The sequence below is a fragment of the Clinocottus analis genome, unplaced genomic scaffold (genome assembly GCF_023055335.1).
Source record: "Clinocottus analis isolate CAN_PGR_092001 unplaced genomic scaffold, fCliAna1.0.p SCAF_18, whole genome shotgun sequence".
Taxonomy (NCBI): domain Eukaryota; kingdom Metazoa; phylum Chordata; class Actinopteri; order Perciformes; family Cottidae; genus Clinocottus; species Clinocottus analis.
This window is the reverse complement of record NW_027175909.1, coordinates 14,388,040-14,528,665: the sequence shown is the minus strand read 5'-3', so window position 1 is coordinate 14,528,665 and position 140,626 is coordinate 14,388,040. Positions and strand designations below refer to the sequence as shown.

The 140,626-nt window shown below is 43.9% G+C and overlaps 9 protein-coding genes across 17 annotated transcripts; 4 read left to right on the top strand and 5 right to left on the bottom strand.

The window, feature by feature from the left end:
* Positions 1-31,488: 31,488 nt before the first annotated feature.
* Positions 31,489-39,904, bottom strand: cdk13 (cyclin dependent kinase 13). Its single transcript, XM_068581955.1, has 15 exons — positions 39,310-39,904; positions 37,851-38,984; positions 37,070-37,627; positions 36,807-36,965; positions 36,560-36,699; positions 36,163-36,333; positions 35,870-36,059; positions 35,719-35,775; positions 35,505-35,606; positions 35,326-35,403; positions 34,872-34,988; positions 34,662-34,793; positions 34,367-34,563; positions 33,418-33,930; positions 31,489-33,021 (listed from the first exon to the last, which is right to left on the bottom strand). The coding sequence occupies exons 2-15, from the start codon at positions 38,978-38,980 to the stop codon at positions 32,306-32,308; spliced, it is 4,260 nt and encodes a 1,419-aa protein (XP_068438056.1). The 5' UTR covers positions 38,981-38,984; positions 39,310-39,904; the 3' UTR covers positions 31,489-32,305.
* An 893-nt stretch (positions 39,905-40,797) lies between these two features.
* On the bottom strand, positions 40,798-46,478 carry ralaa (v-ral simian leukemia viral oncogene homolog Aa (ras related)). 4 transcript variants are annotated; one of them, XM_068581458.1, is made up of 5 exons: positions 46,315-46,478; positions 44,428-44,657; positions 44,121-44,329; positions 43,834-44,008; positions 40,798-43,741 (listed from the first exon to the last, which is right to left on the bottom strand). In XM_068581458.1, the coding sequence occupies exons 2-5, from the start codon at positions 44,539-44,541 to the stop codon at positions 43,619-43,621; spliced, it is 621 nt and encodes a 206-aa protein (XP_068437559.1). In that variant the 5' UTR covers positions 44,542-44,657; positions 46,315-46,478; the 3' UTR covers positions 40,798-43,618. The 4 variants fall into 4 exon arrangements, with proteins under 4 accessions (XP_068437559.1, XP_068437562.1, XP_068437561.1 ...); XM_068581461.1 differs by having other exon boundaries at positions 46,339-46,470; XM_068581460.1 differs by lacking the exon at positions 46,315-46,478 and adding an exon at positions 46,036-46,209.
* A 147-nt stretch (positions 46,479-46,625) lies between these two features.
* med1l (mediator complex subunit 1-like) lies at positions 46,626-51,424 on the top strand. Of its 2 annotated transcripts, XM_068581456.1 has the most exons (17): positions 46,626-46,757; positions 46,913-46,998; positions 48,066-48,141; positions 48,233-48,287; positions 48,427-48,553; positions 48,630-48,658; positions 48,797-48,868; positions 48,962-49,036; positions 49,238-49,314; positions 49,393-49,455; positions 49,609-49,714; positions 49,859-49,983; positions 50,218-50,339; positions 50,471-50,669; positions 50,752-50,847; positions 50,952-51,054; positions 51,184-51,424. In XM_068581456.1, the coding sequence occupies exons 2-17, from the start codon at positions 46,915-46,917 to the stop codon at positions 51,308-51,310; spliced, it is 1,536 nt and encodes a 511-aa protein (XP_068437557.1). In that variant the 5' UTR covers positions 46,626-46,757; positions 46,913-46,914; the 3' UTR covers positions 51,311-51,424. The 2 variants fall into 2 exon arrangements, with proteins under 2 accessions (XP_068437557.1, XP_068437558.1); XM_068581457.1 differs by lacking the exons at positions 48,427-48,553; positions 48,630-48,658; positions 48,797-48,868; positions 48,962-49,036.
* A 2,113-nt stretch (positions 51,425-53,537) lies between these two features.
* On the top strand, positions 53,538-77,017 carry LOC137788946 (F-box/LRR-repeat protein 7-like). Of its 2 annotated transcripts, none has more exons than XM_068582142.1 (4): positions 53,538-53,786; positions 58,492-58,581; positions 74,163-74,792; positions 75,653-77,017. In XM_068582142.1, exons 1-4 carry the CDS (start codon positions 53,750-53,752, stop codon positions 76,387-76,389), a joined length of 1,494 nt encoding a protein of 497 aa, XP_068438243.1. In that variant the 5' UTR covers positions 53,538-53,749; the 3' UTR covers positions 76,390-77,017. The 2 variants fall into 2 exon arrangements, with proteins under 2 accessions (XP_068438243.1, XP_068438242.1); XM_068582141.1 differs by having other exon boundaries at positions 74,157-74,792.
* A 2,011-nt stretch (positions 77,018-79,028) lies between these two features.
* LOC137789085 (TNFAIP3-interacting protein 1-like) lies at positions 79,029-82,935 on the bottom strand. The gene is made up of 9 exons (XM_068582338.1): positions 82,877-82,935; positions 81,684-81,787; positions 80,970-81,039; positions 80,638-80,712; positions 80,486-80,551; positions 80,193-80,399; positions 80,020-80,097; positions 79,289-79,414; positions 79,029-79,172 (listed from the first exon to the last, which is right to left on the bottom strand). Exons 1-9 carry the CDS (start codon positions 82,904-82,906, stop codon positions 79,029-79,031), a joined length of 900 nt encoding a protein of 299 aa, XP_068438439.1. The 5' UTR covers positions 82,907-82,935.
* Positions 82,936-87,271: 4,336 nt separating this feature from the next.
* LOC137788892 (ADP-ribosyl cyclase/cyclic ADP-ribose hydrolase 1-like) lies at positions 87,272-92,185 on the bottom strand. Its single transcript, XM_068582045.1, has 8 exons — positions 91,939-92,185; positions 90,905-91,031; positions 90,697-90,832; positions 89,608-89,690; positions 88,090-88,163; positions 87,895-87,981; positions 87,694-87,777; positions 87,272-87,584 (listed from the first exon to the last, which is right to left on the bottom strand). The coding sequence occupies exons 1-8, from the start codon at positions 92,118-92,120 to the stop codon at positions 87,527-87,529; spliced, it is 831 nt and encodes a 276-aa protein (XP_068438146.1). The 5' UTR covers positions 92,121-92,185; the 3' UTR covers positions 87,272-87,526.
* Positions 92,186-94,431: 2,246 nt separating this feature from the next.
* Positions 94,432-100,228, bottom strand: LOC137789084 (ADP-ribosyl cyclase/cyclic ADP-ribose hydrolase 1-like). The gene is made up of 9 exons (XM_068582337.1): positions 100,033-100,228; positions 97,215-97,332; positions 96,338-96,461; positions 96,080-96,215; positions 95,582-95,664; positions 95,380-95,453; positions 95,181-95,273; positions 94,632-94,718; positions 94,432-94,531 (listed from the first exon to the last, which is right to left on the bottom strand). Exons 1-9 carry the CDS (start codon positions 100,226-100,228, stop codon positions 94,432-94,434), a joined length of 1,011 nt encoding a protein of 336 aa, XP_068438438.1.
* A 1,927-nt stretch (positions 100,229-102,155) lies between these two features.
* Positions 102,156-109,420, top strand: LOC137788639 (inositol monophosphatase 1-like). 4 transcript variants are annotated; one of them, XM_068581593.1, is made up of 9 exons: positions 102,156-102,210; positions 102,490-102,634; positions 103,551-103,684; positions 104,313-104,417; positions 104,949-104,994; positions 105,228-105,336; positions 105,483-105,591; positions 106,383-106,534; positions 108,679-109,420. In XM_068581593.1, exons 2-9 carry the CDS (start codon positions 102,572-102,574, stop codon positions 108,795-108,797), a joined length of 837 nt encoding a protein of 278 aa, XP_068437694.1. In that variant the 5' UTR covers positions 102,156-102,210; positions 102,490-102,571; the 3' UTR covers positions 108,798-109,420. The 4 variants fall into 4 exon arrangements, with proteins under 4 accessions (XP_068437694.1, XP_068437693.1, XP_068437696.1 ...); XM_068581592.1 differs by having other exon boundaries at positions 102,166-102,210; positions 102,493-102,634; XM_068581595.1 differs by having other exon boundaries at positions 102,182-102,198.
* Positions 109,421-113,482: 4,062 nt separating this feature from the next.
* LOC137788669 (inositol monophosphatase 1-like) lies at positions 113,483-118,487 on the top strand. The gene is made up of 9 exons (XM_068581661.1): positions 113,483-114,112; positions 115,080-115,177; positions 115,308-115,444; positions 115,542-115,646; positions 116,547-116,592; positions 116,678-116,786; positions 117,154-117,262; positions 117,985-118,136; positions 118,272-118,487. The coding sequence occupies exons 2-9, from the start codon at positions 115,115-115,117 to the stop codon at positions 118,400-118,402; spliced, it is 852 nt and encodes a 283-aa protein (XP_068437762.1). The 5' UTR covers positions 113,483-114,112; positions 115,080-115,114; the 3' UTR covers positions 118,403-118,487.
* Positions 118,488-140,626: the final 22,139 nt, after the last annotated feature.

Below are 140,626 nucleotides of genomic sequence, written 5' to 3'. Positions count from 1 at the left end.
CGCGTTTGCATATGGCGTGTTGTACTCCTTGTTACTCAAAGGGAGGTCATTGTTTTACATAAATGGAAGTTTATTACTCCTTAAAGTGAGCGGCGGCGGCGGCGGCTTGCAAGCTAAGGTAGCCGCCGCCGCCGCGTGGCATCCACGGATTAAATGTTTGCTTACGGCAAAAGTAAACTCCGAGGAAAAGCAATACATTTCATAAATTATTGAAATGAGACAATCTAGTGTTTTAAATTGAAATGGAAATATCTTCTACGCAAGTGGGAGGAAGTGATAAGAGGCAATCTATTTGTTTGGACTTCACAAAACTTTTTAATTAAGTCTGAATCACTATAAAGGCGAAACATCTTCAATCTCACGCTCCTTCATCTTCTGCCTAATACACACACACACAAGTATCCTTTCATAAATAAGCCCAGGCGTGGGTCATTAATAACAGGAGAAAGTCATTACATCTCTTCCGCACGCTGAGTAATTGAGCTGCTGGTTGCCTTGTGCGCTCACTGTGAATGTGCTCGGTTTTGACCGGCCGTACCTAATCAGGCTCCGGCTCCTCCTGCCGAGCGCCGGCGCAACCCTCCATCGCTGTTTTTGGCGCAACATGAACAAAACGCACTTAATTGGATTAGCGCGCTGGATGTTCTCGCGTCGTCGTCGCAAAGACACCTTTTGATCTCCGAGGAGGCGGACGAACAAACTACAAGGACGCGTAACCTTTGCTGTTTTCCACAGACACGTCTTCTTCTTTCTTTCAATGTGTGGTTCTTCAAGGTCGTGTTGTTGTTTAGGATGAAAAGAGCCTTTGAGGATATTTAATTGCCATTCATAACAGAAACTGCTGTGTGGACAAAAGGTCTATTTTCCTTTTTCTTTTCCCTCCTCCCCTCTTTTCATCCTCATGACTCTAAACACGTTTAAAATTGCTTCGGCTCCAAGGTTGCCGGAGAGCTGCGTTTAATGCACTTCTGCCGTTTGTTAATGTGATCTCAATGCATCGGATCAATGGGCTGTACGGCCCCGCGTCAATAGAAGACGGGAGTAAAAGATTTCGCATTGAATTCGTGCCATGCGGATTCGAGAGCGGCTTCTAAACCTGTGGTCCAAAAATGCATCGCAGGACTCGACCGCCTCGGCAGCCGAGAGCAAAGAAAGCATCCGGGTTCTCTGCCGGCGAGGGGAAAGGAACCGAGAGGATGGATTTCATCACGGCCCGCTTCCTTCTCCATCATTATGCAGCGTTTGTGCACTAATTTAGAGTAAATACAAAGTTAGGAAGCAATCAACTCGGCATTCTTGTGTTCACAAAACCTTTTGGAAGCCACTATGTTTTAAGGCCCTCTCCTCGGAAATTGCATACGCAAAGTAAAAAGGAAGTATCTCTGCAACCACGGGGGCTATTTGAATCATATTGGTGTTATAATAAAAGGGTACGTATTGTGCAATGTGTAAATATATGTCTATATGTTACTGGTTAAAAGTAAAGGAAGATGACACACAGACACAAATGAAAAGGTTTCAGGTCCGCCTATAAAGAAAACACTTTCAGGATGATTATTTCTTTGAAATGATGCAGCTGTGAGGTCCAAACTTCTCCCACATCATAGCACAACATGTGAATATTCCCTCTACAAAGCTCGACTTTGATAAAGTGAAGCAGAAGGAAGTTAGAGAGGGTTTAGTACAGAGAAGATTCATGTGAGGACTTCAACATTTGCATTGGGGCCCATTTGCACTTTAAACTAGAGCTTGAGACCAGAAACTCACACTCACAATGTTTACTGAGGGAATAAATCAAGAGAAACAGTCAATTTCTTATTGACTTTTATACAATCAGACTTCTCTTTTCAACCTGAGGAGTCGCCCCCTGCTGGATGTTGGAAAGATTGCAAAAATAGGCGGGGACTTGTTAAATGTCTTAAGGCGGAGGCCAAATTAACATCTGATGGGACTTGAACTGTCCCCAAAACAATAACCTGAGATCATAAAACACTCATTTGTTTTTTAAAATCTTGATCTAGTGACAAATAGAGAGCAGCTCCAAGCGGCACGTCGTTGGTTGCATTTTTTTTTAAAAATACCAACACTGTGAGGACCAAAAATAGAGGCAGCGATTTCAGAGAAAAATTGTAAACCCTGGACCAATTAAAACCAGAACCATCTCCATGGAGATCCCACTAAGGTCAGGTGACACACACTGTGTGTGTGTTACGTACGCCAGCAAAACAAAAGAGTGGAGAAGAGACGCATGAGACAACGGTCCCACGCTGCATTCAAACCAGAAACATCACACGCAGCATACGTACAGTATGTGCTTTATCCATCTGAGACACACACACACACACACACACACACACACACACACACACACGTTCTTTCAACCAACATTAAAGAATATGCATCTGCAGACGCTTTCCCGTGTGTGAAACATGAAATCTACGCTCTCCCGCCTCACGGTTACATGTTCGCCGCTTTTATTTTTCTCATCTGAAGATGTCGATTCAAGCAAAAGTAAATTGTAACTTGGGAAGCGGAAGGAATGAGGCCACTGCTTTTTTTAATTCCTGTCACAACTGCGCGGGGAGCCGGCGTACACTTTGTGGGTTTGACACCGACGGGCGCGATTGCCGTCGCTCGCATGCGAGCGACAACGTCACCCGACAGCCGTGTAGGAAGGAGCGAGCTGAGAGCAGAGAGCACACGTGTTTGAAACGCCGCCTTTTGTTGTTCGGCCCGCTCTTAACAAACACAATTACTCGACTGGAAGCGGCGCGTCGTGATTAGAGTGTCAGGCATTCGTGTCGGGATATTTTCAAATAACAATCCGCCCACTGCAGCAGAAACCATGTGCGATCGTATCGTCCATGTTTAACTCGCCTCTCGTCGGGCAAAGTTAATTAAACTGTCAATGTTTTAGGAGGTAATCTTGATGCAATCTCCATATACAGAACCTTTTTTTTTAAAAAGACTTTAGTGTTAAAGCCAAAACTTTGATGATATAATTCATAAAAGTGAGTCATTCTTATGCAAATTGTGGGGAAATAGTGAAGGACGCACTAAGAGTGAGGAACTTTAGGTAAAAATTGTCACGCTTTGATGCCTGAAAGCCTTTAGATTCTGCATCTTTCTGATTATCTTAATATATAAGTTTAAAATGGAGACGTATTCTCACATAGAGTCATATTTGCATCAGTTATTGCGGCGCTGAGTATCTGCTAACGTTGCATCATTCTGGTTTATTATGGAGATATCTGTCATTGAATATTGTTTTAAATCGGTGAACATAAAGAGGGGAAGAGAGACATTGTGGGTAAAAGACTTCCGTCCTCTTTATAACTTTTAGTTTCAGGAAGTGGGGATTTTTCTATTACATTTTCGTTTCGATAAACCAGCGAATTAAGGCATTGTGTTTTGTTTTTTTGCCTCCCCTAAAATGGATTAAAGGCTCCTCTGTGGGTTTAGACCCTTTTCCCTTCCTGGATGTAGTGAAATCCTCCTGAATCCCACTGGATAAACAAAAAAAGGCAATTTGGTCAACATGAAAAGAACATAGTTGCTTTTGAAGAGACATGCGAGGTGTAACATACAATGTAAAGCTGTGAACATGACAAGAGGCTAAACTCACCGGCTGAAAATGTGTTTTTTTTTTTTTACAAATTACAAACTCATATCGCAGTCTCTTCTATAATTTTTTTTTTCCCTCAACAAATACAGAAACCTTTTAAAAGCCGTGCGTTCTCTGGGTTGTATAGACAATTTCACTACACAATAGCAGAGCGTGCAGCGGTAACATCCATTTCCGAGTGTTATCGCTTGGCCCTGATTTGCCTCTTCTATACCTTCCTGTCACCATGGCAGCAGCAGGAAGAAGCAGTTTGATAACTCTGTTTCTTTATCAGAGAAAAAAGAAAAGAGAAAAAGAGAAAGCCTGGCTGACATTTGGACTAAGATGGCTGATATCGCGTCGCGGCCGACATTCATTTCACCTCTTGCGACCCACATCTTCATCTCTTCCTGCGTGTATTTTCAAAGACGAATAATCACAGCGAGGACAGATATGTCGTGATAAAAAGCGTCGGAATAAATTGTATTGTGGAAACGCAACATGCTGCTGGTTTAAAATGAGATACGGGGTCAGTTCACTGTACGACTGGATCCCACCGCTGCAAAGAAGACAGGAAGTCATTGTAAGACGGCCATAGATGAGTGTAAAGTCCAAATATGAAGTTGTTGCACAGATTTGTGTTGCAGAATATGTTTTAATTATCTGGTTTCTTTAGTTACTTAATATTATGTCGACATACTCAAACACAAAAACAGGATATTTCGAAAACCGGTTCATAACTGGGATATGATCTGGGTCCATATAAGGTTGGCTTGTGTTCGTCTGACAGGAAAGAAAAGGTTGGGAAACTTTCCCCAACATAATAAACGCTCAATAGTTTATTTAAATCTATAAGATTAGCGTGCATTGCATCAAGCAATTTAATGAAAAACTTAATGCTTTTTGAAATTTTGAAAGCACTTTAGGTCTTTGATTCCACTCTCTGAATTACAACACTTAAAAAAAAGGCGTTTCCCATAAAATATTGCATTATATAGTAAACTGACTGAGTTTAACATGGCCACGTCTATAACAGCCCAAGACGAGTTAAAGTTTTGGACTCTGAGAGTAAAGATGCCGTAAATTTCCTAAAAATTAAAATCTTTCCGCATCCGACAAAGTTGTGTTCAAAGGTCATGTTTAATGTTTCTCACATGATAATATATAAACATTTCTTCTCATGGCAGAACACTTATTGAACAAGTCTAGTTAATCTGAGAGGTTAATTTAAAAATAAATAAAAAGGCACTTAATCTATGAATTTACCACACCTATTAAACAAAAGGTCAAAGACATGATGGCACCTGCCGCCCAGAGCTCAGTCGTCTCCTTTATCTGATTTGCCTCCCAGGTAAGTGCCGTAGTGGATGATAAGGTTATAATGGAAAACCGAGGGCTGAGCCATCGTTAACGTTATTAGCTCCACCTGTGCATCCACTGCAGCGTCAGCTCAAAAGCTCTGCGAGGAAAAAAAAAAAAGACGTTTTTAAGAAAACCACAAACGCTCGGATTCAAAACAATCGGCAAGATCTCATTCCTTAAAACGTTGGAGGAATTTAGCTCGCAATGAACGTGGATGGAGTTCGACGCCTGAGGAGGGCCGTGCTAATTTATGTTCAATTAAATTAGTCGTGTCGAACGTGATAATTACTCATGTTAAGCTAAATGATCATCCAACACTCGACGCTGATACAATGCACCATATCTACAAGCTAGAGGGCATTTGAGCTCCTTAGTCATCACAGCTGGGATGGACCGCCTCTAATTTAAAAGCTCGCAGCTTAAAAATATTCCACCAAAAACAGAGTGTGTGTTTGTGTGTGTGTGCTTGCGATATACACATACGTGTTGTTCATAATTTCTGTAGTCACGCTGTACAGAATACATCATTTTCTTCCGTTGTATTACTATTGACACGTCGGGTCAAAGTGAAAAAAATACACTAGTAATAGTAAGTAATAAACCTATTTATGTGGTACATAAAAGAAAAGAATATTGCAAAAACAGGCCAGTGGATGGACGACTATGCGGTGGGTTGTCGGGGGGCTCTGCCCTCCCAGCAGGAGTGGTAGTTCTGGTAATTGAAGCTCATTATAGATGATTATGTGCACCTGCTGTTTGGCCTATTTAAAACATCTCGCCGCGCTCCTTCACTGTTTGCTCTCCAGAAGGCACAACCTCGTTTGCAGACCCCCTCCAGCCTCATGGAGCGCGGCCCACCCGAACTGTGTCCCAGTTGCACACAAACAACTTTAATCCTAAAAGCTAGTTCTGTGCCTCCGCGTTGGAAAAGCGAGAAATATGAAGTTTAGTCCGTCCAAGATGAGAAGAACTTGATTTATTATTGAGTGTTTCTCACACTCGTGGCGGTGAGACGACGTGACGGAGGTAAGTACAATGTGCTTTTTTAAATTTAAATTGTCTGTCCAGTTGCATGTGTCGTCTGACTTCCTGTGACCGAGTTAGCGAGCTAGTTTTTGCGGCGTTTTCCCCACTAGCTAGTAGTTCGAATCCTTTACAGCAGGTTAAACTCGTCATAAAGTTTTCAAATACAAAGCCATCGTTCTGATTGGTTCAAAAAGGGGCCGTTCATTTAATCATTCACATTAAAACACCAACTGAATAACCAGGTTTCAAGGGTTTATTTCCAAGGAAACATTTTGTTTCGATGATCGTGAAGCTATGACTTGATTAAACAAAACTAGAAAGAGGCAAAGAGGGCCCTGACGGTTCCTTCAGTGTTTTTTTTTTTCTTTTCTACATTGCGTTCAATGACTGTTGAGATTCAATAAAACATTTTCCTGCTTGACTGTGTGTGTTTGCAGTTGGATTTTAGCCTCTAGCCCTGCTTTAGAAAAAGCCTTTAAGCACTTGATGGATTTTGAGATGTGATTTAAAGGATGATGCAAATGAAACCAGCCTGAGCTCCTCGAGTAGGGCATCCTGAAACCCGTTTCTGCATCCACGTGACGATGCCACGGTCATGGCGAGTAACGTAGTCATAAAATAGTGGAAAATACCACTTATTGTGGGCGGCAACAAACACACAAACTCTCTACCGCGGCTGTTCACCACCCTGTGTGTTCCTAAAGTGTTGTCATAAAATTACGTGTTCGACACCGGGTTTCGTGAAGCTAACTAACACGTTCGCTAACGTAACTACCGTTTTACAGCGTGAAGTCGCGCCCAGACGTACAAAAGAAATGGACAACTTGTGTCACTCGCACAAAACCGATGGATGCATTTTAAATTGCTATGACTGTTTTTTCTATTTCCTCCCCTGAATTAAACAAATTTGTTTTACTTGCCTAACTTTGAGGAGACCAGATCCCAAAAACAACATGCTTTTTTGAGTTGTTTCGAAATGCGCTGTCAATTTCCTTATTCCTCTACTTACATGAGCGATGACTTGCTATCGTTAACCAAATTTCCCAGAACTTGGGCCAGCCGAGCGCAGCGTGTGAGCCCCGGCGCCTGCAGAGTTTTGAACCACGGAGAGCCCACCGGCTCCAACCGCTTCAAACCGCTTGTTTTTCCCCCCAAATTTGGCTGCTGACTCGGCTGCTGCTGCCGCTCGTGCCAGCAGTCAACGCGGTGCTACGGGGTGAAGGTTAAACTTTACAGTATCTGCATGTCGAAGCTCTTCTGCTACCGCTTCCTCTTTTATCGTTTTGCCATGGCCCGTTACCGTCACCCCATGTAATCGGTTGCTCGGCATTAAATGAAACTTTTTGGAAAATAAATGATGCCGCCGTATGTGAACAATCCTCTGTTGGTTTACCTATTTCTGCACAGGGGGAATGTGAAACTCTTTGCAGCTCCTGTCTTTGTACAAAAAGCTCAACCGGTCATTATGAGATCCCATCTGTCAGCGTTACTTTTAATGTAGCTGAAGTTCAGCTGCCTAGTGAGACGGTTAATTCATCCACAAGCCATTTAAAAACATTTCCCTCTAGTATGCAAAAATCTTGCAGGAAACAACTGTCCACAGTCTAATCTACATTCACAATCACCCAGATGTTTCTGTGTGGTAGAACACAGTTCAATCAGTGGTAATCTTCATAGTTTACAACATCTGTGAAATTTATTTTTTGGGGTATTTTTTTTTTTTACCAGCATCTGGCTGAGGCTTCGTGAATGAAGTCAGACTGACAGCTGAACAAAGAAATCCAGACATACTGAATAATTACAGACCTTTCAGTTTTCTCTCAAGCAAAAGCTTTTAAAGGGAGCTCTGAAACCGAACTCGACTGTGCAAATTCTTTAAGATCTTTTCGCGCGATTGTTCTACTCTTGTCAAGTTTGATCTCTTGAAGCTGGAACTACTCTTGATGGCTTTTAGCCACTGACCATTAAATCGTCATAGTTATTCTTAAGCATAGGCTTAGTAATGTCCTGGAATGGTTTTCATCTCACTCGACAAATCAAATATATTGTTCCTTTCCCCTTTGTGACCATCATGTGTCCTTCGCCACTTCTGGCGTACCTCAAGGCTCAATTCTAAGCCATTAGACTCTTTTGAATTTTATCAGACACAAAGGACCAAATTGTCATGCAAAGATTCAGTCCAGTGTTTGTGATGCTTGGACAAACATATTTGGTGATTTAGAGCTGTTGCATTTCTTATGATTGTGGGGAATAAGCTGTTGTGGGCCAGTGCATTATGTGTCTGCAGTACCGCCTTTGGCCAACAGGTCACTGCCTCACATGAGGGTCTGGGTCATATTATATATATATTTTGGCACACATTTAATGTGCCAAGATAGACTTCTTGTCCATCGAGACGAATAAGGCATTACAGGTTTGAATGCAAAGAAAAATACAAAGAATGCACCGTTTTCTTTGTGACACTAGAAGACGATATCAAAAGCGATAAAAAACATTTTTGACACTTTGTCGTAGATTTGTATTGTTATGGGCTGTAAAGTTAGCGAGCTCGCCTTTTCACAGAGGACAAGCGTCGGTGAAAATCCCAGAATATTCTGCTTTATACGCAGCACCGGTGACAGTTCAGATAGCCCGAGGGATCCATATCTCCCCACTGAGCTGTGCCTCGCTGCACACAAAGCCTCACACACATTATTAGGCCATTAGTCCTGTAAGTCTTTGGCATGTGGTTTTCTAATCCTGTTTCATTTTGAATGAGATAAGTATTGAGCTAAAGACACCAATAAAGACAAAAAAATGGAATTGCGCAAAGTGACAGTGGCATTTATTATCCCCGCCTGATTTTAGCCATCTGTTAAAATGATTGTCGCACCACCATTCACCTCACTCCTTAATAATTCAGCACCAGCTGATATGAGCAGTATACCTTCTGCTGCAAAATTCATACATTGTGAGGCCGCTATCAAATATTGAGAGCCATGTCTTGTGTACAGTATCCTTCACGCTGGTGCAAGGTTAAAAAAAAAGGACAAAAAGTACACATTCTGGATGTTTCTGCTTCGACAAATATGTGGTGTTTTGCAGATTTGGTCGTATGTTAATTGCGCGGTGTGGATTGTTTTCTTTTTTCACAACTGAGTGCAGCAGCGACGCGGTTATATTATACAAGGACGCTTGCGAGAACCAGTGTGGTTTCGATTATCTTTAATGTCAGGTTCCAACCTGCGATTGCACATTAGCTTGAGAGACCGGTGCGCTACCAGCGCTGTAATTACAGACGGTAAAGTGTCTTCAGCCAAGAGACTGGCAGCTCACACAGGCAGGGGGGTTGGACTCGGTCTCAATTAGTCTTCTATTTCATCCCCTCTCCCTCCAGAGACGACGTGCAGATTGGCGTTTGTCCTGCACAGCTGTTGGGCTCGTCTTCTCCTCCACGCCGCTGGAAAAGAAATGCCACCGGATAAAACGGGACGAAGTGAAAAGCATTTGTTTTTGAAGTCTGACACTGTACCGCAGTTGAATTTGTGATCCACGAGCGAATCAATTTTGATGAAGGAACTCGGCGGCAACATCTGCTGCCTTCTTTTCTGCGAAAGCAGCACCTGATGGAGGTCTGACAGCTTTTGATAAATAACGTATGTCAATTCGTCTGTTTGTGTTCTGGGTTTGTTTTCTGCCGGTCCTATTAAAGCTCAGTCTGGGGGAGGCCACAACCTTCAGCTTTGTCGTCCTACATTATCAAACAGGTGGTTTTGATCATTCTTTCCACTCGCCATAAGACGAACAACCCAACCTGTCTTATAAATGAGGCGGGGGAGCTTTTCTGGGTAAAAAAAGGGCATCAGGAAATAAAGAGGTAGCCTCTGCTGACCTCTACAGAACACCTTGACTGAACCACCAGAAGGTTTTTTTGTTCCCTGTGTGTCCATTTCATCATGTTCCACTCCACCACGAGCGATACACGCTTTCAGAAGCTCACGGGGCAAAAGGCAGAACTGTCATCATGACATGGCACTGTGCTGTCAAAGAGGCGGGCAGCACTAGAGGCAAGGTCTGCCAGTGCTATTCGAGGATTTGGGCGACAGTCGGGAACAGCACAAAGCTGCAAACGTCTCGTCAGCCCTTCATGCAAAAATACCAGAGAACACAAAGGGTTGTGTGCAGCAGGCAACCTGCATTAGGGAAGGTTTTGACATCGAAATACATCCCTTTTGTCACCCACAATGGCGCGCTCGCCATTCTCAGGCCCTGCAGAGTCGAGGTGTTTTTTTTTTTCTTTGTTGCAATGTGAAAGAGGACATTGCTTTTACAAAAAAAAAGGACATGGGAGCCTTGGTCAGGAGCTTTGTACTTGACAGATTAATGTTGATTTATGTCCCTTTGATGCCGTTTCTGTAACCAAATGCAAACAAAACCGTTTTGTTTCCACGTGATTTTATTAAGTGAAATAAAACAATGTCAAAGCCCTATTTGTATTCACATTTTGTTAGTTTACTACACATATTGTCTTCAAATTTGAGCATCAAAGTCAACCTTGCACGTTGCTTCATTTGGCAGATATTTGGCAGAAATTATGTATTTTCAATCATAAAAATGAGAAGTGGTTTTGAGCACCGCTGTTTTATTTATTACCATACTTTTTATCTGCAAACGTTGGATTAAAATCAACTCAATTTTTCCCTTCAGTGCCATCAGTGGATCGCTCGTGAAGGTGGAGGATGTTTTCATGGTGAAAATATCTTTTTTTTTGTCTATTGCCAGGTTGGTTTTACAAAGGTGTTATTTGCCTTGGTATCTTGGTGGATATCATTAAACATACTAAGAGAAAAGAAAAATATATCAGTTAACTTAGTTTAAGAAGAGGTAGAGAGTATTTGAATCAAAGAGGATGTAATGTGCCAAAGTTTACAGCGATAATACTTGTTCTTTTAATTGTTAATGTAGCACATTGAGTTGGATGTGAAGACTTGGCGTCAATGTGATGTGCAATGTCCGCGGGGTGGGATGAGTCGTGTCAGCGGGGGGTCCCGGGCCTTGTTAACGGGGCCAACAGCAGCTGTTCTTGCAGCGTGAGTTCGGGTCTTGATGGACTGCGGCCTCCTGCTTGGCCGGTGGCCAATTGCAAACTGCATTGGACTTGTAACGTCTGCAAGATGCACACAAGCGGCAAAGAATCATGTGAAAGACCATGTCACCAAGCTCCTGGCACCGCTGGGTGTTTGCTAACTTTATTTTTCAATGTGGGATTAGGAAAAAAGCAGCTTGCCTTGTGTCAATTTGTGTTTTAAAAGTCTTAACATCCTAATATCTGCAATCGCGTTACCCACAACTTGATGTAGTTTATTACCTTCATCCAAAAAGACGTGGCATCCAGTTACAGTGGAGAAGCTGAAGGCGCTAATAAACCCAATCCCATTCGCTATGCTGCCCTAAAATAACTGTTTTCCAGTGGGCCATCCAAACTGTAAAGGGGTAGTCAGCCCATCCATTCAGTCATTTTTTTTAAATCATCGCTGCAGGTACATTGTGAATACACCACCCACACTGTTTACAGGCATTGTGAGCGCTGACACCATCTGGCATTAAAGTGAAGCGTTCTGAGAAACGTGGCCTCGGCGGCGGTTGTCTGACTGCCAAGGGCGACCCGGGGCAAGTGCTTTGTAGCCGAGGATATGTTTACAGGGGCCTAATAGATCGGCGCGGCGCCAAGAACCTGAGACCGTCCACCTGAGGCCCCGGACCGAGGGTCAAACAAGTCAGCGGAGGGAAAATGTTCAAGTGTAATCACAAAATTGTACAGTCTTGAAGGGCGATCCGAAAAAAATTGAGCCGTGAGTAAATGTATTCGCAGTGTCGGAGGAGGGAAGATGAGGTGGTGGAGCCATGTTTGTAATTTTCCTTTTTTATTTTGCGCCACAGTTCCACTCTCTAACACAGCTGCCAAGTTCCTGATGATGGTTCACTTTAATGTCAAAGCTGCTCGTCTGCAGGCACGGAAACATTTCCATGCGAGGTATCGTCTACTCCCTCAAGTCCCAATCCCCATAAAACACGTCGCTCCCCACTCCCCTCGCCCGGGCCGGCGCACAGGTGACAAGCTAAAATGAGAGATAGCTCCATTTGCTTCAAATGGCTAATTGGATTAGCGCTTAAGGCACTACAATAACGGCTGAATTTAGAGAGGCAGGCGGAGGGAGTGAAGGAGTGGGGAGCTGAGTGGTGGAGCCAATTTTCCAGTGAAATGAGCTTTGCTCCAGGTGAAGAGGGAACTCCTGCAGAGAAATAGAGAGGCTCCGTGGAGGCTTTTATGCTACCAGACGCAGTAATGTGTCACAGAAATTTACATTCACAGCATCACACGGAGGGGGTTGTACGTGACGGGCTTTCATACCACCGGCACAACGAAATTAATTAATTACTGAGATCTTTCCCATTTATATTATGATTACAGAGAGAACTTGATGTGTAGATTGCCTCATAGGTTTTTTTTCATGTTTACGTTGTGCTTTTTTATTTTACTTTTTCACAAGCTGCTGCTCATTGACGGCATCCAACCGAACTCTTTCTCGCTTTTTCCTGCAGCCCCGTCCGAAGATGCGTGCCTTGCAAACGCCTACGTGCAACGAATGGCCCAAATTGAAGGGCATGTGCGCATTTCTGTCTGCGACACTGCCGCTTTTGCTGCCACCACTAGAGGGCGCCAAAGCAAAAATATTTTCAAATCCATGACAAATATTTGATAGACGAGTATTTTTGATTTACTCACTCTTCTGCCAACGTATCTTGCGGTGAAACTATGATAACAGAGGTGCATTCTGCCACCGTCGTATTGTGTTGAAAGGTTTCCTGAGTTACGGCGGCAGTAAAACAGCAACTACGAAGAAATATCTTAATTAGCACCTTGACCTAAAGCCTCCCCGCGCTCTTTAAAAGCTCATTTCCTCCACTGCAGCATTCATTATATTTGGCGGTTCACCTGCAACAACCTTTTCTGCTAATTCTGTTGACAGTCTCCCTCAGTTCACCACTCGTGCCTGCCTATAAATCTGCACAAAGCACCCTGAACACTGGCAGCTCCAGATGGTCGCAGGAGGTACGAGGTTTGCAAAGTGTGAATATGCAGAATTTATGTAACCTGGTGGAAACTCACGCTGCACACCGGTGTTTACAAACGAGCCGCAGGAACAAAGAGAGGCAAAAGGTTTGAGGAGACAGTCTTGAGGTAAAAAGAGTTGGGGAGGTGTGTATTCCATGAAAAAACTCTTTATTTTAGTGAAATACTTTCATTTTGCACACGTTTTTTCACTTTTTTATGAATTTCAAATCGACATTGTTGAAAACATTCATGCTAGAAGCACTTTTTCTCCTTAAATTTGTTGATCAGTCAGTATTTGTGTATTGAGCTCTGCAATGTCAATCAAACCACACAGATGAGAGGAAAGAACCAAAGAAATTGTTTAAAAAAAACCTGAAACCCAGAACATTTGCATGGATCGTGCATACAATTCATCCCCAATTCAGATCAGGTTGAATTGCTCTTGTGGGTGTGAGAGGCTGTAAAAGTCAATTACAGTGTCAGAATCCTACAACAGGGCCTTTATCTACTTTATTATTCTGCTCCGCCTTTTTTATGTCTTTATATCGTGCTTTTGCATCGCGTCGCAATTGCCTATTATCTGGGCCAAAACGGGCCGTGCGGTTTTTATGCAGAGTGTAAATAAATGTATCCGACGCCGGCGAGACTCGGGGACAAATCAGTTTGCGCCACGGCATTAAAACATGACGTGAAATAGGAAATTGTTGAGATGGAGACGACGTCGACGTGTGGCCTCGCTGATTTATCTGATGAGGGAAGCAATTTAACACTTCTGCGCTGATTTGTAGGTGTTCTTCATGCCCTATCCGCCGAGATCAATATGGGTGTCAGAGCTATGGCCTTAAATTACTGTTAGACGCTCATTACGAAGCAAAGCTCAATAGGAGTGGGGGTGTCGGTATAGGGTTTGTTTATATATATGTGTGTGTGTGTGTGTGTGTGTGTGTGGTGCCTGCCAATAAACACCAAGGCCATGAGGTGGTTTGAGGTGCAGAGGTTTAATCAACCAGAGGCATCGTCTCTCCCTCTCACACATACCAAGACCAAAGTCTCCCTCGAAGTTACTTCCTGAAACCACAGGTCTCCTGCAAATAACGTTGCAGTGCGGATGAAACGTGAAATAGTACGTCCACAATGGGATGATCAAAGGCCAGAAAAAGCAATAAAAGAAGTCTGTCTATCCATCAGCGGGCTGCTGAACACCCAGAACGATTCTGGTCTCAGGTGGACTGGACGCCTGACAGACTCTCCTCTCTAAATCACTTGGCTGCTCTCTTATTTCCTGGATGACTGGACAGTTTCTCCCCTCAGCCATGTACAAAACAAGCAACTTCTGAAAGGGAAACTTCACCAGTCAGTCAATGGTGAGTCACATTTATGTATTATTGATTTTCCCTTTTTTTTGTTCCTGCTCACAACCACATCACTGCATCTTACGAGGCTCTAAGAATTAATAGGATTCTGCACGAACTTTAAAAACATTATGGCATTTCTACACCTGCTTACTTTTTCCTTTTTTAGATTTTTTTTTAATGCGTTTACCAATTTACAACCAAATTATGTATATTTTGTATATATACCACACGAGGGGCATGTATACAAGTCGTTAGTTAGCTAAGTAAGCTAACGTTGGCCCCATAAATTGGTTTGAAATGCTGTCTCTATCTTTATAATACTTTTACATGTTTCCAGCTGACTCATTTCAAAACCAAAATATAGTAAAACGGGTCTTGAATATGCACTTGAAGGCAACATGAGCTGCTATGTGATGTTATGCTAACGGTCTGACGCTAAAGCCGCTTGTCCCCGGCAAAAAGGCCTTGTAGTATAAAGAAGAACTTTAGTGTTAAGTGTTTTTTAGTCCTTTGGTTACTGCACTTACTTTTAAGGTCTCAGGAGAAAAGGCGTTCAGGATGGAGGACGAACAAATCAACACAAACTCAGGTGATGTTGCCTTCCTCAAATTCAATAAAGAGCACGACAGAGCAGCTAACGTCACCATCAAGGCCAAGCTTACTGACGTGGTTGGATCATGAAATGGTCCTTGGCCTCGAGAACAGTGAGAAGGTATAGCAGTGAGCTAGCAAACTATTGCACTTTACGGTTCATTTAATCCATTCCTTACTTTTTACCATTTGTGTTTTTACATATTTTCTATTTTTGGAAAACCCAGCGGCTGCTTTCCCTCGACAGTCTACCAGGCGACTTGAAATGCAAGACACGCCGCGTGTCTCGTGGCAGACGTGCCGTCGGATAACGTGTCCGACACCAGCCTCCCCGTTCCCCTTGACGAGCTTACCCCCTCGACAGTATCGGGCTATCGGGCCGCCGTGCTCTCCCAGACCTGTCACCGGCTGCCGGGCTGTCACGAGGACGCGAGTGAGACCGTCCTAATGAGAGATAAGAACGGAGACGAGGCCCGTCCGTGTGAGGAGATCAGCCGGGTGCAGGCGGCTCACGCTGGGAGGTACAGAGCAGCTGTAGAAATCTACTTTTTAATGTATTCAGGAGAGCCATCCTCAAGTTGCATTAAATTTAAAGCTCTTCATCGTTCCGAGTAAACAAGGTGTTGTTTGTGTTGGTAGTTGCTCACTGAACACACTCAACACACGCAGCCTCGCGAACTCGCCTTTCAGTGTGAATGCTCTCTTTAACGAGCAAAAAAAAAGGTTAATAAATTTGGTTTTAGACGTTTATTTACATGTGTCTACCATTTTATTCATAAATCCCGCTGCTTTTGTCAGTCTAAAACCTTTTGGTGAAACAATTTCTAGCACCAAAAAAGTTCGACCACATGAGTAAAGGTATGTTTTCACAAGAGATGTGAAGAATTTCCAAAATAGTGTCAACTTTTCAGCTTTAGGGCCATAATATCACTTTACACTTGTGCCTTATGACAATGGTGCCTCATTGTAGAGGCTATGTATCATAGAAATGATGTAAAAACAAGAAAATGACCTCCGACTCGAGCAAAAAGGAGAATGGAAATGTTTTCATGTGTAAACATTTGTTGTATGTACACTGTCCTCAAACCTTAATCTTAAAATAAATGCTAATGATTCATATCTGTTGTCTCTTCACTGAGCCCAGTTGCTCACGTCAGAACATTTTGGAAACGCCATGTTGCCAAAGAAAAGCGCAGGGTGCATTCTGCGCGGTTAGGATTGTGTTTGGCTGCGTCTCCGTAGCGTGTTGCCTGTGTAGATAATCCTTAAAGGCTACACAATGTGTTTGTCTGAGCTATGGGAGAACTGTGAACTCGAGCCGGACCCGTAAGCCGCCACAGAAGAAAATGAATGAATATTCACAACAAAGCAGACTTCAGGAGAGAAGCACGGACAGAAGGGAAGAGGACGCTGCTAGTGATGACACATTGCACAGGAAATGACCTCAGACACTACATTGTGCAGCCATTGTGGTTCATTTTAAGATCGTTACCGCTAACGGTTTACTTTTTGTTATGCGTATATTGTAGATTTTCTCACCTTTTTTTGATAAACTTTGTTTAAATGTGTTTTCTTTGCACTAAATTAATTTACACCCTTAGCTACTTTGTACAACAACAATTTCCTTCGGTGTAAAACTGTTGTATCTTATCTCAACTTAAGAAACTGTGGACTCTGGAAACTTTAGTGTTTAATAATATTCATTGTTATTGTAGATACAATAAACTGCACTCCATTTTGCTGAGAGTTAGACGAGATTGAGATGTCTGTAAGCAAGAATGAAGCTAGTAATTAGCCAGTTAGCTTAGCTTAGCATAACGACTATAAAACGGAGGAAAAAGCTAGCTTGGCTCTTTCCAAAACAAATAAAAGCCACAAAACAAACAAAATGGAGGATTACATGCAGGACTATTTCTTTTTGCTAGAAGTAACAACAACTGAGACCAGAAATTGTTATTTTTGCTTTCCAGTGTTGTTGTAATTTGTGCGCTACTGGTTGTCCGTTTTTTGAAACCAGGCTCGCTAAGCTAACCGGCTAACGGTCTCCTGGCTAGCGTCGTATACTCATCGAACTCTGAGCAAGAAAGTTAACTTATGATGAAAAGTTTGACTTCATAGATACATGTTTAATATTCATTATCCATGTGAACTAACAGCGTTTGATCCTGCCAAACCTTAGTAGGTGAACCCATTGATTTCCATTTAATAGTTGATGACTTTCTGAGTCCGGGGCTCATTAAAACAACAGCGTGATGCAGATTCGCAGCTTAGCGCCGTCAAACCGGCATCTATGACCTCCAAGGACCGTTGCATTTAACAGGGAACTGCCTCTCATTACTTATCCTTTATCTGCTGTCTCATTATACCAGTGTTCTGTTTTTTGAATTTTTCTATTACTGTCTTTGCAATGCAAATCTTCTGCTTAAATCAGCAGCTTTGTGTATACAAAGGCAAGGAGGGGAGTTGGGTGGGTGGGGGGGGGGGGGGGGGGCAAAAGAAACGACTCTTCCTATTAGTGTTGAGAAATCTGTGCACTTGGAAGTAGTCGGGGTGCAAAAAAAAAAAAATTTCCATCTTTTAAGTGCTGCGTTTTTTCAGTTAAGTGTGATTTGCATGAGAGAGAGAGACTTTGGAAAATCTTTGGCGCTCAGCGTCAAGTCTGCGGTAAACTTTGCGCGTATGTGCCAATACGCCTTGCTGGATGGCGGGCGGAGGGGGGGGGTGATAGCTCGTGTGTCATCGCTGCAGGCCTATCACTCGCTGGTTTCCCCCCGCAGTGTGAGCCAATATGTTCAGCAGACATAGATGTGGGCATTGCCTAATGGAATCCAGTCAGCACGGCCGATACCATCACCAAGTCACGCTGCCGAGCCTCGATAACACCGGGCGCTCTCGCTCTTTGGAGCAATGGCAAGTGTCCCGGAGAGCCCCGCAGGATGTTACATATTAATACTTCTCGACATTTGCCGGCCGATAAGCAGACCTGGGAATAAATATTTCTTTTCGTGAAACCACTTCGGCGCGGCGTCCTCCTGGAAGACAATCTCCGGCTATTTTCTCTTCGTGGTCGACCTGTATCTGAAAACAAACGCTGTGTCCTCGGTAACCTGAACTTCTTAAAGATGCATCACCACATGAAGGGGAAGGGGAAAGGGGACGGTGTGGTGAGAATAAGGAAATATTCTCATGCACTTTCTTGACAAATGTGAAGTTGCAGCCAGGAGACGGTTAGCTGAGCTTAGCATAAAGACGGCTAGGCTAGCTCTGTCCAAATGTACCAAAGTTGGCCTCCCAATACATTTAGAGCTCTAACAAGTTATATCTCTTTTTAAAATCATCTAAAATTATTCCTTTTAATGGAAAGAGACTCTTTTTTTAAACCGCTATGAGCCGGAAAGTCACCGGATATAGAGACCTGGGTGTGTGTGGCTGGGCATGTTTCACCCACATTGTGGGGACATAAATAATTTCCACAGTCACTTGGGGAGCGGGGTTGGGTTTAGGTTAGGATTAGGCAGCTAGAAATTATGGTTATGGATCGAGTAAGTCTCCAGGAAATGAATGCACAACAATCTAACGTCCCGAAAAGTCATCAGAACACAACTGTGTGTGTGAGAGTGTGTGTTTGTGTGCATGTACCTGCGCGTCTGCATGCCACAGAGCATTGAAATCGAAACGTGGAATACAAAAACCACGCAGATCTCTGTCTCCCTTCCCTCTCCGCCCAGTGAAAAATTCATGTTCTATTTCCGCATGAAATATGAATTGCGGTTTACAAGATGACATTCGAAATTCCACGTCCCAGCTCATGCATTCCCAAATACGTTGTCTGGGGTTTATTTCGGGACGACGACGTAGACGCGGGCAGCCGTACGGCGGGTTTTAAACGCAGGAATAATTAAACACGCCGATATAATATAACAAGGAGGCGTTTTCAACTGTGCGCTTCAGTTAGCGCGGCGCTGCCAGAGTTATGAAAACGCCTGATCACTTTGTCGTGGGCTGGCATAAGGGAACGAGGCATGTGTCACATCTTATTTAAGGTGTGTGTGTGTGTGTGTGTGTGAGTGTTTTGGTGCTTCAGCCTCTCATGGCATCCCCCGCCCCTCCCCTCCCCTTATCCCGCTGTTAACAGGCTGAAAAATGTTCCCGCCGGATACCATGACGTCGACTGTCATCCGCACTTTGCACTTCAGCAAATGGAGGTCATCTGAAGAGACAGCACCCTTACCTCTTACCGTCGCTGCCATGGCTACGCGAGCCGGGGGCGGGGGGGACTCTCGTCTAAGCCCTCAGCGTCCCAGCATGCAGTTCACCTCTCAGCGGGCTGCGGCCGTGCATCCGTTCCATCCGTACATATGCTCATGCAGAGGAAGTCAGGTGCCCGAGAGACTGCGGCGCAGCGTGCGCTCTCATCTTTTACACATCCAAGTTCTCTGGGATTCAAACGCGCGTACGTCCAAGTCCCCGCCGGCTTTCTCGGTGTAGAAATCCACCGGAAAGGAGAAAAAAAAAATGGAAACGAAACGCCAGAAGCTGCTGCAAAGAATGAGTTCAGCCGCTGCAGGCGAGTCGCCCACAGCGTGAAATGATCCCGACACGTTCATCATTCATCAGGATGAAGTAAAGGTTCCTTGTCTGTAATGTGTGTTTTTTACGATGTGGCTTCTTGTCCACAGAGTCGCCGGCAACGTTGTATCGTTTTTTTGTGTGTTTTCTCAGGTTGTGTATCAAACTTTCCGTTCGTGAAACGAGACGTTTGTCTTTCGTGTGTATCCACTCTTTCCCGTTTGAGCGAACCACACGAGTACACACGTTTTCCTGAATGTAAATGATGGATTTTTACTATCCGACTGAGCCTGAAGAGCCTGACGCTGCTCGCTAACGTGACTCAACTTCTCTTAAGGGGTCAACGGTGCTTGACTCCGATACTGCGTGTCTGGTGCTGGAGGCAGTAAACACACCTGCAGCTGGAGGGCACAACCTCTTGCAGGGGATGTACAGCACGGAGAAAAGTGTGCGTGTGTGTGTGTGTGTGTGTGTGTGTGTGTGTGAGATATTTTACAGCCGAACACGCACAAGAGGATTTAGTGAAGTCAAGTCAGCTGTATTTGAATGTTAATTTCAGCCTCACTGTCTTGATTTAAATGCACACTAATATCTATTACTCAGAATATGACTATTCTGAATTTGATATGGGTCATTTTCCAATGTTTTTAAATGTTTTTAGGACCTTGTTTAATACATGTATGCTGCCCATTTGGAATTTCTTGCCTTCTTCACAGCACCAGCCATCGCGTCTGTAAAGATGCATAACCTGAACCGGCCAGATGGCACACAACAGAAGGTGATTGGATGAACCATCTGTCAATCAAACCGTTGCCAAAGTCAGACACGAGAGGAGCAAAACCATCTTTGCCATGGAGAAAAGCCGTAAGTGTTGTTTTTTTTGTGCTCTCCTTTAAATGAATAAGTACTAAATAACTGATGCTATTGCAGCAGCTACGCTAACTGTGCTAGCCGGCATTGTCGTCACTCCTTAGCCCCGCCTACGTAGCTGCTTTTAGCTCCTCACAAGGACGCTGATTGGTCCGTGCGCTGGTTACCTGGACGGAAACGCATCGTATGAAGCCCAACAAGGTGGATTTCTGTGTGTGACACTGAAAGAAACAAAGATTCACGGCCAAAAGAAAAAAGCCCACATTTCTGGTCTGGCCACACATCGATGGGAGAAAGTACAAAATACTCTTACAATCTTACAATAACTCCTGTATTCAAAATACAGAAGCAATTTCACTTTGATTATTACACGTAATTGAACTCATTCTGCAGAAAAATGCCCCAAAACACACGGACAAAGAAAACGGGGGGAAAACATTAAAACCGCATTATAAAACTGAATAATTGTGCGCTCCGTTCTCTCGATATCGCGTCCAGCTGATGACAGCGAGGGCCGCACGCCGCACGCCGCACGCCGCCAATTGACAGTGACAGCGGAGCCAAATTGCGTCGCGAAAAAGAAATCGAGAGCACGAATAACAAACTGGATCAAATATTAAAAGCCTTCAAAAGGGGGATAACACTGGCGGTGACGGCGTCATCAATCCACATTTTTTTGGCCTGATGAATTGTGTAGCGGCTCAGACAAACGAACACAAATGAAGAAAGAAGTCCGTCTCTCCTCCTCTACAAGACCCGCCTTCCTTCCACTCTTTCTCTTCCTGTCCCGACTAATTGCTTTAATGTTTTCCCGCCTCTTTCTCTTCCTCCTCTCGGTCTCCTCCGGTCCATTTTCAACTCCAGTATATTACACTTTTGTGCGGTAGCGTGTGGTAGTTCCACAGTCCGGAGTTATTTGCGGTAATATCCCGCTCAATTTCTCTCCTCGTGACAGATTTCATCCTCCTCGTATCCATCTTTCTTACCAGCTTGCGCCACATTGCTGCTGAAACAGGAAGAAAAGGTCAGAGCGTTAATGCACAAAGTGACAGTGGATACATCACCTGAATCTATGGCGACTTTTGGCAATACATCCCACACATGATTTTCATTGAGAGGAAATGAGAGAGATTGGGAAACTGGAAAACACACAAAGTCTGGAAAGAGTTTTGATTCCTTGTCAACGTTTTTTAACGAGATAAACAAAGATATCCTCGCTAATATAATTGATACAGGAAAACTAAATGTACACTTAATTTGCCTTGAAATTAGTCTTAATTTTGCTGATTTAAATTGGAAACATTCCTGACTGAGTTTGAGCTAATCGGAGACGCAGCGAGGGACATTTTCTTTAACAACACATTTACATTTCAGCTTTTTTGCCCATTTTCCCAGTTGCATATATGGTCATGTGACCAAGGATGCCGTCATAGCGCCTGATACTGTTTATTTCCGTGCTTGAAGGGTTTGATAAGCCTTTCTTCAAGCCCTTAACAGCCATGATGAACACTATTGCACCTCATTTAAAAGGCTTTTCACTTCATTTTGTATTGTTTTACCAAAATGCTTTGCACTTGTGGCTGAAAATGCATTTCAATGGGGTTACATTAAAGAAAAAAAGGAGCACCAGTGCTCTCGCCCTCACGCTTCCTCGCAGTAGGTAAGAGGGCACCGGTTTTGTACCGTCACGCTTCATTCAATACGTTTATCCTGCAGATTGCAGCAAATGAAAAGCATCTTGCCTTTTGACTCGTGGGCTGGCTTCACTGGGTCGTGATTGGCAGTTGCATATTTATCTCGGAGCCAAAATATGCGGGAATTCAGAGAGGCAGAAACTGGAAGTAAGACGCCTTTGGCTCTGGCTGTGCTCCCAAATGAGCACGTTCATTTGAAACGGAGTTTTGCAAAAAATAAAAAAAGCTCAAAATGTATGGCCTGATATCGGCTCCGTGCTGCAGCTCTCTGCGAAAATGTGATTGATGGCAGTTGTTGTTGTTTACTCCGCCATGTTGAAGTCGCTGAGAGTAAATGAGCCTGAAAAGCAACGCCGACTATCATGGCATGACTGAAGAAATACTGTGGAAGTAAATATCTGAACATTTAAAGATGAAAGGAAAAGAAAAAGCTAAAAACCAAGAAAACGTAGCGTCCAGCTGGAATCGACTGTAACTGAACCCATCGAGACGTCGTCTCGTATTAATTTACAGGCCACATTTTGGCGTTTTCTTGCCTGTCTGTTTATTTTAAGAAAAGCAGACCGATTAGGGATGTCACATGATCATTAGAGTGGGCTTTTCCTCCCGATTCGGGTACGTTTCCTGTAGCTTTCCGGCTGTTGGGGCCATTAGTAAGGAGCCTTTTTCACACCCTGCGTCTCCCTCTATCACTCCTTGTCCTTGCGGGTGATTAGGATGCACCCTGGTTGTCTGTCTGCTCGCTCATTAATCACACAGCGAGAGACTGCTGGCCGGACGCTAAATATACAGTTTGTCCTCCTCTCAGCACTCCGGCGCAAAAGTGCTATGACAGCAGAAAACCACACAGGGTCATAAATGACTCCGAAGCAGGATTACAGGGTTTTCCTGGCGTTCTTTATGGTAACGCCACCGATATTTAATAAGCGACCGAGAGCCTCCTCGGCGTTTATGTTAACCCGACTCTGAGCCAAACGACAGCGTTCATAGTTGTTCCTGCACAGCAGCTGAGCTGTGGAAGCCCATCCCCGCCAATAACAGGAATAATTATGACATAGAAAGTCAAAAATATGAGATAGTAAGTGTGCATTTCTATTTAGACTTTACTATCTCATAATTCAGACTTTCCATCTCATAATTTAGACTTTCTTTCTCATAATTTAGACTTTCCATCTCATAATTTTAGACTCTTTATTTCATAATTTAGACTTTCTATCTCATAATTTAGACTCTTTATTTCATAATTTAGACTTTCTATCTCATAATTTAGACTCTTTATTTCATAATTTAGACTTTCTTATCTCATAATTTAGACTTTCCATCTCATAATTTTAGACTCTTTATTTCATAATTTAGACTTTCTATCTCATAATTTAGACTCTTTATTTCATAATTTAGACTTTCTTATCTCATAATTTAGACTTCTATCTCATAATTTAGACTTTCTGTCTCATAATTTAGACTTTCTTATCTCATAATTTAGACTTTCCATCTCATAATTTAGACTTTCTATCTCATAATTTGGACTTTCTATCTCATAATTTAAACTTTCTTATCTCATAATTTAGACTTTCTATCTCATAATTTAGACTTTCTTGTCACATAATTTAGACTTCCTATCTCATAAATCCAACTTTTTATCTCATAATTATTTTTTACTGGCGGTAATGTGCTTCCATAGCTTCTTGTGTACATTACAAGACGAGCCAGCGAATGTTTTTCACCCGCAGCTAACTTTAAATGAACATAACGTCACATGTTTCTTATTTTGAATAGATTTGTCCTTTGTTGCTGTGAATCTTCTTCTCTGCTTGACGCCAGTGTGTATTGTTGTATTGATTAAGACACACAACAACCTAATTGCAGTATAAAACAATTCAAAAAAGCTCACTGTTGCTTTGCATTGTGAAAACATCTGATTCTGATCAAGTTTTCCTGATTTTGAAGTCTCGTCTTCTGTTGCTACGTCTGCAGGCTTCCTGCTCGTGAGCGTTTTTTAATGACACCCGTGGAGGATTTAACACGCAGAGCTCTTTGTTGATTTGTCCTTAAAACTGGTCCTTGATTTCAAACCAGAGACACTTCTTGGCTCATTTCGATAAACTAAGTTCTTTATCACTCTGTAGCTAAGTCGCTAATTAAGCTAACGTGGGTTCACGAGTGGGTTAAAGCACATTGTAAAAAAACAAAATCGATTTAAACTTCTGTAACTAACAGGCAGCGCAACTGCTAATGTGTGTGAGAGAGGTAATTTGGCAACGCGGAGGAGGGAGCGCTTCCAACTTTCCTATCATAGCCTCTTGCTCAATTACCGCTAATGCACCGCCGGTTCATGCTAACGCGCGCCAATATAGCGCCGCGGGAATGAGCCCTGAAACACGGAAGTGAGTCAGCACTTACGCACTTCTGGTAAATTGCGTTTCGACGTCTGAAATGAGCTCTGTGGTTGAAACGGACGTAGAATATTTTAACGTCTTTGTTCTACAACAGAAGCTAAACGTCGCTTCTCGTGAAGTGTCTTACAAGCTAGGTGAAACTACAAGCGCGTCATTACGCCGACGAACCGAGCTTCACAGCCTCGCTACCCGCACTCATGTGACATGGTTTGTTTCATAAGTCGCCATAGCCGTTTGCCGCATATTATAAAAACACTGTGAGACATAACCCCATTGTCTCTTTGTCGATGAAACCGGTTCCCGCGCTGGATCGGCATCCAGTAATGATGCGTCGTCCCCGCAGCGCTCTGTGGTGACGAGCGTACGGCGCCCCGTGGGGATGGAAAGGAGGACGTTGCTCCGTCCACCATGATCGAGTTTGGCTGCTTAGTTTTAATAAGTGGACGGTGGTGGGCCTATTTTTATTGTTCATACTTTCAAAAACGAAAAGGCTTTCAGACCGCCGGCTAACCGGCTATGTGCCAAACGCAGTGCTGCGGACACTCGTCTCAGGGTTGCTGGTCGGGAGCCAACAAAGCGCCGGACGGAGATGCAGACAAACCGCTTCCATGCAGCGGAAAACTACTCGCTTCTACTCGAGGAGGATGTTTGTTGACTTGTGAGCGCTTTCTCCTAAAAAAAAATGACACACTTTAACAATAGCTCGTGACTTTTAAAAATAAGTGGGACACTGTAATAGGAGCTAAAGGCAGTCATTTACCACCATTACTGCTGCGTGACTCACAGGAACACATTATGGGGCCGGAGCTTCTCTAATGGCATCCAAACACTCTTTTTTTTAATATATATATATCTCTTGTTTTCAGTTTATGGACTCAACCAGATGTGTGGATTGTTTTGCTTTTGTTAGCATCAAATGTGAAGAAAAGGAGCGTCCCAACACCAATTATCTCTTGAAGACGTGACTGCGTCTACTGTAAGAACCGCGGGTGTGAGCCTCAACTCGATAAGAATTCACATTGGGCCTCGTCTCCGAGGGAAAAGAGATGAGCCTCGTTTCGTTTTGGGATGTCTGGATTTTACACGTCAAACTCAATTTACACGTCCAATTTTCATCAGTCCAAAAGCTGGAGGAGGGGCGTTCAAAGACGTGGGCGACATCATCATCCTCGTTAGCAAAATGACAAAACGCCGCTCGTTAACCCGCAGCCTCCGTCTCCATCCGCCGGCAGCGGCGCGTTCAGTCGAACGTCTCTCTGACACATTGATCCTTAATCTGACGGATGTTTGTGCGAGTGTGACTCTCTGACCACGGCTCTGACATGTCGGGAGCCGAACTGTGCCGAGTATTGATGAATCCACGCCGCTGTTCCCGGTTGCTGGAGCACCGGATGGATTTGTAATTTGCAACTTTTCTGCTCCGAGTCCCTGCCTTTCTGGACGAAACCGACCGAGTCCGTCCCCTTGTTAAAAATGAACAGATCGTGTGTGTGTTTGTGTGTGTGTGTGTGTGTGTGCGTGTCACAACTGGGTTGCATGATGGGAAGTGTAATCCGAAATCATTCATTTCTTCATTGTGTAAATGACAATCCATCAACCCTCTTGAGCAACTTATTGCTCGTATTTACTTGAAATAAGTTGAAGACAAAGTACAACAACTTGAAATGCAAACACATCATATTATATATATATTATATAACATGTAATTGACAGTTTTATTAGAAATAAATACATATTTAGAGGCTAATATTTATGTAATACCACTTTTTTTTCTTTTTCTTTATGTTTTACGTGTTGGTTTTATGCATAAAATACGTATTACAAAACATCAGTCGGCATGTATTTGAATCCTCCCAGCATGCCTCAGTGTTCCCCAGGCCTTGTCAATCTCCATCTTTGTTTTAGTATTTCATGATGTTCAACCAGCGGCTGCAAACTGTTTCATTTCTTCCTGGTGGCGGGTTCAGGAGCCTTCATGTGAGTGGGAGTTTTCCCTCCAGGTGAATATGCCTCCTGGGTGTGAGGTTGTTTTTTTATTTTTATGTTCCTCTCTGACAGGTTGTTTGCTCTGGAAGATGTCAGCGGTTCATCTGGAGCTCATCCACTTTGAAAAATCGCTTAAAACGGTGGGAACGCCGTGTCTTTCCTGCAGAAAGCGGTGAAGAAACAAGCTGTACTGAACTCCACCGCCTGAGCAGCTGCTGTTTTTGTGTTGTTGTTTTTTACAGTGCGGTGCCGAGTGTGCAGCATTTGGACAAGGCTTAATCTACAGAGCGAGCAGTGAATCATAAACAAGATGTCTTATTGACTTATCGACCTTCCACGCAAAGTCAAAGTGGATCCCGCCATTTCAATTTGAGCCTCCATAATTCTCTGGATTGCAACGCGCACATTTCACGCTTGATTTCATATATTTTCTCTGCACATTTATGGAGAAGCGGTTGTGTTTGCGTTCGCAATTTACGTTAATGGCTCCGGCGATTTGTTTATATATATATATATATATATATATATATATATATATATATATATATATATATATATATATATATATATATAAAACCAGTTGTACCCTTTGTCACAGATCATCCAGCTTTTGTTTCACCTTGGGGAAGAGAGATTGTCGCTCCGTCCGCTCTGCAAAACATTATTCACCAAAAAAAGAAAGAACATTTAATTACTCAGGGATCAAAGAAGACAGTCGTTCCAATTACTGCACACTATTGATCTCACAATAAGCACACAATCATACAATAAAACGCAGCAGCTGAATTCTCTGGTTTTTAATTGGAAGAGGACGAGTCGATGACCGAAGGATACGAGTGGAGAGAAGAAGCAAACACATGTAATTACACGGGGATTAAAGAATATACAGTTGTTGCAATTACTGCACAATATTTGTCCGTAGCATCACACAAACGCAGCCAGCGGATCGCCAAAATAAAAGCTCATGGACAACTGCAACAGATAGTAGAATAAAATGATTTTCATTTGCAAGAGAGTCGATAACCAAAGTGTTTAAAATAGAGAGGGGAACAAAAAAACCTGCAGAAAAAGATACAAACACGTGAAACAAACACACAATTATTAAACTCGTCAGAGTGGACGGTCTCAAAATCCGCGACAACAAATGTGAGTCCAGCTCTTTGGTTGAGCTGATGACGGACAGCGGGGCGGGACTTTATGAAAAATGCAAACTAGCATCAGCATTGCTCGTTGCTAATTATTAGCAACGAGCAATGCTGATTCACGCTGAACTTCTCACTCTATTCGTCTAAGTTTCGCTGCACACGTTTGTTTGTTTCAGTCAGAGACACCGAGGGGGAAATGAAGATATTTCAAACACTTTGGAGAAAAAGCTGGCGCCCCTGAGCTCAACCGAAGAGCTCAACCAGGCAGTTGCTCTGTGACCTTTGACCCTCCTGCCACTAAAACAACCCTGGGGCGGAGTGGAGGGGGTGAAGACGGTTGCTGCTGATTGGCAGGGCCTGCGTCCTCTTCCGTAATGGCCGACAAGAGCCTGACCTTACGTGCCAAAGGCAAGAGTGAAGTGAAGCCGAGCGTGACATTTACGGGTCATCTCTGCTGTAAATGATTGGAGCGACCTTTGTCGACGCGGTTGTGAGCTAACGGGGACGTCGGGGAGAAGGTGAGGCGGCGGCGGAGGAGATGAACACGTGACGGCCGTAAATGTTGAGCAAGAACGTTTCGTCACTTTAATTTTGGAAGAAATCTCGAGAGGAAATAGCCACCGAGCAGCCACGTCACACGCCAGCGTGATTGATCGGCCCTGAAGGCTTCACTCTGAGAATATGAGGAGACTCGCTGTCTCTGAAATTGCACAAAAAGAAGCGCGCGCTCGTTAAGAGAGATTAACAGCCTGTGATGTCGCCGCTAATGGCTGCTGTTCTACCTGAGCTTAAACACTGTTCAGCGGGCGAATTACTGACACCAGGAAGGTTGTTTTTTTTTGCTGGGCGTGCGTGAGGAAGACCGCTGCCACCCCCCCTTTTTTTTTGTTTTTTTTGTTTTCACATTTTAATTAAAAACTACTTTGAACACAACCCCAGGAGGAAATCGCTCAGAGAGAAACGAGAAAAAAAGTAAACAAAACATTATCTAAAAATGTCAGCTGTGTGCATCCAGTCTCTCTGTTACACACACACACACACACACACACACACGCACACACACACACACACACACACACACACACACACACACACACACACACGTATAAAACAAGGTCTGACCACTGGCTATTAAACGGCCATTAGTTGGGCTGACTCACCTCTTCAAGGATGCAGGGAGGCCCGAGGCGCAGCGATGCATTGTGGGTCGCATTACGGTTCAGCTGCGGCACAATCTTCAAAGGTTAATTCAAAGTCGGCGTGTTTATATCACCGATAAATCATCCTTAACTCCTTCATTGTGTCCCTTCTCCCGCTCCACCGTCAACAGGTAGCGTTAACGAGCCGGAGTCCCACAGGGCTCCGGTTTAGGATATGATGAAGCTCGGGCGGATGGGGGTGGATTTGGCGGAGGCCCGTTTTTCACACGACAGCTGAAGGCGTCGAAAAAAACTCCTCCTCTTCCTCCTCTTCCTCTGAAGGCCGCTCCACTTGTCAAACATCGCAACCGGCAACGTGTCCATATTTACGGGCTTTGGGTTCAAGGGTGAAAAGCGAACCTTTTGGTCGTAACGTTTGTTTTATGAAATCCAGTTGCTGGATGGAGACGCTTCTGATTATTTATTTTTTAAAGCCAGACTTCTAGTCCTTTAGCACCACACAGTGCCTCAAGTGGGTAGTGCAGTTGTTAGTGTGTGTGTGTGTGTGTGTGTTTTAAAGGTAAGCGTGTGTTGCTTTTCGCTGATCCTCACACTTTTCAGAGGTTTAAAGTCCGGCACACAGTCAGTGATTTCATCCAGAACATTTAAGACCTTCACGACTTCGGCTGGTTTTAAAACGCGTGTGAAGTTTTTGTTTTTTAGTTTTCTCTGTTAATGCGAAATTTACCTGCCGGCGTGGTTCTCACATCCACCTCCAAAAACATGTTGATCCCACCTGCATTTGCTGTTTTTTAATCCCGTCTGACATTTATTAATCCTCTATTTAGAGAACACAAAGCAGAAACATCTGCACTGACTTTATTCCCACTCCAGGTGGAAACCCCTCCCACACTTCACTTAAAGGTCGTGTGTGTGTCGGCTTTGGGGGTCATGGAGCGGTGACGCCAACCAGCAGAAACGCAGAAGGCCCAATCCGGAGCCTGAGGTAGATTAATCTGCTCTGGTTACTGTCAAAACATGAAGAAGACCCGCTCTCTTATTGTCAGAAAAGAAGAAAATGTAACAAGTAATTCACTTTTTCCCTTGAATAAATGTTTTATTGTGGATTGTATTCTTTCCTCGACCCTGAAGCTAACTTTGCTAGCTTACCTGACACACAGTCATGTGACAGGAAGCTCACCTGAACACATCTTCTGACTGCGTTTACGTGTCGCTGAGGTCAAACACACCTTTCCTTGTCTCGCTCCCGCCTCCTTCAGCTCATCACTTGTGCTCACTGTTTTTATAGGCGCACACACACACACACACACACACACACACACACACACACACACACACACACACACCGTGCTGCCAGTCTCCACTGAAGCTGGCGTACACTTTCAGCCAATCCATCATCCACGCCGTATTAATCACAGACGAGCTCTCGTGCACGTTGCGAAAAAAATTAGCTCCGCAGAACGGATCCCTCCTCCTGAGATAATCACTTTCTCATCAGCAGCGATGTGGCGCGTGGGCGTGATGGGAAGACAAAAAAAAGGACGCGGACTACAATCTGAATATATATCGGACGCTTCGGCCTTTTGTGGCTCCGGTGAGGTCAACGCATCACACTTTGTGTAGGTTGGTGTCGCATTTAAGGTCCGTAAAGCAGCTTTAAAGGTTCATTTAAATGGAAATTCACAATATTTGTGCGAGTCCTCACACTGAGCGGAGTGTAATTTAGTGTATCGATGTTGTGGAGCTTTTAAATTGTCATTAAATTGAACCTGTTAGGGAAGGACTTCAATTTCTATCTGAGTTTTTTTCCCTTTGATAATCTGTAAGAGTCACATCTATCTGCATCGAGGAACAAAGACTGATTCCCATCATGCATTGTTTCAACTGCATCTGATATCGCTTTGAAATTCATCTCTATTTGATGCTTCGTTAACCTCCTGAACATCCCCTCTTTCGTTTCAATGCGCAATGAATGTTTTTTATTTAAGCGGATTTGATAAAAAGGTGAAAATGGCAACAAAAAAAAAAAAGATTTTTCTTTTTGAATAAGGGTCGACTTCATCAGAATTCATTTCAAAGTTGGCGTTAAGAGCATCCAGGAGGTCTGGCTCTGATCTACGGGAGGAACTGTTTTCATTACGTTCAAAGAATCCAGTTCAAGGTGCTTGAAGATGGCGTCCGCTGGGAGCCGTCAGCGGCTGCAACGCGCTCTTTCATCCTGACACAAGCTGCCGCGTATCTGTGTTCCAGGGTTGCGTAGAAGTCGTCTGCGACGCGATGCGTGCGGCCGTCTCCCCGGCGGTTTCTTTACAAAAAGCTGGAGCGCTTTCACCTCACAGATACGGCCAGAAACGTCTCTTTGCATTACACTTCCCGACTCGTGGAGCTCGTCGTGTTTATGAACGGTGGAGTATAAAAGCGTCAAGAGACTGTCACGAGCGAGAGGCTCGCGGGCCGAGTGCGGCGGCCTCTCGGCGCCACACAAAGCATCTTCATCTCACAGGTGAGGGCGATATATATATAAATATATATCTGACGGGACACTGCCATCCAGTGGCGCCGTCTGTGAAGTCAGCACCTCCACGACTGTGTGAGGATCCTTCCAGGAATTAAATGCAATCGTGCGTTGTTGGCATTTCTTTAATAAACATTTGCCAAAAGGAGGAGGGACAAAATCATTTCAGTACAAAAAAAAAAAACAGTTTATTTTTGTTTTAAACTAGGGTTGTGTGTGTGGTTTTTTTGTTTTGTTCATAATTTTTGTACAACACAGATTGGCTAAAAAAGAAAAAAAAAAAAAAGGCATGTGGGATTTAAAATGAGAACAGCCTTTTTTTCGCAGCTCAGATTATCTGCAGTCGTCCTTAATCCTCGAACAGCTCCAGCGTGCCGGTACGTACGCCACCGTCAACATTATAATGGCCGTAATAATAATAATTAAAAAAAAAAGGAGGACACTACATTACTCGTCATATTCCTAATCGTGCAGATGAAGCGCGCCATCAATTCATCCGTCCATAGCTAAAATAGTTTCCGCCTACTTCAGTCAGTAGTGCAAAAACATTAATACTAGTCTGCCCTGGAGCGACATTACAGAAAGGCGCAGGTGGAGATTTAAAATGTACCCGGCCTGATGAATGTACACACACAAAAGAAAAAAAAAATAAAAGCAAAAGTTTAATTTAAAAGACAGCAGAATAGATTACAAAAAAATAGGAAAATGGTTCGAGCGAGAAACGCTCCTGCGGTGGTGTTCGGCTGTCCTTCTGCAACGTCCTCCCAGACCGAGGAATACGACGCCTCTCACACGTTTACGTTATTACAAACCGGGCGTGCGTCTCCAGATCCTTCTGGTCGGCTTCGGGGCGTCAAAACCTTTGAGTCCTCTCAACCTTTTTTTTTTTTGTTGTTGTCCGTCGTCACAAAACGGCCGTTTCCTATTTCCAGCCCTTCAGAAAGGCAGACCTCGTCCCCTGATTGTTGCCGTCGAGTTCACGTGCGGGACGAAGCCGAGGGGGAGCGGCGGAGCCCCCGCTTGGGAAGGGGAGCCCCACGCTTGTCCCGGCGCCGGAGGAGGAGGAGGGGGTCCGCCGCCGCCGCCGTCCTGCCGAGCCAAGGCGTGGTTGTACATGTGGATGGCGCCGGGGTTGGGCTGTCCCTCCACGGGCAGCGGGCTGTGATTGTAGTTGAAGCGGTGGTCCTGGTCCCCGGTGAACACCATGCTGCCGGGTCTGGAGGCTCTGGCGCCCGGGGGGAAGGGGTCCGGGTGGGCCGGGGCCAGGACGCCACCGCCGCCGCCCGACGAGGAGCCGGCGGCCGGCCCGCGTCCGCCGAACGCCTCTCTGAGGGCGTGAGGCGGCAGCCCGCCGCCCATCATGTGACCCATGAAGCCGTCGGCGAACCCGGCGGGAGTGAAGGGCGGCGGAGGCGGGTGGATGTACTCGCCGCCGCCGTACCCGGGCCCCTCCGCCGTGGGGAGGGGCGGGTAGTCCGGCTCCGGGGGTCTCCCGCCGTCGACTCCGCCCGCAGACGCGATGGGCGGAGCGTGGCCGGTCTTGGGCTCGGGCGGAGGCTGCCGGTAGTCCAGGTCGGCGTGGGGAGGCGGCTCGGGAGGCTCAGGCGGCCTCTGGTTCGGGGGCAGGATGGAGACGCCGCCCACTTCAGACACTGAAACACAGAAATTACAACATTAGAATTAGTTTTTCCCTCAAACTATTGAGATCAGGGTTCATACACATTTTGACCAAATGGATTTCTATGACTTTAAACCAAATTTCCAAAGCATATAGTACACCTTAAATAACACAAATGAATGAGAGACAATAGTTTGATTAAAAGAATAAACATGTATATAGATGCCTGTGTGAACACCTGAGCGTCTTTCTTTTAAAAGCATGTTAATTATTTCAAACTCAGCGTAAATGAACATGAATATAACACATTTCCATGACTTTTCCAGGTTTTCCGTGGCCGTAAGGACCCTGTGTAATGTGTATTTCTCTCTCTCTCCCTCCGCTTCTTATATTAAAGTCTCACAGACCAGATCAAACAGAGGAAGGTTACCTGGAGACACCGGGCTGGGCTCTGGAGGCGGTTTGCCCTCTGGAGGGGGCGGCTGCCCCCCGGGCGCCGCCGCTCCCGCTTGGTTGGTCCCCTCCGTCCCGTCCCCGCCGTCACTGGGCTCCAGCCTCTGCTGCGCCTGCAGCAGCTGGGCCAGCAGCATCGTCACGGCCGTCTGCGTGGCGGCCGCGGCCTCTCCGTCCGGGTTAGCCGACGGCGCGGACGCGGGGGGGGAGGGAGGCTTGGGCATCGGCGGCGTGCGGGGCACCCCCGCGGGGGCGGCGGCGGGGGCGGCGGCCACGGCGGGCTGGGGAGGCTTCGCCGGCGCCGGTTGAGGCTCGGCCGGGTCGGTGGGCGCCAGGACGTTGGAGAGCTGCTGCAACGTTTCCTGGTTGACCTTCGAGCCCATGGACTGGACAAACTGGGCCGTGTTGACGGAGCTCTTGGGCTGGCCGAGGAAGTTCAGGAGGACCGCCAGCTGCTCCTGGGTCAGCTGGGAGTGCGGACCCTTTGGGTCTGCGAGAAGACACAAGAGACACTCAAGAGATGCATTCTTGATACACAACCTCTCGGTTTATTCACAAGCCTTTTCTGGAGCTTTTCGACTGCATCTAAGATCCAATAAAACGCTGTAAATGCAACGAGGCCGCCAGAGTTTAAGAGTTCTTTTAATGCCGACTAAAATGACAAATCATCCTGGTGAAAACGAGTTTGACGAGCCGTGATGAATACGACACGGTGCTGACTAAATGAGCGTGGCGTGTCGTCTGTACACACACTCGCACAGAGGGAAGAAAGCAAACAGCCGAGCTTGTGTGACCTTTAAGACCGATCAATAAAGTGCAAAGTAAACTCCAGTTCTACTTGTTTTGGAAGCGTTGCGTCATCAAGTCATGCGCCATTAGCGCAGCACCTTTCATACGACCGAATACAAACGGTAGTCAAAACTCACCTAGCAGCGTGGACGCAGTTGAATTCTGAGCTTTAATACCTCCGGGAGCTGGGAAGCCCTGCGGGGTGTTGCTGCGGCTGTCGTCGAGGCCCAGCTCCTTGCGGGGCGCTTTCGGGGCCGCCGCTTCCTCCGGCATCTGCTTCTGTCGCCGGCGTTTCTTACTCCACAGCTCGTGACAGTCCTGCCACAGCGGGAGGCTGGAGAGAGATGGGGAAACAGTTAACATTGGACGCCCGCCGATATAAAACGCTGAGGATGAACCCGGCGAGCGCGCTCAACGTGAAGCGGAACGTACTCTGGCGGCGGCATCTTGTCCGGGTCCACGTCCTTGAGGAACTCGCTGCCCAGCGCTTGTTCGGCCGTGCAGCGCTTGCTGGGGTCCAAGTTCAACATGTGGTCGAACAGGTCCAGGGCCGACGGGGGGATGCTGGACGACAACAGAGGCGACTTCAGTACAACGCGCCGCCACAGGGCCCAATCTTAAATCAATTAGACGTGAACTTACAAAGCAAACTCCTCTCGTAGCCGCCGCCTGTACTGCTTCTTTGGTTTCATAGTGTTGAAGAAGGGAAGTTTGATTACATCCGGCCAGACGGCGGGACAGGGGCTGCCACAGATCCGGCTAAAAGACAGAAAAGTGTTTGTTTTACAGGAACGCGGCGATGAGTGAAGAGGCTTCTTTCATATCTCATGATTACTTTGTGACAACACCCAGAAAACTGGCCTGACTTGTTACCTTAAATATAAAAAAAAGATGTGTACAAACGTTCAGGGTTTCCCCAGCAGAGGCGGACCGCCTCGTCTAGATTAATCACAACCTTCAACTTTCCTCTATCGAGACCAGTCATAAGAAAAGAAGTGATGCCGGCGAAGCAAAACACATGTTGTGTAGCTGCTTTGTGGTCCGTTTTCTCTTGAGAAACACTTTATTTCTCTTCCTATTTTAGATAGAAACTCACCTGATGAGCTCTAACTGGGCAAGCTCCTGGTTTGCTTGAAAAATTGGTTTCTTTGTAAACAGTTCTCCAAGAATGCATCTGTGAGAGACACACCAAGAGACAGCGCATCAGAAACAACACAAAAACTAAACTAAACCAACACAGACCGGGAAGATTATTAAGTAACGTTGCGTTCTTACCCGCAGCTCCACACATCGATAGCCGGCGTGTACCTCTCTTCTCCCAAAAGTAGCTCAGGCGGGCGGTACCATAGTGTGATCACTTTATTGGTGTATGGTCGACTGGGAAGGAGAACGAAAAGGCAAATATTGTTGCGGTTATCGCACCAGAGTGGAAATAAATTGTGAAGGCGACGCAGCTTAACAGGTGTGGTTTATATCTACTGAGACTCACCTCTCTTCGGAGTTATAAAGCCGAGCAAGACCAAAGTCTGCCAGTTTGATTTGACCTCTGAATAAGAAGGGAAAACAAATTAATGTCGTGAATAAAAAGATAGAGTGGCTATGCGATAAAGCAAAACTGTTGTGAAATACTGAGGACTCACTTGTTATTGAGCAGAATGTTGGAGCACTTGATGTCTCTGTGCAGGAAGTTCTTCTTGTGGCAGTAGTCGAGGCCCTCCAGCAGCTGCCGCATGAAGGACTTGATGTGGCTCTCGTTGAAGTGGACCAGGCCGGACTCCAGCAGACCCATCAGGTCGTGGTCCATGTATTCGAATACGAGATAGAAAGCGCCTGAGATGAGAGAACAAGGATGAGAGTCATTCAAAAACATGGTGTTGGACACACCGACAGTGTGTGGCAGGATCATATAGACGTAATCAAAACCATGATGTACCTTTATCGTTCTTGAAATCCAGAGCATCCTCCTTGTCTGTGACGATCTCCTTCATGTTGATGATGCTCTTGTGGTTCAGCTGTCGCAAAATCTTAATCTCTCTGATGGCCGTGATCGGGAAGCCCTCCTTTTCGTTGTCCAGCCGAACTTTCTTCAAAGCCACCATTTCAGCTGCGAAACAGAAGGAGGAACAGCGCGTGGAGACGTTATCGTGAGCCGGTCACGCCCTAGACAGATGCTTATCTGTGAGCACTTTGCATTTCCAGCAGCACATTTGAAATAGGAGCCGAGCATCGTCAGCAACCTTTCATTTCACCTCTAAAGAACTGAGAACGGATACATTTGTATGATGTTAATGCGGAGAAACAAAACGAACGTATTTCTTCGAAACACTCACCGGTGTCTTTGTCTTTAGCTTTGTACACCTGACCGTAGGTGCCTTCCCCCGTGATCCCAATAATCTCAAATTTATCCACGCAGCGTTTGCCCCAGTCTATCTCGGTTTCCTTAATCTCGCCGTGCCTTGGGCCACAGATTCTGGAAAACACAATAAAATATATTTCAGTGGAAGCAAAGTGAACATACAGCAAAAATCACGACTGGTGAAAAGACGACATAGATGCACTAAATGCGGCGTAACATACTTTGGTCTTCGGCGAAGAGTCTGGGACTTTTTGTCGTCGGGTGGGCTGCGCGGGGAAGACGTGCCACCAGGAAGTGCGGGGGGGAGGGGCAAGTCGGAAAGAAGCTGACGGGCCTTTCTCTCCAACTTCTTCTTTCCTGAGAGCAAGCTGTCCTTCAAGCTGATCGTGGGAAAATGCAGGAGATACAGAGAGAAGGGAGTAAGTCTCCACAATGAACAATTAATAAGAACTCAAGGTCAATTGGCAAAACAACACATCCATACTTTTCTCCTTTATTCATTTGCTCAAGAACCGCTAGAGGCAAGGGTAGGGAAGCGAGAGTAGAGATGAGTGGACCCATGGCTCGATCCTTGTCTTTGCTCTGGCCGGCGACTGGTGCTTTCCTTTTGTCCCGGTGCACAGAGTCATCTTTCCCCTTTCCATCTCTGCTGGTGGGGTGCTCGGCGGTCCTTTTGGCCGACCTGTCAGAGGGGGACTGGGGCATGGTGGATGTGGGGGTCCTGGGACCCTTTTCCGGCTGCGGCGGAGAGGGAGGGCGGCCCTTTCTGGGCGCATGATTGGACTTGGGGCTGGGTTGAGGAGCAGACGAGGGACCCTTGGTTGGAGTAGATGTGCTGCTGGAGTTCTTGGCCTTGGCTGCCGCTTCTGCGGCTTTAGCCCGTTTTTGCTTACTGAGTTCGGCAGCGAGACTGGTTTTGAAGGTGAGCGTGCTCGGCGAGAGGCTGGAGGGGCGACTGCGGGAGCGAGAGTGGCGGTGGCGGCTGCGAGAGCGCGAATGTCTCGACGAATATGGACTTCTGCTGCGTGATCGAGCAGGTCGCCTGGAAAGAAAAAGTGACATGGACACCATTTTAGATTGTTTCAACTTTACAAACTTCATTGCTTGCACAAGGTAGAACATCTAGTGCATATCCAAGTATGAAGACATAACACATAATGCCAGTTGGCCACATGCAGCACAGCCAATATTAACAAAACTTAAGGCCTCAATAAATACAAACGTTAGATAAAAACACACATTCTGTCAGCTTCGTAGGAACTAACCTGACATCTGGACTATGGCTCGGGGACTTTCTGTATGGACTTCTCGATCTCCTGCGGTTCCCATAAGGACTCGTACCGAACTCCCCTTGTTCAAACGGACTGTGTCGGCCGTAACTCGGGGACCTGCGCCAGTTTGCGGGGCTCGCCGGAGATCGCTTCCTTTTGTTACTGGAGTACGAACTGGGTGACTTGGACGCACCATAGGCCCCATACCCGTCTCCGTCCCGGCTGTAGTACGTGGAGCTGGGCGAGTGTCTTTTGCTCCCATAGGTTGGACTTCTTCTCGATATTTGCTGGTTATAACCAACAGGAGACTGGTAGCTATGCGAATAAGACGTCCCATAGGGACTTTCTGCTTTGAGACCAGGACTTCTCTTGTAGGCCCTGGGCTCTTCCCGCTCCTCTCTGTAAGCTTGTGGAGCATCTCTGTATGCAGATGGCGTCTCTTTATCGGACCTCGTTGTACTTTTCTGCTTTTTTGAATCCTTCTTATCTGCAGATTGCAAGGACTGGGATGCAGACGTCCTTTTGCCATTTCTGTCGTTGCTCCTTGTAGTGTCTCTGGGATTTTTAGAGCCACCTAGGCTACCTCCACCACCAGCTCCACTCCTAACTTTCGAGGAGTCTTTCTCGCGGCTCTGGCGGTCCTTCTTCCGGCTCGACTCCTTCTCTTGCTTGCTCCTCTCGGACGGTCCTCGTGTTTTCTCGTCTTTGCCGACGCACACCGCCTCCCGGTCCCTCGGGTGACTTCTCTCCGGGGACGCCGGTCCGTTATAGTCGCCGAGGTCCCCGTCGCTGAGTCGGTCGAGCTTGGGCGAGGGGCTGCCAGAAAACCGCTCCGACTGGGAGCTCACGTCGTCATACTCTACCAATGTCCGAAGTTCGGCGTCTTTGTCAAACGTGCCCCTCCGGTCAGGGTCTCCCGTTGCACCCGCAGACCACGCGTCTCTCCCCTTGGTCGGCCTGCGTTTCTTCCTCCGAGAAGCCGACAGCCGCCTCTTCTCACGGTGTCTGTCTCGCGGAGCAGGAGCACCGCTCCCCGGTTTACTACGCCTGTCCTGCCTGTTAGCATTTCTCTGAGCAGAGGGGCTCCGACCCCGACCCTCGCGCAGCACCTCTGAATTAGGCATTTATCTATAAAATAAACCCCAGAGCCACGTTGAGAATAAATCAGTATATGTATATTGATATACTTAAACTATGTTCCCTGTGGTGTCGTGGAACTAAACATTGGGCTGGTATGTGTCACGTTGACAGGCTAGTTAGCTAACAGCACATTCACAATTAAAGACAAGCTAGGTTAGCTAATTCAAAAAGCTTAACACTAGCATTACAAAGCTAGCTTCAGATTCAAGAAAAGTCAGTTATGGTAGTTATTTCATGACACTTGGCGCATGTAGATTCCGCCACATAAAATCAACAATAAGACGTTTAGTTATATAGCCAGTTGGTACTCAACCATTGTACTCCAGGACGGAAATCTCTCAGTTTCGCTAGCTAATGGTTTAGCCAGCTAGCCTCCAATAGCTAACCGTGTCCGGCTAGACAGTCGCATTCCACTTCATGGTCAAAGGCCCAAAGCCCCTCTACATTTAAAATCCAGTTCTCCTGTACGGCTGCAGTTCGTGCAATCATGTAAATCCATTAACCAGATCTGGTTAAAGTCGAAGTAAAACAACTCCGTCTCCGCTCCACAAACTTCTCCTCGCCTCCCATCGCACTCTGTGCAACAAGGAAGTGAATAGCACGCGAGTTAGCCAGCTAGCGCCAGTTAGCTTCCCTTTCTCCTTGCGTTGGAGTTCAATGCAACTCCAAGTCAAGAGATGCGATATAACAAATGCTGTGGGACGAAAACACGCGACTGCTTCCGCGTATCTCGCCGGGTCGCTCGCTCCCCTCTCGGCGGCCGCGTGGTCCAGAAGTAGCGAACGTGTTTCCGGGCAAAATGGCTCCAATATTCCTTGAATTTATTTCAAAAACATATTGTAACTTTGTTCGCCGTGTGTGGCTAGCGGTACTCTTCGCCAGGGCCCCAGACAGCTTTCAAACTACAGGCCTTGTGCGTCGGTGTGAACCAATGATACCCGTATGCGTAAGCCAGATAAGCGGTTACGTCACCGCCAAGGGAAACCCCTACTTTCAAAACAAAATTAAACATTTTGAAATTATGTATCAAATTAAACGAAATAACCACAAACGAGATAATTGGAACATTTGCTTTGCGTATATTGATTATTTTATTATGTCATAAACAACACAGGCTAGATAAGATACGTTCAAAAAGTGAATTAAAAGAAAGTGACGTTGAGATTTAATGATTGAAAATACTGGTATTGCAAAAAAATAAAATATATATACTAACATCGCCCCTATTGCCATTTATTTGCCTAAACAATTACCTAAATAATATATTTCCTTTTCTGAACAATATATATTAAATGTGGACACGTTACCAATTTTATACTGACTTTACTTTGATTAAAATAGGTTCACAGTAGTCTGCATTGTGCTATTTCCCACTGTTATAAAACATTATAGGCAGACACCAACTACTATATAAGGCTGTACTAGTGCTAGATAATCAATGCTTCCCATTGTCCTCCATGACATTGGTATAACTGAGCTTTACAAGGACCGTGAATGCAGCACAAAGAATGAGAGATGTATGCTGAGCCAAGCTGTCTGTGATTGCATCTGTACGCTATATAGTTTTAGAATTACAGTAAAACGATATATCAGAGATTTCACAGTAAACCTTTGGATTCACCTTCGCCGGATCGATGGAAAAGGTCGGGTTGTGCAGGTGGCGGCGTTCATTTTGGCATGTTCACAGAAATATGAGCAGCGTGCAGCGAGTCCCAGAGGAGCCGTCTGCCCGCTCAGTGTAATGACTCAAGTCCAATCGTGAATCTTCACACAAAGAATAACTGAATACATTTGGAAAATGTTATTAGTAATATCCACTTTATTTGCCATTTCCAAGTAACTCACAAAAAAATAAATAATTGAAATGTAAGCTTCACCTCTTGCATTCACAAACACACAGGCTACATTAGTGGTTATGGTCAAAATAAGTAAACATGAAGGAGACATTTAATTGATGGCATACATCCAACCATCCAATCAAAGACAGGGATATCTACATATTATCTCCAAGGGTATTTATATAAAAAGGCAAAACAAGATATTCCAATACCCCGTCGGCCATTTTGCTCATAGCTTTCACACAAACATCTGTTTTAGTATCACCACTTAAATTCCCGCTGAAAACATTTTCGGCCATATTAAGTAAGAATAATTCAGAATGTTTGCTTCTAAAAAGCAGTGAAAGAAGAATCAGACCGTTCTAAGCATATGTTATCAGAGTAAACAAGCACTATGGTGGTAGCTTCTGCAGTACCCAACAATGAAGACACGCAGCAGTTAGTGTCATGGTCTGGCATGAGGAAGGGGGCCGAGATTCTCACTCTGTGCGTCACCGTCTGCGCCCGTCACTTTGACCTTCAGGTGCGTTTCTATCACGGTGCGGTGTACTGGAGCTTAGCCCTTAAAACATATGAACTTAAACTACTTCCTGAACATTCGGATGCCACAAGTCCCCAACATTTAGGGTTCCAGTCACATGTCTTTAAACTCTAAATCTCTCTCTACGGTGTGCTTTTTTCAGTTGACACGATATGCCACGGACATTCTTTTGCCTTTCTCTTTTCATTTCTTTGTACAATTAATATGACAAACACAGCCTGTAATCAAAGCCAGGAGTTATTTAGTGTTAATTTAACAACTCAAGAGAATCAATGAGACAATGTTTTCAAACATAAAAGCAACGTCAAAGCTTAAATGCTTCTACTGCACTTGCCGACACTGGTTTGAATTGTCTCCACGTTTTATAATCTCTTCCTCTTTGCAATTACTACAATCGCTGTTTTTTTTGCATAGACTCCAGTGTTGGGCATCCTATTGGTTGAGGAAATCCTTTTTATGGAAATGGCGAGCTATTGCTGTTGGCAACGCGCACACATTTTCTCTTTAAACTGGATCAAAGTGAAGCGTGGCAACAACCTCTGGATAGTGGTCACACTTTGACAACACAAATAAGTTAAAAGACAAACAAAAAGTGGCTCAGTCATGAAGGGGAACTAAGAGAAAGGAGGGGCAGACTTCACAGTGCGTTTTGGTCTATGCAATTTAACAAGTAGAGCATTTTATTCTCATTTTATCTATTTTTTTTACACTGCTATAACCCTCACCTGCCTGTAACATTAAACCTACACGAGGAAACCAACAGGCCAGATATATCATGGAGGCTTCGCACAAAAGGCAAACAAAGTAGAATGTCAACGACCTTCAAACTCTGCGCATCACTGGCAAGCTAAGATTACAGGCAAACGGGATGGGCATAGGGAGGGAGTATTCACATTCACAATGGACAGAGAGGCAACAGTGATGCACTGTACATGAATTACTAAATCGTCCCACAACATTTGCATTTCATTCCACGGCCGTTCACAATTAAAAAGTTCCTCAACTTTGGCGCCCAGATAGATTTCACACAACCGGGTGCAGCGTTTCCCTTCGATGCTCCCTTCAGAAAGTTGTCGTTCACTTCCAGTAAATAAGTGGGCACTTGTTTGTACTAGCTAGCATACTTCTTTGGTGTATGAGAGCAACTTTTTTTTTGTGTGGATAGGTACCACCTCACTTACATCAAGCCTGCAGCCATTTTTGTCATATTGTTTGCCTTCAAATTCAACTATCCATAGATTAATTCACACTTAAGAAGTATTTTTAAGTAAATGGAAAAGACGGGATTAAAAAGTCAAAGCCAGGAAAAGTTAAATTGGCAAAATTAATCTTTCCACGACTGTATGCCGTTCACACGATCAGCTCTGTGATGCATTTAAAAACAGCGGGTAAAAGGGTGTCGTTTTACGGAATCGCCTTTTATCAGGAGCACCAGGGATTCCTTTAAATTGCAGGGACATAAAAAGGCAATGAAAGTCGTTGGCCAAACGGAGGTAAAACTTCTGAAATGCAATAATTGAAAAAAAAGTTCAAGTGTTGCAAAATCCCTAAAAGATTTAGGGGGAGACGATCGACGTGGTTTGTGCATTTGAGAAGACTCAACAAAGTGACGCGAAGGGGAGAGAAGAAGGAAGCATGAGTGCACTTATAGATCTTACACTAGCTGATATGATAGACAGGAAGAAAAAGTTTGAATCTGCGGATAAAATAAACAAGTGTTATAACTCTTATAATGATCTTTTCGATTAAAACGCTTCATAAAGTCACCAGTGCAACCTACATTTCCTTAGTGGCACTTGATAAATTCTGAGTTGACAGGACACCGAGTCTGTTCACATACATTACACCCGTCTCATTTCTTTTAAACTGCACAGCTGTCTGACTATATCCTACACGTCAAACTTTACAATGAAAGGTTCTTTAACATTTCGGGGGCTTAGCCTCTAGTTAAAGCTTATCGGGCCTAAATCAAAACACCATCCATGTAATGTGGTCAGAGTAAAAGAGAGAGAGAGAGAGAGAGAGAGAGAGAGAGAGAGAGAGAGAGAGAGTACATTAATTATTTGGAGTGTCAGCACATAAAAAGTTAGGTGTATGGGGTGCCGCCTTACTACTTCCTGACACACGGTCAGATGTCCTGTTAGCCAGGAACGAAAAGTCATGGTCAGGTATGGGCACAAAATAAATGCAAAAGTCTGAGAAATGTATATGTACACCAGCAGCGATCCTGCGCTCGTTTACCACTATAAAATACAGCATCTCTCTCGAATTCGCTTGGCCAAACTTTTACTTTTCTTCTTCCCGTTCTTCTCTTTGCTGTCCTCCATTTTCCTCGCCCGGATCTCTCTCATCAGGTCAAAGAACACCTGTTGAAAAAGAAAAGAAATAAAAATAAAAACAAAAGCAGTCTCCCATTTGCGCAAATATCAACGACGTGAACTTAGCTCGTCGATCGTACCTTGTCGACGTTGGCGCGGGTTTTAGCAGAAGTCTCCACGTAGCACACGCCCCACTGCTCGGCTCGGGCCTTCGCCTCGTCTGCGCTGACCTGCCGTCGGTCGTCCAAATCGGACTTGTTACCGACTAAGAGAAAGGGCACGTTCTCGTCCTCCTTCACTCGCAGAATCTGCTCTCTGCGAAAAAAAAGAGAAAAAAACATATGTGAATAAAAAGACTGCTGCCTGCTAAAGTAAATGAGGTAGAATTGTAAAAAAAAAACATATGAAACATGGTGTGCTACTGCACCTGAAGTCGACTGTTGCAGCAAACGATTCCAGTTCTGTGATGGAGAACACACAGAGGAATCCCTCGCCGCTGCGGAAGTAGTTATCTCGGATGGCTGCATAGTCCTCTTGTCCAGCTGTGTCAAGGATGTCAATTTGCACCTCCTCCCCGTCCAGCACCACTTTCTTCCTGTAACTGTCTGCTTTGGTGGGCTCATAGTCTTCAACAAACTACAAGAAAGGAGGGGGGAAAAAAAAATATTTACGTTAACAGCAGTGGTCAATTTGTGCTAAAAAAAGGTGAAACTTTCTGGCTTCCAGTTGCTCACCTCATCATACATGAACTGGAGCGTAAGAGCTGACTTGCCCACCCCTCCGCTGCCCACCATTATCACTTTGTGAAGGGCCAGAGAGTTCTGCCCTTTTGGCTTAGCAGCTGCCATGGCTCTTTGTGCCGAGAGATCCGAGTGTGAAAGGTAGAAGGTTCAAGGTGAAGGGAAGGATTGGGAAATGAAGGCTGTGAAACCCAGCTGCAATGAAAAGTACCAAATGATGATTCCTGGGGAAGAAAAAAAGCAATCAGAAGGTGTTTCATCATCATTTTATGAGGCTCTAGATTCCATTTCTGCAGTTAGATTGCGAAGCCATCACTCTCTGTCTCACAGCAATAAAACACAACCAGGAGAAACTGCCATTACACTGCTAATGTAACATGAGTGCATGGGAATATTCTCTATTCCTGGTTGAGACTACGGCAAGATGAATTGTCTTAATGAGCACCGGCACTAGATTGATGCCTTAAAAAAACCAACTGCTTCTTAATATATGTTTTTCATTATCGCGCCTCCCTGCAGAAAGATTATGTCCCTTAATGTAGCTTTTGGTGCATGCTGTTGCTTAACTTTTTCTTTTGCTTCTTACTTTTATTTAGAGAAGTAAAAAAAGCCATATAAATATATCTCATGACAGGAAATCAAGAAGAATCAGGCAGTGTTTTCCCATACAATATGCAGATAGGACGTGGATGATCCAAACAAGAAGCTTCCTTGTAAATGCTAATGCTAATTTTGCAGCCAACTTCCACTTGCTCGTCAGAAACCACCACACACAAATGTGCAAATCTGTGGGAAAATACTGCTTTGAGCTAAACCTGACCAACATTGCTGGAATATGGATAAGTAGACTCAACTACAATACATCATGGCAAACAGTAGGCAAATTCCTCCAACCCAAGAGGACCCTGTGAAAGCTATTAAGCAAAGAAATATAAATATATTTTAAAGCTTCTGGGTAACAAACTTTGACAGGCCTGGGTGAAATGGGACATACGCCAAAGCCATTTAGTGGTCAGTTCCCCCATGCTGGACAGTCCAAGAAGAGTCTGGGAAACCCATGAAGTGTGTGTGTCAATGCTCGTTCTCATTCACCGGCCACACAGACCTCTCAGTGGAGCAGGGATATGCAGACGGGACTGCAGCCAGCAGGTCATTATACAAATTAACAAAAAGGCGTGTATGCACTAAGTCAACATTACGATGCAGCACAGGAGGGAATGCCCTTTCACTTGAACCATGTAAATCCAGTCCCCACGCCTCTCTAACAAATACCACCTCGCCCGTGTTACTGTGTGTCATCATAACCGCTTAACAAACGCACAACTCGTGAAATTAGCTCATAACGGTAATTAATACACAGGTGCGTCAACGCCACAATAACGTCGTCTGTACTTTCACCTCGTTTTTACGACAGCAGACGTCCTGAAATCACGCGCAACAACACGCAATGCTCGTGTATATATAAATGATGTTAACTTATTAGCAATTGAGCTGGTGACGACATGTCAACAAGCAGGTGAACTAGCTAGCAGGTCGACTACATTTGGGAGGGGGGGCAACGGTGCTAACAAGCTAACTAACCGCCCAAGATGGTTAACACACCTGGTCGATATTTAACGGTTGACGGCTCAGATAAGGACCCACATACGTCCTTAAAATCGGTTACCCAGCAACAGATGTGCGGTCGATCCTCGCGAGCCACAGCTAAGGGTGGCCACACAGGCAAAAAAAAAAAAAAAAGAAGAAGAAAAGAGGCTAGCAACCGATAACGAGCAGCTAATCACAACTAAATGATGCAACGTAAACAATTAAATGAATAAATAAAAAGGTGGTAAACGTGGAGCTACAATTCGCAGCATTTGTGTTCATAATACCACGTACCCGGTAAATGGAGACAGCGTTCACCTCGGTGCGTCGTTTGGACTGAGCTAGCTGCTCGTTAGCTCATGGTTAGCTCCCTGGCTAACTCCCGTTGACTTTAGCGTTAGCAGCGGTCTGACTGCACGTCCTGTGGGCTCGGCTTCGTCTGGCAACGCCCGCCCGGCCGAGAGAACCAGACACTACTCGGCTTCACTTTTTGTGTGTGTGCGCGTGTGTGTGTGAATGTAAACACAAATTTCTCACTAATAAAAAAAAAACATTGCCGAACAATCTTATGTGTATATGTAATCACGTGAATCGTTAACCAGTTTGCAGCGTGGTTTTAACATGAAATACCAGGTTTGAAGGCAGGATAATTGATAAATTGGATAATCCGCATAACTGTGGACACGTTGTTTCCGGTGGAGACTATTAAATCCGCAAGAGTGCATTTCAGGAGCAAGGTAATGTTGGGTTAGAACGTTTATATATATATATTAAACGAATAACAAATGTTTTATCGTTCCAAATCCTACTTTAAAATTGAAGAAAAAATGTTTGTAAGGGTGTGGATGTTGTAGTTTTCAACGACTGTTTTCTCTCTTTTTGTATGATTCAGTAATGGAGGCCAGAATCGCCAAGCTGCACTTAAAATTTGCTGAGAAAACATGGAATGAAACCTTTCAGCTTGTCCGAAGATGCATGGTAAAAAAAAAACAACCACTTCCACATGAACACTACCTTTGTTTTCATCCACATGTTAGTTTCTTAAATACCACAGTGCAGTCCTTATTTGAAGGTGTGTCCCTGCATTAGTTGTATGCAGGGGGAATTAGATGGTTGCTTGAATACAAGTTATTAGACTATTAGTTACTGGATGGCTTCTCCTAATAGGATATGGTGCTACAAACTGGTGTGGTAATGCACTGGGAATGAGGTCATCTAACCCGCAACACACTACGTCTTTGTTGTTGGATCAGTTTGTGCACTGATGGTAACTTGGATTCACTTCAACCACTCGCTATATAGTCGAGAGCCTTATTCAAACAATACAACGGTTTTTTTTTTTGGGTTGCCTTCTGGCCTTGGCTTTGTTTCTGTAATACGTTCAACACTGTCTTGTTTTTTGGCAAGACAATCAGCATTTGTTCTTTGGAAGATGCTCTATTTGCAGATGTGTCAGGCTCCAAGATGAGGGCCAAACACGCAAAGCTTCACATATTCTCATGTCTTCTCCGCTCCAACAACAGGCTGCGAAGTGTATTTAGTGCTACGATAATAACGTGTCTGCTTGAGGCTATGAGAGGGTGTGTTCGTTTTCTTTAGATTTGTCATGGGTGGAGTGGCAGGATAGATAATACTTCAGGATTAATACAAAGTGGAGCTTGGCAGTGGTCAGTCTCTGGAGGCTCGTAAAGAAACGTGATTAGCTGGTGGTCTGAAGTGATGTGTGGTCCAGAGGGGAATAAGGCAGCTGGGGCTAGTCACGCAGTTTCCTGCCAGCAGCGATGCTGAATAGGACTTTTATAGGACCAGACGTCTCAAAAAATGCGACGCACTGACAATGCAGAATGTATTTTTTTCACACTGCTGCAGGTTTTCTTTTAAAAAAACACATGGATCCCAAAGTGCAAAGCATCCAAATGCCACTGGATTCCCTTATATACTGCGATGGGGTGGTGTGATGGGCTGGGAAGACTGTTTACACAAGAGTGACTTTGCCACACAACCGGTCTATTGTTTGTTTGTTTCGTCCCTTTGTCTCCCAACAGGACAAACCCAAAGATAAATCCAAACTCTGCATGCCGCTGGTTAGATCACTGGAAAGGCTCCAGCAAGTGGTTAAAGGTAACCAAACCACATACCAAGGATTCAGTATGTATTCTAGTACATGTATGCCCCTTAACCATGTGAGTAAGCTGGTCTCTGTTTGTTTCAGTGACCTCTATGAATGCCATGAAGTCCCGTCTGGAAGTGATTGCCAAACGGCAAGGGTAGAGAGTCTTTTTTTTTAAAATTTAGTTTTGATCGAATGTTTCTTTTTTTAAACAGCCTCATTATGGAGTTTCTTTTTGCTTACAATCAATGTGGTGGCACACGTTTCCTCCCACATGGCCTCTCCGCCCCCCCTAGGATGGGCTTTCACATCACCGGGGCCACGTGCTACCTGACGGCCGACCTGTTCTACCTGGAGGTGGTGCTGCTGCCGTGTGGCGAGGTGCAGGAGGTGAAGGTGGCCCCTCACGGAGGGTGCCCCGTTGTAAGTGGACCACGTTGCCCTTTCAACATCGCTCTCCTGTTGCTCTGCGCCATGATGAAATGACATTGTCTTGCAGCCCAGCGAGTCCCTTCTCCGGCTGCTGAGGTAGGCGCTTTGAGCGACGATACGTTTTTAAATGTTGTCGTTTTGCCCGCCAGTTGAAGAGGTCCGTGCTGTTTGAATGATTGCATAACGATGAACATTTTACATGCTGATGGCACCGTTTTGGTTTTTATGGAGCAGGTCCAAACTTTTTGTTGAGTTCTCCAAGAAGTTGGCCGACCTCTTCACCCAGTACAACATCCCCGGAGACAAGTAGACCTCTTAAAACTTGTGATTTAACCTTTTACATTGTGGGCATCATGGAGTCAGTCAACTATTTGTGTGTTTTTTATTTTTATGTTTCAGTAAAATTCGAATGAAATTGTTTGCATCTTTGCTATTTCTCGGGAATGACTTGCAGCAAATGTCACGACTGCCAAGGCGAGTGACCTAAAAACACAAATGCACCAAACTGTGAAGAATACACGTTTCATTTATTTATTCCAGCTTGTGAAATATGAGGACTTTCCACTTGTTTCCATTGTCTTGTTCAGTAAATTAAAGATATTTGTTTGACTGCTGCATGGCAATTTGGGAATAATGGGAAATTGTGACGTCGCTAATTTTTTTATTTTTATTCAGCGTGCCAATGGACTCCAACTCCCTTGTGGACATGATTAACGATGGCAGAATTGGGTTTGTGATCCCCGGGAAAGAAGGTGCATAACCAGAAGAAGTGAAACCATAAGTCATGCACACATCTTTTTCTTCAGTTGATATTAAATGCATCTCTTTAGATTGCCCCCTGACCATCCAGTTCTACACCCCTCCGACTGATGAAAGGAAGCCCTCAGACATGCGTAAGATGTCAAAACTATCAAACAAATGTATTTTATAAACCTGTTCACGTTTGAATACGTGACCCTCATTCCTAATTGCATGCAACGTCTTTTTAAGGGCCTAACATTTGCACATTTTTCTTTAAAAAAACAACAACAAAATGGCCGCTACAGAGGCTCTGGTCCAGGCCGCCCAGGTGGCCGTCGGTGTCAGCGATGTGACTCGTAAGCTTCAGATGGCGTCTGTGCTCCCGCAGCCTCCGCAGCTGGATCCTCACGGGTGAACATGCTGCCCTTTTTTTTTTAAAAACCTCATACGCAGCGGGGATACTTTTCCTTTTGCTTGTTCTGCATACCCGCAGTGATCGGGGAATGTCAGAGCCGCTGTGGTGTTGACGTGGTGTAAAACTGTGTCGTGTGGTAGTCGTCTCGTGTTCCTGCCGTCGAGCAAGGCGCCGCACCAGTCGTTCGCCGCCTGCTTTCTCCTCAAACTGCAGCCGCCGCTGCCGATGACGTCGTCTTTCGTGAGCAAGCTCAGCCAAATGACAGGTCAGGATGAAGAGGGCACTCTTTTTTTAATTCCTTCAAATCACTTTTTCTCTTTTTTTTGTTGCCTGCTTTAATTTGCCAGAATTGCTGTAGCGTTGGAATCATCGTTCAACCGTGTGAAGCACTTTTGTTTCCAAAAGAACTTCATAAATCCAGTTCGCTGTGATTATTATTACCCACAAGCATCGTCCCCTCTCGTGCTCGGTTGCCGCTCCTCTGGGATATCTCTCCTAGATGTGGCCATACCAGATGTCGACCTGCAGTGGGCACCCTTACCCAAGCTTCTGATGAGCCGTTCACCGAGTTCAAACAGCCCTGAGGAGACTCTAGATGAGCAGGATACCGTGTTCACGGTGGTATGTACGCATGTATCTGTGCATGAACGATCAACACACTTATGTGAAGCCCAAGAAGAAAGGTGGAACTGCTAAATAAATTCAAGCGGTTCTGTACGACATGACAAGCAATCACTGGTCCTCGCGCGCAGCCTCTTCCTGGCGGCGTGATGCATCGCTATGTCCTCGCCGCCGCCGCATGGGAGGTTCCCGCCCAGAGAGCCGCCGTGGTGACCAGCGTCCCCTTCACCCACCCGGCCCACGTGCCGGCCCTGCTGGCGCTGCTGCGGCACCAGTGCGCCATCAACACGCTGCTGAGGAGCTGCATCGCTTCTCAGTATGACCGAGCAGGTAGGAGACGTTTAATAAATAATAACGGGGGCAAAAAGAAAAAACTGCGACGTGATGGTTTGCTGATGGATTCTGCTTCCAGGTTTGGTTTGTGAGCTGCACTTCGAAGTCCTCCCGGAGTCCGAGACCAGCTTTTCGGTGACTTTCCATCGTCCCCACAAGGACTCGCTCGCCGTTTGTGAGCATTTTCAGAATCTAGGACAAAAGCCTCGTTCATCTGATCGGTTTGTGTTTAATAACGAGATAGAAAACTGATTTATTGGTGCTTTCTCCTCGGCACAGTGCTGGTGAACGTATGGGATTCTCATCGGATTACCTGCACTTTGTTCGGACCAGAAACGGGGAATCCCTCTTTAAATGAATACCTCTCCACTGTCATGAAGAGGTATGGCTTCATAACTTAAACTTACTCCTTTTTGAGATTTCCAGCAGTATAAAAGGGACGATCTGTAGTTTCAAACTGCACTAATCTTTGCGTTGCGGCCCAACCTCATCTCTTCTGACGCTGTCGCAGGTTCATGTCCGTCCCCGTGACCCTGCAGGCGTTACACGGCAAGCTGAAGGAGATCTCCCTCCGCTCTACTTTCTTCCAGCCCCCGCCGCCGCCGCCGCCGCCCGGCCACCGCAGAGGCCCGAAATGACCGTCAGGCTCCCTCGTGTGGCGCTGTGACCGACACCAACGGCGCCCTGACTGCAGTCTCCCAGAGTGCAGCTGTGCCAGGAGGCGGCGTCTCTCGTTCGGCCTGCTGTGCCATATCTGCAACCAAATCTGACCTCTCGCCCCAAAATAAACACACGTCCCGCTGTCGACCCTCACCCATTGGCCCTCCCTATGGAGGACCTTTTAGCGGCCAACTGTCAGAGCCCAAACTGTACGTGATCACATGCGAAGCCATAATTGAAGCCTTTTTTTCCCCATTTCTTCTCTTTTTTTTTTTTTAATAAATTGAATAAATGTTTTGGTTTTTCACACATAACACAACTTGTGTTCGGTCATTTTTTGTTATAGCCGCAGCAGTTTGCTACTAATTCGGGGACCGATCGCGTCCATCTCCGGCAGAAAGCTCGAGCCGTTTTTCCTCACCGCGCATTCCAGAGTCGACCGCCTGTAAAGGTTTGAGGTCTGGCGTTTGACCTCTATCGGACAGCCAAGAGAAGCTGATTGCCGCCACGTGAGCCAAAATCACGAGCAGTTAAAGTGCATTCTTGATGGCTCGTGCGAGTCTAAAAGTACAGAGAGCAGCACATTGCAATCAGAAGCGGCTCCGCTGGACGCATAAATAATACCAAGAGGGCTCGATTAACATCAGGATGAAAACATTACACACCACACTCGGTTGTTTCCCCGCTGGTTTACAATGAAAAATGGCAGTAGAAGTAAACTACGTCCTCTAGAAATAATACTCAGTCAAAAATGTCTTAGTTTAGCTTGGTGCTAGCCAGTACAGCTAGCATTACAGTGTAAATATACAACGCCATCCTATTTTTTTTTTAATGTAATGCAGAGAAGCAAAACATGCATTATAAAGCTTTATCGTGCAAAAATATGTTTGCACTTTTAAAGCAAAGACGATGTGCGACCTTCTGCTTCCTGCAGTGCGTCTGGCTGCTCGAGAGCTTCAAACTCACACTGTGGCCTCTTTGTCTTCACTTTTTTACGTGTTCTCTCTCTGTGGGGAGTTTAATTAGCCATGCACCATTTAAAAAAAAAACACCCAAATTTGGACAAGTTTGACTAACAATTGGCTCATTGACTCATTTATTTATACTTTTTAAAAGTTTCTGGCTCCTTTTTTTTTAAACCCACATTTCCTCCAGAAAGTGAACTTTTATTTGTCTGCCTTCAGTTAAATCCATTTTACAACGTGCTCTAATGAAAGAAAATGTGCCCGTGACGTTTTATGAATGCATCTGAGATCAAACCGGAGCAGCTATACTAATCTGTGAGTCTAATTAGAGAATGTATAGAGACCAAAGCGCTGACGTCACCCTTCGCTGGCCCTCGTCTGTGTGCATTTAGAAAGGAATTTCAGCGCGTCTCCAGATTATTAAGTCACCTGTCGACGGCGGACAACTGGTTTTGTCCTGCAGCTTTACTTCGAGATATCCAATGACCTGCACACGACGGCTATTCATAGACACATTCCCACATGTGCGCTGAAACCATTCTCCTCCGTCAGCAGGCCTCCATCCTCCGAATATTTAGAGATTATGTGTCCTCGACTCTGATTGCGCGAATATCTTAAAGTCACACCTGTGATGACGTAATGCTTAACTATGAATGATGTACGCGAGGGGAGGAAATATCATACTGGGACTGCTCCCATTATGAGAGCTTGCAAAAACAACAACTACATTTACTCAAGTAAAGTAGAATTTTGAAGGTACTTTTTGAGGTATTTCCATTGTTCTGCTACTTTAAAGGCTTCTTCTACACACTTCAGAGTCAGATATTGTACTTTTTTAGTACTTTTATCTCCAGTAATTGAATTCAGGGCTTCCACTGAAGTGAAATATGGACTTCTCCAAGTGTCTGTGTGTCGTTGGCTTATCTTTCTTTAAATATCCGCATCTCCCTCCCTGGTCTGCGGTCTCTTTAAATCCAGAGGAGGAGAGCTCAGAGTCCTCACACAGTTGTCTGGCCGCTGTGATTGCCCGCACTCAGCCTGATAAACAGCTGCTTACCATTTAGACCACTTCACAAAAAACTTTTCTCCCAACTCCTCTCTTCGGGACCGTGTGTGTGTGTGTGAGAGACTTTGTGTGTGTGTGTGTGTGTGTGTGTGTGTGTGTGTGTGTGTGTGCGCAGATTTCACCGCTCTTTGTCTGTGGATGTTCAGATATAGAAAGTCTGCACCGCTGGAAAGGCTCGAGTCCGGACTCCAGGTTTGCGTAATGCTGAGCCGTCTTGTGCCCAACATCTGGATTAACTATTTGGAGTCAGCGCTGTAGCGGCCCTATGCTCCAAACTCTTGACTGTCTGGTCCATCTTTGCGGAAAGAGACTGCCCTTTTTTTTCCTCTGGAATTTAACTCCTTTTGATTCCCCGAGTGTGGCGCATAGATTATGTATTCTTTAAAATGGGTGCGAACAATGGAAAACAGTATGGAAGCGAGGGTAAGTGCTCTAATTACCACTTTAAGTCTGCTTAGATCAACTAGACGCAAACAAAGACGAACATGTCAGCGCAATCTGCGGCAATTTCTCTCATAAACCCCCAAAAAGCGAGCAAACAATGTGCGTTTTTTGTGTGCCGGGATTGGGAGGTGGGGAGGGGGGGGGGTCGCAGCTTCCTTGAGTTTGTACTTAGACATTAGTGAGCTAGCTTTAAAACTAGCACTATCCCCTCTATAGCTCCCCAATTCCCACAGTGTGTGAGCGTGTTCTGCCTGTGGAGAGACCAGCGTGCACCAAACTCCATTCAAAAAGCGTCTAATTGTGAGGATGTGCGCTGATTTGGAGCTTACAGCATGGTTTGACTTTAAATTCCCTACTTTTTTCTAAAAGATGTGCAACGTTGATGTTCTTCGTACACACAGAGTGACATCTGGTGGTCATATTTTAAACACTTACAGTATACAAGTTGAAGTTCAGACCAAAAAAACTCTTCCAGCCACTTGTATGATCTGTGCTGTGATGCAACTTACACTTACTATTTGGAGCAAATGTGATGTTTTCGAGTTAGTTTGAATCAAATATCACCTCATATAGTACAGACAGTTCATCAGACAACATCAAATAGCTTAATTTATGGGTTTCTTTACAGATGGCTTCTCTGCAGCGTTTGGTGGAGGCGGGTCAAAGGACTCCAGTGTTTGGGGCATGTGTGCACTTAGTCAGTCTTATCTTGATAAGAGCCAATTCCACAGATTTCTTTTTTGTACACAACCCCTTAAAAACCCATCTGTTGTATGATTTGGCAGCCATGTTGTGCATATTGGTCACTGCCATTATGATCCGTGTGTCAACAAAAACATGTAAGAGACCCCATGAAAATGTTTCAGAGCTTTTATGGTTTATTAGAGTGGGAACATGTCACACACATTTTCAATAATAGCATAATATTATGGCTCAAAAAGTATTTTTGACATTCATTAGCTCTCCTGCAGCTACTTGTGAAGAGATTTTAATGACAATGCAAATACAAAATGTCTCTTTTATTGGTATTTATGCCTCAAGTATTGATCTATAAGACAAAAAAATTCATAAGATGATGGAGACATTTACTGTACAACTCACTCGGCTGTCAGATATTTTCAGAAATGTGTTTCACGCACCTGGAATGCTGCTTAAATCCATTTTATTGTGACACTTCTGATGACTAAAATCCATATTAACCGACTCGCACATGCCAATATGTTCCTCAAAAGCTCCAAACATTGATTGCCTAATGAGCTCAGCACAGTCCGACTCTCCTTCACTAGCTTGACCTCCTCCAGTCAGAATAAAATGAGTCTCCTCTCCCCCGCTGTCTTTCCCATCTAATCTTCAACATTACTTACTTCAGGGAAGAAGAAAAAAAACTGTATTCTGACTCTGTTGAGCACATTATTTCGGTCTCCAGAGCGGAGATGTTTGTATAAATAACATTCCAGCGAGCTCTCCTTCTAAGTCAATAACTGCGGAGCAAAGATTGGAAGTCATGATGGTAAAAATAACAAGTGGAGCGGCTCCACCCAGGAATCCGGCCAATGTCAGGTACACCAAAACAATCGCGTCTTCCTCCAGCTCATTTTGCAACACACCGAGTACTTTTTAGTTGTTTTTTGGTTTTATTACTCCCATTCGGGTCGCAGGCATTAGTCAGGTGGGAAATATGTGAGATAGTCGCTGCAACTTTTATTCTCCTCCAGTGATGCACGAGGTCATGACGCTCCACACCCAGCGGAGCTGCTAGTGCAGCCATGAGCTTTTCTCATCGTAGAAACCCCAAATTAATTCTAATACTTGTGTTTATTGTATGTAATTGTTCAGCAAAGTCTTGGGGAAAAAATGTATATCTGCAAAAAAATAAATGGATGTTTTGATCGTCACTATGAACATCCAGCATGAAATGACCCAGATTCCCCAAAAATGCCTCCTGGAGCAGTCGATAAGAAACCTTTTTGGAAATATTAGGACCTAAAGAATCAGAATTTGCAGCAACAATCACAATAAAACAAAGTCTTGGTCTGTTAAGAAGAAGTTTCAGTCCAAAAACTGTGTCGTTCGGTTCAAAAATGGAAAAACATTACGTATTTTATGCCAAAAGATTGTCTGAATGGGGCATGCTGGGACTTAAAATGGCCGCGGGAGGATTTTCACCCGGTTTCCAAAAGGTGAAGTGCGTGAAGATGTTTAGAAGCAAGTCGAGTCACATTAAGTGCTCCGGTCATCAGATGAGGAGTTTCCAAAGGTTTCATAGCTATGCATGTTTTATGATATCACAACACGATAATTAATATCTCAGAAGAAGTGTTTATAGATGAAATAAAAGATAAAAACACACCGAGTTAAAGTCCTTAAAATTTCTGGTTGAGCCAAACAAAAAAACACACTCCTGTTTGTTCCAGGGCTGCAACTAATAGTTATTGTTGTCATCTATTAGTCAGCCGATAGATTGATTCATGGTTTTTGATTATAAAAAGTCAGAAAATAGTGACAAAGGTCCACCAGAACCCAAGATCACATCTTCAAAAAGCTTGTTTTGTCTGATTAAGCGGTCCAAAAACTCTACTTACAATCGTAGAGGAGTTGAGAGAGTAAATATTTGCCGTGGCAACTGGTGAATATTAGAAATGAATTACTCAAAATAGTTGACAATTCATTTCCAATCGATCACCTGATGGACTAAACGCTGCAGGTTTAGCTATTTTAATTCAAAAAGTCAGCCGGTGTGAGTGTTTTCTCCCTCCAGGCAGTACGACTTCATGCTCCCAGCATCTCCGCCGCGCCTGAAGGCCGTGTCGCAGTTACAAGTGCAGAACTCGGCGGTTCGTCTCCCCACATCTGTTTTTAAGTGCGAATCCACAATTAATTACACACTGGTCACAACTATGCAGCAACCCTCCACCAACACAACATTATATAAGCACAAGACAGGAAGCCGGAGCTTTTTTCTTCTTCCCCAAAAGTCGCTTCTCGGCCTTCGACACACACACACACACACACACACACACGCACACACACTCGGAGAGGACGAGAATCCCCGTAAACCGGCGCGAGAGGGCTCGTGTTTCCAGCTCTGCTTCGATATTAGAAAAAGCGGAGCGCTGCAAAGCTCCTCGTGAATTTCCGAGCCCCTTTTGTGAGGGCCGAGGGGAGTCGTAGCAGATGTGCAAACTCCGTGACGTCACCGCGACAAAATGTCACCCCGTCTTCAGCTGCGTCGGCTTAAGACGGCGTCACGTGCGCGCGGCACGCCGGTGCGATCGCGTGTCTCTCGTGTGGCTCGATGCGGAGTCACCGGTTGTGTTTCTTCTTCTTCTTCTTCTTCTTCTTCTTCTTCTTCTTCTTCTTCTTCTTCTTCTTCTTCTTCTCTTCTTCTTCTTCTTCTTCTTCTACTTTCATATTTAGTGGCTATTTCGGGAACATGTCTGGTCTGTTTAGGTGGCGGCACTTGATGTGCATGTGGGCGTGACGCTTTCGAAAGACACATACTTAGTCTCAGGGAAGCCACAAAGCTGCATTTATGATCTGACAGAGAAATGAAACGCCATAAACAACCACTCCACACACACACACACACACACACACACACACAGTCAGCATGGCAGTGCGGCCTGTTGTTCTCACACGTTCACAGAATAGCTCTTTGAAGATGTAGCGGGCTTGTGTTACCGTGCAGAAATCTACATGCAACACGTCGCTCATGAAGCAACAGTTGTGCGTGTTCATGTGGACGTTGCAGAGTCTGGAACCAACGAGCCGCTGATCGTACGTTTAGTTTGAATTATTTATTAAAACAACTGTGTTGATTCTGGCGCCCCCTGTGGACAGAAGCGGTAGTGTTTTTTTGTTTGTTGTCGCACCGGAGCCCCTTTAGAAAACTTCTCATTTGAGAAAGTGGGATAGTAAGAATAAGCTTTCTACAATTATTACTTGTTGATGTTGGGTTTTGGTCGCTTTTATAATTGTAGATTTGTTTTGGGAAGGGGAGGCGGGCTGTAATGTGTATCCTCACCATTGGTTTGTCTGATATGTGATCCTTTCACTCCTGATTGGTGAGGTCTAGTGTACGTTAAGTCTTGTTTTGTAACGCCTACAAATAAATCATATATTTAACGGCGGCAGCGTCTGTCAGTCCGTCCCGCTCAGTCCTGGTTATCTCGCGCCTCTCTTCTCTCCAACGGGCCCGGCAATCCGGTGTCGGCCTCCAGCAGCGTGGCGTTGGCGTTGGCGTTGGCGTTGGCGTTGGCGTTGACGTTGGCGTTGGCGTTGGCTCCCAGAGGAGCAGCGAGACGAAGCCCGGGTCTGTCCATGGAGTTCCTGGTGGGGGGAACACAGGGAGACTTTATTAGTTGTCCAAACATAAAAAAAAACCCCGACACAAATCAGCAAAGACTTTGTGCTCGTTCCAACCCTCACAAAAGTCACAAAGGCAGAGAGCGACAGGCCTTTTTATTTCCTTAAACCTCATACGTCCGTACCGTCTTACATACATCATGAACACCTTATCTCTGGCGGGACAGGAATTAAGCGTAAAAAAAAGTGTTTTCTCTGTGTGGTGATACGATGTTCAAAAGCTGTGAAAGAAGCGATTAATCGCTGCTGCAGTTTGTCACCTCCGAGTTGCCGTACTGTGTCCCAGCACTTGTGTTTTTCTTCCCCTTTCCCCCTGCAGGTAAAGGGAGCTCAAGCATCTCTTCTGACATAAGTTCGAGCACAGATCACACACCGACCAAAGCTCCAAAGAATGTGGCTACCAGCGAAGGTAAGGCATCTGGTGCTCATTAACCAAACTCCCCTTCCTCCTCCTCCTCTTCCTCTCTCCGTCCTCCTCATCTCTTCGCTGCCTATTTTTGGAGAGAAACCTGCGTGTTCCTCAACTGAAAACAAACTCACAGCTCCCATCACAAACCAAAGGCGTTTCTCAGGCTTTGTTTGAGTAGAAGAAGAAGAAGAAGAAGAAGAAGAAGAAGAAGAAGAAGAAGAAGAAGAAGAAGAAGAAGAAGAAGAAAAACAACACTTCTGGCTTCTCATTGCGGAAGAATGCTTATCTAAAGCGTGGCCGTGTCAGGCTCAGGGAGGCAGCGAGTTTTCTGGAGAAGATGTAGGGAGTGAAAAGAGGAGGAGAGGAGCTCCACCTTCGGTTGTTGCTCCTCTCCGGCTCCCTCTCGCCTCCTTCCAGCCTTCCATTGTGTGTGTGTGTGTGCGTTACGAATGTAAACTGTGTGCTCAGTGTGACGTTCAAGCGTGCTCTGCGGCTGACAGATGCCTCTTGAAGCCCCGTCAGCGGCTCTGATGCATCTTTTAACAACCCTGTCAGACCAAGCCCAAGTTTTTTTGACATTTTTATTTTAAAGAACAGAAGCAAACGTCTCAGTCAACGCTCAACAACGGACCGCGTTGCCGTGCGCTGTGCGTCTCTGTGAGAGCTGGAGTTTGAGTTTTGAGTGGAGGAAATCACAGTTTGTTATGACGGGCAGGCGTTTCATTCATTCGTTGACCGCATGGTGCCAACCAAACGGTCCGTTAATGAAAGCATTTATTTTAATGATAAACTCGGTTGCCAAGCTAAATCCTGTTCGCGAGCTTAACCGTTAACATTTTCCCTTAATATATAAAGAATTTGACATAATGTCTACTCGATATGATATGGTCTCCATATTTATTGGAGAGAAGTACATATCTGTATAAACGTCACAAAAAATCTAATCTATAAAGTACAAACATTACTACTTAAGGTATTTAATGATGACAAAATGATTAACTACGACTAAGTTGACGTAGATATTAATAATAATGAAGTTATTTTTTCATCCGTCAGACACAGAAACATGAGCGTTCATGTACAGTCGTGTGTCACGACGCGCTCTGTCTGTTTCTTTTTGCTCTGTTTTCGGTCTCCACCACATCCTGAGGAAAAGATCAGCAGAGCAAAAGTGACTCAAATCAATGAAGTTGCTTTTAAAGATGCCGAAGCGTCTTGTGGATGAACATAGTTGGAGGATAATTCACCGTGGGTTCATTTACACGTTGTAATTTAAGCTTTTGTGGATGTAAAAATATAGATTTAGACCTTTCAGTACTAATATTCCTTCCATTTATATCAGTAATAACAGCATCCTGCAGCTCATTGACAGCAAAACCTCACAGTTCTTCACGGGTGTATCAAAAGAGTGTATCTTAACAGTATATACCTAAAGTGTATCTTAAGTGTATGTATCTAAAGTGTATCTTAAGTGTATATACCTAAAGTGTATATATTTAAAGTGTATCTAAAGAGTGTATCTTAAGTGTGTATTTATCTAAAGTGTATCTTCAAGAGTGTATCTTCAACCGGGCAGGAAATGTTCAAAGAGCATGAGTCAGACAGTGAAACATGAAATCTCAGAACCCGACACATTGATTTCAATTAAAAAAAAACAACTTTTGCAACCCGACCACGGACACACACTTAGTGCTGCGGCCTCTCTCTCTAAGCTGACCAGTGACTCAACCGACTCCCTTGCGCACACACTCACGCGCACACACACGTGCACGTGCGCTCGCCCCCGTGCCTCTTGTGCATTGTCATCGCCGACCTTAAATGTGCTCCGGCGCGCTGGATGTAGTATTCTTGTGGCGTCGGCGCCGCCCGCAAGCAAACAAATAGCAGCTAGCAGCCTGTGTTTGTAACTGTCACTCCGCTGAAGGTTTCGCGGCGTTGCTCGAGAGAGAGAGAGAGAGGGAGAGGGAAAGAGAGAGAGAACACAGCGGCGGCGCCGGCTTCTTACGACGCGGCGGACGTGCCTTTGGTTTCGCGCAGGATGTGTGTCAATTGGTGTGTTTCTGTGAGGTTAATTCACTGATTAACCTCACTAAATGCAGAGCGAGGAGGCTGAGCGTCGTCCTGCGGGACGAGGCGGATGACGCATCGGATATCGCTGGAAAAATGCTGACTCAGTCGGATCTGGCCCTTCAGGAGCCGGCTGGAAGTGTGCAAAGAATATTTTAAGAGGGGGAATGTGATAATTGTTGTGAATGTGCAGATAGAAATATATATATATACACTCGTATAGACCACGGTCATATATTCTCGCCTTTGTTATGACTGAAATTGTTATTTTTTTTTCCCCCCTCCATGCTAACTGGGAGTAATTACATGTTCTGGAACCACCAAGGCCACAGTCAAATCCCCCCTCTTTAAAAAAGACACACACACACACACACACACACACACACACACACACACACTCGTGCATGCATGCACCGGGTTCGCACACTCGCAGTGGCAGATCACACGGGCTTTGTCCTCCTCGTCCTGTGGTCCACTAAACTAATCAGGAAGCAGTCTGGGCCGTTTCCCCACCGCACGCTGGGAGTCCTGGGCCGTACACGGTCAAGTAAAGTTGCTGAGTTAGTGAGCGAGTTAATTAGTCAGTTGGATAGTTAAAACACAGTTTTTAAAAAAAGAAAAACATTATCTTTATCGACAGACTTTTGAGGTGTAGTTTAGTTTCTCAATGTTGTCTAAAGTCCGATGTAAAGCCCAACTGATATTTAACAAACTGATGTTTAACTGCAGTTGAAATTATATTTTGGGACAACTGAACCATACAATTTAGCTTAAACACGCTAAATAACTTTAGCTGAACAGCAACCACGATTCCTACAAGACAAACGTAAAAGCTTTAAGTGACAGTAGCCCGAGAAGAGAAGAGTCACCCAACTGTCTCAGTCATGGCAACGCGACAACATCCACCTAAAGTTACCCAACATCCACCTAAAGTTACCCAACAACATCCACCTAAAGTTACCCAACATCCACCTAAAGTTACCCAACAACATCCACCTAAAGTTACCCATAATCCATCTAAAGTTACCCAACAACATCCACCTAAAGTTACCCAACAACATCCACCTAAAGTTACCCAACAACATCCACCTAAAGTTACCCAACATCCACCTAAAGTTACCCAACAACATCCACCTAAAGTTACCCAACAACATCCACCTAAAGTTATCCAACATCCACCTAAAGTTACCCAACAACATCCACCTAAAGTTACCCAACAACATCCACCTAAAGTTACCCAACATCCACCTAAAGTTATCCAACATCCACCTAAAGTTACCCAACAACATCCACCTAAAGTTACCCAACAACATCCACCTAAAGTTACCCAACAATATCCACCTAAAGTTATCCAACATCCACCTAAAGTTACCCAACATCCACCTAAAGTTACCCAACAACATCCACCTAAAGTTACCCAACAACATCCATCTAAAGTTACCCAACATCCACCTAAAGTTACCCAACATCCACCTAAAGTTATCCAACATCCACCTAAAGTTACCCAACAACATCCACCTAAAGTTATCCAACATCCACCTAAAGTTACCCAACATCCACCTAAAGTTACCCAACAACATCCACCTAAAGTTACCCAACAACATCCACCTAAAGTTACCCAACAACATCCACCTAAAGTTACCCAACAACATCCACCTAAAGTTACCCAACATCCACCTAAAGTTACCCAACAACATCCACCTAAAGTTACCCAACAACATCCACCTAAAGTTACCCAACAACATCCACCTAAAGTTACCCATAATCCATCTAAAGTTACCCAACAACATCCACCTAAAGTTACCCAACATCCACCTAAAGTTACCCAACATCCACCTAAAGTTACCCAACAACATCCACCTAAAGTTCCCCAACATCCACCTAAAGTTACCCAACATCCACCTAAAGTTACCCAACAACATCCACCTAAAGTTACCCAACATCCACCTAAAGTTACCCAACAACATCCACCTAAAGTTACCCAACAACATCCACCTAAAGTTACCCAACAACATCCACCTAAAGTTACCCAACAATATCCACCTAAAGTTATCCAACATCCACCTAAAGTTACCCAACATCCACCTAAAGTTACCCAACAACATCCACCTAAAGTTACCCAACAACATCCACCTAAAGTTACCCAACAACATCCACCTAAAGTTACCCAACAACATCCATCTAAAGTTACCCAACATCCACCTAAAGTTATCCAACATCCACCTAAAGTTACCCAACAACATCCATCTAAAGTTACCCAACATCCACCTAAAGTTACCCAACAACATCCACCTAAAGTTACCCAACAACATCCACCTAAAGTTACCCAACAACATCCACCTAAAGTTACCCAACAACATCCATCTAAAGTTACCCAACATCCACCTAAAGTTATCCAACATCCACCTAAAGTTACCCAACAACATCCACCTAAAGTTACCCAACAACATCCACCTAAAGTTACCCAACAACATACATCTAAAGTTACCCAACATCCACCTAAAGTTATCCAACATCCACCTAAAGTTACCCAACAACATCCACCTAAAGTTACCCAACAACATCCACCTAAAGTTACCCAACAACATCCACCTAAAGTTACCCAACAACATCCACCTAAAGTTACCCAACATCCACCTAAAGCTGCAGCACCAGACCAAGTAAGGTTGTGTCTGCTAAACCTCAGGTTGTGTTGCATTGTGAACGAGTGACTGTTCACAGATTCCTCTTTTCACTTGTAAGGGAAACTTATTTCCTCTTTCAAGGGAAACATAATCTTCCGTTAAAGCCGTGTGCATTGGACTCAAACCAAACCAGCCACTGACAACGAGAAATGTCTAATTCAAATATAAATTTCCGATCATCATCTCGAAACTCTTCGCGTTGAGGCTTCAAACTCCACGAACCACAACATTGAATCATCGTCCCGGCCCGAATATCGGCGTGCAGATGGAAAGCAGGCGACACGTGTTCCCCTCCCCAAAATCAACAGTTGGAAGTTTTCACTCTTCCTGCTCCTGAAAACAAACCGGGTCCTCTGGCAGGCTTTTTGCAAAAGTGCCTCTGCTTTTCATTTCTTGTTTAGTCGGGCTTGTGGTGGTCTGACCCAGTTGCTTATGAGCCGCAGACTGAAAGGCACGGTGCTGGACGGTAAATCCTTCCTGTGGGATGAAACTGAGTATCTCCCAGCAGGGGTCACGCTGTGACCCTGTCTGGGCCTCAAGGGTTTGCTTTGACGCTGGCGAACGCCGGGTAAAGTAGGAATGTGCCTCAGACATGGCGGGAGCTGAACTGACAACACCCCCGAGATGTTTTTTTTCGGCCCGTGTGTGTCGTCTGTCACTCTCCAACACCGTCTTCATCCTCCTGTAGCAGCTGTGCCGAGCGTTTGGGTGTAAGGCAGACTCGCTTTTGGGGGAGTGGTGGTTTACAATGGCCCCAGGAAGGTAGCGGAGGAACAGGGGGAACGGTGGGAACAATGAACGTGACGACTTCCTCCTCTCCGTCGGCCACAGAAACAGTGATAATAGGGACGAGGAAACGCTGACTCTGTCCTTCTACACCAGAGGAACACTGAGAGATTACACTGATTTATGTGCAGCTCTCCAAAGGCAGGATGACCTTTAAGATTGTGTTTTTTTTTTTTTTTAGGGATCTCGGTTTCCTCCATAAAGTCGTACAGCAGTGTCGGGCCATTTAAGGCCAAACAAGTTAGTTTTGTTTATGTCAAGTGGGGGAAAAACTACTCTACGCATGTAGGATGTTTCACAAGTTCCTGGCCGACATATTTAAATTGTTAGAAATGTTTTTCCTCAATTTTTGCATGGACGTAAACATGTTAATGGAAAATCCTGCTGATTTGAACCTTTGTTTGATTGAATTTAAAGTGTATTTAGTCCATTTCCCTGAGTGATTAGCTGAGTATCAAGTAAAAAAGATAGATACTGAAAAAACATACCCGCTTTACTCCTACCACCTCAATTTTAAGTCCCAGCATGCCTCATAAAGACAATCTTTTGGCATAAATTACGTAATTTTTCCATTTTTGAACCGAACGACCCAGTTTTTCTGACTGAAACTTCTTCCTAACAGGCCAAGACTTTGTTTTATTGTGATTGTTGTTGCAGATTATGATTCTTTAGGTCCTAAACTTTCCAAAAAGGTGTCTTATTGACCGCTCCAGGAGGCATTGTTGGGGATTCTGGCTCATATCATGCTGGATGTTCATAGTTACGATCAAAATATATATTTTTTTGCAGATATACATTTTCTTCGCAAGACTTTGCTAAACAAATACATACAATAAACACAAGTATTGGAAATAATTTGGGATTCCTACGACAACTCAAACACTGGGAAAAAGAGGTCAACATTGGTTCCACAGTTTTCAGGTTAATATTGGATCCGTGACGCCGAATGTTCTGCAAAAAAGTCGTTATAAGGTAAAATTGTGTGTTGATTTTGGCGGTCCCTGTGGCCAGAAGCAGAAGTGTTTCAGAGGAGCAGAGACCCTTTTTAGGAAACCTCCTATTTTACCGCTGAAGGGACAATCTGACAGTCCTCTCGTCCACTTACCGGCATGTAGGTCACGTAGAAGTTTTCATAACACCATAAAAATTCCTCACAGTATCTGGAACTTAAATAGCAAATGAAATACTCGCCACGCCCACTCAAGGTGTTTTCAATTATTCCGACTAATAAAACCCTTTTTTTCCTAATTCGACTGGATAGCGATGGAATCACACACATTTAGCTAACACAATAATTACAGCGCTACACACTCCTGAGGGTCGGCGCGGCGCAGCCTAAACAGCCCCGTCGTCGAAGCTCTCGTCTCCAACATGTTCGTGTGTTCGACCCTCCCAAAGGCAACAAATCCCTCACACTTCATCTGCTCGCCGCCGACCCGCTCGCCCGTGTTTGCTCAGGCCGACGTCTCGCGTTTCACTGTTGATTCGCGCCGTGCCAAGAAGGAAAGAGGCTGCAGCGAGGTGTTTGTGTGTGTCGACGCCCGCCGGGACGTTTTCACGCCGCAGAGGAGATTTCGGAGCAGTACTTATTTTCCTTTTTTTATCATTCATCAGCAGTAATTACTGCAGTATATCCACAGCCAACATTTCTGGGCAAAACTTTCGAGCTGGTGGGACAAATTTATCTTTTTTTGGGGGGGAAACTTAATGCCGCATTTGTTGGACGCTCTTAAACAGGGAAGAGAAGCTTATTTGGATAAAAAACAAAAAAAAAGCATCTGTTTCTTTTGGAGGGAAATATTTGGCAGTTGATTGACTATTTTATGGAGCATTAGAGGAAGTTGCGTTGTAGATAGTTCTCATTTTATGCGGAGGAATTCGCAGCCTCCAGAAGTTTTGTTCTCATTAAATGCAGCCCGTATCTGTGGAGGAAAAAAAAAGTCCCTCTTCAATATTCTCTCCGAGGACAAAGCAGCAGCCTGCAGCTATTTTAAGACCTCCTCAACAAGCAGATCGCTATTGCAATGAGAGATATTAAATAGATTTACTCCTAACCCTCATTGGAAATTGTCTCCGTTGAGAGAGAACACAGAGAGGCGAAGAATGCTTTTTTTTCTTTCCCCCTTTCCTCCCTCAGATATTCTCCATCAGCTGTCCTCGCTCCTCCCCCAGTCCTTCCTACCGCTCTTAAGAGAGCCAGGAAATCTGAGCACAAAAAAAAAGCACAGAACAAGGCCGCGAAAGAAAAAAAAGAAAACAATTCAGCGAAGGAGATGGAGGAGGAGGAGGAGGAGGAGGAGGAAGAGGCAGATCAGATCTCACAACTCTTCTCTGATTACAGCTCGGTCTCCTCGTTCTCCTCGTTCTCCGTCTCCTGTTGTTTTTGAACGCCAACTTCTTCAACAAGCTCACATTTTTCAGTTCTACGACAGCGGCGTGCTCGACAGGAGTCGGGAAAGACGCCACCTGGGCCTCCAAAACGCCCTCCAAAATACTTTTATTACCGCGATACACCTGGGTCTTTGGGCTTTTCATGTGGCCATATGAGCACCGCTGTGGAGCAGCTGAACTGACACATTGGACTTCCCCCTCCCCTCTTTTCCTTCACCGTGTGGTTTGTTTCATTACGTAAGCAGCAAAGTGTCAGTTGTGGCTGAAGCTGCAACGCTGCAAAAATGAGGGGAAAAACTTCAGTGTTCTCGAAGCGCAGAACAACTAAATTACTTTTTTCATTTTAATAGCAATGTCTGGGTTGCAAATAGCACCTGGCTCTTTCATATGAAGCAAAGACATTTTTTAATTTCTAGATGGAGGAAACACATTGGTTGTCAAGGACCAGAACGAGTGTTAGGTGCTGGCTAGCGTCACAAAACCTTGTTATTACAATTTAAATTCAAACTTACGTCATGGGCAATCTTCTTAGCGACTTTAAATACTTGCAAGCGGCTTATATTAACAATATAGTTGGTTATATAACCTATGTGTCTACTCTCAGGGCCAGTTAAACCGTAGCATGCTATTAGCTTATACGTGGTCCCTTCAGAAACATGCTAGCACTTGTTCAAAAAGCTTTTTACTTTAAATATTTGCTCAGTTTTGCACTGCACACTACAACCTAGCATTTTGCTCTCAGGATTGCACGTCATTTTTTGTCATTATTTAGAGCCACACGTGCTGTTTCCACGTGCTAACAGGCTTATGCTAACCTAAGCTAACACCTGCCGGCTGTGGGTTCGAATCAAAGTCTTGAGAAGCAATTTTCTCTGTCAGAATCAATGAAGTTCTTGCTGTAAAAGCTGTTTGAGGATAGTCAACACACTTTTAGGGACTAAATCGTTGCATTAGGTGTCTGGCCAGGACTGTGACATGCTACAGGCCTATTCTGCACACACAAAACTAAAAGGAAAGGTTTTATAAAGCACTTCTTTTGAGTTTTTCCCTTCCCCTTAAGGCACGTCTTTGAGACAAAACCACCTCTTTCTGGAGTTGAAGTGAACTCTTTTTCATCAAGAGCTTAACCAGAAAGTTCCAGCTCTTCTCTTGTTCTGTTGCTTCGACCACATGAGATCATTACATTTGCTCCTCATCACGACCAAATCAACCGTTCAGGCCGGCGCTCGCTTTTCCATTCCTGTGCGATGTGCAGTTCTTCTCGCTGTTTGCGTGCGTGTCAGCCAACGTTACCCTCCTGAGTCATTTCACACGACTGTCACTCCACACACACGACTGCCAAGAAGGATAAACTGTACAGAAAGACACGATTCCCTACCAAAAAAAAAGAAGTAATCTTCGACATACTGATTTAACAACCTGTAAAACGAAAAATGACGTACCGTCGCATTTCAATGATTTGCCAAAAGCCAGATCAGTTTAGCACGAAGCCAAATTGCTTTTAGAGCGGCCGACCTGCTTTTTATATTCTGGAAACGTGCGCTGTGATGAATAGATGCTCATTTTTGACTGTGAGTGGATCACGCCTTTTCAATTTGGCTTCAAGACATCCGCGCGTCTGCTGTCCTCCTCAGCGGAGGATTTACACAGTGACGAGTCCGGCGTGCGGAGACGTTTGTGTCTTTCGAGCTGACAGAAAAGGGGAGCTTTAAGAGGCGGAAAACTCCCCCGAGGAAATTAGTCGTGTTGCGAAAAGGGAAAGAGCGTAATAGTCCCTGACTCATGTGACGCCCAATCTCTTGCATGCGCGAGCTTTAAAAAAACAACAACAAGAGACTGAGTGAGTGTGAGAAAAGCTCCAGTCCAGAAGTAGTGGAGTTATTCGGGTGGGGGGGGGGGGGGTTGTGTGGAGCGAAGGAGTCTGTTTCCTGTCCAAGTGTGCACATTGTAAAGGAACCAGCAGGCCCTCCATTGTCTCTCAGGTTGCCCAGTTGACGTAAGACCTTCCTGTACAGCGAAGGCCTCGCTGATAGCCGCCGCGCTGTACGGTCATATCAACTTCCATGTATTCAATAAAACCCCAAGACAGACCCAGATGTTTCTTATCCCAGGAGTTCGGATGTTTCCCCTTTAAAACAAAAAACTGGAGCACGTAACCGTTCAGTGCTGATAAATCAATTCTCCTGCTGCCCCGCTTGCCTTTTATTATCCGTGAATCCTGATTTCTTGTGTGTGTTGATTTGAATTTCCTTGACTTCAGAGGAGAAAATGAGCGTCTCTGATTTCCTCACGTGCACCACGCGGCCTGTCACGGTCTTGGTTTGTTGGGAGGAAGAGGAGGAGCAGGAGGGGGAGGGGGAGGAGGAGGAAGAGGGGCATGTCACAGGGCTAATGGCATTGAGGTAATGGATTGCTCTGTTCTGCCAGATGCAGCAGTAATACTCCTACGAGCTCCAGACGGGGTCTTAGCAGAAGCTTCACAGCCCCGCGAGATCCTGCAAAAAGAATCCCTGCAGCTTTTGGTTTATGACCAGACTGCGTCAAACGCTGGATCGACCCGGCCGGTGCACTTGTCTCCAGTCTCTGCTAAAGTCTGCAGACTCTTTTGACAATTTATCTTCCTTCCCTCTCTCTCTCTCCTCGCCCCTATTTCCTTTTCAGAGGCCCCTGAATCTGTTTTTCTCGCGTTACTTTCAGAAAAATAACTGAAGGAATCGTCAGGTTTTTGCCATTAAAGCGACGTCACTTTGTACGCGCAGCTGCATCCTCCTCATCACGCAAGCACGCTCGTCCTCCCGGTGATCACTTCCATTGATTTACATTAAACCGCTGCAAATCAAAGGCCGATCCAGATGTGTCTGAAACGTACGTTGATGTTAATGGGATCCTGCTGCCGCGCTGCTGCGGATCAGCTTAGATTTGGGTATTAGTGGCAGCCATTTTCAGCCAAGTATGAGTTTCTGTGGCCGTGCGCGCATTTAAAACGCATGAGTTTCTCTTTCATTTCACCACTGCTCCGTTGTTCTTTGTCCAGGGTAAAGACCAGATGTTCAACTGTTTCTCCACTGATTTCCTAAAAACCAAACTGAGTCCTCCCCGGCCATCTGCACATACAGTTTCCCCCCTTGAAGAGCATTTTAACAGCTGCATGGTATCTGTTCTGGTAATGATAGGTCTGCACTGATACACAGATATAAAACAAGACACCACGCTGGTTTCACTTCCACAGACTCCAAAGTTTGTTCCTCCACGGTTCGAGTTTGAAGCTGCGGGTTTACGAACCCCAAAAAATGTAACACAAGGTTCCACTGGCTTTTCCTGGAGCTTTCAATTGTTTCAGACAGATGGAGTTTGCTTATTCATCATGAGGATAGAGACGTCATTCATAGCACTTCTAGGACTTCTTATGTCTTACGGCTTAAGGACAGTTTTACGCATCCGTACTTTACCAACAGTGCATACTTTTTACTTTTACTCTGTTACATTTTGCAGCTTTTATCTATACTTTTACTTTTACATTTCTACAATTTTATGAACACAGTATCGCCAAAATGTTGCTTACACAAAAGTACAGAGGGTAAGCAGGAAAAGTACAACAACCTGTCCCATAAACACATGTTGTTGCTTATAGTTATTACTAGTAGTGACTTCTGCAGAGGCATAAGTATGACCAGGAGCTAGATCCTCATTCTTTAACAAAATGGTATTGACAGACGAGACATTGCGTGAGTACTTTTACTTTTAATACTTAAAGTAAATTTAAAAGTAAGTTCATTCTAAATGCGTCTTACATCCTCACACAAGGAGGTAAAAAGGTTTTCACGCTGCTGAAAAACTACTGGAAATTCTTCGGCTGCGCAAGAGGAGAGAGACTCATTTCATATCCAGAAGTGACAAAGTGTGAAAGAGAAGTAAACGCTTCAATCGCGAGATAATTCCCATCAATAGTTGGCGGTGATTAAATAAACAGATGCCTTCCTCGGCGAGCAAACAGACAACACCTGGCCGTTCCTGAAGAGACCCAGGTGCTCTCTGTCCAAAAGACCCGGAGCAACCGAGCAAAGCTGTCTTCATTTAACTTTTGACGCCAGCTGTGTGAAAGTGTGAGTCTGAGAGACGGGAGGAGCAGAGAGGATGCAGTCTGATTAGTCGCGCTGTGTTTCTCTCTCTCCTGATCAGTGACACATGCAATTTTTTTTTACACCATTTGGGAAGTTGCTCCTCAGCCGGTGGCAGATGAGTTCATCTCCCGCTCGGACTCGGGCGACAAAGACGAACATTCATTCATCGAGACTCCGGCAACGCGTGTGTGTGTGTGTGTGTGTGTGTGTGTGTGAGACCTTTGTGGATCTTTGCCTTCAAATGTTGACATTCAGCTTTTTAAAGCAGACATATAGATGAGCTTATACCATTATTAATATTATTATCATTTAATGAAAAGACTTAATTGCAGGTGACCCTTCTGGCAATAATAAAGTGATTTCACACAGCTCTGTGTTGCAGTGTGTAGTTTCTAGGCCATGTTGGATAACTCCACAATCACTACACTGTAAAAAAAAAAAAAACCGCACTGTGAAATTGACATTAACTGGCAGCTATTGAGAAGTAACTTACAGTAAAAAAAAACACAGTATATAACTACAGTAGATTATTAGTTACTGTCATTTTCTACAGTACTTTTTGGGTGCAATGAATTTTTACAGTAGAAACTTGGTTACTGTGATTTTCCCAAATCTTTTCCCCCTAATTTTTTTCACAGTAAAGCTTTGACTTCTGTAATATTTGAATGAATACACAGTATTTTACTGGGAAATAGTTTACAGTAGGTTACTGCTCACAATCACAGTAAACTTTACAGGCGTTTTTTTTTTACAGTGTAGGTGTTAACTCAGGGGAAAAAAAGCCCCAATACCACTACTGTCATGACATATTTGGACAGGTATGTGAAATTGGAAATAGATGAGGTGTTTATAAGGATCTGAAACCATGAAATCCTTTCGAGATAGAGATACGCAGGCCAAGATAAGCTAAACCACAAGGAAATAATCCCAGACAGTAAAAAGTTCGGCAGACCACCCAAGAAAGTGATGGATTAAACCTAAACAGAGTGCAGATTTGTAACACGTAATGCATTTTTTAACCTTTTTCTGCATCCGAGTGAGAATTTTAAGGCTCTCCCTCTCTTGAGGGGAGTTTTTGAAGCAGCCGTGAATCGGTGGACATGTTCCCGAGAGGGCGAGTCTGCGGATGTCATCAGAGGCGAGGAGGGGAGGCGGGACCCAGCGGGCCGAGGGTCTGGGATACAGATCTGCGGGACGGGTCGTGAGCTTGTCCGTTCCCGACCCTGCACATGAAATCCAAACGACAGGCAGGGACGCGAGTCCGTTCGTCACGAAGAGGCCGACGAACGCTGCGTAGAAGCGTCCGTTAACCAGCAGTGGTTCAGTCGTGGTTCAGTCCACATGACGAGGTCGATAGAGTGTTGGTATAGTGGCAGGTAGAGAAAGTAAAGGTACACCTGATCATATAGGTATGAGAACGAGGCAGAGGCAGGTTCCCCCAAAATGTAAATGTTTCTCTGTTTTAACTTGTTCTTGTTTGATGTTTTTTGTCTGTAACTATGTTTTTTTTATGCTGCTGCCTGTCTTGGCCCAGGTCTCCCTTTGAAAAAGAGATTTTAATCTCAATGGGTCTCTCCTGGTTAAATAAAGGTTTCTAAAGAACTAGCAAGTCCACTTAGGGAGTCACAGACCAATCCTCTGTGAAAAAGGAAATGTTATTGTGTCCATTCTCAGATTATAAATGAAGACTTTTTACGAAAGTTGATGCTGAATATTTCCTTTTGGGAAAAACAAGGTTCTCCATATGAATGTATTGAGTTCCTGAAAAGGTTCCTCGGATGATACGATGCATTTTTCTTCGTAAAAGTAAATCTATTCAACCAAAACTCATCCACTGCCTTTATGATAAACTATTGAGACTCAAACATACAAAAGAAATCATATTTATTTTGAAGCACGATAGCGTCTCTTTCATTAATTCTGCTGACTCGTGGTGACATCATGCTCCCGACAACTTCAAATGCTTTTAGCGACGACGATCAATCCAACCGAGCCGAGGCTGGAGACGCAGATATCAGAAGAAGAGCACTCGAGTGTCCCAGAGTGCAACGGGGTCGACCCCGGGAGTGCGATCCCGATGCCTGCAGGCGTGTGTCAGGAGGGCCTCCATGTTTACAGAGGGATGACCGTACAGCGTCATCCCCGGCACCGACGCCCCTCGGCTGGTCTCTTTGAAGCCATCATCTGATGAGAGGGCTTGTGACACATTTTTTCCCCCCAAACATCTAAAAACCAAGGTACCAAGATCCATGGAAACTCGACTTGGTTGATGATTAATGTTGGTGTGGCTACACGGCTCCTTTTTTTAACCATTTACTTCGCTTTTTAATGTTTTTTTCTTTCTTTTCTTAGTCCCATGATGAAGTGGATGAGTGGGAGTGATTCATAACGGCGGTGTTGGGTTTTAAAAGTGGGAACTTTCACCAATTTTACTTTATTTCGCCTTTTTTTTTCTGGCTCTAGAGGAAGCTGTGAACACATGAAGTCAGATTGACTCAAGTGATGTCACTTGAGTCGGCGGCGGTTGGGGCTGAAGATGGAAAGTGTGAAAAAGGAGCACAGTTGTGGAGAGAAGTGAGCTTCCCAAACCTCTGTAGGCGCTAATTTCATCTACAGGCTACATTAGCAGCTACTAGCATAACACGCACAGACAAATCAAGGTGGTCCAATTGCATTGTGGGGGATGTAGGCGCCATCTGGACAATGAAAGCCCACATCTTGAGGCCAACAATGAAAGCAATGCTAAATCTGTGGCGTTCTCTTTAAAGGTGAACGACTCGAGTGTGTGGAAACAGCTGTGAAGCGTCTTCTGTGGCTCTGAACGCAGCTTCTGACGAGTCGTGCGAAAATAACCCTGAGGGTTATCTCAGTCGGGGTTTAGAGACTAAGCTGGCATTTCAAACTGGGTGCAAGGAGTTCGGAAGATGTCGGCATTCATACCGGGAAGAGAGGAGTCGAATGAAAGGTGGCAGTATGTTGCATTATGGGACGTTTAGGATCCTTTGTTCATTTATAGGCGCTTGAATGTGAAGCTCATGCAGTTTCTCTGCGGATAAAATGGTGTTTTCTTGCTTTAAAGCTTGGATATCTCCGACTCTGCTGCTTCAATTTTGACCAATTCTTCTCTGTCACACGCCAGTGACTCAACTTCCAGTGCAATGCTAAATCGGAGAACTTCTTTGAGATGCTCGACTCAATTTATTTTCCCCGTATGGAAACTCTTTCGCTCTCGGCCTCTCTAACGGGATCACCATTAGCAGCTCTCTCCACCTCCGTAAAAAAAAAAACCCACAGACGACAGTACAGTCACTGTGCTTTTGAGTTGTCACAAGTCCTTCAGGGCAACGGAGGAAATGAAAGAGTGCGTGACTTCGTGGAAGTGCAGCCAAACTTGAAATGACATGTTTGGGTTGGAAAGTTGTTTCTGGAAGGCGTTCGGCGTCGTCGATGAGGCATCTGAAGGTGGATTAAAGTTGGCTCGGTCATCATTAAACACTTTTCTATCCCATCTTGTCCTCTTCTTCAGGTCTAGACTCCAGCACCCGGACCCTGAGCACCCCGAGTCCCGGTCTCATCCTCCCATCCAAGTCCTCCTCCCTCTCCTCGCCCGCCCTCTCCAGCAACGGCCATGACACCAACTCCTCGTCCTCGTCCTCGGCCCACGCCGAGACCGTCGCCGTGGTCCACTCCCAACCCGGCGCCCACACCCACCCCCGCTCGCGCCAGTCCAAGAGCCACCACCACCACCACCACCACGCCCCCATCGACCTCCTCCCGGACCACGCCCTCCTGCAGATCTTCTCCCACCTGCCCACCAACCAGCTGTGCCGCTGCGCCCGCGTCTGCCGCCGCTGGTACAACCTGGCGTGGGACCCGAGGCTGTGGGGCGCCGTGCGGCTGACCGGCGAGCTGCTCCACGCCGACCGCGCCATCCGGGTGCTGACCCACCGGCTGTGCCAGGACACGCCCAACGTGTGCCTGACCCTGGAGACGGTGGTGGCGAGCGGCTGCAAGCGGCTCACCGACCGCGGGCTGCACGTGGTGGCGCAGAGCTGCCCGGAGCTGCGCCGCCTGGAGGTCGCCGGCTGCTACAACATCTCCAACGAGGCCGTGTTCGAGGTGGTGTCCCGCTGCCCGAGCCTGGAGCACCTGAACCTCTCAGGTAAAAAGAGACGCACTTCTGTAGCATCTCGGTTTCTCGGTTTCATTGCGGCGACCCTTTAAAAGAAGTGGATTCCTCTCCTCGGGCGTTTATGCTAACGTAAAGCTGGTGGAAGCATTAGAGGAGAAGCTCTGCCAACCTTCAGCTGTAGAAAAGAGAAGAAAAGGCCTTTTCTCTCGCTGAAAGCACAACTCACCTCCATGTGAGTGAAGAGAGCGGTCTGCTGCTTTCATTACGTGACACAAATAACATTGACTTGGACAGGCGACGTCTGCGTCGTTAGCACCAGCAGGAAGTTGGCCCTTTGTTGTAAAAATAGCCCAATTTGTGGCTGAAAATAATGAAAATCAAGTCTATTATTTCAACTGGCAAGGACATCAGCTTTTGATTAATTTTCGCCACAATTTTTGGTCTTCCTGGAGTAGTTTGCACTCAAACTTTCCTGCTTCTTGTCGCAGGCGCGCAGCAGGTTTTACTCTGGCGCCCCCGAGTGGCGACTTTGAGAATACATCTTCAAAAATATATAAATCGGGTTAAAGGGAACGATCACATTTTTCCAATCCGTCTTAAAACAACGCTCACGTGCCTCTGTGTGCAGGGAAACAGCTTTTGGTTGCAGGAAACATTCCTCCTGTTGAAACTGAGATATTTTATATGCTCTATAAATATAAAAGAAGGGGGGAACAATACAAATGTAATGCTGATATAATGATTTAGCCATCTGAAATGGCTTTTAAGTTCATTGCATCTGCTTCATTGTGATGTGGGACCAAAGCTTAACGTATCCTTGAAACAAAAACAATCTACTTGTGAATAAATCATATATTTTTGACCTCCTCCTCTTCCTCTTCCTCCACCAGGTTGCTCCAAGGTCACGTGCATCAGCCTCACCCAGGAGGCCTCGCTCCAGCTGTCCCCTCTCCACGGCCAGCAGATCTCCATCCACTACCTGGACATGACCGACTGTTTTTCCCTCGAGGACGAGGGCTTGCGAACTATCGCCTCCCACTGCCCGCGCCTGACGCACCTGTACCTGCGCCGCTGCGTCCGCCTGACGGACGAGTCCCTCCGCCACCTGGCCCTCCACTGCCCCTCCGTAAGGGAGCTGAGCCTCAGCGACTGCCGCCTGGTGGGCGACTTCGGCCTGCGGGAGGTGGCCCGCCTGGAGGGCTGCCTGCGCTACCTGAGCGTGGCCCACTGCGCCCGCATCACCGACGTGGGCGTCCGCTACGTGGCGCGCTACTGCCCGAGGCTGCGCTACTTGAACGCCAGGGGCTGCGAGGGGCTGACGGACCACGGCCTGAGCCACCTGGCCAGGAGCTGCCCGAGACTCAAGTCCCTGGACGTGGGCAAGTGCCCGCTGGTGTCGGACGGCGGGCTGGAGCAGCTGGCCATGTACTGCCAGGGCCTGAGGCGAGTGAGCCTCAGGGCCTGCGAGAGCGTGACGGGCCGGGGGCTCAAGGCCCTGGCGGCCAACTGCTGCGAGCTGCAGCTCCTCAACGTGCAGGACTGCGAGGTGTCGCCGGACGCGCTGCGCTTCGTGAGGCGCCACTGCCGCCGCTGCGTCATCGAGCACACGAACCCCGGTTTCTACTGAGACCGCGAAGGGGGGGTGGGGCTCTTGGACTGGATCTCCGACAAGTGGATGTTGTAATATTCCAGCGGTGTGTGTGTCAGAACTGGTGTGCAATACGGGCCAGAGTTCGTCCCTTTGAATCCGCCTGGTGGCTGGAAAACACTTCCACGGACTGTATTTAACATATTTATCTTCAACAAAAGGCAGAGGTTTCAGTTTATTACGTCTTCACACGTCACAATTTAACAGCGGAGCACCTGGTACAGTTGTGTTACCACGTAACAGCATCGTTTTATTTTATATATCGCAACACCTTACGGCCCTGAAACATAACCATAATCATACAGTACTGCATCTATTTATAAACGGCGAGTATCTTCAGACTAAACCACTAAGAATGTAGCGACGAATGCAGCGACTAAAGCAGAACAGTTTCACTTTCTTTATGTTGCGTAGTGCACTTTATGCAATCGTGCTGACGATCCCTTCAGCTGAGCTCAAAGTGTCATCTTCATTCTCTGTAAAATGCAACTTTTAGCCGGATGTTTTTGGTTTTCTCTTCTTTTCAAAAGCCAAGTAGAAACAAACTGTTGTTGAGATTAATACACAAAGAACACGTTGCTGCTATAACTGTGCCAATAAACTTCTTCAAAAGCCGCCGCCACGACCGAGAGCGTCTTACTCAAATATATATCGATATCTTTAGATATCGATATATATACTAAATTACGGCATCATCATACTGTCTATCTCCTGTTAATATGTTGTGGATCTGTGGTTTAATTTCAGGTTTCCACAAAGCGAGAGGTTTGAAGTCTTGTGTAGTGAAAAAATAAAGTCAGATGTTGCACTTCCTCCTGTCTGCCAGTAGAGGTCACTGAAGGTCGTAGAGTCCTCAGAGCTGCTGCTGATAACATCTGGTGAGAGTGTAAGATAAACACCACTTAACCAAGTGACACACATATTATAATGTTAACGAGATCAACATCAGAGGCTCGTTCTACGCTGCAAACACTATTTCTACTGAGACGGTTATTGTATTTCAGTGAGTATGGATTGGATTAATAGCACTAAATATGCAATGCTGTCTGACACACGGGGAAGAGCCTCATAGTAAATATTTATATTTTAGTTGAAGGTATTTTTGGGGGATCATGCATCTCATAGGAGTCATTATGTATCTCATAGGAGTGATCATGTATCTTATATCTCATAGGAGTGATCATGTATCTTATATCTTATAGGAGTGATTATGTATCTTATAGGAGTGATCATGTATCTTATATCTCATAGGAGTGATCATGTATCTTATATCTTGTAGGAGTGATCATGTATCTTATATCTTATAGGAGTGATCATGTATCTTATATCTTATAGGAGTGATTATGTATCTTATAGGAGTGATCATGTATCTTATATCTCATAGGAGTGATCATGTATCTTATATCTTGTAGGAGTGATCATGTATCTTATATCTTATAGGAGTGATCATGTATCTTATAGGAGTGATCATGTATCTTATATCTTGTAGGAGTGATCATGTATCTTATATCTTATAGGAGTGATCATGTATCTTATAGGAGTGATCATGTATCTTATATCTTATAGGAGTGATCATGTATCTTATATCTTATAGGAGTGATCATGTATCTTATATCTTATAGGAGTGATCATGTATCTTATAGGAGTGATCATGTATCTTATAGGAGTGATCATGTATCTTATATCTTGTAGGAGTGATCATGTATCTTATATCTTGTAGGAGTGATCATGTATCTTATAGGAGTGATCATGTATCTTATATCTTATAGGAGTGATCATGTATCTCGTGATTTGCACCTCGTGACCTCCTGGACGGGATCAAGGTATGAAGAGGGAAGATGTGATGCCCATGACTCATTCAATGCTTTATTTTCATGATAAATAAACAAGAAACAGGAGGAAAAAAACTTGTTTAAATACGCTTTCAAAAATAAACGTTCATATAAATATATATATATATACATATATTCTTCATCTTCTCCCTCGACCTCTATCTTTCCCCTCAGAGGCCTCGAGTGTAAACGAGGTAGTGCTGAGCGGATGCCTGCTCCTGGACGACAGTCCAGAAGAAGACGCAGGGCGCTTTAACACCGAGACACTCGGCGACTCGTTCTTCCTGTTCCCGAAGCGTCTGCGTGAATCGGACTCGATCGCTGATGCAAAGCGGGGTCAAGACTAACGACGTTCTGCTTTCTCTTGGATCCTCTTTCTCTTGTCCCACTGTGGTTACAGGTACTTGTAACAGTCAATGGAGTTGGGGCGGTCGCCAGAAGAGGAGGAACTGAAATGCTGAGCAATGGCTGCTGGCAGCCGACTTATTGTTTCCCTCTATGCTGGTTTTCTCCTCTTGGGAGGCAAAACGCTTCCCAAGAGGTTCACATTCCTGCGTCACAGGTGGTTTGAAAGTATCTTTTTCTTACATGTTTACTTCCCAGGACATCCCAACGGGTGCGGACTTGTGGATTGGCCTCGTCGCGACCGCGAGGGGGAACTACCTGAAGCCGAATCTGCATCAGACATTCAGCCGCCGAGCTCACTTCCTTCATAAACTAGTGCTAATGGTGAGGCCTGCGACACGTTATGTGGTCGCACGAAACGAGCGAGGAGGTCGGCGGCCGTCACGGTTTGCTGTTGCGGCGTCTTTGCAACTGGTTGTGTTGCCGGTTGATCTGGCGGGGCTCCCAGTGCGGACACGCGGCTTCATCCGTGTCGCCGCTCTTGAGCGCTAGCCGCGGCGGCGGCTGCAGAGGAGTCCACGTCAGCTGCAGAAAAACAGAGACGCTTCATTAATGAAGTCTTCTTCGTCGTCCTTCGTTTCATATTCACTGCGGTGAACGTGGCAGAAAGGAAACGCGCGGCGTTGTCGTTGTAATTGTACCTGAGATTTGAGGACACGCAGCTCGCTGTGAACTTTTCTGAACTTCTTCTCTTGTTCCAGGCACTTCTCCTTCAGCTTCTCCCTGTCACTGCGCTCCTTCAAGAAGTCCTCCTTGTAGACTTCTGCCTACAAATGGACGACAAGGCGACATGAAACGAGGATTCAAACAGGTGACTGCCTTAAAGGAACAATCTGACACGGAGAAACACCCTTATTTTGCTTTTCCTGCACGCTGGTTAGCTTAGCTTAGCACACAGACTGAAAACAGAGGAAAACAGTTAGCCTGGCTCTCTCTAAAGCTAAAAATAAGAGGAAAAAAGACGTCTACCGGCTCCTGTGAAGCTCTCTGATTGTTAAATCTGTCCAAGTATGTGTAAAAATGACAATCTGTGATTTTACAGAGGATTTATGTCCTGGATCCTTTTTTTTGAGGCGACTGCACCCGACTAAAACGTAGCATTTAACCCGCCATAACACCACAATGTGTCACTTTTATCCTTTGGTTATTTTACCCACACGGCATATTAAATATTAATTGATGATTTTTACTTGTGATAAAAACAGCTAAGCTAGCTGTTTCCCCCTGTTTCAAGTCTTTACGCTAAGCTAAGCTAAGCTAAGCTAACCACCCTTTGCCTGCAGGTTCATATTTCACCTGCAGACATGAGCTTGGCATCAAACTCTCGGCGATAAAGCGTAACAAGAATTTTAAATACACGAAGGAAGCTCACCTGATGCTTCCAGACATCTTGTAGTGTTTCACAGCTCACGCCGAGAGGCCGAGTGACCTGAAGGGCCTCCTCGAGGGCCTGCAGGAACACGTCACAGCGGCGTTTAACACCACCGTTGATGCGGGAAAGAAAACATTTAAAACCCCTCCGGTGTGACGTCTCGGGCCTCTCACCCTGTTCAGCCGTCTGATCTCCTCACGCTGGTGCTCCCCTTTTCGTGCCAAAGTGCTGTTTTGTGCTCGCAGCTCCTCCGCCTCTCTCTCCGCTCTCAGCAACCCGTCTCCATCTTTACCTTCGGCTTTCTTGGATGAGGCGATGGCCTCCACCTCCTCCTCCTCTTCAGAGTGGCCGCGTTGCAGTGATGCTTTTAAATCTTGCACCTGGAAAGAGGACGCGAGGCATCAGAGCACTGTCGCCACATGACGTCGTCAAAAAAGCTGAATAAAACGCGGTTTTGTGAACGTACCCTCTCTTTGTAGTAGCGCACCATGGTGCGGTACTCTTTGCTCCACTTCTCATTGATGGAAAGAAGCTGAGGAAAAGAGGAAGAACATGTGTTTTTTGAAGTACTGAAAAGTATGTGTGTTTTTTCAGGGGGTGGATCAATATGAATCTCACCTCCTGCCTTTGCTCCTCCAAGAGAAATATCTGCGCTTTCATCCGGACGTCACCGCCGGCCGCCGACGCTTCTGACTGCAGGGATGAAAAACAAAAGAGGAACTCTTAAAATGTGGCACACGGTAAGTCCATCTGTGCGCTGGCAATTATGCAATATAACTGTGATCCACGAACTTCCTTTTACATGTTTCTGGAAGTTTTGCATTAAGTGTTTCCAGTCACACAGAGAACATGTTGTGCTTTTTTTTTTTTCTTTGCGGTCCAGGAAGCAGGTGGCGACATCCTGTCAGATGTGCAGACGTATCTTCCAGTGTTGCAACTGTTGCTGTTACCTGAGCGAGGCGGTCGGGGCGATGGGGAAGCTCTTCTCCTGCGCAGCGGTGCGCCGCACACACCTGCAGCCTGAAAACATTGGACCACGTCAACAAAAATGTACTTTTGGGCTTTTATTACACTGCAGGAAAACACTGATTTTGTTCCTGCAAACCTCCTGAATGCTAGAAGTTAACGTCGTCACACCAGAAAGTAATTAAGTACATTGACCCAAGTACTGTATTTGAAGCATCACAAGTTTGACATACTTGTACTTGTCTTGAGTATTTTCATTTTATGCTGCTTTATACATTTCAGAGGCAAAGATTTAACTTTTTTTCTCCCACATTTATTCAAAAGTTATAGTTACTCTATGAATGAAAACAGCTTAAAGAACATGACTACTACTACTACTACTACTACTACTACTACTACTACTACTACGACTACACATATTTACATTGGACAGCATTACACTGCTGTTACATGTACACAACTGGATATAATGTTCTTATATGACAGTTTTAACAGCACTAATCTGCATTACGAGTACTTTTCTTTCTGATACTTTAAGTGCTCGTAATACTTCTCTCCTTTGAAGTCAGGACTTGGATATTTTCATACAAAGGTATTTGTACTTTTACTAAAGGATGTGATTGTACGTATCCCTCCAGTGACGCAGAAGCAGTACTCTGCAGTATTAGTACCTGAAGTACAGAGGAGCTGGGCCTCACCTGTCAGTGCTCGGCAGTGATGGATACAGTCTGTCAGTCTGTCTGTGGTCGGCGGTCTGTGTTTTCTCCACAGGTGGTCTGTCCGTCGTGTTTTTGTGCTGCGGCTGTCAGACAGAAGAGAAAATACATTTTACACAACAGACATGTTACAAACCACACGGGGATCTTCAGTTTGACAGATATTTAGGAAGTTTTTATCCAAAATGTGATTTTCTTTTCATTTTTAATGGGTTCTACATGGATGAATGACGTTTAGTCACTGTTTTGTAACATTTTATTTGACTTCAATGTCCTTGTTTTAAAGGAAAACTTCAGTTGCTTTCAACAAAATATTATTATATTAAATTCATAAACAAATATGTAATATACATAGAACAAAGCCATAACCAACATATAGCAACACAACAGGGCAACCTAAAAGAGACATGATATTTTAAATAATTATTATAGTAATTAATGCATATTTAAATAAATGAAAATCAATAATCCATAAATAAATTAAATTAGAGAGGGAAAAGAATATGTAATTATTATTATTTCCTTCACACTATTTCTAAGACATTTTTCTAAACAATACTAAAGCAGGAAACCCAGTAATTAGTTAATAGATTATGGAGAAAACAGAAGAAATGCATAAAATAGTGCGCTGAAAATCAATAAGGGGAATTAAAAGAAGATGAATCAACTGAATGTTTGATAATTAATTAACTATCTACATTTTTCCATCAAGCAAAAAGAGCAAACATCCACTCTTTAACTCTCAGATGAAGCTTGTTATATTATTTTATCATAACACATTTCAGATAATTATTCGATAATATTCAAAAAATAATTGATTCTTCGAAAAGAATAATTCATTGCAGGTCTTAAATTGTCGACACACGTGCGGAGGTGTTGATGCACAGACGACACAACGTGACAGCTGACTGCAAAACCCCACGCAGAAGATGTGGAGTGTCTTCTCCACACTGTGCACGTGGAGCTCTAACATGTGCTCATAATAACAATAATCCATTCACATGATAAACATAAAGACATGGAAGCTGAAGGTTAAACATAGAAGAAGAAATACATCACTGGAAGTATCACAAAGTATGAGACTGCACCTGAGTTTGAGGAAGATTTCTCTAAATTATACAAAATAAAATAAAAGAACAGACAGAATCTGTGATGAAATAAAACATAAATCTCACCATCGTGTTGGTTCCGTGAATCTTCGACATGTTGGGATCAGTTGTGGTCTGAAGCAGCAAACTGCTGCGCGTGTGAAGTTATACTAAAGGTCACGTGACGTCACGTGACGCGTCAGACCAGAAGCGTCCCGTCACCGCGCGGCCTCTGAAGGAAAGGAAAGTACAAGCAGCTCGAGCGGTAATTAATGACGTGTTTATGGGATTGATTGATGACTAAGAGAAATATCTGACTGCGCACTGCAAGAAATGAAGACATGTGTACTTATGTTTTGTTTGGCAACACACTGGAGTTTTTATTTGTAATATGTAAATATTACAAAAAAAATAGAACTGTCTTTTAATTGCCAGTAATGAAACTCTATAATGAATAGAGGGTATTTTTTTACCCTCTATTCATTTTAGAGGGCATTTTATCATGTTTTCTCCACTGGAAGTACATTTTAGAGGGCATTTTATCATGTTTTCTCCACTGGAAGTACATTTTAGAGGGCATTTTATCATGTTTTCTCCACTGGAAGTACATTTTAGAGGGCATTTTATCATGTTTTCTCCACTGGAAGTGCATTTTAGAGGGCATTTTATCATGTTTTCTCCACTGGAAGTGAATCCTAGAAAACACTTTATCATGTTTTCTCCACTGAAAGTGCATTTTAGAGGGCATTTTATCATGTTTTCTCCACTGGAAGTGCATCTTAGAGGGCATTTTATCATGTTTTCTCCACTGGAAGTGCCTCTTAGAAGGCATTTTATCATGTTTTCTCCACTGGAAGTGCATTTTAGAAGGCATTTTATCATGTTTTCTCCACTGGAAGTGCATTTTAGAAGGCATTTTATCATGTTTTCTCCACTGGAAGTGCATTTTAGAAGGCATTTTATCATGTTTTCTCCACTGGAAGTGCATTTTAGAGGGCATTTTATCATGTTTTCTCCACTGGAAGTGAATCCTAGAAAACACTTTATCATGTTTTCTCCACTGAAAGTGCATCCTAGAGTGCAGTTATCATGTTTTCTCCACTGGAAGTGCTCCCGAGACAGCACTATACGTTACATTTTTCACACAAAATAGACACTTGATAGAGAGAAACACAAAGTATTAAATAAAGTTTCTTTATTTTATTTTGTATTTTGTTTTATTTCGAAGGGACATTACACACTATGCACACAATTTGTCAATAGCATAATATGCAAAGCACGTTGTTTTTCATTGCATCTCTTTCAGAAGAAGGACACTATCGCTGCTTCACGTTTTGAACGATCGCGAAACCAAATAAAGTCTCGCGAGAGCCCGTCACTTCTTACAGCGGGCCGCCTGCAGGCTGTGAACTTTTCGCTGCTCACACACACTCACACACACACACACGCACACACACACACACACACAAGCCGGAAGCACTGTTTCCAAGACACAAACTGTCAGAATGAAACCGTCACACACAAGAAACAAAACACAAAAGCAAAGCAGCGTGTTGAGGGGCTCTGTGGGAAAAACACACATGTCGCGCGTTCAGCGTGTTGCTCAATGAGTTGAGTCACAGCGGCTCGTTTCAGGGAAGCAGAGGGGAAGCACGCGCTGCTCCTCCACGCACCGATACTGGCGGCTCCTTTATTCTTTCTAGAAACATCTTCACGTGAAGCTGTGAGCCCACCTCTTTTTATTTAACTACCTGGTTAAAAAAAAACAAAAAAAAAACGACGATAAAACGACGTGACGCCAACTTTAAAATATGCAGCAAAACTCCCATGTGGCATTTTTTTTTTTTTTTTTACCAACAATCAAGTTTTTCTCATTTCTGACGTTGAAGTTGGAGCTTCCACTTCAATTCATTTGTTTTTTCCTCCAGATGTTCGGGATGTTTCAGCAGAGTATTGTGGGATATCCCACTTCACCAAGAGAACTTCTTTCAAAGTCAAACGTTTAAAAAAAAAGATGTTTTCTAAACCGAGAAAACACCACAATAAATAACTTTAAAGTACAGTGAAGTTCATTTAACCTTGGTGGGTGTCTTTCTAGAACATTTATAAATATACTCATGTGACTTAATTAAATGGGCGGATGCTCTTTATGGGCTATTTTTGGCTGGAGATACATTTATTTGTAGCTTATTGACGTTTACAGTAACGTGTAAAACATGCAAAACCAGAGGTTTAAATTATTATAGACACACATAGAGACAGATAACCAATCACACGCGTACGGGCAGTTTAGAGTCTCTAATTATCCTCAGCTGCGTGACTTTTGGGCTACGGGAGGAAGCCGGAGAACCCCGAGGGAACCCACGCCGCCACGAGGAGAACGTGCGCCTCTCTTGCTGTCAGGTGTTTGCATTGACATTCAAGGTATACCTTGAAATTGCAGAAATGTACGAGTGCCAACGACCTTTTTCTGGCGACTGCGGTTGAAATACAACTGAGTTTGTTTGTTACCTGATAGATTGAAAGTGCTCAGACTTTAAGAAGTTAAGAAAACATCTTCCCAAGAAGCTTCGCCCGACGATTACATCATAAAATAGCTATAACGTTGTGATCCTGTTCAGGCCAGCAGAGAAGGCTTAGCACGCCACTGACTGTCTTATAGGCCACTTAAAAAATGCTAAACAGCGAGGCTAACGACGGATAAAAACTGTGGGAATGAATTGAGCTTTTTTAACTTTGATTATCAAAAAAAGGGAGAAGTTGTCACACCGAATAGTTTCAATTCCCTTAATTAATTTAAAGTCCAGATGTGTGGAATCGCCGCATCAGCATCAAGTCATCGCCTCGACGTGTGACTGTGGTTACCGACATGGCGGCGCCGCCACGTCGTGGTTTCACTGAGGAGGGCCTCTCTCTCTCTCTCTCTCTCTCTCTCTCTCTCTCTCTCTCTCTCTCTCTCTCTTTCCTGCAGTACCTGTGCGCCGGGTTCCCAGCACTGACAGCAGCCCGTTTACGGTCACGAGTGACACGGCTGCAAGTCTCTAGAAAGGAAAGCGGAGGTCATCATCATCATCATCATCGTGAGCTCCGTTCTTCCTGCCACAGCAGTCTCGCTCTCAGAGAGTCGCACTTGGCGTGTTCCCGTCTGTGCCGCCGCCGCCGCCGCGCCTTCAGCGCAGCCACATCACAGATACGACATCTTGCGGCTGACACATGCACACGACTCTGAAAAAAAAGAAAAGAAAAAGAGAGAGTACTTTCTATTCTCCTCAGTGGTTTTGTGGTGAGGTTTATTATTTCCATCGTTTGACCTTCGGCCCCCAGATTTTCTTGTGAATCAAAAGGTGAAGAGAGGAAACAAAAAGAAAAGGAAACTCAACTGAGTGCACACATGCAGGTTTGTGTTCCTGTGTGGTGAGAAGAGCCCGGAAACCACTTCATAGAAAGTAACAATGAAGATTAACGGATCGGCAGTCAAGTTCAAAGGATTTATTCGACTTTTATTTGCAGCTACATGTTATTTTACTCACCGAGACCGTTTCTTAAATATCTCAGACTGAGAGAAACAAGATGTTCTGGGTCAGTCGAGTCCAGTATTGATTTATTTATCATGTCTTGAGGGAGGAAACCAGCACGGCTCATCCTCCGCCATCTAGTGGTGAAAGTGTGGCGCGACAACGAGATCAGAGTCCGTGCCGATGAAGATGCATGTGAGGCTCCTTCAATGCGTCGGGCTGTCATGTGTGTTTGTTTATAGTCATGTTGGATCTTCATGAAGCCATAAGGAATAACTGTGTTAAACGGTTTTATGACTTTTTATGTATGTGATTGTACTTCCTGTTGTCTGCGCAAACAGCTGCAGTTTAATTTGAATTCCAAAAGCTCTTAAATGATGAAAATACAACATAAAAGAAGCCGAATGTTACGCTCTGTGGTTGACATTGAAGCACTAAAGTGGTACACAGAATGTGACTGTTTGAGAAAAACAGATTTAAAAATTTAATGTGTTTGTGACACCAGTGTAAACTTACACAAAACAAGCTCAGTTTAGGAGTCGCGTGATCGGCTGTATCTCAAAGCAGAAGACACGTCATTGTTGTTTTCACGGCTTGAAACACATGTGAAGGTTCATGATAAATTTAAGACGTCATGAGAGCTTCTCCTGTGACCGATGCATTTAAGGGAGACTCTCTGCTCGTTCGATACGCACACAGTAAAGTAACACATCGTATCACTGCCTCATTTATGATTTTACAACCAGCGGTGAGTCACAATTTTTTTTACACATGTGGAATACACTTATAATACTTCCTCGTGTGCATCTATGTCAATGAAATAATGGCGTCATCACATGAACAATACGTATTCGCATATGGAAGAGAGAGTATAACAGTTATATTTACCTCCATTTGATGTCGTTACTTTTATGTAAAAGTGGTTATTTTGAGAACATTTGAGAATCCAAAAGACAGTTTCCCAGCCTCAGTTTAAACATTTTATTTGGTAAGGGGTGTGTCAGTAAAATTAGATAAGCACTGATATTTCACCCTTAAGATTTTACTTAAAAAGATGCATTCTCATGTTAGAAAAATGTGTGAGTGACATTCATACAAAACGTTTTTACATTAAGTCAAACTGGCCGACGGGTACAAAATTGCATGATAGCACATTATTAAATTTACAGAGATGGACTTCACAGCTGGTTATTGTTTTGCCTCGTATGATCTGATGTTTGCGTCACCAACAGGATCCACAGGAAGTCTCTGGGTGAGCGCCGCACTCCTCGAGCTGAGCCCTGCAGAGAGAGAGAGAGAGAGAGAGCAAGAAAGAGAGAGATGACATGCAGTGCACGTACATGTGACGACGTCCTCTCCAACAAACAAAAGAGTACGCCGTATACGTACTCGGCCACTTCCTTGCAGTTGTACGTTATCCTTTGATCCAGCTCCTCCTGCAGGTCCTTTAAAGAAGCATTTGTGCAGTTTGTCCTGAAGAGGAAACACAAGTTCAGGATCGGCATGAGTGCGTCTGTGCAGAAGCTAACCAATAAAAAAAAAAGGACCGTAATGCTGCAGAAGTCTGGCGTACGAGGAGACAAATCTTACACAGAGTTCTGCTGCGTGACCAGAACGACCTTCAGGCTCTTCACTCTGGGGAAGTGGAAGCGCTTCACCTCGATGCTCGCAAAGACACTGACGGCGACGAGGAAAGAGCACGACTCACTCAACAAAAGTGACTTTTTTTAATTATGTTTAAACGCCTGATTGTTGGACATTAAATGACTCCCACACACTCCTCACCTGGTGGGGTTGAATGGCATGACAATGGATCCGTTGAGCATCGCTGAGACGTCACCGCAGGCCTCGTCTGCAAACTACACACACAGATTTACACTACAGACACACTATCGATATGTAGGATTCATGCAACAGTGAATATGAATTCATATACACAGTGTGCATCCAAAATCAACTGGGTTCATCTGTCTTTGATATAGCTCAAATAAAAGAGTTGCTATTTAGGAGGAAGAGGCTGTTGCACTACGTATTGATCTATTCTTTACCATTTTTTTGATTGTAGCACCGACATCTTTTACAATTAATTCAACAAACACACACCACCAGATGCAAAACAATGTCAACATGACTACAATGAGTCTCAAAAGAGCCACCTTTGACCCACTTTAATGTCCGTTTAACCGTCAGTGTTAGCATGAGGTCTAATTTTCCTGAATTAAAATGTATAACTATGTTTTTTGCTATTCATAAACCTGAGCTAGAGGATTCATGTTTTTGGCCACCGGGTGGCAGCAGAAACGAGCTGTGAACACTGACGCACCGTCACTCTTTCATTTTAATGGAGTAAATCTTTGTAGTTTGTTTACACATCCGACAGTTATGAAGCAACATTAGGATTCATTTTTAGTTTTGTTTCTGTCTCCCTGATGATTTTAAGGCCCATATTCCTTCTGTTTTTGTTCTGGTTTTGGGCTCTACCGCCTCCTGACATTTGTTTTCAGAGATTTTTCTGTGAAAACCGCCGGCGGCTGCGGACGAAAATAACCCTGTGAGAGCGTAAAGCTCAACAATGAACTGAAACTCTACACAAAGCTGTGTAAAGAAAGAGGACTGAAGCTCCAGGTGCAGATTCTCTTCATAACAAGCAACCCCTTTCACATCGTCTTCCAGGTCATCGTTTGATGCACTTGTACGGTAAAGATACCGGTTATAAACACAGCTTGCTGAGGACAAAAAAAACAAAAAAAACCAACCCAGATTTAATCATTTGTCTAGCTGCACTTCAAACGTTTCAGGGCGCCGCAAGCTTGGGCCTGCTTCATATCACACCCACTGTGTATCTGTTGCACTTTCTTAAAGATGCAGCTAATGCTAAAGCTATTAGCGTCTTTATCCTGGTCGTGCTTCAATCTTATGCAAAAAAACTTTTTGTTTGGGGTTGTGTACGCTGTGTGTCTCTGCATAGCGATGTGTTGGGATGCAATCTGTGTGTTTTGGTGAACATAATGTGTTGGTGGTTTAAAACCCAGACAAACCAAACCAGGTCTGAGTGCGTGGGTTGCCGCCGCTCAGTCAGGAGAGCGCTCTGCTATGCGGCTCCATGGAGACCGGCGCACAAAGCCTCATTGATGAAGAGCCGGCTGACCTTTTTCCCCCCTTCTCCTCGGCTCCATCGTGGCCACTTAAGCGCACCGCTTCACCTCGCTCTCCACACACGTCCGTTACACTAACCGCCGCACGAGCCCACATCTGTCGTATTGTCGCCAGACCTAAAAAAAAGGATCCGCGTCGATTACTCACAGCGGTGGAGACTCGGTTCCAAAAGGAGCGAACGGTGTTGTTCTCGCAGTCGGACCATCCGGGGCAGTCGGTTGTGAACGTTTCTACAAGAGCAGCAGGAACATCACACTCAGAGACAGAGCTTATGCGACAAACGCAGTCAAACAATCCAAACATTGTGCATTAAAAAAACAAACGTGTATAAATGATAACGTCAAACGATATTAGCATATTCGCATCTGGCAATACATTTTAGATTTTTGCCAGAGAGGCAAAACTGACACAAATGTTCTGAAAATGTATGTTGTTTGACAATGATGTTGTCAAAGCTGCTGGAAATTCCTCTGTATGCTGATGACATCATCATATATTATGCTGGTCCCTCACTCCACTGTCCACTCTCCAACAAAGCCTCACCTCCACCTGCTCCAAAAAAAGACCAAATGTATGCTGTTTGACCGGAAAAACCTCATCATCCCCAACCCTCCCAAGATCTACAGTCCTGATGGCTTGGAGCTGGAGTTTGTCAGCTTTAAACAAACCAACTATACAATTATTTGTATGCGTTTGTCATACTGTATTGTACCTGTGCTGCTGCCTCTTGGCTGGGTCATCATTGCAAATAAGGATTGGTTCTCCACTGATTTGACCTAGTTAAATAAAGGTCTAATAATAATAAATGTATGCATGTGTGCGGCCGAGTAGACATGTGTAGTTTCTACATACAAATACAAATGTGTGTACATTTTGGGTTTATTTTACCAAATGTGTTTGTTTTGGGTCTGGACTTCTGTGATTATAATTAGTATTATTGTATCATGATATTGATTGATGCTTCTAGTTGATACGTATGTCCTTTTTTCTTCTGGCTGATGATTTTTTAAATGATATTTTGTGTGATATCACTTCAAGGGTCAGGATGCATAATAAACTAGCACTCCTTTCTCTTTTCAGACAGCTAATTTGAGAATTATTGCAATACAACCGGCATGAAAGGACGAATCATTAAAAAAGACATTTTTAGAAAGTACAACTTTAAAAAAACACATTTCCGCTGCTGTGAGCTTGATCTCTTAATCTATTTCTGTACATACCGCTCGCTAGTCTCACCTCTGCTGCCCTCCTTTCCACACCAGGTCAGCCCATCCAGCACCGATCCCAGCAGAGTTTCCTCCACGGTGAGAAAACAGTCTCTCTTCTCAGTGAAGTCGTGGACCACGTCCTTGGTTTTGCTCCAGAACATCATCTAAACAAAAGATGTTAGAAGTATTGTGCTGCATTGTTAAAGAGGATAATGTGCATTGTGAAGAGTGTTTACTCTGTTGCATGCAGGTTTGAAGGGGACCGCGGCAATCAGAGGGTCATAAGCCTCCATGGGAACTTCACAAGGGTCCAGCCCGACGTAGGCCTGTTCGAACACACCCCAGATCTTCTCACAGTCGTACCTGGAAAACAAATGCAGGTGTTTTGAAGCACAGTTCATGAGCTACATGTATTCGTCTGAACAAAAGAAATCTCATCCCTCCCTCAAGATACACCGGTTGAAGTTGTGCGTGTCGTGAAGAAATTTGTTCGCTAAAAAGTGCTCTATATTTTTAAGAAACTATGTGAAAACTGGGCCATTGTTGAACGTGTCGAAATCATATCTCAAAACGATATCAGCTTGATTACAATGAATAAGACAACGATCTACCGGTGGGGTAGAAACACAGAGAAACAGACAAAGACAAAGTTCAGCCAGGTGAGTCATCAATGATCAAACTTTACTGCCTTGCTTCCCAGGAATCACTTATCATTAATACCTCTTTATCATGTGAATCATGTGAATCACATGGTGTTTGGCAATATAGTGCAACCACACACTCTATTCTTGCAACTACTTTTAATGCATTTTTAAAATGCGTCTGTGAGAGATTACACAGTTTATTTATTCTGGTGTGATTTTCAGCTGCGTTCACGCACCTGTTGTCACTGCCTTTGATTGCATTTCAATGCATTTGGCACGCACGCAGATTTAATTCCCGATTAGAGACTAATAAAGTTAACCATCCAGCCAGACAGCTGTTTCTGTTATTTAGTTTCCCCTCGTTGATAATAACAGAAACACCTGTCAGTGTAACGCGAGCTCAGTTCACCACATTCTGCTCCAAAATGACCACAACGTTGTGTTTGACTGCATTAGTTTGTGCATCGTCAGTCCGTTCACCCACTAAACACCTGAACGTGCAAACAAAATCCTGTTTCTTCTTCCAAATGGACTCGTTCTCAGCCCTCGTGTTGTGTGGTCGGGCTTACATAGGGTGACCCTGAAGGGTTGGAGTGGTGCACGAAACACTTTTTTTTTAAACTCACCCCTTGAACGCCTCACACCTCGCCATGAATGTCGGCTTCAGTGCGTGTGCTTTCTGCCGGACCGACACTCCCACCACGACGGCGACGACGACCAGCAGCAGCAGGACCGCGAGCACAGCGAGCAGCACGCCGCGTGTCCTGCGTCGCTTCCCCGGGAGAGGAGTCCCTCCTCCGCGCTCCATGAGGAAACTGCGAGTCCGAGTCCCGACCGCGAAACCCGCAGGTTTGTTGTCAGTGAGACGGCGCTCGCGCTCGCGCTTCTATTTATGGAGGAGTGCTCGCACGTGCGCGTCGGCTCGTGGGCACGGAGCCTCCAAACGAGGTGCAGCTGCTCAACATGAGGGGCGAGGCTCACAAACAGGACCGTTAGTTTGAGGTACTTGTACTTCACTTCAGTGTTTTCATTTTCTTAATACTTGCAGTTTTCTCCATTTCCAGTGGCAAGCTTAGTGTACTTTTTACTATTTGCATAATGTACTTTTAAGTATTTGCATGATGTACTTTTAACTATTTGCATAGTGTACTTTTTACTATTTGCATAATGTACTTTTAACTATTTGCATAGTGTACTTTTAACTATTTTGCTTCCTTTAGTTACTGTGCAGATTAAACTTGTTGATGCAAAATATTACCAACAAACTAGAATGTATTATATATTAAGATACTACCTTTACTTGTTCTATTAGAGTATTTCTTGTTACATTTATAAAATAAATATTTGTATACATAAGTAAAAATACTGATTGATCACTAATTAGAAAATTAATATTGACAATTTAAAAAATAAATAAATACATGAATACAATAAACAATGACGAATTTAATAAAATATAAAATATTGTACACCCCGTCCAAAAATACAAATAATCATTTATTCATTATTTGTTGTTACATTTATAAAATAAATATTTGTATACATAAGTAAAAATACTGATTGATCACTAAATAGAAAAATTAATGACAATTTTATTAAAATATAAATAGTACACCCCGTCTAAAAATACAAATAATCGTAATGTATCCTAAAAAAATTTAATGAATTACACTTTTAATTTTTTTTAATATATATTCAAAATTATATTTTTTTTTATCCAAAAAACAGCCCATGAGTCTATATGTAATTTCTTATTATTTTTTGCAGTCCGAACATAGTGAAACGTGATATGTTCATGAACATGTGATATTTAAATGAATGCAATCAGCCTAATAAACCCACCAGGTGTGTTTTTACTGTATTTTCCATCAATGGTTCAGTTCCTACCACCTCGCAGTGCGCGCTCCGACCGGCCCTTCTTCATTTGCATCTCAGCAGACTTGTGCTTTTACAGCTTGTCTGCTCTTGTTATTCACCTTTTCTTCCTATCAGGTATGATGTCACATTAATAAGATAATCAAACCGAGGAGCTGCTCCAGCTCGGTGGAGCTTCATGCAATTAAATGCTTATCAAAGCTGTCGACAGAACTCAAAGGTCACGCAGGAACGTTCAGGAGAGAACATGTTGTGAAATGCCACAGACATTTGTCAAGAAAGCAAAAGGTTAAACACTCCAGGAAACTAGTTTTGCAGGATGATTATTTTATTTCATGATTTAATACATACAGGCTCATCATGCAGTGGATGTGTATTGTGCTAATTAGCTCGTAGCATAAATGAATGACACGCAGAATCACAGAAATGAAGCACACTATTAGTATAATAGACAAATATTTAACTTTCTACTCCAATTCATTGTTCTCGTAGTTTTAGTTAATAGTAGCGTTGCAGTTTCTGATTAAGAAAACAACAGGAAATACAATGTGATGTTTTATCAGAGGTAAAACTATTTTAAATTCACACGCTGTCCAGCAGCATGTAAATGGGTCAAAGTTAGCCCCATATTTATATATTACAACGTTAAACTGACGTACACATCATGAAACAGTAAAATGCATTGTTTAGAAAATAGAAAATAGGAGCATTTTGCAATAACTTATAATAAACAAACTAATTAAGATGGAAAAACATGTGTTATTAGTGTCCAACGAAGCAGAGTAGTTCAACCAGGAGCTTTAGCTGCATGTGTGTGTGTGAGAAACCAAAATACTTTCACCCTTTGACCTTATAAAAGAAGTTCCCTCGTGACTTTTGAACCCATAAGCACCGACAGCAGGACACGTGCGACACGACTGAACGGTTTCGAGGCGGAGCAAAAACTCAGATTTGATTAAACACACGGATTTAAAAATAAAATACATCACGAGGACGAAACCGGAAGTAGTTTTCAGCGCTAAATTTAGGTCACGATGAGACACCGTGGGACCGCCGTCAAGTCAGCTGGTTCCTGTTGCTTCACTGTAACTGATAACGGGCTCAATCCAGCAGGATCTCTGACGGCAGGAAACGGATCAATGTTCCCCCGCTCGAGGCTCCTCGACCTCATCCTGTGAGCCGCCAGTTAAAACATTTTTCCCCACCGCCAAATATTCTCGGGACAACATCCTGCAGACCTCCCATCAGTTAAACTTGAGGCTCCTCCTGAGTGAGAAGCCGTTTGCACATTTCTGGCAGGAGGTCTGTTCGGGGTCCTGGATGCACTGGAGCAGCATCAGGGTCCTGTGGACCAATATCACTGAAGTTAGTCGACAACATCTGTTTTCACATCTGTCTGCGCCGTTCAAGAGGCCGTCGTTTGACTTGATGGAAAGTCACTTACTCGTCGTTGTCGGTGCAGGTCCAGTGGAAACCTCTGGACCGGAGGATCTGGATCAAGTCCACAACGGATCCTTGGTTACATGATTCTCTGTGGAAGAGGAAGAAACAAGGGACTTTCTTTAAATATTAACCACTTTTTGATAAGTCAACACTTATAAAGCTGTAACTAATGGCAAAAACAATTATTGATAATGATAATAATACGTTTTAGATCAGTTATCAACAAATAAGAGGATTAGCGACTCTGTGGTGTAACAATTAAATTTAGCTTTATTTTAACGAGCCATAATGTTCGTAGTTTAAAAGTTTTTGCAAGGGAATAAATACATTTTGGTCCATTAGAAAGTCTACTTTAATACAATGTGTTCTGGTGTCATGAAAGGAAAAGTAAGTCATTATACACACTGTTGCCTTTGATAAGGGTGTGTGAGGTATAACCAATGACGCTAAAGTCGATAGTTGTATCTCAGCCTTTTGTAAAGGGTGACTATTTGGAAAGTGGTAATGATTCATCAGTTTTCAGTGACACACCAGCTGATTTCATCCTCACATAAAAGGTCCGTCCAGGTTGGTCACCACCTTGATGTTGACGGACTCCACCCTGCACGGGTCCAGACCGTCCAGCTCGAAACTTCCAAACATGCTGCAGGGTTGCAAAAGAAGAGGAAAGAAATACATATTTCATCCAATACTCAACAGACACTTTTGCAAAAAAAAAACCTCAGATGCTTCTTCGTTTCTTCACGCACCTTTCCTTGTTGAAGGCTTTGCGAATCGACCCGTTCAGTAGCACGGTGACGTTGCCACGCGCCATTTCTGCAAACTAACGGTGAGGGTGGAGAAATTTGCATGAGAGCAGTTATTCCCCTGCAGGTTTTGCAGCGGTATGATGCGTATGAATGATGAGCAACACAGCTGTGTGCACACCAGCTGTTTGGACTGTGAACTCACGTTCTGCGAGGCTTTCCCCCACAAGGAATACACCGGGTGATGCTTGATTTCCGCCCACGTCGGACAAGACCGGAAGTTAAAACCTGCGGCGTCAAATTGACAGATATTAGCTTGATAATATTCAATTGAGACATGAATGAATATTGAGAAAAACAAGCTTAGGCAATGACGAAACATTTAAATAAAATATAAAATCCTACAAACACGTGGAAACATTGAGGATATTTCATTTGGATGTCAGTGATCTGTTACATTCCTTGATTGTAAAATAAAAAACCTGTATAAAAGTAGAATTAAATACACTTTCTGTACATATTATTTGAATCAACTTAAAGATGCGTTAAGTGACTTCCGGCCACTAGGAGGCGGCAGAAACAAGAAAGAACATTTCTGTTCCGCTACAGCCAGACGTTTCTCTCGTCTTGAGTGTTTTTGAGGCGACAATCTCTCTTTGATTCAGTTACAGTTGTCTCGTTGTTAAAACTGTGAATGATCTACCAGAGGCGTCCGCTCGTCCGCACCAGACGAGGCCGTTGAACATGGAGCCGACCAGCGTGTCCCCCAGGGTCCAGAAGTCACGGCCGATAGCCGCGTAGCTTTCCATCAGCCTCCTGGTTTTACTCCAGAAGAGAAACTAGACAAAAGGGAAAGGAAGTATGAAGCAAAGGTCTTCCATCTGATGAGGTATCGGTGAACAATAATCAATATATATATGTATATATATATATGTAAATATCATTTCGGAGCTCTTCTCACCCCGTCGCTCGGCCACGTCTGATTAATCGCGGAAAACATCTGGCGATAATCCACCGTCTCGTTGAAAGAGGACTGACGGAGAACCGACTCCTCGAACCGTCTCCAGATGTTCTCGCAGTCCAACCTGCAGAGGACGAGCTGTCAATCAATCAGTCAATCAATATGCAACTATTTTGCTAAATCAATTTTCCCATCACTCGCTGAATCAAGAAAAAAAAGTTGAATTGGTTGTCCTCAAACACTTCTCCAATGTTAAGATGTGCTACTTTTCTTTTTTTTTACCTTATATTTTGATTCTGTTTTTTATTTATAGGCCAAAAAATGTATCTAATAATCATGAAATATGCCAACATTTATTTACTTTTAGTATAGTAAATCACTCTTACGTTTCATTCATCTGCAAATTCATAAAGGAGATAATTTTGCGGTTTCAAGACCTAAACAAGCTATTCTATGTTCTTAACTCAATATAGTGACGTTTTAAAATGTAAGACATGAAAGCCTCACGCCTTTCATCATCCCGCAAAATCAATAACTGACTGTATCCACGTAAACAAGAAATGACAAATCAGCGCTTCTCAAAAAGAAAACTAAGCAGAAATCACTGAACTGAACAAATATTGTTCAAGTCGTGGAAGCATGCAGCCAGAATTTCCCATGACATTTAATTTGATTTTTTATCAAAAAAGCGTGACAACATGGCCTCCAGTGTTCCTGCCATTCACGAGCCGAGGGCTCGTTCATCTGCTGTGGGAGCGAATCAAGTCTTTCCTGTTTTTGCGCCTCAAGCCACAAAGTCTGAGGTTGTTAAACTGCTGAACTGCCGTCAGCGAGAGAGTGAGAACACGAGTACGAGTCCTCGTGCGGCGCTCATTACCTCAAGCTGGGGTTAACGAGCGAGATGTAATTATAACATCTTCCGACCACGATGTCTTTGATGTTGGGGGTCGTCCCCGGCTGTGCTCGAACGGAGCCGAGCAGGGACAGAATGAACCCTTCGAACGTGGACACAAACACAGAGGAGTCAACATGTTGTCGGTCACGCATCACATTTGCGAGGGTCTCATCAGAAGGAGGGGAGAGAAAGAAGGCGAAGTGGCTTACACACTGTCACGCTGCCCGTTGCAGAGCGATGAGGTGTTTTGGAGGCGCTCATGACGGTGAGACCCTGGACTTGTTGGTACTCGCTGTAATCCACTTCACTGTAAAGCAACAGCGACAAAAGAAGTTATTTTTTGGGGATTTGGCTCCAGGCCAGCAGGTACTTTTTTTTCCCTCGGGAGCCGACAAAGTGCGTGTGCGTGATCCACGACATTTTTCTCATTTACAAAAACCTCCTCCCACGTTTTTTTTCTTTCTTTCCTGTCAAACCTGGCAGCCGTTCAGATCCCCCTCCAGGATATTTTAACATAATGACGGCCGACCTTTTAGAGAACAAGTATCGCCCCGGCATATCGAGCAGACACACAAAAGATACACTTTTTTGTTTTCTTGTAAATTACAGTAATTAGCGCATGCAGTCATACAATAGCATGAGAATGCTGCTGCACAGTGCAGAGAGAAAGCACAGCGGTAAATGCTCACCGCGCAGAAGGTCAACTTGCGATGAATGGCTCGACACTGAAGTCAGATTTCTGCACAATTTGAGTCCCGTTGTGGCGCAATCGCATGCGTCCTCTGCTCTCAGGATGCTTGTTGACCTGACTGAGAGACAGCCCTCTGAGACTTGCTTTAAAGGCAGACGAGGTGGGTTTTTTTTTCCCCCTCCAGGCTGACGCAAAGAGCAGCTTCCCATGACTCCCATTATGATACTGAGAAGACTCTCCACAGTGTGTCGGCTGTTCTCTGGATGATGTTGTGATGGGCTGGAGGAAGAATATGTGGTTGTCTTCATTATTAGATACTCTGAATTGTTATTCTTAACATCTTTGTTAACTCAATTTTGCACAATGTGTACAGTATGTCTCAAAATGAGACCGCAGCATCTTGTTGACAAACTGTCAATGGCGTTTTGTGAAGTGGCCTACTTACTTTTTACTTTTTGTCAACGGGGGAAAACATACGATCCTGACCGGAAAGTGTTCATACGGGTCAATGCTTCAATTACACTGAGTCGTTCTTTCTTTTCCTTCATACTTTTGTATACTTTACTTGCAAGGCTTAAAGCTACCAAAAAGGAACTTTTATCACGCGTTACATCACATTGCATTTCATTGAGATGACGCTTTCATTCAAAGCGACTCACAATAAGTGGATTCAACTGTGAGGACAAATTTAGAACAACAAGAATCAAGTCAGTACAGTTTCTTAAAATAAAGTTAAACTGCAGAGTTCTATCAGTAAGAGACATCGTTCCTTTTTCAAGTCGAAAAAGATGTGTTTTTAGTTTGCGCCGGAAGATGTAGAGACTTGTCGATGTGAGACTGACGTGGACGTGGAGCTCATTCCACCGTTGAGGAGCCAGGGCGGCAAATAGCCGTGACTTTGTTGAGGGGGTTGATTTTTGGGGGCCACTGTGGACAAAAGCGGTATTGTTTTTGAGTCCCTTTTGGAAAACTCTCGTTTTACTGTCCCTGGACGCCTCCGCTTTGCCTCCTTGGTGCCAGCTTTGGGTCTTGCTCTGGCGATGCTGCATGCTTCAACTGTTTTCTCTCACCTCTCCATTCATGCATCCTCAGAACATTTGATGTCTCTGATAATGTATTGCATTGTTTATGAGCATTGTGAACCGTTCTGCACTTGAACTGGTTTTCTTGATGCTCTGGTTCATGGAAGTGGCCGTGCATGAGCAGGCTGCGGTCTGATTGTCCACGGTGAAGCTGGAGGAGCGCTTTGTCGCTCCCTGGAACTTGTGTAAACCTCGTCTGTGTGGACGGTTTCCCTGAAGAAAAAACAGATCTGGGGTTTGTGCAAATCAGCGGCAATAAGATTTTTTAGAACCATTTGCTTGTTTTTCTGACGACTTCTTCCTGTGAGAATCGGCCTTTGGAGAAAAGTAAACAGCTGCATCGAATGCACTGGTGCAGATAACGTGGCTCCATCTTAGACGTTGGACATCAGGGAAAACATTGTCCTTTAACTTTGAATACACGTGAGCACGCTGACACTCATCTTTTGCTGTCTGTTTTTCCATCATTATTGCAAATGAGGTGAATCTGAATGACTCATGACGCACAAATAAAGGTCGACTGGTGCGACTGTTGCGCCTGTAATTTTGAGCTTGTGAGTCTGTGTGAGAGACCTTTTGTCGCGATGTGATCCTGAGTATTTTGCTTCAGATGTTGTGACCAATCGATCACATGCAGTAAAGAGGTAACGAGGTTTCTTGTTTTGGTGTTGCAGCGATCACAAGATGGTCTTGCATTACTTTAGTTTTGTTAATATATATCAACAGAAACATTAGGGGAGTCTAAGAGAGACCTGGGATAGTTTTAGTGAATGTTTCCACCAAACACACAAAGTGTGAATTGACTGACTGAGATTTTCATTGTTCTACCTTTTCTTGAAAGAAACAGGGCTGGTTGGGTGGGGACAAAATGGCTGCCGCGAGCGAAGGAGTTCAAGTATCTCTGGGTTTTGTTCACGAGTGAGGGTAAGGTGGAGCGGGAGATCGACAGGCGGATCGGTGCGTCTTGGTGAAAAAGGGAGCTGAGCGGGAACACCATTGACTGGTCGGTCTACGTTCCAACCCTCACCGATGGTCACGAACTCTGGGTCGATGACCGAAAGAACGAGGCCTCGAATACAAACAGCCGAAATGAGCTTCCTCCGCAGGGTGGCCGGGCTCGGCCTTAGAGACGGGGCGAGGAGCTTGGACATCAGGAGGAAGGCTTGGAGTCCAGCCGCTGCTCCTTTGTGTCGAAAAGGAGTCAGCTGAGGTGGTTCGGGCATCTAATCGAGATGCCTCCTGATCGCCTCCCAGTAGAGGTTTTCCTGGCACGTCCAACTGGCAGGAAGCTCCCGGGGGGAGACCCAAGACACACTGGAGGGATTATATCTCTCAGCTGGGTAAACCTCGGGATAGAACAGAATGAGCTAGAATATGTAGCGCATGAGATGGATGATGGGTGGATGGAGTGGTAGTTGGAGATTAGATTAAAGGAATGCCTTACAGACTTCTGTTTATGATTTCCTGCCACTTCTTTGTGCGGTGAAGTCCGCCTGTAGGCAAATCTGTACGATAGTTTGGATAAAATAGTGCACCTTTGTTGAAAAGCTAATTGCATTTATCATACCACAGAGAGTCTTAACACAAATGTAAAACATTTATTGATATAAAATGCTTGAAGGTTAATAAGCAAATCCAGCCTAAATTAAATGCAAGCCAAAGTCTGATTTTCTCACACTGCTTTGTGTGTAACACTTTGTTTAAAAAACTGAAATGTAGCTTCGGGAAAATGTGCGATAAGAATGATCAATGGACTTTCACATTGTGTCCAGTACACCAGACTGTGTGAAAAAGAGTTTCTTGTTAACAGAACCAACACTTTGCCATTAGGGGAAGTTTGTGAATTATTAAATCGAGTAAAAGTTAGCTTAATGTAAAAGAAAAAACGTATTACTTCAATCATTTCCACAGACATAAAGTAGAGGCAATAATTCTAATTGTCATGACACTTCTGTTCGGAAACTAAGACCATTCAACATTTCATTATAATAAAAATAACGTCAACTATTTCTTATTTTTAATTAAGGATGTGTAATTTGTTGCCTAGGGGGGTAAATTGTAGTTTCACTCCCAAGAGATGTTGTCTGAAAATACTCTAACAAATCCTTAATGGTTATTCACATGTTTTATGAGACCAGTAGCCACAAACAAAGGCATTAATAAGAATGTAGAAAAGCAACAAATTGCTGTTTTTCCTTTTTCAGATTGTACTCGACTAAAGTAACACAAAGTACTTTGGAAGTTCTGGAGTTATAAGCAAGCAAAGAGGTATTAATGTAAATAGAATAATGTGCATATTAAGCTTGCATATGCATGCTAAAATAACCCCAGTGACATCTAACCCCTGACCCTGAGAAAAGAGTGTCATGTAACTAATAATCTGCAGTTTCAGGCTCTGCTGCTGTGTGGACTTACAGACAGTTATAAAACAGTGCAACTTCAATGTTTATTTCATATATATTCTTTATTTCTATAAATGTAACATACATTACGGTTAATACACAAAACAAACAATCACACAACACAACAGACACCTCCTGTGATTGATACATGAATAATATTCCCCATTTCTTCCTGTTAGCGTTCACAGTACACGAGACACTGCAGGATTAGTCTAATTTTCTTGGTTTTGTATTGCAAACAGAGCATTTTTTCACTTTATGTCTTGTTTGTGTTTAAGAACAAGACACTTAATTGGACCTAAAAGTAATTTAAAACATCAGCTTTAGTCCACTTTACAGAAAGGCAAAGCAGCAACGCCTCAATGTCTGAGATGTAACAGATTAACAGGAGAAAGATGAGCTACAACTGTAGCACTTTTTATCCATAGAAGAGTTAGTGAGCGGCAGTGGCTGTGCAAAGTAGGAAAGAGTGAGATTCAGGAGTGCAAATATAAAAGTTGCTGATCCAAAAATATACACGACACAATATTACTAAAAAAAACTCACACTTCAAAGAAACCATTATTGCTGCCTCTCATCGTCTCTTTCTGATACATTCATGCTTCCGTCAACAAGTAAAACAAAAACAAATCGTTACAATTTATCAGTTTCCGGTATGGACAACTAACAGCCTTCTAGCCAATGAGGGCAGCGATTTCCCCACCACGTGGTATTGATTGACCAATGAGAGCGAGAGACCCACAAACGGCCCCGCCCTCCCACAAGCTAACTCAAAGTCAGGGAACGAAGAAGTGAGTCCGGAGGTGGGTTAAGCTAGCTTTAGCCCATTGAATCACTCACCACTGTGGTTTATTACAACGTAAATTAAGACACCACGAAGCTGCCTGGCTAAGCCGTTAACGTTGAGTTTTGAAGCTGTGCCTGTTGTCACGCAAAGTGACAGTTTATTTGTTTAAAAGCTAATGAAGCTAACGCTAACTTGACAACGCTCGTGCCAATTTGCTTGCTTTTTAATCTTTTTAGTCGCTCGTCTGTAACTGACGTGCAACGTAAACTAACCGCGAGTGTCGTGTTTTTCTCAGCAGGAACCAACACGTTACAACCTGTCAGTATCTGGATTATATCACCTTTGTATTTGTTTTGGCTCCTCATCCCTAAATCAACATGAGTGATCCTTGGCAAGAGTGTATGGATCACTGTGTGGAGGTGACCAAAAAGGCTGGACAGGTGAGTGTACTGTAAATGCTTTATTATTTTAATGCAAAGGTCTGGAAATCACTTTATGTGAGTTATGCATCCACTTGTATCTGTATCACAACATGCTATAATAAGAAATGAGATCCAGGACCACTGATTTGAAGTGACAATATTCACGTGCAGCATACAGGGAGAGGTTGACTGTTTCAAACCGGAATGAAGCCAAAGTTTGCTCTGAAAATAATGTTTTTTTAATATTTGTTCAGGGAGCTGCTGGAAAGGTGAAAGCATTTCAAAAGATAGACAGACAGTAATTTTAATAAAAAATGTATTTAAAGATGAGGAACTACAAATATTTTTTTTTCCCCTTGTATTTTTAGTTAAGATCATTGAACTAGTATCCATTAATTATACGTTTGTGATACAAAATTCATAATAAAATGCGGAAATAATAGAAACGAGACTTTTTCTTGCTGCAAAGCGAAAGCATTTCCCAAATATACAAAATGTAGCATTTTTTTATGTTATCAATGTGAGTATGGAAATTAAAATCCAGCTATGTTATATTTAAGTGTTAACTTATCTACCTAGAAGAATAACTATGCTAAGTAGATTTAATCTTATTATACTTGAAGCACTACTAATCATAAATTTACTTCAAGAGTGCTATTTTGGAATGACTTATTTTGTACTCAATATATTTTATTTGTGATTAAATAGTAGTTAAGCACAACTTGAAGTGTATTTAGTATATTCTTTTGTGCTCAATTGCTAAAATGCCATTAAAACCCCATAAGGGCTTACATCATCTCTGACCCGTCGCCGCCAGCAGTCTGTGGCCATAACAATGGGACACGTTGGGGTTTAATTAAAGTACCAGGTGAGTTCACTCATCCAAAAAAGAAAATCTCCTTTGCTGAGTTTGTCATTGTTGTGCTTCGGCCAGATGATCCGTGAGGCGCTGCAGAAGGACATCGCTGTCATGCAGAAGAGCTCGCCGGTTGACCTGGTGACCGAGACGGACCAGAAAGTGGAACGGCTCATTATTTCCTCCATCAAGGAGAAATACCCCACTCACAGGTATTTGAGAGGAGCTATGTGAAAGTACTGCAGGGACACCTGGCCGTGTATTTGCATTCAGTCTCTCAAGGTTTCGTCCATATATTCTTGTTTTAAACTTGTTTCCTTCTATTTGATTCTGCATTTATCAAAAGGTCACTTCTCTTATGTCGTCTGTTATGTGGATGATAGTTTTCCAGACTTTGGATGTATTATAAAGAATCTACACACTGTTGCTCTTGTGACTTATCTGGACATGGATGGAGCCAAGAATTTGGAAAAAGACGCACAAAAAATGAATGGACATAAAGAAATCTAAATGTTATAACAACTCCAATGTATACATTTGTATTCATACAGTTAACTGCAAATCTACATATCTTAATTTGGTTGCAAAGCCTTCACTACACTACCAGAAATAAATGTTTTTTTTGTCACTCTAAAAGTAGTCCTAATTAAATCTCCTCAGTGTTTTAAAATGCTAAAATCAGCTCATCATGAACAACTGCAGGGTGCAGACTCATATGACATAATTGTGTTGTAGAAAAGGCAATGTAATCACAGCAGGTAGACAATAGTATTATTGATTTTACAGCTGGGTGTAACACACCTGGATGCATAAAAATAGTTTTTCTATCTGATTTTGAAGCTTCATAGGTGAGGAGTCGGTAGCCGCCGGTGCTCCCAGCGTCCTGACGGACGACCCCACCTGGATCATCGACCCTATCGATGGCACCACCAACTTTGTTCACAGGTGCGACCGTTTGTTCAATACTTTATTCTGATTGGTCGACTGCAGGGTTTTACGGTCTGTTGATTCTTCATATCAGGCCTCTGCTCTGTATTACGGTTGCAATAGATGCCGCTCTCGTCTCCGTACCCAGCGAGAGGACTCATATTTCTTTGTTTTCAAGTGGAAGAAATACAATAATTTTGATTTGAATCAATATATTGCTTAAAATGATTGATTCGCGTTGGGAGTCCGGCTCCTCATCTGCACCCTGGGTTCATTTGGCAGTAATGACCGGCTCTCTGTACATTATCCCTTTTATACAAACTACTGAGAAGCCTGATAGGGCACTGGATTTATTTTATCTTTGTCGCTCCTTATCTATTTTTATCTTTTAATTGGGTTCTCTCTCGGATTGTCCTTTCCGTCAGGGATAATTAGACAATGTAGATGAAACTGAACTGATAATAGAAATTGAATCCTCTGAGCTTAAACCTAAAGGGAGTTCATTAAAAGAATGTTTTTTTTTTAATATTACAAATTCCTTTTGTGCAGGTTCCCCTTTGTGTCCGTATCAATTGGCTTTACTGTGAAGAAAGAGGTAAGCTTTATTGTTTTTATTTTTTTTTGACACTGTAACATCTCAATTAGACAAAACCATCAGATAATAATTACCCCAATAACCCGGAGGATTTCTGATGAGTAGTACAGTAGTTTTCTCCTCTTCTTGTATGGCTGCTGTTCTATTCTTAGCGCCCCCCCCCCCTCCCCACGGACCCCCTTCCCATGACACTTTCATCACAGCTGTTTTCTGTGCCGCCTCTCGGGTCTCAGATAGAGTTTGGGATCGTCTACAGCTGCATCGAGGACAAAATGTACACGGCGCGCAGAGGGAAGGGAGCGTTCTGCAACGGAGACCCGATCAAAGTGTCTGGACAGGAAGGTAAATACTTCAGTGTTGCAGTTCACAACACGGCCACCAGGTGGAGGCCTCGTCACAGCCAAGATTCTCACCTCCAGAGACGGCGTTTATACATTATCGACTGTGAGCGGGATTCGACTGTTATCTTTCTGTGTTTCACTCCCAAGATATCAGCCAATCCCTGGTGCTGACGGAAACAAACTTCCATCAGGATCCCGGGCGTTTCAAAACCATGTTGGCCAACGTCGAGAAGATCCTCACCATCCCCGTGCACGGGTAAACGCACAACTCGTGCAAGTCTTTGTAAATCCTCAGGTGACTCCCGTGATCGGCACTTCAGCAAACACTCCCTCACCGAAAGAGGAACCTGTTTGCGGTACAGACAGACAAAGCTGTGCGGCGGTGATGAAGAACATCTGATCTGATCGGAGGTTTCACAATGCGAGCGAGTAGTTTTCCACACGGCGGCAGCGCCCTGTGAGTCGAGGTCGGAGGTGTGCAGCCTGCTTCTTCTTGTTCCGTTACTCATTTATGAAAGAGAACAAATACATGAATACAACTTATCTGCAATGATAACCACAGACATTGTCTCCTGTGGCGGCTTCACAATAAAGTGCCCCCCCCCCCATGTTTTACCAGTAGAACAAGCTTTTTAATGTGAGGCAGCAGCAGGTTTTTTGCAGCTACAACAAAGCTGTAGGATGAAGGCAGTCTGAATCCAGTTTGGTAATGGGGGAGGCAAGACTCTGCAACCAACAAGTGAAAGCTCTCTATCGAGGGACGCAATGGTAGCAAGACGTGCCATGCCGCCATCAACAAAGGCAAACGTACAAATTACCCTTTTTATCTTAGTCAAAAGAAATAAAAAAAACATACCAAATTGAGAGCATTAATGACGACATTTAAAACATCGTAAAATAAAAAAGAAACACCCTTCATAAATAGGAGCCCCCAAAGTGGTTGGAGTCCATTAACATATTTAGGGACATTTCTTTAAAACAGTCCCATGCGCACACTAAACTTTCAGCAGACCAGCAGGAGTTTTTAACTCCCATCTCCACCCACAGGATCCGCTCCCCGGGCAGCGCAGCTGTCAACATGTGTCTGGTGGCGTGCGGCTCGGCCGACGCGTACTACCACATGGGCATCCACTGCTGGGACATGGCCGGAGGGGCGGCGGTGCTCACCGAGGCCGGAGGAGTCATCGTGGACATTTCGGGTGAGTGGACTGGTGGAGATCGCAGCGAAGATGAGGAGGAGGAGGAGGAGGAGGAGGAGGCGGCTGCTGTTTGCTCAGGGAGTTATTACACGTTTTCCTGAATTATTTATTGCTGCTAATTCTCGCCGTTTATTGGGTTTTCGTCGCCCTCTCATCGTTGAAGATGGTGGGGGTTGGGCGGGGTTGCTGGTGGCTTTGTGCTTTGAAACAGGAAGCACTGGGGTTTGAGAAATTTGGGGGGAAATTTCCGCAACAAACGACTGACATTCAGGATTATTTGGAGCTGAAGTCAAACCTGCAGAGTTTAAACAGCAGTTCTATTAAATGACTAAGCACATTGTTAATTTCTGCCCAAAGACTTCTGTTCTTCATTATATTATGTATTTAAATAGTAAGGAGGAGAGTCTGTGTATACAGTCGGGTTCATAAGTATTTTGACGGTGACACAATTGTTGAAATTTTGCCCATTTACACGACTGTAATGGATTTAAAATAAAGCAGTCGATGTGCGGTTGAAGTGACTTTCATTCAATGGATATATAAAAAAACATGTTTTACACAGTCCCCCACATTTTCAGAGGTTAAAAAGTAATTGGACAAACTAACATAATGGTGAATATAATGATCATTTTTAATACTTGGAGGAAAATCCTTTGCAGTCAGTGCTTGCTTGAAGTCTTTTCCTCCCTTGAGAAGCGTTGCCAGGCCTTTGCTGCCGCCTCCTTCAGGTGCTGCGTGATCGTGGCTCTTTCTGCCTTTTACTTTAATCTGAAGTAAATGAAAAGCAATGCTCACTTGGGTTGAGATCAGGTGACTTGGCTATTGAAGAATATTCCATTTCTTTGCCTGGAGAAGCTCTTGGACTGTTTTCACAGTACGTTTTGGGTTGTTATCCATCAATCCAATCAGTTTTGCAGCATTTGGCTGAATCTGAGCCGATAGCAAAGCCCCTCAACTGAACGTTTTTGGTGTTGAAGAGCTTGCCAAACTGTTGATTTAGTAAATCCTAAAGTTTCAGCTATCTGCCTGTTAGGTGTGTGTGTAGTCTGTCCTCCCCCTCTTCCTGCTTCGACACCTCTTTAGTCCTCACGCTTGAGAGTTTCCTGGACCGGCTACCAAATGCAAACTCAACATTTTAAATCATCACCGGACCTTTTTATCGGATTAATTTGTCACGATGTAACGAGGGAGCACACACCCGGCCAGCAAACCCTTTTGTAATTGTCCAATTACTTTGGAGCCTCTGAAAATATGGGTGTGAAAATGGAGTTCCTAAATGAATGCGATAGTTTTGTTATCTCCATTGAATTAAAGCTGAAGCTCTACACTTCAACCACATTGACTGCTTTAAATCAAATACAATGCAGTCGTGTAAAAAGCCCAAATTAGAAATGTTCTATCTAAATACTCAAACCACTCCAGCACTTTCTTTTCCTCTTTGGACAATAACTGGAGGTTAAAACTCAGCGATCAACTCTCCCGCCTAAAAATCTGATCCGGCGGAGGGTTTCATTTAAAAATTCAGCAGGATCATGATCTTGGGAATGCTATTCCCACGTCTTCACCATCCTATATATATCTATATATCTATATATCTATATATCTATATATATATATATATATATATATATATATATATATATATATATATATATAACCGCTTTCCCTCTCGTGAATAACTGAGCGCTCTGCAAATGTTCTCCTACAACGCGGGCGTCTTAAAATGAATAAGTTATTTTTTCTTGCATCGCTCGGATGGTGCAATGAGGAGATGTCCACCGGCTTAACCGTTGCTGGAGTGACGAGTATTGTATTACTCCATCTTTGATGAGTAATACATTAAATCTTATCACTCAAGAGAGTCGACTTAAAACAGTAACTTTGAGGTGAGACCACATGAGATGCTTCATCCTCTTTTTTTTGAGCAAACCATATGTAAAAACCTAAATCATAACCGTAATTAAACCAAAAAAATCTATTCAAAATAGCCACTATGCAGAGAAATAAGGCAGAATGAGCTGGTTTATTCAGGTTATGCACAACACGCGTTTCCCCAGTGTTAACTTTTATAGTCTCGTGCCTGCAAATTGTGAAGTTGAACTTGGTTACGGCCTCGCTTACTTCCTCTTCTGTCTCTCGTCCAGGTGGACCGTTTGATCTGATGTCTCGGAGGCTGATCGTCGCCAGCAGCCGAGCGATAGCGGAACGCATCGCCAGGGAGATAACAGAGTTCCCCGTCGGAAGAGACGACACAGATGGCTAGTAAAATCCCATCATCTCTTCTACCAACTTCACTTCTTTTTCTTTTTTTTTTCTTTATCACCCGACTTTTTTGTATTTTAAAAAAAAATCACGTTTACGTCTTTGCCTTAAGAACCAAAGCGATAAACTTACCTCTGGAAGAGTCCTGTGTCGGCGATTCAGACTTTTAGCCTCTTTCTGCTTTCTTTAGAAGTCGTTGTTGTGTTTCTGCACTCAAGCCTCGCACAGATTTAGACTTTTTATTGTGTAGCAGCGACATGGCGTGTGCTGGAGGAAGTAGGCCTGTGGTTCCTAATACACACCTTTTTAGCAATGTTTCTATTATCTATAATGCAGTCACAACAATTTCATTGATATAGTAACTCCATACACTGTTGTCTTTTAATTATAAATATGTTCAGTATTTGACCAATATTATCGCTTTTCCATGTAAGATTTGAAAATTATTTAAGTTATTATATTTGGTAAAATGCGTGTTTCACAAAAATCGGTCACATTGGATACCAAAGTGAACGGATCAACAAGGTTATGAGTAATGTGAACACAATTATTATACAACTAGCAATAGCTGAGTCAAAGTTGTCTTTGCCAAGTTTGATTTCATAAAGTGGGGTTGTATGTACACTCGTATTTGTTGTGTGATGATTCTGTTTTGATACAGCGTAGTATCGCAATATTTTGCGTGGCGATACGATATTATCGCGATGCTCAATGTATCGTGATAACATCGTATCGTGACAATATTGTATCGTGGGACCTCCGGTGAACCCCACCCCTCTAATGTCTACCAGGGGTGCAGTTGATACTAAATGAGGATGGGAAAATGTGGCTATTAGTAAGCTAATGTTAGCTCAATGTATTAGCCAGTCACTGTTGTTGACAAAGGCGTAATGCTGCAAAGCCTTCTGATGCATCGTCACCTACATTCCACTATGACATGAGTTGCATACTTTTTGTGCATGTGCAACACGCGTACCGTGAGGCATGTTTTAGGACTCTGAGGATGGTGCAACCGTCCAGCACTCTTTCTGGCGTTTAGCCAGGAGGCAGCCTCACACCAGACAAAGAGGAGACAGAGCGAGTTAATAGTTTTCCCCTCCGGCGTGGGCTGGACCTAACGGCTCTCCATCACCGGGAAGCTATGGATGATATAAAAAGCTCAACAAATGGATATGTAAATGAATTTCAGTGCCATCACTAGTGTGCACTATCGCTGATCCAAGATCATGTTCGTCCATAACACTGTTTGCATAAAATCTCTTTATCGTGTAACTTCTTCAAGTCCAGACTGAAATAGAACGACTGGCTGTAATGAAGGAAAGCGAATGAAGAGCTGCTATAAATAAATCTCGCCAAGCCCGGCCTCTTTTCTGACACACCACAGATGGATAAATGCATGTCATTACTGGCGGCGCAGAGACAGGTGTCAGCATGCATCCGCATGTCGGCTGTACTCGTAAACAGAAGACTACCATTGGCAACGGGATGTGAAAAAGCTGAGTGCCAACGCGCTGAATTTCTTCCACTGAATGTGGGAGTTTGCTGTCATTCCTTGTTCTTGCTGAAATTTTTGTAAATAAACAACACATAAGGAAAGGATAAAAAAAAAAAGAAGATTCGTAATGAAATCTGCCAAGACTGCTCCAAGTCACCGTGACAAAACAAAAGCCCATATCTTCTAAAATCTGATATTATCCAGCGCTGCATTGGAGAATAGGAAAAAATCCTCTGGATTCAATCTGCGGCGAGGCTCCTAAACACCTCGCTGACGTCCACGACAGTGGCCCGTGTGTTCGAGTCCGTAAATAGACGTCCTTATTTGCTCTGACCTAGAAAAGCTGTCTGTTCTTTGTTTCATGAAATCCATAAAGTAGAAAAATGCGAAGAAGCAAAAGTGTCTCTTGTGGCGAACAGAGCAGCGAATGAATAGAAAACAGGCCTCTGACACTTCAAAACACTTGAAGAAAACAACGAAAAAACAAAAAGAAGCCCACACTGACTGCTTCCGTCGTGATGTGAGTGGAGAGATAAAAGCATTTCACAGCCATTACACCCATGTAGAAGTCTCTGCTGCCCTTTCAGTCGCTGCTGCAGTTACTGCGCATGCAGAGCGGCCGGCCTGCACCCCCAACCCCACCCTCCTCGGGCGGATGCGCTCTGTGAAATAGCCCCAGAGTTTTGCTCTCCACAGACTGTCGGCCCCAGCTTGTGTTCGCTGATGACTAACAAATGGTTTTAAAAACACTTTACTTGAGCAAACGCAGGTCCTCCACTGCTGGGGCCCCCTCCCATGAAATCAATGGTCCATGTTACTCTGCAGCGGGGGGTTCAGACGTAATCGCCAGTGTTGGGAATGATTTCCAGAGTCGGCCATGCTGAAAGCAAAGTCGACTCCACCTTTTTCTTTTTTTTTTTTTTTTTTACATCAACACCTGCTCGCGTTGCCTGGTTCCCCGTCTTTTTTTTTATGTCCTGGTTGGCGTTCGGGACTACCGGGCATTGTTCTTTGAAAAGTTGGAGACACATGTTTTTCTTCCCACACCACCAGAAATGTTTCCCCGGAGATGCGAGAGAGTCTGGCTCCGAAAGACATTTCAGAACAATGTTCCCTTTCTGTTCGTTTTTTCAGTTTTGTTTCAATACCACAATGTGTGTTTTTTGAGCTTCGCCAACGGCTTCATCTGCCGTCATATTATCATCTATATTTAAACAATATCTATCTCATATTACAGACACATAAGCATTGTGGTTTTATAGGTTGAAGATGTGGTTCGCAGCCTTCGTTCAAAGTACCTGAGAATCTATGACGTCAGTAGTGTCAAACTAGAAGAAAAATAAGAAGAAAATCCTGTGTTTTTACTTTGAAGGGCATTTTTTTTATATCCGTCTATTCAACGATCCTCAATGCTGCGTTTAAATCTCACTTTTTGTTTAATTTATTTTGAGTTTGTAGTAAAAGCTGCTCCTCAAGACGCTCTATTTCTTCCATAGTTCAGTGTTGGTTGGAGTACTCTCAGCTAAAGTTACATAATTTTAATCCTTTTTGAAACTATTTCTCTGTAGTTGGACTTTTTTTTTATATTTCATGTTTGTGGATGAAAGCTTTGTTGAGTCAGCTAAGAAAAAGGCTGAAGTTATAAAATGATTATGTGTGTTGTAGCACCTCGTGTCCTGAAGATGCACTTTGGGGTTTTTAATTAAGTGTCAAAGTTCTTCCTCTTGTGCAACCAGCTGGTTGACAATTTAGTTCTCACAACCTCTGGCTGGATTTTACATAAAAGTTGCTTCAGACCTTCGTGGTCCCCAGAGGATGATCCGCTGGCTCTCCATCAGGTCAACTTTTCAGCTTGTCCACTACTTTATGATCAAATGGGGAGACGACATGTCTGAAGCTCATCTCTCAGGGTGCACCATTGACCTTCAGCGACTCCGGCGTCACGGCGGGCCTCACTTACAGCTGTGAATCCCCGGGAACCGAACATCCGAAGCATCCGTCATCCTGGGATAAATTATGCATCACCGACCTGCCAGCGAGACGGCAGGACTGATGTATTTGTTTTGCTTGTCCTATCACTTCCCTCAGCCTGTCTCCCAACATTTTAGAGAGCGCCCTTATATTTAGTGCACGACGGGGACGAGAGGATGACAACTGCTCTCCTGCTGCTCTCGGTCAAACAAAAACTTTACCACACACTGATCCGTCTGGTTCAACGGAGGTTGTTTTTTACTTATCTCAGCTGCAAAGCTTGCGAGGCGGGTTTTCTGGTGTTTCCCACCAAACACTGTTATCAGACGAGGATCCAGATGAGATGAATCACCTCAAGATCAAATATGACAATCCACGTGCATGAGCGCTCAGCCCGTCGTTGCTAAATACAGTACGACAAACAGCCAAAGCGTTGTATTTCGCCACAGAGCCGAGAGTTATGCAAGGTGTGGCGCTGATGAACGTCGTGTCTGAACGAGCCCCGGGGAAGAAAAAAAAAAACACACACACACTTTGAGTCAAGGGGCCTGCGATCCCTGTGAGACGAGAACATACGTCCAGTCAACACCGCCGGTTGCGTTCATATCAACTACAAAATATCATGAGAAGTATATTTCTGGGCTCTGTAAAGGAGGCGTGCTTTGATGGAAACCAGAAGGTGATGGACATTGGATCCATTCATTGATCGGCGACTCCCAGACCCCCCCTCCCTCCTCTCCTATCACCTTTTAAATGAGACGCATATCGCCACTTTCCTCACATTTCAGGTTGTTTTTTCAAGCCCAATGTGATTATATTGAGACATGCAGCTCGTGTGGATGACTACCTGCAATGTCACTTAGTTTAAAGTAAGTAACTTGAAGATTTTAGAGGATATATATTCTACACAACATGCATTTGAATGAAAGAGATGCACATTTTACTGTATCTGTGGCACCTAATTATTCTGTATTGTATCATTTGCTTCTTGATATCACAATACATCCTGATCCTCTCCCAGAGGAGAATAAATGAGCATCTAAGTCAGCTCGCAGTGAGATGTGATGACGGTTTGATAAACATTTTGACGTATCCATGTAGAGAGAGACACCTCTACATCTGTGCCTCTGCAGTAAATACTTTCATTTAGTTCACTGGGATGTTGTTGTTGCACGGTGAGAGACGGGCATGCACACCCTGCCTCGCGAGGGGGACCTTTCAAAGTGTTTTTTTCCCACAAGTGGAATCCTATGAAAGGACATGAAGGGAAAGCACAATGGCTGCGACAGTGTCAGGAAATATAAAACTGAACAGAAGCGTTTGTTTTTGTGGTGTCGAATCCCCATGTTAAAAACACAGTCAGGAGCTGGAGCGTTCTCTCGTTCTCCGTGTTTTTCATCGCAGGAAATCTGGTTTTATGAGTCTGACGTTAACGCCAAGAGAGTGAACATTCACGCTTCGACATTTAATTACCAGCCATGTCAGCTTTGGCATGTTCATATGTGACAAAAACGTGAGTGCGCGGCGAGGGTGCGCCGTTTTGAAATTCCAAAATTTTCCACTTGCTGACATTGTTGCCCTCGTTGCACTCGCTGCACATCGTGTTGTTGCAGGTCTGTCCACATTGCATGCCGCTTCCTTTGGGGCTTTGGGTTGCAAGAAACACCGGAGGGCGGTGCCAGTACTTTTCCCATACTGTCATACCAGCTTTAAAAAAAAAAAAAAAGAAGAAGAAGAAAAAAAAGTTGCTTCATCGCTCCAATAAGGGAACTTAAGGGTAGGTTTTTCAAAGGAAGGTGCACTAGCATCTTGGAGCTACTTCTGACAGCGTGTCCATCTTTCTCCTGCAGGTAAGCTCCTCTTTCATTATAACAGTGCATGGATGACACCTTTTTTGTATGTGTGTGTGTGTGTCCATAATAAGGTGTGTTGCTATCAAGGATGGCTAATTGTCGAACAACTTTTTGTCGCTTTTGTGTAACTTATCACAAAAACTCTGTTGTTTATACAGCAGCAAGAGATAATGCATATGATGTGTAGTATGATGTGTTTTCTACAACAAAATAAAGATGCATATGTTATATCCAGGTTTTTTTCTTTTAGAAATTTAATAAAGAGTACAATATTTACCTTTGAGATGTAGTAGAGTAGACGTATAAAGGTGCGTAGATGCGAAATACTCAAGAACTGTGAAGTACAAGTATCTCCAATTTGTACTAGTACAATCATGTCCCTTTTATGCAACTTTACACTTCTACCCCACTACATATTACTCATCTTACTTGTCAGAGAGAGCGTAGTTACTTTTCAGGCAGCAATATTAATCCAGAATCATCACCGACAGGGAACTTCTTACAGCACAATGACGACTTTAGACTTAACTTTATTGATACTACCCACTTACTTTTTCTTAAGTAAGATGGAGTCGGCATTCACATGCATGTATTTTTTTTTTCCTTCAGCGGAGAACCTTTTTCTTTTCACTCCCCACCCACCTCCTGCTGTTTCTTAACATTTTACAATCTAAAACATGCAGCCCCCTGGTGGTGATTTAGTAGAATGCAAGACAGGCAGAAACCAGGAAGTGTTGCCCAACTCACTCTACTGTCAAATGAGGGTGTTAAGCATGCAGGATTAGAAGTATTGTATTGTGGGTCCTCAGAGACGGGCGTCACCGTTTACACATTTTACAACATGCTAATAACCTTTTTTTTAAAGCCTTTGATACCTTTGTATTTATTTAAATTTATTCAGTTTATCACTTCTATGCATTTAGGAGTCATAGCTGCACTTTTACAAGCTTTATCTATTTCCCAGGCTCTCGTCAGTAAAAACCGCTACGTACTCACAAGATGGAGGACAAGTGGCAGAATGAGTACGACTTTGCTGTTCAAGTAGCGAGAGCGGCTGGAGCGGTACGTAAGAACCTTCCACGGCTGGAGCTCCTCTGTGGTGTTTCCGACATTGGCTCGGATATCTTGGAAGATATTAGCCTCGTGATCCCGAAAGCATGTGCCAATGATTATTACTATTATTTTTTAAAAGGTAATTAGGAAAGCCGGGGAGGAGGAAATAAAGGTCCAGACTAAGAGCTGCGCTGTAGACCTCGTCACCAAGACTGACGAGAGGGTGGAGAAAATCATCATCGGGTCTCTGAAAGAACATTTCGGAGATGAACACTGGTGAGACACACACACACAAACACACACACCTGAATATGACTCTTTGTACTGTCGGTTTCATTTCTTGATGTGTGTCCCTGGTTCTTCTGTGCCGCAGTTTCATTGGAGAAGAGTCCGTCTCAAGTGGGCAGCCATGCATCTTAACGGACAAACCCACGTGGATCATCGACCCGGTCGACGGCACCACCAACTTTGTTCACGGGTAAGACGTCAGAAGTGTGTGTTGACAATTTGCATGAAAGGTACAGTGTGTAGAAAATGTTGTGTTGCCGTTAGCTTAGAATGATGTCACCTGGAGGCATCTGTAGTCACGTTACTTTGAATCTGCGTTAGCAAGAGCCGCTAAGCGCAAACCTGTACTGCTAACTTCCGTTGCTCCTAAACAACGTTGTTATGATAGAAAATGGCCGCTGGCAATCTGCAACTTCAACCGCCAGACGCACTCCTATGTATCCGCACTTTACCTTTCAATGGATTCCCCGTTACCTGGATCAAACCAAACCAGCCCCGTCTCGTTCCCGGGGTGTCAAATACCGGCGCTTTGTCGCGTCTTCAACCAGAGACTGCTGTTTAAGATCGGCATTCGGGTCCCAAAGTTATATTTGTGACGCTTATTTCGTGTTTTCAGTACGTTATGGTTTGCTGTTTATGTTTTACTGAGTTTTTTTAAGCCCAACCATGGTGTGTTTCCTCGGTTGCCTGCAGTGTGCTTTGTTTAAATTCACAACGTTAGCTAGTTACTCAGCACCAAATATTCACAGAGTGCCCTGACGTCGCTGCACCCTTCCACCGTGTTTCATGAGAACCGGGCCCACACTTAGTCAATACTTAATCCTGTTAACAAAGAGACAAAGAAACCAAACAACAAACAAACAAACACAAAGACTGGAATGGGTTGGGACGCAGCTAGCTATGCTAACTTGCTCTACTTATTTCTTTCACTGACAGACATGGAAGCACAGGCTGGTATTGGTTTTCTGATCTCTGAAAAACAAACAAATAGCTTTATTCCCTATAATCTCCTTCTTCTAAAAATGCCTATTAAAGGATGGAGAGGGTAAGACAAACGTACTGATGTGTGTGACGCTATACTTCTTCACAGATTCCCGTTCGTGGCCGTGTCTATTGCCTTTGCCGTCAATAAGGAGGTACGTCAAGTCAATCAATAGTCATTAAAAGTACTTTATCTGTACTTGTGTATGTGGAACTGAAAGAATTACCTTTTTTTCCCAGCTGGAGTTTGGTGTGGTGTACAGCTGCTTGGAAGACAAAATGTACAAAGCCAGAAAGGGGAAGGGAGCTTTCTGCGACGATGAACAGATTCAGGTGTCCGATGTAAAAGGTAACAGCTTCCGTTTAGCGTCAGCCGACAGTTTGAACTTTACTCGTTTAGCATTTCTGAGTTGGAAATAACACAAAAGGAGCTTTGCACGGACCACAAAAGGTGTGCCATCCTTCGCCTCGCTTTTGAAATGCACCATCTGGAAACAAACCCCACACACAATCACCACTTTCACATCAAGGACCTTCAGAACGTCATAAAATATTCAAGCAGAACCATTAAAAAGGTTACACACATTCAATCTGGGGGACTTTTGACTGCTGTGTGTATCTCTGTGTGCGTGTGTGTGTGCCTGAGCACCTTCACAGGCACAGTCACACCTATAATTTCACATAACAATAACCCCTTTGTCGCGCTGTCGCTGCAGATATCCATAAGTCCATCATCATCTCGGAGCATGGCGTTGACAGGAGCGTCGATAGAGTAACCAAGATCTTCTCCACCATGCAGAAGATCCTCTGCATCCCAGTGCACGGGTGAGTGGTCTTATTTAGAAATGTGTACGTTCTGTGAAACCATCCCAAGCGAGGAGAAACTTGCATTGAGTACAAAAGACCCACCTCGTCGCGTAGCCACATCATAACGTAGACCGCGGGTAAGAAATGGACGCCCTTACGTCACCCGTTGGTTCGCGGACTACGGTTTTTGAAGCCGCTTCTGCGGCAATTTGGTCGCCATCTTGATTTTTCAACGTTCGCCATCTTGGGCAACCAGAAGTGGAACGAGAGGGTGGAGCTAAGAACAGCCGAACCCGGAGTTGGATATTTTACAGGCGCCAAAAATGCTGCAATTAACTGAAAACCTAAAAACACTGCCAAACAGTCGGAAGACAAAAACACAGACAACTCCCAGACGCTACGCTACACTGTGGTAGTGACCTGTCAATCACACATTAGCCCCGCCCTGAGCCAATGTGGCCACGTTAGACAAGCTGAAACGCCAACGGTTGCAAAGCAGCTCCACTCTGGAGGCTAAAGTATTGAAATAATTTGACTTTTTTTCAACATACTAATAAGAAATAACACTGTTTGTATATGTTGCATTTTGCAGGATTATCAAAAGTCAGAGTATCTGTATTTTCTTACATTTTTATATGGCCATGGGACCGCAACTCTAATAATAGTGAGCCTGCTGTTTCCCGCCTTAATTAAGCGGCGGTGTCGCTGACCTGTCAACTCAAACTGCTGTCCCCCGACAGGCTCCGTGGGTCCGGGACCGCCGCCACCAACATGTGCCTGGTGGCGTCGGGGGCGACGGAGGCCTTCTTCGAGATCGGGATCCACTGCTGGGACATCGCCGCTGGAGTGGTTATAGTCAGAGAAGCCGGAGGACTGGTACTGGACGTTGATGGTGCGTATGCTTTCATCTTTTGACCACAGAACATCAAGGGAAAATGCAGCATTAAACGACAAATGATTAAAGGTCGTAAGGTTTTTTTTGTGTGGGTGGAACCCTGCTTGACAAAGGCTTCATGTGACAACACAGGGGGACCGTTCGATTTGATGTCTCAAAGGATGATGTCGGCAAACAACATTACTATTGCTCAGAGGATCATCAAAGAAATTGAAATATTCCCCGTGCCGAGGGACGACGCGCCGGCGCCGAAGAAGAAATGAAGAGGAATCCAAATGCATTTTAAAATGAGTACAAGAGCAACAAGTCCTGTACGCTGTGAATAAAGTTACTATCCCCTAATCGCCACCGATTGTCCTGTGATTTGTACTCTGGGTGGGATTCACCGGCTGCACGTCTTCCAACGAGGTCAGCGATTCAATTGACCTCCAGGTTACGGTTTGAAACCGCCATTTTGCCCCTTTGTGCACACCAGCTCATTGCAATCTGCACAAATATCTTTTGTCTGTAGCTTAAGAATGTTATTGAAATTAATTATGCATGTCTGCAGACGGGTATTGTTGAGTTTTTTTTGGCCCATTGTTCGAACGCGATAGATTGCGTGAGAAGCTGTTCTCCGTCTGATGGTTATTTTGACTGGATTTCTTCCAACCACTGGATTTATCTTTCCTTCCTCAGTCTCGTGTGACGCTAATGTGTAATTATCTGATGGAAATGAGAGGAATTCTGCCGGCGTGATTACTCTCATTAGAGCCAACAGCCTTTAGCGCCGAGTAAAGTCAATGTTGAAGTGACTTTGTAAACACTGGCCCTGTCAAGTGTCATATAAATAACTTACAGTGCACATCACCATATTGCCTGAGAGCCTCTGTTTCAGCATTATTTCTTGTTTACTCTATTTATTACGCTCATATTACCGCTCACCACTAGAGGCCAGTAATGCATCAGCAATTAGTCGGGCCTGTCAAGATGCTCTCATTGTACATTAGTGGTTGAACTTAATATTTCTTTTTAATTACTATCCTATTATATGGTGAGCTGTGCTTTAGTAGACAGACGTCCCTTCACGCTCCATCAACACCTTTTTTTTCTCTCGAGCCAAACAATAAAAGGAGGGGAAAAATAAATGACCCCACTCACGAGATGAGGGGCCCTTTCTCATTTCAGCGCTTTCTTTTCACCCCCCACCCCCGTCGATCTGCTCATGAACAGCCGGCTATGAGACAGGTCGCGAGTGAAGAAGGCAAAGGTGGAGGAGCCGGCCGAGAGCGAGAGCTAACAGCGACGGCGAGCGTAGCTGCAGCAGCAGCAACACAAACAGCAGGAACAACAACAGCAGCAGCAGCAGTAACAGCAGGAGGTTGGGGGTGAGGGGGGGAAGTGGGGGGGGGATGAGGAGTGTTTGAACTGGTGCCTTTGAAACATAAATAACCGCAATTTCTTTGTATAATTATGCTACTATACATCTGCCACTGCTGTGGTGTGTGATGTGTGTGATGCTCTAATAGAGATGTTGTTTGTCTGCCTTTTCAAATGCCAAGCATCTTAATTCCACACTACTTTGAGCATCAGATGTGAAATATGGAGCTTTTATTTGTATTTTTTTATTACCATGTAAATTGAATGGTGTGTGTGTGTGTGTGTGTGTGTGTGTGTGTGTGTGTGTGTGGAGGGGAGGTGGAGGGGGGGCTGCAGATAATAGTTGCAAATACAGTACTTCTTAACATTTGCTTGAACTTGCCCATGGGTACCAGATGGCTGGATTCTGCCTTGTAGGACAATATAGTAAATGCCACGGAGGTCAGACGACCACACGCATGCTCATAAAAGTCAATTCAGCATATTTACTTGAAGCTAACAGATTTTTTTTTTGCTCAATCCAGGCACATTTGAACATTTGATAATAGCAGGACTGAATGCATAACTATTTCACGCAGTGTGTCGGCTCAACGGAGGAAATCTTACGAAGTGAATTTATTTACGTAGTAAATAAGAAAATTTAACGTGCAACAATTAGAGTAAATCAAGTATTGTAACCGCTGAATCATTTCATTGTAAAAGGAGATTAAATGAGACTTTAATTTAATAACATTAAATGGCTTCTTAAAATGAAACCGATGCTTTTATTTGTCTTACTAAATATTATTCTCTCATATTTTGTCTATTAAATTCCTCATTTCAACCCTAAATGGGTATTTAGAAGTGGTGTAGAATGAAAGAACGGTTTATAACACCACATTTTAGTTGTATATGTATATACGTGATGAATTATTTTGATATAATAATTATTTTTCATGAAAAGCCATCCTCTGACAAAAGCCCTGCCATGGCGCTGAAAGCTCCGAGAGGAACGCAGCAAGCGTTTTTTGCGTAAACTACAATTTCCGAGATCAAGAATGAAACATATTAGGAGGCAGTTAATAAGTGTTGTACAACACGTGTTAATGATCTGTTTATTAATAAATCTAATTGTGGGTGTTATCGAGCGTTCATTAGGTGTTCATTCACACTCCCCCGACTAATCTATTAATACACGCTACGTGTGTGCACAGCTCCACCTGCTGGCAGTACAACAAAGTGGTACTGAATTATTTAGAAATTCATATAATTCTGGATTAATGCATGACATAAAAATCCCCGATATCTGCTGGCGGCTATTTATCACAACACCAGGCGTGAGGCGACTAAAGAGCAGTGACCCGACCCGAAGGACCCGTCCAACACCAAGCCCAAGACCTTTACAAGTGCACGCGCAAAACAAAAGTCCGAACACAATGGGGCCATGAAGCACGTCAGACAAAGTGGTGAACAGTGATCGCTAAATGCTTCGGCCGCAGTTAATTTCCATTGTCATGTTCGCGTTATTATTCCGATCATTTTCTCACTTGTTGGAGCTTTTCTCTCTCTCTCTGGCAGACGTTATCAGAGGCTGGCGTAAAAGTCAATAGCCAATTGTCCTTTGGCCAAATACTGTAACAGGTACAATTTCGACCAAATTAAGCCAAGTGGGTCATTTATTGGGGTGTTGATTGGCCGTCTGAAGGCGCCGTTAGCTGGTCTTGGACTCGTGTTATCAGATGATTTTCTGGTATTTTCAAGGCCCCGTCGGATTCAATCAAAATCCTGCACATGCGGCAGAGCTGTTTGAGTCGGCCCGGGTCGTCGAGCCGTTGTGTCGGGAGGCGACGGTGTGGAACTACTTTAATATTAATGCATTTTAGCGGAGTGGGTTCCCTGAGTCTTGGAGGATGCCGCATCGGCCTGAACGCTCCCAGAGGAAGGGAGGCGGCGCAGAGGAGCTTACGAAGCTGGAACGTGCCTCTGTGTAAGGAAAGCTGGGACAATCGAAAGTACGGCATGAAATATTACATCAAAAGCCATTGTATTGATGTAGCTGCTGACTAATATTTTGCCGATCGACTAATTGACTGAGCGGCCAAGTGGTTGTTGTTTTTTTTCCGACGGTGCTCTTTATGCACCGGAGTCGCAGCTGCCACTGCATGCATCATCGTGACAAGAGAAGAGGCACCAGGTTGACACGTCCTCCATCATTTTCCGTTTAAGTGCCTTTACAAAAGGGAAAATGTGCAGACGTGTCTACAGAGGAGGGAAGAATTTAGAAACGCCGGCTGGAGCAAGACCAAGAAGTTACTGTTGAAACTTAAGAGAGCTGACATCTGGAGACGACTACCGGCTGGCCGCGGCTCTTATCCGCACTGCGAGTCGAGCGAGTATAATAAGTGCAGCAGTAAGTTTCGGGCCGGAGATTTTCTGTCCGGCGTTTTTCGAGCTTCTTCTCTCGTTCCCGCGGAAAAAAAGGAGGAAGCGACCGTCTAATCTGTAGAAACGATATTTGATGTAAGGGCTTGATTATAATGCATGTTATTCAGCAATCAATAATGCAGAGTATATATCGTATGTATGTTTGACTCTGGAATCAATAGCGCTGGGAGTTTAAGGGAGCGAATAAACGGTGTGAGATAGCACTGCTGCCTCATGATTTCGCCGAGTTAATGTCTAAGTGTGTCAGTAAGTGTAATGAAATTGAACACAGGACCATCAGAAGCACAAGAGCCCCCCAGATATCCACTAAGAGTCCATCTTTTCTGGTTCAATAGAGCCAGAAAACAAAAGCGGGCTGCAGAAGATTGAGTCAGCGAGTCCTGTGGGTCCGGCACATAAAATCCACAGTAAACAACAATAACCATAATCAAAATGGAAAAGACCGTAACCCTTTAATTTGTGCTAGTTAGCATCAGCTGTCATCGTTAGCCCCGCGGTTGCTGCGAGTGCAGGACAACATCACAGTAATATAAAGTACAGTTCAGGTCCCTCGTGGTGATTGGAAGAGATTATAATACACACAATAAACTCTATTTCCATTTCTGCTTCAACCAGGCCTTTTTTTTATTTATCCTGCTGCGTTTTGTCAGTTAAAGTCATGTTATGCAAAACATCTGAAGCAAAGCCAAAGAAATTAGCTTGTCCTGGCCAGCAGCCATATTGACTCAGGGGGCTCCCGGTCCCAGTTGTTTTTGAAGCTCTACTGTATAACGCACACACAAACACACACACACACAAAGAGATGCATTTCAGCAAAGCATGTGCTGAACCGATGCTCGCAGCAATCCTCGAGGAAATGAGGGCGAACGGTCCGGACACCGTCGTGAAATCTTAAACCGAGAGCTTCGAGAGACGCAACGTGTGAGCGGTGTCTATCAAAAGCTGCTCAAAAGTGGGAAATCAATAGAGATATTAACAGCACACTCGCACACAGATATAGACAAAATCAATAGTGATAATCCTAAGTAATAGCGCTCGAAGCCTTTCTTACATTTATTTTAACGGATTTCTTCTGTCCCTTTGAGGTTTCCCTGACATAGTAATTGCTCGCCTAAGTGCTCTATTTTCTCTATTAATCTTCTTTGTCTTCGCCGTCCGTCATTATCGATCTACTAAACACACACTTTATCTTTACTTTTTTTTTTTTAATACCAGGGATTTAATTACATCTGCTGATGCTGGACTTTTCACCAGCGCGTGCACATTTCCTCCTCAATAACCACTTGCCACCTGTCCTCATGTGTTACACTCCTAAGTAGTTTTGGAGTGTGAGTGTGTGCACGTCCCAGTAGATTAGCCTCCTCCGGCGCGATGCCCTGTAATGCGCCGGTCCATCGCCGCTGGTTTTCTCCGTGTCGTTCAACGTGTTTGCGACGTGGAGACGAGGAATCAATACCCTCGCCCGGCGCTCGTGTAGGCGTTAGTAATTAGCAGTTGCAAACCTCACACCGGTGGCAGATGGATCAAACTATGGAGGGGGGGAAGGTTTCCTATTAGTTGCTAATTTGACAAATAACCACGCTGAATGTAGCAGCCTCACCTTGCACTTTGGCACTTTTAATTGACAGGAGTGGCAGAGCTCATGAAAGTTTCAAACTCTTAATTGGAGAGCGAACGGAGACATCTGGCGATTATGAGATGTATGTTGTGTAAGTGTAGCCAAGCTGTATATTTATATCTATATCTATTTATAGATATAGATATAGATCTTATTTCAAAAAAACAACAACAAACAAACAGGCATTACAAGTTGATCAAGACAATATTCACACTTTGATTCAGCTGTAGTGCTTGAACATGACATATTGTGATCAACACGTTTTAAGCTAGTCGCCAGTGGAGGAATAATCCGGCACAATTTACCCCAAAATGACGAGGTGTCGTTTTTACGCTCCGTTTTATGTACTGATTAAACACAAGAGATCATATGTTTTGAGTAGTGAGCTTTAAAGTTACTGGAAGGAGTTTTCTTTTTCTTTCGGTCAAAGCAGGGCTAGCTGTTTCCCTCTGTTTCCAGTCATTGTGCTAAGCTAGGCTAACCTGCTGCTGGTGCTGTTTTACGCTCTTAAGTTACATTTCTTCGCAAGTTCTGGCAAGTAATAGCCTTCATTCCTAAGAACAAGGATAGACGGGCGAGTTTCACATGAAAGTTTTCTTTTTCTGGCCATTTTGAATCTAATCAAACCCACAAATGTGACGCTCCAGATACTCAACTAGCTCAAAGGAAGGCCACTTTTATAGCTTCTCTCACCAGCAGAACTGTTTTCAGCTGTGTGACATCACTGCACAAGGGTTTTCAAGGGTTTTCTACTGATCCATTAGTCTTCTAAGGCGATTAGCAAACACACTGTACCATTATAGGACACTGGAGTGATGCTGCTGGAAATGGGCCTCTATACACTGTGTAGATGTTTCATTAAACCAGACGTTTCCACCTAGAATAACTGTGCTTTTCTTTAAAAAATAAAGACATTTCTGTGTGACCCCAAACTTTTAATATATATATATATATATATATATATATATATATATATATATACAAATATGAATATTTCAACTAGCGCGAATGAGGCGATTTTTGTGTTTCTACTCGCGCGAAAATCGCAGCATTAGCCCCCTACGTTTAAGACAATCGATAGTTGTTACCTCCCTTCAACAGACCTCCAATTTCAAAATGAGACAGTCATCCCGAGATGTTTCTGGGAATAATAATAACAATAATCAACAACAACACGATGATGCATCGGGTCTGCAAATGGATTCGAGCTTCATTATTTAAACCACATCCTCAATTTGGCTCTTTTTTTTCCGTTTGGCTTCCGACAAACAACACAGCGTTTGGTGGCCGACATTAAACATCGAAACAAATTCCAAAAATGCTGAAAAAAGCGAGACGTCTGGTGAAAATCTCTCAGAGGAATGTCAAGCAGCCGCTCATCCGTCGGGCTCTCGCGTGGCGGCGGGCGGCCCCGCGAAGCCACCGGCGAGAACCGCGTGTGTCACCCGTGTGACTAGAAACAGTCACCACTCCTGCCCGAATCCGGAGCGAAGGGTGTTATTACGCACGGGGAGTGACCACGGCCAAGGCAGCGGGGGCGAGGGCCGGGCGGGTGTGGAGGGGGGGAGACGACCCCGAAAGGCAAAAAGCGTCCACGACGCATTTGAATAATCTACTGCACCGACTCGTGCATTTGCATATCTGGGCCCTTCCAAGTCGCTGGGGCGCTATGATTCACTTCCCCGTCTGCCAGGCTGTGTTGTTACTAGTACGAAGCAGGATGGATATTAAGCTTGTTTGAACGCGAGTCCCCTCATGAATCTTTTACGCCGCCGTGTAATAAGAAAAAAAAGAGAAAATGGAAAGCGACGCCATCAGACAGTAGAATGACTTTGCTGTTTCATTCCTGAGACATCAGCGACTGCGAGTCGGGGAGGGGGGAAGTTTCGTCCACAAGGAGTTACCTGACAGGGCTCTAAATTGTGAAGAAGACTGATACGAGTGTGAATTTAACAATTGCCAGTTAGAGTGTAAAGAGCGGTTGTGTGTGTGTGTGTGTGTGTGTGTGTGTGCAGTGAAGCAGCCCCTCCGTGCTCCCTGCCTCTTCCCCACCTCTCATGGATCCTGTAATGGATACAGCCTCTGAAGGATTTGAGGATGGTCCGGGCTGCTCACCTGTTAAAATGGAGCTAGCGCACGAGTCCACCCTCTGGATAAAAAGAACGTAGACAAAGCGTGACGTCTCCGCTGCAAGCAAATGATCCGTGGGGGAGTCCGCGGGGATATTGTGTCTGCGCACGCACAATAAAAAAAATAAATTAAATCAGCGCTCTGACCTTTTTCCTGCGATGTTTTGACAGGCCTCTGCTGTATACTCGACACGTTTCCTAAGTGAATGTGGAGTGCCGGAGCGCCGATATCCGCCAGCGCGCCGCGGCGAATCAACGGGAACGCGGCGGTGGAACGCTGTGCAGTCATGCTCTCGCCGCCGTGAGGTTATTGTGAGGATTGTCTCGGAAAGAAAAAGACGGGAGCACAGAGGAGCTACGGGAATGAAAGATGTTATGTCTGCCAGTTTGTCACAAAGGCGGCGTGCTCCTGTGTGATAGACTGGCAGACCGTGCTAGCTCAGCATCCTCTGGGACGACCGGGCGACTGTTATAGTTTGTTTTTTTATGAGAAGCCCCTCTCATTTTCCGAAGCACAGACACGGAAAGAGAGGAGGAGGAGGAGGAGGAGGAGGATGAGAGGGAGAGAAGCCACGGTTTCGGCGTCTTGGAGCAGACATGCTTAAGTCTCGTTAGGCTGCTCGTGTCTGTTCGGGTTTACGGCCCGTGTCGAGCAGAGAGTCCACAATCGACTGTCATGACACGGATGATAACAAAAAAAAAACATGTTTTTATACTGGGTGGATTCTCTTAGCGGCGTTTGAGTAAACTTTTTGTGTATAATGACATCGGCACGGCGCTGGAGGTGAGAATGAGAGCCGGACAGGCCTCCGAATTCTGGTTCGGCGCTGTGGGAAGTCAAATCAATTTACTTTTTACTTTTACAGCTCGGACTCGCAACTCGGTCCCAGAGGGGTTTGCAATCTGTGCAGAACACTGTCTCTTCCTCAGATCCTTGATTCGGATGAGGAAAAGCTCCCTGAAAGCCATGAAATAAGAGAGTATAGTCAGAAGTATGAGGTAGAGGTACATCGTTACGATATATATATATAACCAAGAGCTGCAAGTTAGCGATGCAGCAGAGCATAAAGATCACGGATCGGAGTCCTGGATCGGATCGGGATACTAATAAGAGATCCCTGATTATGTTTTTATGATCCATATTGTCTTTTTTCCCACCGTCTCAAACATTATTTAAGCCTTTTAACTTTGTTATTGTCGTTTATAGTGTTTCTTCAGAAAGGCACTCAGTTCAAATGATTCGAAATTAAAAGATATTATTTTGATTGATGTAAAAAAAATCTTGTCTTCCGTAGTTTTAATAGTGTATCATAAGTCTATAAACAGGTCATATCTCAAATAACTGTCATAATCCAAGTTTCTCACCGCGGTAACTACATTTTACGAGATAACACGTGAACACATCATGATAACGTTATCATTTACAGTAAAGGCCAGAATAACGGTTTCAATATGTGTGTGTGTGTGTGTGTGCCCCACGAGTTCCTCCTATCCTGAAGCTAACGTCATGTGGACAGCACACACACACACACACACACACACATATATGCGATAGTGGAACATCTCATTCTAAATCCACTGGCAGTAATCTGCTGCTATAATAGCCTCCACTATCACTATTTCATAACCTGGCTGCAGGGATTTACTCCCATCCGGCCGTAAGAGCATTAGTGAGGTCGGTCACAGAGGTTGAAGGTGTCCGATGAGGTCCGACGTTCCGGTTCATCCCAAACGTGTTTGATGGGGTTGCGGGTCGGGGCTCTGAGCGGGCCGCTCCACTCCTGCACACATAATTGGGAAAAAAACACAACTTGTGTGTGAGCTCGAGTTGCATTCTGGGTGTCTTGTTGCAAGAAGAAAGGTCCGTCTCCCTCCAAAAAACACACTTTTATCTAAACTATCGTATTTTCTGTATCATTAAAAGGTTTCCACACAAAGCCCACATGACTCACGATTCACAGGTTTCAAGGTGACGCACTCATGAAGGTTGGTGTGAAAAAAAATGATGATAACCTTATTAAATATAATGTAGGATCCAATTCAAAATAAATATAAACATATGTCATACGCAACTTATGAATGTACAAATGTGTGCACTGGCTTAATGTACAGATGTGCAATTTTTCAGTGTGTAGAAATAAAAAAATATACAATTGTCAGAGTCATAAGAGACAATATATAATGACATGTGGTACCTGCTCGAGTGCAAATACACAAATGTAGCCGTGTACTTGCAATGTACACAGGTACAATGGTAAACCCAGCGTGTACATAGTCAAAATGTAGCATGTGTACAGTTATTTCTTATCCTTTTGCACAGTTTTAGGTGTCTAAAGTAGTGTTTGTATGCGTGTATAGTTTTAAATACCTCTTAAATAAGAATCTATATGGATCTCACATGATTGAAATTCAAATTTCTGCTTCCAGCCTGGAGCTACATCCTGATCTGATCTCTGCTCTGCAAGTTAAAATAATTGCATGTGTCAAAATGCGCAGAATAAAATCTTTAGGTCTTGAACATTGTGTTTTTTTTGTTTTTTTTTGACTCTGATGTGTTTTTCCCAGCCGCAAAATAAACTTATAGAGAAACAAATAATTAAAGAAATAACATGAAAAACAGCGAAAGAAAAAAAAACCAAAACACTGATATATCTTTTAAAGCTGTTCACACACACATCGCCCACACAACACATCTCGCTATCGCGGCTCCAGTATTTGGCAGCAAAGCATGATGGGAGCGGAGTAAGAGTCCAGGGGGTGCATGGGGGTCAACCGGAGAGCCAACAGAAAGCAGGATGGCGCCCCGCTAAATAGCTAAATTAACTCTGTGTCCTGCTTCTGTTGCTTGGATACTGCGTGATTCAAATTAACAGTTTTTGGGATTCACACGCTCTCCCGCTAACCTGCGTCTCTCACGGTCCATACGAGCCTCAACCGCCGCCGCGATGGACGCTGAACTGAAGACAACAAATAAATAAATAATAGCCGAAATTGCAGAACCAGAACGTGACTTTTGTAGGCGGATCGGATTTTAATGGTCGCGGCCCAACAACCTCTAGATTCCTCGCTTATTGCTTGCCACCATTTAGCGTTATTTCTTTTTCTTTCTTTTTAGTGTGCAAACAATAAACTCCTTTCTATATTTCTTGGAAGCCCGCATGCTACTCCTCCACTCCTGGGACCTGAGCTCTTTTAGCGATTAGGATAGCTGAACTCTCACAGAGTCGGCTCTTTGAATTAAGTCCCGCTCCCCTCGGCAGCGGGCCTCTCACCAGGCTGCTCTTGCGGGCTAATTGGCCTCCGGGTTGACGTGCGGTGTTTACCAGCGGCCCCTCCGGGAACCGGATGAACCGGTGGAGGGGACGGAGGACGGAGGGGGGTGCAGGCGGGCTTCCCCCACCCCGCCAAACAGCCATGCGGCTCCCGGCACGGACGAGCAGTCCTTGTAACCATCCCCCGCGGTGCCTGGTCGGGCCCCAGCGATGGCTTTCAGACAGAAGTGCAGATGGGAATTATTCTGTGTTCACGTCAGGTGACTTGAAGCATCGTACGTATCAGAAAAAACAAACTCTGGACCAGTGATTGCAGACATGAATTATGTAAAAGCGTGTTTTTACTTTACGTTCTGAGCGGTAGCTTCAGCGTGGAGGAGAGGAGGGGACTGAAGACAACAAAGAGATGTAGAAACAAAAAGTACCAGGCCTGCGTTTCATTGTCTGGCACACTTCATGTACAAAGCAGTCAAAGAGCGAATAATGTGTTTAAAAACATTAAATACAAAAGACTGTAGCGCTAGCTAGCTAGCTTGCGCTATGGTCAAAAGGTCAAGTCAAAATCAGCTTCACTGTCAATTCTTACACACGTGCAAACATACAGAAGTATTGAAAAATTGTTATGAATAATAATAATAGCATGCAAATAGATAAAAAAGAACATTGAGACAACATATATTAATAAAAACTACCAGTATTATAGCAGCACTCAGACTTAGGAGTCTAAAAGAGGTCGTAGCAGCTTTCTAAGATATGTAAAACTTCATAAAAATGTATTCCCCAGTCCACATTTGGATTGTACACATTAGTAATATTTACTCTTGTCTCATAGCTTCTGAAATGTCGCGCTTCTTGTGTAAAGGAGCTAAATGTAGGAGGTGCAACAGCGCTAATGAGCATTACACGCTTCCTGTAGTTTTGGACTCACTGTCAGCACCGTTTGCTGTTGGTCAACGTCTTCATGACCAAAAACGGAAAAAGATTAAGCAGATTTACTTCACTCTGTGGGCGAAGCCAGCGATTGGAGGGATTACATGGAAATTAAGAGATTTTGACGCTAAATCCATTTTAAATACCGGCCTGGAACATTATTAACATTCATGCGAAACAAATCCCAGCGTTAGAAACTGTTTAAAAATTGAAATTATATCAGAAGAACACATTAAAGATATAGAGTGAGCTTCATGACAGTTAACGATGAGTGCTTTGGCTTTCATCAACGGTTTTCTGTACAACATCTTTCAATAAGTTTAAATGCAAATGATTGCTTTTTGTCAATTTCAAGTTTCACATTAGAAAAACTACTTCTCTGGGGTCAGATCAGTGTACATATTAATCAATGTCACAATTTTCTTTTGTGATTTATAAATTAAATCACAAAATACATCCACTAAAAAGATTCACAAAAATATTTCTGACGCACAAACGACTCAGACTTTCAAATCCTTCTCAACACGAAGATTTATGGATTTCTATTGCATTCATTCAAAACAATAACACCTTTATCGATGTGTGTTTAGTTTATATTTCTATCTAATGACAAGTCATTTTGGGTGCATTGAAGTTTTTGAGAGTCATTTATACATAAATCACAAAAACATTTGTGAATCCGTCTGCGTGCTTTCATTAGATAGATGGATGGATGGATGGATGAATGGATGGATGGATGGATGGATAATTACTTTATTGATCCCCTAAGGAAAATTCAGGATCCAAATAGCTCAAGACATCACACAACATAATGTAGACGTACACTCACTACACACACGATTAAAAAGGATTGTCAAAAAAAATAAAAAACACACATTATTTGAAGTTGAAGACGGACGAGCTACTGGAAAGCTGCCACTCACTCGGGCGCCACACCACGCATGTATTTTAGTTCTGAGACGACGCGCTCGTCTCAACATGTCGGTGTAGACTTTCATTGAACCCTCTGTGCTCTGATTCATATTTTCTGTTTATTTGCCAACTTTCTCATGGGGCGCGGAAATCTTAATCTGTTACATTATGCTCTCTTCTCTCTCTCTCTTTTCTCTCTCTCTCTCTCTCTCTCTCTCCAAACGGGCTTTGAGCGTCGCTATTAGTTGTTATGAATGGCTCGCTTTGATGGAGAGTTGTTGCCTCCAAAAAGTGCTGTGGAGTCATATTGCCCGTAAATGAAGCAGACACTCTCGGTTTCAAACAGGCATTTGTTTCAATTATCCAGATCGAGCGAGAAGCTGTGCAACTGCTTTCCTTGAATCGGTCTCTGATTCAGCGAGAAGCCAGATGGAGAGAGAGAGAGAGAGAGAGAGAAATACCATGCATGTGCTCAAGGTGTATGGCATTCACAGTGGCTGAGACAAATCAATTACAGATGAACGCCATGTGCAGAAGAAGAATGCAAAGACGTTTTTTTTAATAGTTTTGGAGTCAAAAACAAATAATCACAGCTCGAATATGTGAAATACCCAAAAACTTTTCCCCCTGTTCCAGTATATATATATATATATATATATATATATATATATATATATATATATATATATATATATATATATATATATATATATATATATAAATTCTCTCAAACATTTCCTGATTAGTAGAACTCCGCGTAGGAGAAAGTCTGCAAATTAAGGGGGAACATGCGCCTCCGTCCTGTGGGATTTGTACCATTATTCAGTAAATCCTGGATTATGATATTTCACAGACAGCAAGAACTGCACATCCTTAACAGGAATAGCACCCTAATTTCAAATTAAAAGTACGAGAGCAAGATTCGGATGAATAAGGGCCGAGAAACCGTCCGCCTCAGAATGCACAATCTGAGCCTTTCTTGCCTTGTTTGTGTCACAAGTGAGTCCACTTTCTTGCTGCTAATACCCAATTAGGGAGATGATTATTGATTGGGGTGTTGAAAGTTGACTGCTAATCTCCCCTCTCTCAGGTTGAGGCAATCAATAGGTGAGTGTAATGAGCAACCTGGTTTCTCAGTGCTAATACATAGAATTCGATTTATACTGGATACAGATTTGTAATGCAATTGATGGAGGATTTGAGGTGCAGGTATCTCCAGTGGTTTCTTATTCTTAAATTTAACTGACGTGCTATGAAGCACACGTGAAAAGTCATTACTACTACTAGCTAAAAGAGTTTTTAAGCTAGTAGCATTCTGAGCATGACGCTAGCATGAAGCTAGTAACTTCAGAGGTGGCTTTATGGATATGTACAAGCAAAGTTTTGAAGTAGCAGAACAGAGGGACATGAACTGCTACTAGCTAAAAAACTTTAGCTAGTAGCGTGTCGGTAAAAGTACATTACATGCTACTAGCTAAAAACTCTTTTAGCTAGTAGCATGTCGGTAAAAGTACATTACATGCTACTAGCTAAAAGCTCTTTTAGCTAGTAGCATGTCGGTAAAAGTGCCCAAAAGCCATTTCAGGACCCTCTGTACTGCTACTTCAAAACATTGCTTATACATATCCATAAAGCCACCTCTGAAGTTTCAGTCCTCTGCTTATATTTAACATTTCCAGACCCTCGGGTGCTTATAAACAAACAGTGATTAAGAGCGAAGGTAAGCTAATGCCACCAATAGCTACAGAACAGCATGATTATGGCTAATTACTTCCAGAAGGCAATTCCCTTCCTCGCTTCCTTTTTTGTTTTTCCAACTTTGTTACGATGAAAGGGGCTCATGAATGAGCGACCGGTTGTTTGTTGTTGACCCATGAAGGGCGGCTAAACAGTCAAAGAGCAATTTCGAGGGGCTATTATTGTCAAAAAAGGAATTTGCTCTTCAAGGACGATGCAATTGTCCTTGACATTCGGGTCTGACATTATCCGTGCCTTGATTAGAGTTAAAAACCTCATTTTTTTTTTAGATTTTTAGTTGCCATTTCGGATCGTTTTCTTTAAAACCAGAGTCTTCCTGTGTCCTGTAAGATACACTTAATATACAACCCAGGAATATCACCTGTTTTAGTGTTAAGAAAATGTCATGTTTGCCTCTCGGTTGTCACTTCTCCTCTGAAAGGATGCTACACTGTGCCACGAAGCAGTCTCTGTGGGCCAGGCTCTGTTTTCAGACAGTGTATTAAAATGCAGGAAAACTTTAGGAAACATGACACATAGCCCAGCACATTAAATCTCAGACTTCCCAACTTATTCTGAAATACTGAGACGTGTGACAGTGGCAAATAATACATTCTCTACTCAATGTCTTTAATGATAAATAAAGCCAAATAAGCTACAATGTGCTTTAAATAATAACATCACAACATGTGCAACACGAACATAACGGATAATTAAGCAGATGTTTCCTAAGGGAGTTGGTGACGATTAAAAAAAGACTATAATAATGTCTAATAAAACATACTCTCGTCAAGTCTGAGAGATATAATAATGTCTCCCTGTATCTGCTGAAAATATGACACTGTTCTCCAACATATCAACTTAAGATGGGGACTTTACGTCAGTGTTGGCTTAACTTGTTGCACACACCAACTATTGGAGCTTTAAATATTGATAAATGAAAAATGACACAAATCCAACGTATCTGACTCACTCACACAGACTGCAAGCCACTCCAGTCGTAAAAACAGCACTCACGGACTCATCAAGACCCATTTTTTTGGGAGAATAAAAGCCTGTGGGGAAGCCTGTTAGTGTTTGACAGGTGATTGTGTTTTCCGTAACATAAATCAGAAGATTTCCTCCATGAATTGGTGCATAAAATCCACCAGAATGCAGGAAATGTAAGCGCTCTAAATTTCCGTTGTGAACCTGCAGGTGCATCTTACTATCTGAATAACGTGAGTTAAATAGCAGGAAAATTCTGCGGCACTGACTACAGATCAGGTTGTTGTTGTTAATTGGCGCTTTTCGCTTCCTGCTGAGCGTAAGATAGACCCCCGATGTGTAACTTTTGACTGATGGACAAATAAAAATCTCTCTTTCCTACCATTTCAGATGTCTATTCACTCTGCCGCGCCAACAGAAGCGCGCGATACATAAATGATATGCAGGTCTTCCTGCTGTAAACAAATACTTACAAGTCAACACTTTCAACTAGGTTAGCATCCACTTTGCCTCCCCTCCCCCCCTTTTTGAAAAAGTTTGGACTTTTCACACTTGCCGGCATCGGCGGAGAGTCTTCACAGGTACACGCACTCCTGCGAAAAGTTTTGCCGAGCTCATTTGCGAAGCTAGGTTAAGCGTATGTAAACGAGATGCATCCCGAGTACGTCGGAGGGGCCGGAAACAAACATTTTCCCCCTCCTCCCCTCTCCCCTTGACAGACGAGTGACAGCTATTTAAATGCAGACTGTCATTAACAAACACAACCCCGCGCGACACCTGCTTTAATCACGGCAACAAAGGCGCAGCAAGTGGCCGAGCAGGAGCCCCCTCTCTGTGTGATATTCAAATGATGGGGCGGTGCAACACACAAAAACAACAACATCAAAGAATAGGCAGTGCAGGCAGAGGGATGCGCTGCACTATGAGCCTCCTACCACCACTGTTAATCAGCTTCATTTCCAAAGTGATTAAAGCAGGGAAGCGCTGAAAGGCACCAAACCGCTTACCCTTAGACTCGTGTAGATTCTTTACGCTTTACTTCAAGTGTCTATTTATTTTTTTTAATGACTATTTCTTGCGCCCCACTTTCACCTCCTTTTTCACACAGCCTCTCATATTTGCTTGTAATGGGCTGACACATCCCCATGATCACTGCTAATTCGAGTATAATCAAGGCGTCAAATCCGCGGTCGATGTAAGTCAGGTTATTAAGAAAGACGACCACGGTTCAGGGGGAGGGGAAGCAGTGTGTTTCTGAAATTCTGTGACTTGTTTTGCCTTGGACTTTGGCCTGATTTGTCATGGTTGTGGTCCTGTCTTTGGGTTGTTGTTGTTCTGCCCGGTCATAATTTAAATGAAGAAGTCATTGGGCTGTAACATCCTGCATGCCCGCCAAGGCCCGGGCACTTGTAACTAATGCATGGCATTTGTTTTGATTAGTTTTGGTCTTTTTTCCCGTTTTCTAAGCAATTACGGCACAACATCCGGCTGTATTTGCAACACATTTGCTTTGTTTGTTCGACCACACATTTGAGCTCAGCAAATTAAGATCATAATTTCTCCCAGTGTATTCTTTCTGTTCATTTTTGTGTGTGTATCGACTGTACGGCGACAATATGCCGCCACTTGCGATAATCAAGGGGGACCCGTGTGTTCGTTTTTCTCCATTTGTCTTCGTCCTCTCGCACAATCTGCGTTAACATTTGGTTCATAAAGGCCAAAGATAAAAAATGGCATCCGCTATACATCACATCGAGTCCTTCACATTACAATCGGTGCACGTATGCTTTGAAAATAAGAAGGAAATGAGCAAAATTCAAAACATTTGAGCAATTCCCCTTCCTAATGCTACCAAACAAATGCTAATTTGATGGATTTAGTTAATATATACTATATGTTTACAGAGAAGTAGGCTATATAAGACCACACCGTCTCGCCAGCTTTCTGCCACATTTGATTCAGATGCGTTTATGCTCTGATTAGACTAATTCCTGAAGTGAATCATGCATCTGGGCAGCAGACCTACGAGCTGAAGACTTGTGCATGTGTGTCGGTTGCATCACTACATCTCTGGAACCGATGCAGCTGCGATTATTAGACATCTGGTACAAGAACAGGAGAGAATAAATCAGGAGCCACTCTAACTAATCAAATTTAATCACATAAGCAGCCTACTAGATATAATTAATGGATACAGCGTATCACATATATCCACTTCAATCTGCTGTGAATTGTACCTCCTAAATTTTATAATTAAACATAACGACATGTTGCGCACACGTGAAAGTCGCGCTCCAGAAAAGCTGTTTGTCAGGATAAATAAGTACACTGATCCTTTACTGAAGGACAGGAAAACACACTTAATTACGAGTTTCTTCTCAGTGGAGGTACAGAAGTCTCAGTAAAATGTACTGAAGGTATAAATAGTAAAAGTAGGTGTCGTCCCATGTGACTGAAGATATATTATTACATGATTAATTCACCGTTAGATTGTTTATACCAATGCATCAGTTTGAAAGCAGCATGTAACCGTTGTAGCCGATCGAGGTGGAGCTAATTTAGTTAGCAACATTATTTGGTTTAGTCCAGCGACTCCCAACCTTCACTAAGCCCCGCCCCCTGTCGCTAGTCCATCAAACCGCCTTACTTATTGGCATGGAAGAGTATTTAATGACTCGGCCAGCCACTATATTGCAGGCTCAGACGCTCAAGAAAGGCAAAATATTTGCGGCACTAAATAACCTTTTTTGGGACTAATTAAATGAAATTGGACATTTTCCTACGGCGCACCTGACGATCTCTCACGACACACTGGTGAAAATCTTGGTCGGATTTGGCTGTTCCTATCCTGTGATTGGCCAGACTGGATTGAAGGGGCGGGACTTAGCAAAGGGCTTTTCTGAAATCACTAACAATCACCTTGCACTTCCTTTTGCGAACAACAGCTGTCAGATTAATGAAGTGGAGTAAAACATTACAATATTTTCCCGCCCTAAAATAAAGTGACTTTAAGTAAAGCACTCGTGCCTCAATTGTACTAAAAAAGCAGTACCTGTCCTTATTTTCTTTGCGCCGTTTTACTTATTCTAACACTTCCTCGGTCTCTCTCTTCACGCCACAAGCTGAGCCCTCCAGAGTGCACAGAATGCCCGAGCCATGACAGTGAATGATGGCTCGATTTAAAATCATAATACTTTTAATAAATGAAGTACAGGGTGCACTGCAAACTCGTAAGACGTGATTAAATACTCCGATCCCTTGTTAATTAGATTCCCTCAGGTGTTAACTGCAAATGCCAAGGCCTCCCAAAAAAAGCGCACCGGCGGTGAAGTCTGAGCGAAGACGGCGGACTATAAAGAGGCCACTCTATGTCAGGGGGAACATTTTCTTCTATATATCAGCTGATGGAGCTTATGAAGCCTCCATCAGAAGAGGATTTGGAGGCTTTCGTTTTCGGCAGATGCGAGAAAATCCACCGCATCCACGAACATGCCAATCCAGATGACATTTAGGAAGGGAACCTGCGGAAGTCAATTTCATATAAAGCCATCGATCTATACTTAACGCGTTACCATTCGTGTCAATGAGGGCAGAACCGCAGCTTGGCTTTTTTGTTGTTGTTGGTGTTTTAACTTCACAGCCATTGTTATTATTATTATTTCATATCTGACAATCCCTTCACAATGAGAGCAGGGCTCATAAACAGTTGACAGAATTATACAGAATATCTCCCGGGCTTAAGTGGATCACTGCTTTCCTTTGGCAACAACTGTCTTGCAATTACAAAGAAAGACATTAAGTCTGTGACACGATTGAAATCTATATATCAAGGATTTAAGATGTCTCCTTTGTTCCTCTGGGGGGCTATCTCGGATGAAAAAAGAGGGTGTGATTTTGTGCTTTTCCCGTTTGAATCTTGCATGTATTCATACAGAAAGCACCAGAACAAGAATGGACACGTGCAAGCGTGGGTTCAATTTACCCTCCTCCGTGCATATGAAATAATAAATAGATGCGTTCTTTGAGGTGGAAAGCATCAAGTAACTCTGAATATTGAATAACAGCTCTTTGCGAAGGCAGCTATTTTTGCTTACCTTTTGCTATGTTTGTGTGTGTGTGTGTGTGTGTGTGTGTGTGTGTGTGTCGTCACTCTTTGTTCTCACCACGGTGAACTGTAGTTAACTCTCTGATCTCGTCTCCTCACAGCCGTCGCTAAACTCTTTGCATCTACTTGAATGTTTGCACCGCATTTTGAAGAGATGAACGCCGCCGCCGTCTTTGTACGCGATAGCGAGTGAAAGCGAGAGGTACTTCACTTCAACCTCTACGGGCGGATGGGATAGGATATCCCGGCTGTGACAGCTTATTGTTGATTTGAATATCACCGTTAAAAGGATATTATATTATTAGTTGAGGCCCAAAGAGACAACAGCAAGGTCTTCTTGCACGAGGAACCCTGCAGTCTGACACGCGGCCGGGCGACGGCGTCGCCCCTCGAATAACATCCTCTTCATATTCATGCTTTTTCTTTCCAGCTTTTGTCCCCGCTAAGAAAGAAAAAGGACCTTGGACATCGACTTTAACCATTTACTACGACGGCTGTGATGAATCCTTCACAAGCTGCTGTGTCGGTATTCTTTCCTTACTCCTCTCCGCCCACTCGCTCCTTTGTGCGTTGGGTCTCGACCTTGGCTGCTTCTTATCAAGCGCATTGGGTTCCTCAAGTTATTTCGGCTTTTTCTCTTTTTTTTTTGGAGGCTTATGAAAAACAGTTAGATGTTGAAGTGTTGATTGCGGGGAGGTGCAGTTTGTGTTCAGCACCTCGGGGCTGAAAGGAAATAATTGATTTTTTTTGCCTATGAGGTTAGAAAAGAGTGAACTTTGAAAACCTCACACATGCCCAGCAGTCTGCCAATTAACGTTTTTTGAGTTGGTAAAAAATAGCGTTCAGAAAGCTCTCTTCTTGTTTGCCTGGAATTAGTGAAAATCATCCAGAGTAAACACCGTCTCTTGGTCTGGAAATTTAAAGCTCACAGGAAGTGAGTTTACACAATCAGAACGAGTATTTTATTAAAAACCGCACATATTTCCTTTGGCATTAACATCAAATACACATATTTTTAGCTCCCCCTTTGTCTCTTTCCTCGAAAGCAAGCGCAACTTTTGGTGAAAGTAGAGAAGTTGCTTCACAATGCCATCTCCTGTGACTTCTATTTATACTTTTTAGCAACATATGTTATTAAGCATCAAAGGCTTTTGTCAGCATATTTATAATAATTTTGATTATAACATTGTGGATGTTAATTACGTGAGGGTAAGAGGGAAGTGGGAGTTTACTTTTTCTTGAACATAAAAGAAAATATTAATAACAGTCTTAATATTGGTCACTTTGCATGCTGTCATGGGCTTTAAAGGAGTCCCTGTAGATATCTATCCAAATGCAGTGGTAAGAAGATGAACCCGCGTCTATTCTCACAGGATGTACTGCGCCAACATGTCTTGTGCTTGAGGTGGGAACCACTTTACCTTTTTTTTCATTTTCTGTGATGGATCAGCATAAAAAAGACTCGTGGCTGAAGTAAATCAGCTCAGCGTGAGTCCGCCCAGTCGGATGTTTGTACCGTAAAGCCGGTGACATCAGGAGGGTTCAGAAAGCAATCAAGCCCCGTCTATAAAATATTGGTTTTATCTAAGCCCTCCCATTTACCAAATGCACCGGAGAGTTTAAATGAAGGTTGGATCAACAGATCTGAAAAGTACCTCAACTTAATTGCCTTCAGTCTTAATTTGTATTAATTAATCTGCAGTGTAAAGTCAAGATGCAGTGAGTGTGACTGCATGTATGAAATTGTTGGTTCCTGTACAGCTAGAACACTTTGGCTGCTGTTAAACAAGTGTACTATACAGTAATGCTGCAGCAGTATGCATGAGGGTATTCACCTTGTGCTACTCCCATTTTCCAAAAGCAATCATATTTGTTCTTCCAGGTTTAGCGCTAGTAGCATGGGAACAATAAAGGATTAGCTTAAAGTATCTTATCTTATCCTAAGCGATGATGTTTGGGAACATTCAGCTGCTACACTGCGCAACCCATAAGAAATCAGTGACCACAGGGATATGAAATTGGCCTGAACTCCCGGAGTAGACAGTTGCGCTATGAAGACCTACAAAAGTACCGAAGCAGACCAGTACACCTCGTACTTGGTGTGTATAGTAAGTATTTTTGTAAAACTCTCGCTACCAGAAGGGTTGACAAAGTATTAATTTGACTAGCGAGAGAAATAAACCAAGTTGTCTGTCTGCTAGCTAGTAGCAAGCTAGCTTGCTATTTCTAAGTTGGTGCTTCTTAATTTAATTTATCCTTATCATAAAAACATGAGGTGTCGACTTGAGTAATTACAAAAACATGTAGATATGTCATGTCTGCTCTAACGCAGACAGCAGCTTCTCACAGATCCAAAGGTTTTTTCAAATAGCAGATGTTTGGATTAACTGATCATATACACAGAAATACTCATAGTGAGAATCCAAACGTTTACTTTCTTGCCTTTAAATGTAATAAAAGTAATTACAAGTTGCTTGCAGGTAAATATTTCCGTTGTGGTCCTGGATAAAAACAAGACACATGCATTTAAATGAAGAATGTAATGGAGATAAATAGAAGAGTAATGTCTGTGAACAAGCATTAGCTAACTTTGTTGACATCAGCTAGGTGGCGAAGGAAGATGCTTAGTCCACTTTTTGGCCACTATCTGAGACCATGGATCAATCAGTGTGTGCACCCACCAAAATAACATGCAACCAACTTGTTTATAGAGTTCAAAAATAAAAATGAGACAAGGAAAAATAGAAAGAAGAGTAGAAATCCTTTTTTTAATCCGCTAATTGGTGATAGCTAACTTTGTTGACATCAGCTAGGTGGCTAAGGAAGATGGTTAGTCCACTTTTTGGCCACGAGTGTCAATTATCTCAGATTATGTGCCAATCAGTGTGTGTACCCACCAAAATAACAGGAAACAAAATTGTTTATAGAGTTAAAAATTGGGAAAAATAGAAGAGTAGAAATACTTTTTTTAAATCCGCTAATTGGTGATTAAGGAACACTTTAAAAGTCATTAC

Excerpts from the sequence above, each read along its gene's own strand:
- LOC137788892 (XM_068582045.1), bottom strand. The coding sequence starts at position 92,120 with ATGGAGCGCGGAGGAGGGACTCCTCTCCCGGGGAAGCGACGCAGGACA. Across the intron at positions 90,833-90,904 it reads TCAAACCTGCATGCAACAGA|ATGATGTTCTGGAGCAAAAC; the intron begins GTAAACACTCTT and ends TCTTTTGTTTAG. Across the intron at positions 87,585-87,693 it reads AACTGCAAGGAAGTGGCCGA|GGCTCAGCTCGAGGAGTGCG; the intron begins GTACGTATACGG and ends CTCTCTCTGCAG.
- LOC137789085 (XM_068582338.1), bottom strand. The coding sequence starts at position 82,906 with ATGTCGAAGATTCACGGAACCAACACGATG. Across the intron at positions 80,400-80,485 it reads TGCGCTACTACAAAGAGAGG|GTGCAAGATTTAAAAGCATC; the intron begins GTACGTTCACAA and ends TCCTCTTTCCAG. Across the intron at positions 80,098-80,192 it reads AGATCAGACGGCTGAACAGG|GCCCTCGAGGAGGCCCTTCA; the intron begins GTGAGAGGCCCG and ends GTGTTCCTGCAG.
- LOC137788946 (XM_068582141.1), top strand. The coding sequence starts at position 53,750 with ATGGGTGCGAACAATGGAAAACAGTATGGAAGCGAGG. Across the intron at positions 53,787-58,491 it reads AAAACAGTATGGAAGCGAGG|GTAAAGGGAGCTCAAGCATC; the intron begins GTAAGTGCTCTA and ends TTCCCCCTGCAG. Across the intron at positions 74,793-75,652 it reads GGAGCACCTGAACCTCTCAG|GTTGCTCCAAGGTCACGTGC; the intron begins GTAAAAAGAGAC and ends TTCCTCCACCAG.
- med1l (XM_068581456.1), top strand. The coding sequence starts at position 46,915 with ATGGAGGCCAGAATCGCCAAGCTGCACTTAAAATTTGCTGAGAAAACA. Across the intron at positions 48,554-48,629 it reads CTCACGGAGGGTGCCCCGTT|CCCAGCGAGTCCCTTCTCCG; the intron begins GTAAGTGGACCA and ends ATTGTCTTGCAG. Across the intron at positions 50,848-50,951 it reads CAAGGACTCGCTCGCCGTTT|TGCTGGTGAACGTATGGGAT; the intron begins GTGAGCATTTTC and ends TCCTCGGCACAG.
- LOC137789084 (XM_068582337.1), bottom strand. The coding sequence starts at position 100,228 with ATGCCCGAACCACCTCAGCTGACTCCTTTTCGACACAAAGGAGCAGCG. Across the intron at positions 97,333-100,032 it reads CCCAGAGTTCGTGACCATCG|GGTTCATTCTGTCCCTGCTC; the intron begins GTGAGGGTTGGA and ends CCACGTTCGAAG. Across the intron at positions 96,216-96,337 it reads AGACGTGGCCGAGCGACGGG|TTTCTCTTCTGGAGTAAAAC; the intron begins GTGAGAAGAGCT and ends CCTTTTGTCTAG.
- ralaa (XM_068581458.1), bottom strand. The coding sequence starts at position 44,541 with ATGGCAGCTGCTAAGCCAAAAGGGCAGAACTCTCTGGCCCTTCACAAA. Across the intron at positions 44,009-44,120 it reads GCTGCAACAGTCGACTTCAG|AGAGCAGATTCTGCGAGTGA; the intron begins GTGCAGTAGCAC and ends TTTTTTTCGCAG. Across the intron at positions 43,742-43,833 it reads CCCGCGCCAACGTCGACAAG|GTGTTCTTTGACCTGATGAG; the intron begins GTACGATCGACG and ends CTTTTTCAACAG.
- LOC137788639 (XM_068581593.1), top strand. The coding sequence starts at position 102,572 with ATGAGTGATCCTTGGCAAGAGTGTATGGATCACTGTGTGGAGGTGACC. Across the intron at positions 104,995-105,227 it reads GCTTTACTGTGAAGAAAGAG|ATAGAGTTTGGGATCGTCTA; the intron begins GTAAGCTTTATT and ends CTCGGGTCTCAG. Across the intron at positions 105,337-105,482 it reads CAAAGTGTCTGGACAGGAAG|ATATCAGCCAATCCCTGGTG; the intron begins GTAAATACTTCA and ends TTCACTCCCAAG.
- LOC137788669 (XM_068581661.1), top strand. The coding sequence starts at position 115,115 with ATGGAGGACAAGTGGCAGAATGAGTACGACTTTGCTGTTCAAGTAGCG. Across the intron at positions 116,787-117,153 it reads TCAGGTGTCCGATGTAAAAG|ATATCCATAAGTCCATCATC; the intron begins GTAACAGCTTCC and ends CTGTCGCTGCAG. Across the intron at positions 118,137-118,271 it reads ACTGGTACTGGACGTTGATG|GGGGACCGTTCGATTTGATG; the intron begins GTGCGTATGCTT and ends GTGACAACACAG.
- cdk13 (XM_068581955.1), bottom strand. The coding sequence starts at position 38,980 with ATGCCTAATTCAGAGGTGCTGCGCGAGGGTCGGGGTCGGAGCCCCTCT. Across the intron at positions 35,404-35,504 it reads ATCGATGTGTGGAGCTGCGG|ATGCATTCTTGGAGAACTGT; the intron begins GTAAGAACGCAA and ends TGTCTCTCACAG. Across the intron at positions 34,794-34,871 it reads CTACGAGAGGAGTTTGCTTT|CATCCCCCCGTCGGCCCTGG; the intron begins GTAAGTTCACGT and ends GTTGTCGTCCAG.